This window comes from Microchirus variegatus (genome assembly GCF_963457635.1).
Source record: "Microchirus variegatus genome assembly, chromosome: 16".
NCBI classification, from domain to species: Eukaryota; Metazoa; Chordata; class Actinopteri; order Pleuronectiformes; family Soleidae; genus Microchirus; species Microchirus variegatus.
This window is the reverse complement of record NC_139817.1, coordinates 9945275-10051937: the sequence shown is the minus strand read 5'-3', so window position 1 is coordinate 10051937 and position 106663 is coordinate 9945275. Positions and strand designations below refer to the sequence as shown.

Genomic DNA, 106663 nt, shown 5'->3' with positions numbered 1-106663 from the left:
GACCAAGAGGATGCCTGCTGGTTTAGGTTTGATATCTGCTAACTCTGATGATGAATAAGTGATGATGATGATGCTGATGTAATGTTTTATATTTGTCCTCTGCTCTGAATGCTGTACAGTAAAGCTCTGACTGTACGTGGAGTCTCCTGCTCCGCGGGAAAAAACAGGATTCTACGAGATGAACTTGAAAGATTTAGGACTGATCTCATGTTTCTTTCTTTTTTTTACGTACTGTACATAGCTATTCACTTTCTTTTTTTTCTTCTTCTTCTTCTTTTTTTAAAAATAAAATGGTTGCTTGTCTCAACAAGTTGACTCCCGAGTTTCAAATTGGATTATGTAAACTTTATCAGACTGAACATTTTTTTTAGATATGCATGAGATGCTGCCAAACATACCATTTAATGAAGTTCGTTTGCATTTAAGCACATGATGATTACAGATTACAGAGAGGAGGGTGAGTAGCAGCTGTTAAGACATATAAAGATGATTGCTTTTAATGAGTTGCAGCCTTGTGAGTTGTGACATAATCTCACAGCCACTAGGGGGAAGCATTTCACTGTAATGCCAAAGCCAACTGGCTTATATTTCACAGTCCCTTATGAAGTCAACTGCATTTATGAAAATTTTTGGTTCCTGGTGGATTTCAGGTGATTTTATTTCCGTCTTTTCCAAGCTGTCGTAACAAACCCCATGATATTCCACATGTCTCTAATCACAAAGGCTCCCAAACACTCAACTTACTCTATTAATGCTTTTTAAATATTTGTTTGATAGAAAATGCACACAGAGCTTGCAAGGATTCTCACTTTTGTTCTGTACATGGGCCCACAGTGACTGCAGAGGGAGAGCGACAAAGACAGATGGACTCTGTGTGTGTGTGTCTGTGTGTGATTTTTGTGTGTGCAATAATACAGCAGTTGCAGGAATACTGCTGCTCTTTCTGCTTATACCCTGTTACAGAGGGGGGGGCAGTAGCGAGGCCTGGCAGCTGTTCAGGAGAAGGTGTATTGCTGTCAGGAGAACAGAAAGAGGAGGATGTATTTGTGACAAAGTAAAAAAAAAAAATAATAATCATGTGCAACAGAAAATAGCTAACGCTAAAACAAAAATACAACAGAATCAAACGGCGAGGAGAACAGAATAGGAATCCCCTACAATAATCTACAATAGAGAATCATCATTCACTGTGCTCTTTGTCTCCCTTTCCCATACAGTTCCATAGGCGTAACATGTTATGGATGTAATCTCTAAGAGGATTCTCTCTGCTTGGTATCATGGTACATGTTAATTTCAGCGCTTTATGTTCCTTATTGAAATGGAGCCGAGATCTCCCAGGCCTGTCTGGCTGCCTGTCAGCCAACCGTCATCAATTCACCCCTAATCTCTCCCCCCAGCCCTTTTATAGCAAATCCATTGTGTTGGTCATTGTCATCTGATCATGTGTGACCCAGGCTGCTCTATAGCTGGTGCTCGGCAGCGTAGCGTTGACTTTTGACATCCATCTACGGGCAGATATTGGCGATGGTGTGAAAACTTGAGTCGTGGATAAAAGAATTGTGTACTTGATTCACTGATTTCAAGAGATGTCTGTTTAAACAGCTTGTTATTGTAGTTGGCACTGATCTAACTGTTCTCACGAAAAAAACCCACAATATTTGTCACATCAGAGGTTACTAATGATTCATTGAGTAAAATAATAATATAATAGAAGTCCAAACAAGAAATGCAGATGGTGTGTGAATATTAAATAATCATTTATATGTGGCATTTAACATTGGAGTGTGTATTCACACAAACTAGACAATTTAAAGCCACTGTTGTGTGTTACCCTGTAGCCAATTTAACCCTTATAAAAATCATATTGCCAATATTTTTGTATAGCTATCAAATGCAGGTTAAAGATAAATTTGTTTATGGCATAAACAAAGCACAATCACAGTACAATTGAGGCATGGCGTACCCTCCAGATCAGTAGTATTTTATCCTCAAGGCAGCTTAGCAAATGAGAGGTGACACCCAGTGCTGTTGTGATCACTCCTGGGTAATTTGCTCTATAACCATGAAACTTACAGCCATGAAAAAACCCAACCTTCTGCCTCCCCTCTGCGTTCACCCCATGACTGTGTTTTTCCCTTGTTCAGGGTGCACCTCACCCCAGTTGGGATGGAAGACAACGACCAGCTACCGTACTCGTCACGTCTTCATTATCTTGCAGCACTTCCGCAGCGAACTTCTCCATCACTCTCGCTTTCCCGCCTGCTTCCTCACCCCTGCCAGGCCCCTGGTCGATCTGTCTATCTGCCCCTGCACTGACTCCTCATTAACACATGAATGAAGACAGGGAAGGGCCTGTAAGGCTTGGACGCCAACAGAAGGCGACAGATTTGCAATTCAAACCTCTGACTGACCTCCTCCCACCCCCACCTCGCCCTCCCGTCCCTGTATAGCAGGACTGGAACTGTCACTCGTATGATGGAGGACGTATGTACGGAGGGAGAGAGAGAAAGAGGGAGAGACAGATGTGCATTCACACACATGTCATGCCTCTGCACACTTTCATATTGACAGACAATGCAAATACATGCATATGCGCGTGAGGGGAGTATGCGTAAAAAGGGAGGACGGCATTTGTGCTGATGGTTTCCCAATATAATGATTTATCAAAAGAAAGTCAAGTTCAAGGGGATATCAGCTCATAAATGGCACCACCACGTGCTGTAGTGATTGCTGTGATGTGGAGGTAGAAACAAGTGCATCAGTTAATCTAATCCTGGCCGAAGAAATCATAGAAAAAAATCACTAATTTACAATTCAAACATCATTAATAACTAATTTGCTATTAATACCTCTGACTCCTCCTTACTAAAATATCTATCTATCTATCTATCTATCTATCTATCTATCTATCTATCTATCTATCTATCTATCTATCTATCTATCTATCTATCTATCTATCTATCTATCTATCTATATTTTTATATATATATATTATATATTTTTCAGAAGATAAGGTATAACCTTTATCATTAAAAATGATGTTGAGTTGGTTTTCTGTTGTTATCAAGTCTCTGGTAAACGGAAACTCTCAGTGACGTCACTTCCTCCTTCCCGCGACACTACTTCCTGCATGTGCCGACAATATGGCAGCGCCTATAGCGATTCACTTGGAGTTTGGGTAAGTGAATATTAAACGTCTTTTACCGCTTATTCACTCACCTTTAAGCATGTTTTCAGCAGCCGAACTGAGTCAAAACAATACCCGGCTCATTTGATAGTTATTTGTGTATGGTCTGTTTGAAAAAGACCCGAAATACGTGTAGTTATCAGCCAGTGTGCGGTTTGTTTACGTAGCATCAGTCAAAGACTGTCGCCCCTTCTTCTTCTCCTCTCTGTGCTGAAGATGGTGGACAGAGTCTGTGTGTCTGTCTTCACTTGTTTACTTCACAGAACTTACCTCACTTCTCTGTTCACATATATACGTTTATCAGGGCAGTCTGTGAAACGTCTATAAAACTTTAATTGTTTTGCAGCAGTGGTCAAAACACACGAGGCGGAACACAACATATTGCAAGCAACCTTTTTTGTTTTTTTAAAAAAGGTTCATCGTAATATCCGCAGCTCTAAATAAATAAACAAATAAGCAAGGTAATACAGTTGCTGCTTAAAGTGTCACAGAGGATTTGGCTGATTGATTTATTGCAAAATCATCATATCTGATTTAAATGAATACATGTAAATCCATGTTTGAAATTTGATGTAAACTTAACTGCTGTGAGAGGTTATTTGAGACTTATCTGCCTTGAGACTTGGTAGATTGTGAAACTTTTGAGTTCACCTTTGATTTACAGAAACCCTGACAAATAAAAACACAACCAGGACCTACAGACATCCTTTCAATAATGTGTTCATCATCTTTAATGTTATATGTATTTGTAATTTACATCACTTGTTTTATATTCAGTATCATGTGATGGTTACAGTGTATGTCTGGGTTACTATATGTTGATTTCTCTGTGGTTTTATGTGTTTTTTTCTGAATGTCATGTCATGTTTTGTTTTGTTTTTTTATTTGAAACTATTCCTTTTGTAACCTGGAGAGTCTAAACCGTTATATTAACCTTTAAAACTGGTTAATATTACAGCTGAACATTTTGACAAATATTTCAGCTTTCTTCAGAAATGATACACTTATAATATGAAAACAATTGAATTATTTGAATATATTCAATTGAGAAACATTGAGTGGATAAGTCTTAGTAAAATGTTGAAATCTTGAATTGAATACTTATAATGTGTGTAGCTAAAGATATTTGATAGTACATAGATGTTATACTATTTATGTCTCATATTGTCCCCAACTTAGCTACACATTCTGAAGACATGCATGCTTACTAGGCTTAAATACAGTCTTAAAAACAATCTGGACTTGTGATTTCTCTGGTTTTTTTTGTCATGATGTTATGGTCCAAGTCTGAATTTGGCATGAAGTATTATTAATAGTAAGAAAGTAATCTTTAATAAGTATAAAACTAGAACCTGTTTATACAGCATATTGTTATGTGGTGTTTAAGAGCTTCATCTGTAAGGGTGTTTTTATCTCAGGTAAGGATTTAAAGTATATTCAGACTCTGCTCAACCAGATTTGAACCACAACATGCCACATTTATGGTCAGTTTGTTGACTATTACACCAGCCAGTGATGATCATTACCTTAACCTTAACCAGCATCCAAAAGCCACTGAAACGCACCCTGTTATATTTATCTATCTGACTCTTTCTTTGTCTAGAGGAGGAGCTGAGCTGCTTTTTGACGGCCTGAAGAAACATCAGGTGACTCTCCCAACCCAAACGGAACCTTGTGAGTATCACCTGTGCCAACTGTCTGTCAATTCATAATCGTTACAAGGCCTTGTTTTAATATTAAATGCTGCAAACATTAAAACGTTAAGCTACATCACAGCAGGACAGGATAGTATTTCTAAAGCTAAATTGACTCATTTACTGCAAAGCACAGACACAACGGTCATGCTGGGGCTCTGCAACATTCAATACATCATTTTTACAGCAAACATGTTTTGTTCTTGTTCACAAAGTCCATGTTCACATATCATAGTTTGAAGTTTTAATGTTCTGATACTTGTTCACAGGACACATGACAAAATTGACAATGTACTGAAAAGACCAGTGGATTGCTGGCAGGCTGAATTGTTGTTTTTAAAACTTGAAAATAGTTTTTGGAGGAAATTGTCGATCACCCGTGTTCCTTTCATTGACAACGGTCTTTAAACTTTCATCAGGCTTACTGCTGAGTGCACAACAGTGATGTGACGTGACACTGCGCGTCTATTTATTTTGCTTCTGTGAGTACTTCGGGGGGGAGGTGGGGAGGGGCACAGAGCTGAGGTCATATTTTTTTGTCAGAGATCATTTAGACTAGCTGAGCAGGCGTGCGCTCATTTCTCATTTCATAAAGAAGTTTCTCACTCCACTAACCTACATGATGAGGTTTGGTTTTGCCGAGGGACTCGGGGTTTCCCCTCCAGCACTGGCCACTAACTCAGCAGTGAGGAGGAAAAACCTGTCTGTAAACTGGACTTCATAGCTTAATCTCAGAGATTAAAATGTCATTCAAATGTGTACATGCACACACACACATATGCTGTATACGTGTCTCTGCGAATGCTTATGTTATGGAGAGGGAGAGCAAAGGAAAGGAAGACTATGATGTGTGTCTGGTATTTGACTTAACAAAGGGTGTTCGTCCACGGGGCTGAGGTTACCACGACGACAAAAAGACAAAAGTTGACCAGAACAGGGAATGCTAGCCTTATGACCTTGCGGCAGTGCCCGACCAGTGTGTGTGTGTGTGTAGTTCTTGATGCTAATGTCATAGAAGCATGGACGTTTTGATGAAGCATTTCCTGTTTACATTTACTAATTGTGATCATAATTCTGGTCTGGTTGTGTATTACTGAAAATATTGCTTCCAATATCTGTGTGTGTGTGTGTGTGTGTGTGTGTGTGTGCGTACACAGAGGGGGTGCACTGAAGGCAGATATAATTGGTTCTGAATCCTTCGTATTTCTCTTTGACCCCGGCCGGTGATTGATGACCCTCGACTGAAAGACCCCACCCCCACTCTTTCTCTCTCTCCTCTTCTTCTTTATCTCACTCTCTCGCTCACACATTCAACAAAAACCCCCGCGGTTTAAGGATCACACAGTTTTCTTTTTTTACCTCTTGTATCAGCGCAGAGAGAGAGATGGATCGCTCGCCCCCGCGCATGACACTCATAATTGCATGAAGACCGAAAATGAAAATGGGAGGGGAAAAAAAAACTGCGAACACAAAAGAGAAAGCGGCCGCGGTTTTGAATCTCCGTCAAAATGGCGCCATTTCTCTGCCCTCCTTCCATGTTTTCTTTTTCCCACCCATGCAACGCAGCTATCCCAAGATGCATCAGGAGGCTGTGACGCAAACCGCCTCCCCGCCGCCTCGCCTGTTTGTTCTCTCATCCTCTTGTCCCTACTTTACCTGGAATGCAATGCGCCATCGAATCCTTCACCTCTCGGTCGCTCCACTGTTCCCCTTCGTTTCTACACGTCCACTTTTGGGCTTCATTTACGCACCTGCATACAACTGCATTACACCCACTAACCTGTTTTGATTTTAGCTTTTGCAAGGCCTGCCTGAAATGATGAAAGTTTGAATTACTGCCAACCTGTTTTCTATGTGCAACTTTTATACATGTTGGTGTCTTTATATATGTGTGTGTGTTGAGAGAAGGGAACATAAAAGGCAGAAGATGGAAAGAGCTGAAGGAGAGAAAGAGGGGAGGAGAGCTGGGGTTTTTTTTACGAGAGAATGTGGGAGAGTGTGTGTGTGTGTGTGTGTGTGTGTGTGTGTGTGTGTGTGTGTGTGTGTGTGTGTGTGTGTGTGTGTGTGTGTGTGTGTGTGAGCAAATTTTAAAAGGAAACGGACGAGAGGATGGAGGAGAGAATAAGGGGTAATGGTGGAGAAAAATACCAATAGTCAAAGGCAGAGAGTGCAAAGAAAGGAGTCACCACAAAGAAGGAGTTATGACCGCTGTCGTGATTAGTTCTGTTTTTAGCCCCGCAGAGGTGCAGGTCAATATTCACTGCCTAGTAGTGTGTGTGTGTGAGTGTGTTGCAAGGGGAGGTATTTGTCTTTTTTTATGTGGGGGCCTGGAACCATAGAAAACTAGCACTATCATTATACTACTGAGCTGGCTGACTTCACTGCAATTAACCTGAACACTGTACACACACACACACACACCTTGTACATCACACACCATCCACACCGTCTGTTGTCCTCAAAACCACACCGCGCAGGTGCATCTTGAAGTCTTTGTTTTATAAAAAGAAAAAAAGGTTTAGAAATAATGCATTTGAACTGAAATCACACCATCAGGACCAGTAGTCCTTGTGAAGACCAAAGTATTGCTTGATAAGAAAAGCTTGTTCTGTCCCAGTCTATGATCAAACATCATAAGCTCTCTGTGTTTCATTCACACACTAAAATGTCTCAGGCATTTTACATTTCAGACAAAATGTAAACCTGTGTTCTCTCTTCTATTTATAGAACAATAAAGTACATTAAAAACCCCACATTTGGCTCTGCTGAACAAGCTTTTTCCTTCACATATATGAGGTCAGAGCTGCTGCTGATGGTGGTTTAGCGGGTATATTAGCTCTGCCTTTGAACCGGCTGATCTGATGCATCTGCGAGTGATTCGACGCCTACCTGCTGCAGCTTCCGCCGTTCGCTCTCCTTGCACCGTACTCGGCACGATGACTCACTGTCTTCTTCCTCTCACGTCTGCTGCTCATTGTCCCTGTTTATTTATCCTTAGGTTACACATTCCTGCTCTCCTCTGGTTTTCAGTGTAATGTTAACTACTGTACGGAAGGAGGCGAATACTATGTGTGTGTTGTATTTATTCCCTTTTTAAGGTATTTTCTGGCGTAAATGCTGATCTTGTCAGGAACAGTAGTCCTCGTGGAGAGCAAACCTTGGTCCTAATGAGGCAGAAGCTCATTTCTGAGGATGTTGCTCAGAAATGTATGCTCAGTTTAGGGGTAAAAATTTGAATTGTGGGTAGAGTTAGGCGGTAGAGTTAGGTGTGTGTGTGTGTCTCTTTGTGTGTGTGTGTGTGTTATCGCATGTCATCGTTCTCATACAGTCACTGCACAGCTCACCTGAACCAGGGGCATCAAGGAAAACTGATTCATGTGTGTGTTGTATTTAGTCGTCTGTGTGTGTGTGTGTGTGTGTGTGTGTGTGTGTCCACATCATAACTTCAATATTACGAGGACTCTCACACACACACACACACACACACCCTCCCACCAACTCTCCGAGGCTTTCAAATAGCTCGTATCCTTTAACGTTTAATGCTATCACCCTAATGTATTCATTGTTGGATGTTTAGCAGGGATTTAGCCTAAAACCTCTCATTGTTGTTCTTGCGTTCGTCGGGTCGGGCCCTGACTGAGGCTCGGCCTATTGTTGAAGGCCAGGTCAATCTGATTGTTTAAGAGGTCAAACTCAAAATTCTAAGCATCGCTATATTATTCACGGTCGTGAGTGAATTGAATGATTCTAGCAAATACATGTTCATTGTAAATGTTTATTTAATGTGTCCTGCTGTGAAAATCACTCCAATTAAGAGTCTAGAAAGGTCTAAAGGTGTACGCTCGATTTATTTCCTTACTTTAAACGTTTTTACAACACATCCTGCTGTAGAAAATTATATAATTCCTACATTTTAATTCTTCATAACCAAGGTGAACAATGTCGGTCTTGGCCATTGATACCAATCAACCCTCCCCCCCATTTCCAGTGACCACCCCTCCTCCTCCAAAACATTCACATACACTCATAAATATACATGCACACACACACACACACGTATACGCAGCCGTGTCCCGCCTGGTGCTTCTGTCGCGTCACATCGACCAGGGGGCTGGGACCGTGCACCTTGACCTCTAACCCCTAACCTGTGACCTCTGTTGTCTGCCTCTGTATGGTCTTTGTGTCTGTCTGTCTGTGTGTGTCTGTATGTGTGTGTGTGTGTGTGTGTGTGTACATGTTTTCCAGGGGATGTGAAGCAGCTGCTGGTCTGGATCCAACGGAACCTGCTGAAGGAGCGGCCTGAACTCTTTGTTCAAGGAGACTCTGTGTGAGTGTGTGTGTCGGTGTGTCTGTGTGTGTGTCTGTGTGTGTATGCACTTGACACACACTTGATCTCTTGCACAACAGCAACAACCTTGAGGAGGAATATACAGTATGTGACACCGAGATACGACTGTGACCCTGCTCTCTTAAGAGGAGCTTTTTGAAAAATGAAACGGAACCAGAATGTGATGCTTTACCCTCTGCGGTTTAAAAACTGCTGAGAGAGAGAGAGAGAGAGAGAGAGAGAGAGAGAGAGAGAGAGAGAGGGGGGGGGGGGGGCGGGAACAAAATCCAGCCTTCAATTTAAAGGTTTCGTTGAGGTGATTACCTGGACACGTATGTATATGTGTGTTTTTAGTGCACACGTGTGTAGTATGTGTGTTTGGGTCCTGCAGTCTTATAGGACTGCCTGACTTTTACAGCTGCCTTTGTGCTGGACTATTTATAGCAGCACCGAAACAATGAATAGTGGAGGGGGGGGGGGGCAGGGCTACCTATAACCCTTATAGATGAGATGAGTGTGGACTCCAGCACACACTTTTTCATCATGTTTTATCAAAAAAAAAAAAAAAAAAAGATGTCATGGTGCTGTGTTAGTTCACCATGTTTCTTTTTTTTTCTTCTGTTTCAGTCCACTGTGCTTGTGCGTTTGTTCTCACAGGTTCCCCTCTCTGTCTCTGTCTCTGTCTTTCTCCCTCTCTCTTGTTGCCCTTTCTCATTGACGTCACAGAACGCGGTACAAGGTGGAGAGAGGCTTGTTTGAGCTAAACGCCGAGGCACCCCGTGTATCTTGTTTTAGCATCATCTCACTCTCCACACTAACTAAACAAAAGGCAGAGGAAGAGGAGGAGGAGGAGGGAAATAAAGAAAGATAAACACACATTGTTAAGGAGACTGCACCCAAAGGTGTCTGTTGTTACCCTCCACCATTATCCCCCATTACACTCTTTTGAAGGATGGTGATTTTCTTCTTCAGCTACGTGTGTGTGTGTTAATTTTAGTCTCCCATTAATTCCCAGTGACAGTTATTTCTTCCAAATTTCTTTTCCTTAAAACAAAACCATCATTGTGGTCATTCCTGGTTAGGAATAACACAATGAGGGAAATAGTAACTGGTAATACAACATTTATGTATATTTGGTGGAATAAACACATTTTATTAGATGTATTTGCTTACTTTTTTCTCTTTTATTTTACATATATTAGCATCAAACATTCCATTTCATTGTATTGCATTTATTTATTTGTTCCAACCAAGACAATACATACATCATGTCACACTTATTGGCATATTTTGATTTCCTTTATTTTATGGAGACGTTTAAAAGAAAATGAAGGGTTTATTTTTGTAAAAATGTAAAAATGATCCTCAACAAAAAAAAAAATGCTGCAGAATAAATTGTAATTAGTAAGAATGAGCAGGAATGTACTATGATTTTATTATAGTGATTTCATTGTGTGAATTTTTTCCCCCCTATTTCCCTTTGTTTTACTCTTTTTAAACAAAATATTCTGTCATTTCAGTTTTTTTAAAATTAATATGAGGGTTCTTTTTGTCTATAATTGTTATATTTGTGTATACAAAACACCGTGTGTGTGTGTGTGTGTGTGTGGGTCTTTTCCCACTGGGAAAAGCATCTGACTCATAATGGTGTTTTTTTTCCCACAGGAGACCTGGGATTCTGGTGCTTATCAATGATGCAGACTGGGAGTTAATGGTGAGCACTGTGAGCCATGTTCACTATCAGACTCTGTGTGTGTGTGTGTGTGTGGGAGGCCAACATCATATTTCCATGTTGAGTTTTAAACTCCAGTCTTCTCTCTAGTTTTCAGGGCGCACTATTACAGTGTTTATGTCTCGCTCTCTCCCGCGTGCATAGATCACCATAACTATATAAAATGCTCGTGCGAATCATTTAAATCAGGAGGAGGAAGAAGAGCGTTTATGTGTGGTGAAGGTTAGCCTCTATGTGCTCGCCAGGGTGGTGCCCGAGATATAGTTCATCCTCTCCGAGTCATTTAATGTTTTATATAATGCAGAAGCAGCTGCAGGAGCCGCGTCTTTGTCCTTGGGGCCTCATATCTGAACATATATTTGCATGCACGGACAGTCTGAATGCTTCAATTTGAATCCATTGATTCAATTACAGGAGTCGACACAGGATGTAAATGAAATGAAAAGTTTGTTATCGATCGGCCCCCAAAGGGGAGCGTAGGAGTAATGCTCATATTTGTATGGGTAAACACACGTAACTCTTTTTTGACTTGTGCAGATGTTTGGATATTGAAGATTCTGTGTGTCTTTCTCGTCCTCAGGGGGAGCTGGATTACCAACTGCAAGACCAAGACAACATTGTGTTTATTTCCACTCTACATGGAGGATAGTAAACGCATGTGTCGTTGACATTTCTCTAACTACCTTTCCTCCACATCCTCCCTGCCCACCCCACACACACACACACAAAACACATAACCCAGTGGGAATCTGTGAACCTGCACTGTGACGACAGAGGTGATGGATGTCCGTTTCTAGGAATTCTAGGAAGGATGCAGAGAAAATATGAAAGTGCATGGTGAGACAGGAATAGAGGATCTGTTTTTGTTTATTTGTTTGTTTGTTTTTTTGTTATATTTGACAGGCTGAAGGAGCAGCCATTTAAAAGCTCCGGTCAGCTGACGGTCAGCTCACAGATTGAGCGCAGCCTTTATTTTTTGATACCCCTCAAATTTTCCACAATGAATACGAAGGTAAAACGGCTTCATCCTAATGCTTTTTCAGTCAAAATGAATGTTAAAGATGACGTCACTTCGACGTAATTCACATTTGAAATATTAATAACACACAATAATGTAGTGCTATGATATTTATATGAAATATGAATCATGTTTTTGTCATTTTATTGTTGCTAAATGTATGTTAGCAGATACAGATACCACGTATGGATGATTCACAGGTGACATTACATTAATCACATTAATAATAAACACCTTAACACGTCATTATTTTTAGTACAATTATTTACTTCTATCTACGTTATTATTAAATATTGTATTGAGTCTATAAATTAATATGTTAAAATTACATTTTTATTTTAATGTTTTTCACTTTTTGATTTACATTTGTCTTGGATGTTAAAACAGAAGATTAAAAGTTGTTGTTATTTTTAAAGTAACTGTCCCTTCATCTTTTTTTAATACTGTAACTTACTGAAATACAAAATTTGAATTTTGAATAATTTCTGGTATTTTGATAAATCAAATGAGCTTCTTTTAAAACATTTAAAATATTTAGTTTTTAAGTTAAATTAAAATTATATCTATATGTGTATATATATATACATATATATGTATGTGTATATATATATATATATACATGTGTGTGTGTGTATATATATACATGTGTATATATGTATATATATATGTATATACATATACATATATATAAAATGTTATATAATATGTTTAATATTTTGTATATATATATACATGTATATCAAATATTATATAATATTTATAATATTTTTATATAATATATATTATATAAGCAATACATTGGGGGAAATTACATTAATATTTTAATTTCTAACAATGTTTGTATGTAATTTCTACTGCTGCTGTGTTAAATATTAATATTACGAATTTTTGGAACCTCATGATGTGTGTGTCTTTACGAACAGTAAAGTGTGTCATATACACACACACACACACACACACACACAAACTGAGGCCTCTACAAACCAAGCCCTCTCCTCAATCACGACTCTACATCATCTCTGTGATCTCACTGCAGTTTCAGGCTAATTAGTTGAGACTTTGGGCAGATTTTTTTTAGTTTAATTTTTTTTTACCTCACAGTTCCTCTCAGATGGAATATTCATATGACTAAAGAGGAGGAGGAGGGAGGGGGGAGAAGAAGAGGAGGAGGGGGGGGGGGGGGGGTATAGTACAGAAGGACCACTGCGGGAGGTCGAGGTCTAGCCTCCGGGCTGTCCTACCCTGAACGCCCGGGGCAACCTTAAACCTTTTCTCGGCTGTGGAGTCCGATTTGCAACGGGAAACCGAGCGATAATGGCCGGTAGAAAGGAAATGCAAATGAGGGTTGCGAGGGGGTTAGTGTGTGTGTGTGTGTGTGGGGTGTGTACCTTAGGCTATATGAGTGTGTCTATACAATGTGTGTGTAGGTTATATGAGTGTATAAGATTGGCCATTTAAATATGTATCTTTGTGTCCTAATTATTTGTCTTAAATATTTTAGAAATTTTTTTTTTTTTTTTGCTCCTGACTGCTTTTAAAGTTTACATTATTTTTTTTTATTTTTTTTATATATACAGTGCTGTGTTCCATATAGGTCCTGCTGGGTGTGGATTATGACCCGTTTCTGGATTATCATCTGGGCCTGGACTGTATCACCCCCATGGTTCAGTCGACTGCTCAGCATGGACACTGGTGGTAGTGACACACACACACACACACGCACGCACGCACACACACGTATAACGACCCTGAACTGTGGGAATAAAACGCGCCTGTGATCTCCTCTCTGAGGTAAACAGCCATAAAGTAAACACCAGCCAATAAAAATAAAGCACTAGACTATGATTATACATAATAGCATTGATTTAGTGCATCAGGCTGACAGCATGTATAATATATAAGATTATTTAATCTTATCATTTAAAAAAAATGCTGTTTTCGTTACATTGGCCTAATTCCATATTTGTTTTTCGTGTGCGTGATCTCCTCCTAAACTGAGATTATTAACTTAAAATGTGTGTGGTTTTTTTTATTGTTTGTAATGTTTAACGCTTTAAAAACCAACACTGTGTTTTTCCAGTGTGTTGATGTTGCACTCGTGATCTCCCATAATTCCCTGCAGCGAACCTGCATGTTAGAATGTGTGAGGGGGAAAATACAGTTAAGAATAAAACATGTTTTTTTCCCTCTCTATTTTGGAGGTGTTTTGCATCCATAATCATTATTGAAACCAGACTCTTATTATAATGCTATTTTAATTTGTATTGTTCTTTTGTGTGTATATTTACATACATGTATGGTTGCGATTTAGGGGATAATTATATTCTAATACGTAAAACGATTATAATCGACAAAGACGAGTCCATTGGACACAAATACTTGCACACAAGAGCAGACATGATGCACTAATCCCACGGAATTAAGGAAGGTTAACCTTTCATGTTGATCACAACACACACACACACACACACACACACACACACACACGCTGCATGTGTGTGTGCAGTTTCAAATCAGTGTGTCTTAAAATATTATTTATTATTAATGTTTTTTGAAATAAATGCATTTTTTTTAAACATAAAATGCGTTATAGATGTGAGGTGTTTGTATTTTTAAAAAACGACTTTAACCATAAAAAACCTGCTTTGTTTTAATACTATTCGATTAACACCAGTGTCAGTTGTGTCATCAAGTGAACAATAATTATTTAAAGGTAGCAGAAATGTATTTAAATAAATTAATACACCCTTTTTTTAAGTCAAAAAGGCATGATTGATGGATTCGTTGAGGGCCTACGTGGATGTGGTGACGCACGCACGTTCAAAATATGGGGAGAAATGATTAGAAAGACTCGATTTTTTGGTGAGCAGGTTCAACTTTTAACGAAAAGCACATATGGTTGAATCTGCCTCGTTTATCCTGCGTTTATCTGATGACATACGTGTGTGTGTGTGTGCGTGCGTGTGTGTGTGTGTGTGTGTCCTGTTTGCCAAACACAGCAGTCGATAACATCAATGCATGCAGTCGATACTTGCCATTTAAAACAAACAGTCTTCATTAGATTCTTCGACAAAGTGTAAATACCAATCGGGTCATCCACGACGCACACACACACACACAGCCACGCACGCACGCACGAGAAACACATCACATGAGGCAGAGTGAGGTTTCCTCCACTTTATTGCTCCAGACCCCGAATCTCCTTTCTTTTCTTTACATTCCCTTTACTATAACATGCAGATAATAAGAATAATAATAAGAAGAATGGTGATGGTGATGGTGGTTGTGTGCATCTTACCTGAAATGAGACAGATACAACAACACAACGAGGACCTTAAAGGCCCTGATAACGGTCGTCTTTGTGGTTTTGGCGTGGATCGAGGCCCCCATGCACAGCACATCCTTCTTTATCTCTCTCTCTCTCCCTCCCTCTCTTTATCTCCCCCTCTCTCTCTCTCTCTCTCTTTATGTGGCGTTTGGCCAAACACAGCAGTGATGAATGTGAGTCTGCAGCAACAGATGTCCATACACAATTCTTGGGGTTAAATTTGAGTTGACGCAAGAATTGCGTTTGGACAATCAGCCGCTAGAGACTCTTTATATAGATCTGCCAGGATAAAAAACAACAACAACATTAGATTATTATTATTATCATAATAGATAATGCATGCATAGGCCCATGTGTGCACCTGCTTTCTTCTTCTTCTTCTCCTCTAAGATGTGGAGTTGCAACACTGTGCGTTATTTTTGACATCCTCACTGCCTCAGCGTTGCCTCTTGGATTCCAAAAAAAGAAGAAGAAGGGGAAAAAAAACAGCTTTCTCTCACTCAAAACTGAGCTCTTGCGTTAATTCTTGTTCCAGAGGATAAATAATAATAAAAAAAAAATAGCCTGTAGTGCAACTTTCCTGCACAACACACAAGTTTGACTGATTCTCCTCTTTCCTAATCGTGCCACATACGCATTTTTTGCTGCCCTTACTATTGCTCTTTAAAAAAAAAAAGAAGTATAAGAAGAAGTAAACATATACTCCACTTTCTCTTCCATGTCTTTACACATGGTTGCCATAAAGTTACCCCAGGTCTGCACTCATCATCCCTGAGGCCTTAAGATGGCTGAATGGCCCAGTGCATCTTTAGTAATAAATAAATAAATAAATAAATAAATAAATGTCATCTCTCACTTCACACAGCCCCCCCCCCCCTCTCTCACTCTCTCTTTCGCGTTCAAATGTAGAAAATAAAAGCATCTCAACTGGACTTTTCATTCATTCATTGAGAAATAGAGAGAAAAAACCCCGTCATTTCTGCACCTGCATGTGTTCATGTCATCGATCTGTGGAGGAAAACACTATTCACTTGTGGTGCCACAGATGCACACTTGCCTTTTCCACGGATGTTAAATATAAACACACACACACACACACACATAGAGAGAGAGTGAGATCCCTTCCTATTTGAAGATTTTAAAAAAAGAAAACGAGAAAAACTCTTCTTCTTCTTCTCTTCCGTTGCAGGTGAAAGCGAGGAAAAATACAGGGGGGGAAAAAAGGGGGGAAAAAGGAAACCCCTTTATTTCCCGTTGGTGCGTCCTTGGTTCATTTCCCACGACAAGCGGTTTTTTTTTTTTTTCTCCTCTGCGTCCAAATGCCCCCCCGACAGTGAGCAGCGTCAGGAGGATGGTGATGGTGATGGTGATGGTGGTGGTGGTGGTGGCCCCCAAAAAAAGGAAGAAGGAAAAAAAAAAAGAAAAAAGAAGAAGAGGAGGCTGAAGGAGCAGGAGACGCTCCTGACACACGGTCCTGCCTTCTCTCCCTCCCCTGCATCCTTCCTTCCTTCACGAGTCTCTCGGACTGACTGACTGACCGTGTGGATGCATGCATCCTCTGTGCACCTCCTGCCTTTTTTCCCCCCTTTTTACGCTGCTCCAACAATAAACGACGCGTCCGCGACGCAAGGCGGAGTGAGCAGTGGAGAGGCTCCTCGCTTGGTACTGAATTTGAATAACACCACGGGGTGATAAATGTCCATTGTACTGCTTAAGTAATGAATCTCCGCTGTCCTCTGTGTTACACACACACACACACACACACACGCACGCACACACACGCCAGCAGCTGCGATGAGGGACCAGCAGCTCCTCTTAAAGACACAACAGCCCCATTTTCTACCCCAAAAAGAGATTACAATCCCGACACTGTTTACTCTCTGACCGCACTGCATGACGTTTAGTGTTTCTCCTGTGCCTCCCTCTCCCTCTCTCTCTTGTGTGAGCAAACTATAGTGCAACGCTGTAACCAGGCACTTGGGGCATAAAGCGGTGCCTCACAGCGCCATGTGCAGCCATTCTGCCGCAGAAAAATGGGCAGCAGCAGCAGCAGCAGCATTAGCAGCCTATACTTACTGTATAGGCCTCTGTGCCAAGTGAGAGTTGCGCGAGGCTGATGATGATGATGATGATGGGCATGTGACAGTGTGGTGGTCGATGCAGTGACACTAAAGTGTTGTCTCATGACAAGTCCTCATTCACTCCACGCACAAAAAGATGCAGAAGAAGAAAAGAGTGCAAAAAAAAAAAACCAAAACCCCACTGCACTGATTCGTTTACGCACGGGCTAATGTCTTTACTGTGCGTCGTTTTTTGGACAATGAATTCAAATTACGTTGCACGTTGTTTCTTTATTCGTTCGAAAATGTCAAGGTTAAGTCTCAGCCCTGAGGCGCATCTACTTAAATTATAGATACAGTGATTTATGGGCCTGAGATGGAGCGTTTGTGCAAGCATTAAAAAAACACAAGTGTATATATAGTGAGGATGTGTGTGTGTGTTAGAATGATTCTGTGCACAATTGTTTAGCAGAAATGACACACACACACACACACACACACACACACACACACACACACACACACACACACACACACACACACACACAAGAAAAAGAAGATTCTGTTCTCTCAGATTGGAAATCTAGACCAAACCCGTCCTCCATGTCTTGCACATCAGCACTTGTGAATGCTGCGTTTGCGCTGCAGCTTTTTGATGCTTACAAACGTCACCCTCTCCTCTCTCTCCCTCTCTCTCTCTCTCTCTCTCTCTCTCTCTCTCTCTCTCTCTCTCTCCTTCTCCCTCTCCCTCACTAATAAATCATCCTGACTGATCCCGCCCCAGGCGCAGGGGGGTCCTCCTCCTCTTTAAAGCTCAATCCGTTTTTCCCTTTTCATCCCTGTGAAGAAGCCGAGTTAACCTCTCCTGATCCACAGGGCCAGAGCCTCTCTCAGCCTCATCCTGCCTCTCATTCACTCAACCAGTCACTCATTCATTGCTCTTTTTTTTTTTTTGAGTGGTGAAAAACAAACCCCTCCGTCTTCACTCCTCTCTCTCTCTTTGCCTCTTTATGCCCTGACTCTCCCAAAGGCGGGAAAACCAGCTGGTTAGAAGTCAAGAGGCTCCACTCTCACTCTCACCTTGACAGACCTCACTTAGACACTTGTGGACAAGTGCCACTGTGCAAAAGTATTTTTTTAATGACCTTATGACCTCACAACACATATATTGTTGATCTACAACAGTCACCTATGTATATCTGAGGTTAGTTTGAGCATAAGAAACATGTGGAAATCTAGAAAATGTTGTTTCCAGACCAGAGATTCTTGCAATATTAATACATCGATTCACCTTTTAACCCTTTGGCACATAAGCCTCAAGTGCTTATTTACTTATTTTAACCATAAAAGGGCCAGAAAATGTCCTGTAACTAAGCTTTTGCCCTGTTTCCCAGAATAACTTAGTTATTTCTAATTCACTGCATGTTAAAACACTGTGTTAACTATTCAAAATGTAGAAAAAAAAAGTTTTAGTTAAAAAAAAATAAAAGACAAACACTGTAGTTGTGTTATTATAATCATATTTAAACTAAACTATTTTAACTATTTATGGAAACTTATGTACAGGCGTTTTTCCCCCTCTCTGGTGATAAAGACGCTGTTTCGCCGGCTTCCTGAAACGGTGTGAGTGAAATTACCGTAATAACCACACGTTGGCTTTGACGTGCAACTTCTCAGCTTTCAGAAACAGTTGGATTGTTTCCAATAGCAATAACCGTGCAATTACGGTAAACGCAAAAACGCACTCGTGCAATCGTCTCGGTGTTGAAGGGTTTTTAAAGCTTAAGGGCATAACTTTAAAATATAAACTCATGTCTTTTACATGCTAACCATGATCAAATGAGTTCACACAGCTCCACATCACTCTCGTTTTAGATCTCGTGTTCACCGGCAACATTCCTGTGCTGCACACAGGAAGTGAGCGATATGTTTTGGAGGCAACAACGCGTCAAACAGTTTGAATAACTTAAAATAGGCTTGTTGCCTCCACCTGCCCCTGCACTGCCAGTGCATACGCACAAACTCTCCCTCGGTCGGGTCTGATAGTTTTGCTTGACAGAGCCCATTTTCTGATGAAGGTATAAATATATATATGTATATATAAATTATGGTACGTCGTTTCTGCCCATGAAGGCCAAACGGAGGCAGAGTAATAACAACAGCATCAACAAGAACTTACACACTGCAGCTTTAACGTATCCCAGACGACACGTTTGCACGTTTCCTGTTTTTGCACATTGAGACAAATACTATATACTAACAAATATTATTTTAAATATGTTTTACACTGTTCAAAATCTGGTGTTCAGGTACAACTGCAGTGTTTTTTTCCCTCAATAAAGCATCTTCATTTTAATTTGTTAATGCACTATTTTAACATGCGGTAAATTGTAAATAACTGCCAGATGTTGAAAGTTATTCTAGAAAAATAGGCAAAAGCACTTAGTTACAGGACATTTTGTGGCTCTTTTATGGTTAAACTAAGGAAACATTTGGACATTTTGAGGCTTAGGTGTTAAAGGTGGATTTTAGCAGACAGCTCTGAAACTAAAAGTTGGCTACTATTTATGAGTTCTAAAACATAAAAAAATGAGTTTGTCCCTTCAGAAATTGTTGTACTGGATGCAACAGAGATGTGATTGAAGTGCTGAATGTGCTCATTGTCTGTGGCTGAAGAAAAAAAAAAAAAAAAAAAGGAACACAAACAAAATGTGAACCCAGCGTCCTCTCTCCATTTGCTCCATTTAAGGCCCTTTAGCTGCGTAGCTTTCATGTTGGCTGTTAGTCTTGGTGGCGCATAGTCGCGGCTATGTGTGTGTACACACAAAAACAGTAGGGATCCGCTGCACTCGACGCGGGGGCCACTGTGCTTCCCCCCCCATTCACAAATCAATGTTTAACCCGGTGGCTAAAAGGCCTGGCAGGGGGAGAGGGAGGCCCATTGGGCAGGGTGGGCTATGAAACCGTGATGCTGAGAGACGGAGAGAGTGGAGAGAGGACAAAGGGAACAGGGGAATCCTTAAAATAAACCTCCTCTGGTGAAGGCATCTCCTCCCCGCTGCTAGGGGCACAGCTACCGATGAAGGAGAGCCGAGTTGCAGAGGTTAGCGAGGGGAGCAAAAAGCCGTGGCGGGGGGAATGTCACTGAAATTTATAGTGGGGAGGGCGTTTAGGCAAAGGCAGGGCGTGTGGAGTCAAACGGACAAAGGAGTAAATTGGGAGGAGAGTTGAGCACAACAGGCTCAGTGGAGTCATAACACTTCCTCTCTCCATGTATTTACCTGCTCATGCACTACTACTACTACAACTATTTCCTTAAAAAATAGCACATATGGGTTTCTCTTGCAGTATTTATTATTGGAGATAATGACTCAGAACAAGGAGCAGAAGTGAGATATAAGTCTTAAGGCAGTGAATGTCCTTTTTTTTGCATCTGTGTCTATGCCGTCGCTTACAGGTGAGGTTATTTTAATTTACATTAGAAAACGTTCTGGGAGTTGATCATGCGATTGAAACAAACTGAAACCAAACGGGCAAACATTACAGTTTTAAAATGAGGAAAAGTTGACTCAGTATAATCAGAGATTACAGGTGTAAACTGATGAAGGGCCTGGATTGGGAGAAAAAAAAAGAAAGAAAAAAAAAAGGAGAATCACCATCTGGCATAATGGGCGAGATTAAAAGATTAAAGGAATGTGTGAGTGTGTCCAGCTACTCTCTCAGACCAATGCTCACACACACATACACACACACACACACACACAGATTCACACTCCTTCCCCCCAAGCACGCTGCTGCCTAAACATCCCCCAGAATTCTTTGACAATAGCCGCGCTGTTGCCTGGCAACGAGGCGACGGACAGCGCCATCCAGGGAGTAAGAGGAGGAGACGAGAAGCACAGAGGAGTGTGTGCACTCGTCTCACCGTTACTTTGTAGAGAACACACACACACACACACACACACACAAAAAAAAGAGCGAGAGTGTAAATTGTCACTGTTTATTTACAGTGTTTGAAAAGGACGAAAAGGAAAAATCTGGCCGAGGATTGAAATCTCCTTAAAGTCTGGACTGGGCTTGAGAAAAGCAAGAGCTGAGTGTAAACTAAAGCAGAGTCAAGTTAAAAAGAGAGCATCTCAAAATTTCATATATAGTAAATATGCACTTAAAATAGTGTGTTTTTAGCAAATTCAAGTTTAATATAAATATCTTACACCTTTGATGAGGATGATGTAAACTTATCCCTCACACCTGTATAACTGACCTCATAATATATCATTATTTCCAGTATTATAATATCAATATCATCATATATATGTATATATATATATGTATGTATATATGTATATATATGTATGTATATATACATACATATATATAAAGACCAACGACATCTATACTGACCTTTATTAATTCATCCATGAGGCAGTGCAACATTTCCTTTATCACTGCAGACAGGAAAACAATCACGGTCCCTCGACGTCTACGATTTGATTTGCAAATAAGAAAATAATGAATCTTTTTTTGGATTATCATATTGTGACTAAATCTAAACCCTTAAAACTGCAGAGGAGGAAAAAAGGCCCCAAAAAAGTATTGTATTTCTCTAATTAAAGTGAATAAACTTGAGTTTTTAAAGGCGTTTAATCAGCGCAGGTGAGAGGGTAAGTAAGTCAAACTTTATTTGTATGCAGTAGCACCTTTTGAGCACATAAAATACAAATACAAGACTCACAGATTAAGAATATACACAGAAGTAAAATTAAAATCCATGCAAATTATTCCAGAGTTGTTGAAAAGTGGGCGTAGTAATCTTTAAAGAAGAAGAAGGGAGGGATAAGAAGTGGCAAAAACAAGGCAGTCGTGCAAAATTGTGTATAGAATAAAAGATCAGCCACTGTTTTTAACTGTTGAAAGGGATCTGTTGCTTTTCTTTGAACATTATATCTGTGTGGGGGAAAAAAAAAAACAAAGCAATATAAAACTAATTTGTTCCAGCACCCATGTATTTATTATTTATTTGTTTGTTTTTGCTGTTTTTAATTTACCCACATTATTGCATTTATTCTAATTCTGCTCAAGTGGTTCTGTCATGTATTCATTAATCTGGATCCTTGGATCACTTTTATCTGTTATCTTTCTCTGTTTATCCAGTTTTATGCTTTTATTTCATGCATTATTCCGTCCGTCGTGTCATGTGCTGATGTTTTATCAAAGGATGCCACTGTAAAAACAAATCTACATGTACATCAGTGTGTTTTGACTATTTAGATTTATAATAGAAACACACAAAAAAGTGTTAAATAAATAAAAAACATGACTCCTTTAATACAGGGACAGCATTCCACATTAGAGGATGACAGTGGTGGGGTGTAGTCGACACAGAGTGAAGCTGCTTCTGCTGCTTGTGCTGCTGCTGTAGCTGTGCTGAGTAAGAGGGTATGTGCCACGGCTCAGACCCTGAGTGACAGGTATTGACCCTCCCCAGCCAAAAGACGTCTCTGTGGGAACGCTATTGATTATTGCCACGGCAATAAAGGTCCCGGAAGCTTGTGAGAATGTCATGGACTCTGTGCTGCCCCCACCAGCCTCGGACCCAACACACACAAACACAAAGACAGGAACACTTTCACTGTGACACATTAATGCATCCGAACCTACAGCCTCTCTCTCTCTCTCTCTCTCTCTCTGTCTCTCTGTCTCTCTCTCTCTCTCTCATGCCAACTTAAGCTTTGGGGACCGGACAAAGAAAAGATGAAAGTGAGATTGGCGGCATGCATAGCGACTGCCTTACGAGGCCGAGGAAGAGCGTTTGTGTGTGTTTGACTGTGTGTGAACATGAATGAGTAGTGGGCCCCCCTAATAACATCCCCCCCCCCCCAACAACTGAAGTAGAGGGTCAGTTCACCCACATTCCTTCCAGAAAACATATTGACGTGCTGTTTCCCCATCCTTTCTTACATGATAGTAGATTTGCTTTTATTTGATGGAATTCTGAGACACAGATGATTTCAGAGGCCTTTTTTTACGTCACAATATGGCAGTAGTGTGGCATCATTCAAATAAGCAGGTAGTATTATAATAATAATACCAACTTATTTCTTACTAGTGTGGCATTAAGGACATGTTATTATAGTAATATCATGTTCTAATATCCAGGTAAGAGCTTGAAAAAGAGACCTTTTATAGTCTACAATCAGTGTAAATTCATATTTACCATATAATTAAGTTAAAATTTGTCCTCCCGCACCTTTTTCCATTGTTATTTACAGGCTATTGCTACTACCAGGTGTTTACTACTTAAATTAGTATAACTATATCAAATTAAAAAGCATCAGCTTAAGTCGCTCTGTTGGAATTAAGGCTTTAAAACCTTATTTAAAACTGTTTTTGTTCCTGCTCTGTGCAGTAGTATGCATTTGATTTGAATTAGCAGGTAGTGTTATGATAATACACCTTATTTCTTAATAGTGTTGTATTAGGGACACGTTATTATAGTAATATCATGTTATAATATCCAGGTAAGAGCTTGATAATGAGACTTTCTCTAGTCTACAATCAGTGTAAATTCATATTTACCTTATAATTATGTCCTCCCTTATGTCACGCACATCTTTTTCCATTCTTATTCCCAGGCTATAACTACTACCAGGTGTTTACTACTGGAATAAGTGGACTGTGTTACTTATTATATCAAATTAAAAAGCATCATCAAAAGTAGCTCTGTTGGAATTAAGGCTTTTAAACCTAATTTTAAACTGTTTTTGTTCCTGCTGTACGCACCCTGGTAGTAGTGTGGTATCATTTGAATAGGCAGGTAGTAATATTGATAGTGTGGTATTAAGGAAATGTTATTATAGTAATATCATCATGTTAAAATATCCCAGTATAAGTGCTTGATAATGAGACTTTCTATACTCTACAATCAGTGTAAATTCATAATTACCATATCACTAAGTTCAAATTTGTCCTCCCACACCTTTTTCCATTGTTATTTCCAGGCTATTACTACTACCAGGTGTTTACTCCTGCAATAAGTGGACTACACTCTAAATGAAAGTATTGTCGTTCCTATTCACCCTGTTCTTCAAGAGCATCTATGTATACAACATGAGCCTTCATTAATAAGGTTTTTCCTCCCACAAATCAGCAAAAACATTCTGTCAACGGCTTAAAAAGTGGCCATTTTATCGCAGGAAACAAATCATAGCTGAGGGTCTGTGGGTGTTATCGAGCATAAAGCGTACAATTCTTTACATTTTCTTCTTCTTCTTCACTTTTCTGCGACGTAACGACAGTAATTTGCCTCATGGAGGCTGAAATGTCTGTTTTTTTAATGTCTCAAAATGATCTGCATGACGTGATTTTAGTAGATCATAGGAGAGTTGTTGTTTTTTCAATACGGGTGAAGTGACTGATTTAACTGAGTCAAGTGAAGCCGTGTTAAACACACACCGTGGTCGTTTGACTGCAGTCCATCCACTCGTTAAATCTGTCCTTTGCAATCTGTTTGAAACAATGCAGATTTTCTTTTTGTCTTTTTGTCTTTCTCCCCCCCCCCCTCCACACACACACACCCTCACCATCCTTTCTCTCTCCTTCCTTCGATCTCCCTCTGCCTCTTCTCATTCACACACCCCCCCACGCACAAACGCCACCTCCACCCTTGACCTCACTGTGAAAAGTTAGTGCGCCCGAGGTTGAACTCTCCCAGATCTGCTGCGGCCACAAGCGCTGGGAAAGTGCCCCTGTCGCACATACACACACATATGTGTGTGTGTGTGTGTCCGACACTTGGGGTGTCATGAATAGGAGAGAGTTGACCCTCAACTGCCTGACCTGGCCACACAAATAAGGTTTTTAACCCAAGGCCGCTATTGTCAAGCAACCAGGGCCTAAGTTTATTCCCAGAGCAGCCAAAAAAATCATTATATAGCACTTTGTTTTTTGATTTTTCCCACACACATTAAGTCTGATCTTGAAGTTCTGAGCAGATTTAGATGATCTTTTTTTTCTCAAGCTGTAATCTGTGGACGTGTAATATGAGGGTAAACTGCTGGAACACGATGGATTTGACATAATTACTATAACACAGATTGACAGTTTAATGACCTTGTGGCTAAGCTAACTGATTAGGGATTATGTTATAAAAACCAGTATCTGACCACGTTCTCTACAGACTGGTCACAGCTTATTTAAGCTGGCCGTCCTGCTTGAAGATTGGGATTGAGATGTTGCGTCTCCTCATTTCTTCTGGAAACAAATCTGACAACAGCTGTTTAAGGAGATCCTCAAAACCAGGCCCTGAGGATCCCCCAGGGATGATGGAGGAGGTTCAAGGTGGTGGTCGCCTGCCTGCAGCAAACTCTCAAGTGAACACTTGTTCTTGTTCACATTGTTGGGAGGAAACACAATGGAACAGAGGAAATAGGAAAAGCCTCATGATGGGAGACAAATAAGACACATTTGTTGATTCTAACCGATAACTGCTTATCCAGGTCAAGTCAAGTCCATTTTTATTTATATAGACACAATTTGCCTTGAAGGACTTTAGGAAAAAGAGCCACAGAGGAAACAAGGTCAGCAGATTACGCACAAAACATCCACATTTACAAATACAGATATGTAAAATGTAGAAAATAGCGATGGCATTACAAAAACTGTAAAACATCAACACTAATGACGATAGTATGAACACGCGGACAGAAAAACAGTCACAATTTAATAATATATATACATTTTTTCCTCATATTTGAACCTTTTTTCATATTTAGGAGTCAATCTATATTTTCCTTGGCTCATTACAGAATATTAGGCAGCACCAAAAACACGATAACTCATCGTCTCGATATAGGCCAATGAAGGCTGTGAGGCTTTAAATTCATAACACCAGAGAGCGTGTGCTGGAAAATTACAGGACTACATGTTGTGTTTAATTATTTGTGATCAGCTCATAATTAGCAGGAACTGTGGCGTGCTGTTAATAAGGCTCCACCGACTCCAGTGATCAATCCTCCACTCTTTGGTCCATGCATGGTTTGAGTTTGCTCTCATATAAATGTGAAGAATTAAAATAATAATTAAAGAAAAACACATAATGTCGTGAACATCGTTTTCACTGATCCTCGTGGAAAAAAGGTTTGTCTCGATGATCAAAGCGGCACATTATCACCTCAGCATCACTTTATATTAATACATCTTTATATCATCATCACAGCGTGAGTAACGTGCCAAAAAAGCCACCAAAAAAACCCCAGTAAATTATAAATTAGTTAATTAAATTGCATTAAGGTTTCTTTCAGTGAATGTGTAAAAATGCAATAAGAAAAATGTACTTTTATTCCTGCACCGTAAATAATCTATAACGTCTTATTAAATGGATCAATAATTGTGAAGACAAACATATAAGTGCATATACATGTATATATGTGTGCGTGTGTGTGTGCGTGTGTGTGTGTGTGTGTCCTTGACCATAATGGTTTTTGTAGTGATCACAATTACAGTATATGTGTTCTCTCTCTCACACACACACACACACACACACACACACACACACACACACACACACACACACACACACACACACACACACACACACACACACACACACACACACACACACACACACACACATTCTCATATAGCATTCTTGACAGGACACTCGTACATAGACATTATACATTCTCAAGTCCCTTAACCTTAACCGTCACAATTAGATGTACCTAATTTTATGCACCTAATGTACTTAATAACAATAACCCAGAGCACGAGGAGAAGCCAAATTGTCCTCACTTTCATAAAAATGTCCTCACTTCTTGTGGATGATAGGATATTGGTCCTCACAAAGACTGTATGTATACAGACAGACACACACACACGCACACTAACGTGGGCCTTCTCTTGGATCAAACCCTCCCCCTGCTGGTCAACCTCTGAAACTGATGCCAGAACACAAACCAGAGATTACACTCATCAACAACAACAACAACACAGACTCCACATTTACCCAACATGCAACATAAATCATCATCATCCTGATCATCCATTGCTTAATGTGCGAAACTAGAGACGCTTTCACTGTAGTTAATGTCTATAATGTATATGTTCACTGAAACCATGCACACAATCTGTTGTGTTGTTATACAAGTAAATCATTAATTAATTAATTAATATATTGTTTTTTGTAAAGACAAAGTGTGTACAAAATGTGTTGATATTATTATTGTTGTTGTTGTTATTATTATTATTGTTATAATAATATAAATAAAGAATGAAACATAACAAATTCCCCCATTTTCTCTGCAGTATTAATTCCTAAGATCATGACCATGATATGTGAGCATATGATTTATGATTTAATTTGTTTTAAATTAAAGGGAAATGGATTTTGGTGATTTGATGACCATCATAAACAACATTCTAACTCTTTTTTCTTCAGGAAGTGTCACTATTGTTTCAACTCGTGATTTTTTTTTTTTTAGTACATTTATCATGTCGAGTTTGATTTGATGACCTCTATTATTTATTGTTTATTTTATTTTACTTATTTAAACTTTTTAAGACGCTCTTACGTCACTGTCCTCTTCAGGAAGCGTCTCTCGTGTCTCTGATGCTTATGAAGAACTACAGTTTGGCCAAATCACGCCTTCATCTCTGGATCCAGAGGTTTTTTCCTTTTCCTTTTTTTTTTTTTTTCTTTTTTCCTCGAGTCATACGCTGAAAGCGGAAGTCGGAACTGAATCCTCAGTGTTTGGGGGTTGAAACTTTTAGGAAAGCCCTTTTCTTGGACTGCTGACGCGTACACAGCTGCTGCTGCTGCTGCTGCTGAGCGGTTACACTGTTACACTGTGACTCTGTCACCATGTTTCTCCACTCTCTGCTCTTTGCGGCCTTTCTCTTCCAGGTGGGCTGTTACTTTTCGGAGGAAAAGTATCCAGAGGAGTCGAAAGTGCAGCCTCCCACCGTGGTTATCGCCATCATAGCCCGGAACACCGCGCACTCCCTGCCCTACTACCTCGGCGCGCTGGAGGAGCTCAACTACCCCAGAGACCGCATCTCAGTGTGGTGGGTTTCCTCCTCCTGCTCCTCCTGCTCCTCCTGCATGCACACTCTCAACAGCCGGGGCTCTCTCCCTCTTTTTTATCCCACTGTTGCAGCCGTTCAAAAGGTCAATTGCATTTAAATGAGTGTGTGAAAAGCAACAGCTCTCTGCCTCCTTCTTCCTCCTCCTGTGTCCCCCCTCCTCCTCCTCTTTCTCTCTTCTCTCTGGGAGTCCACAGGCAGTCTTTCAGTCCACACACACGCTCGTTTCCCCTCTTGTGGATCGCATGAATTAATGTTGTGACTGATCTCAGCTTTTCCTAACAGTGGCCAAAAACTGAAGAGAAAGAGAGAAAACCGGTGTGCTTTCAGCGGCGAAAGCCTCTGAAAGAGTCATGTGTCTGTGCTTATACGTCTGATCCAAAGATATTAGGTCTATTTGTAGGGTAGATGAACCACTGCATGTGACATTGCTCAGAGGTGAATGATAATGTGGTAAAGTGTAGTATTTAAGGGTGATGATCAGTGGCGTTCATAGATATTTGAGAGAGCAGGGGGCGCTTTAAAATTAAAAGGGCACCGACTGTGCCACTAGTACACAGGGTGTCCATGAAAAGTCTTAATCCAATAATTTGAATTGTAGGCCTTAAGATGTCTAAAATTCTCCTAAAATCTTACAAAAGGTCTTCAATACAATTTTATTTAAAACATGCATAAACTTCAGTCTGACATAGCAGCGGAGAAAACTTCACGAAAGCCCACAGCTAAGCCGAATTGCTTGCATAAGATGGGTAAGTGCAAGTTTGTCTTTTGGACTTTTTTGTCAGTATGGATGTGAAATGGGTCTTAAACTGTATTCATTATGGTCTTAAAAAAGTCTTAAAAAGTCTTACATATGACTTATTGAAACCTGCAGAGACCCTGGTACACTTAAGTATGCTTTGGTCCGCTTTAAACGGAACCAGAGTTTTGTTTCCTCTGATAGTCGGCTTCGTTTTAGGCAGGTGTGAACACTCATCCGAACCCTGGTATAGTTTGTTTACAGTGAGAAATAGAAACAGATGATCCAGTGAACCACAGAGAATAAGTGAGTACAGCTCATACTGGGCATCTTTTGAACACCACCAAGTAAAAAACAAACAGGAACCCCAAGACTGCATCAATTTGGTGTTGCCATTTGGTGTTTGTTAATTTTTTTGTGGTGAATGGATTGGTTTGCGTGGTCCCGGCTAATGGATGAGCCTGGTTTTCTTCTTCCTCGTGCATTGTCTTCTTCCTGTCTTGCCGCTTACAAAAGTGCAGCGTGAAAGTGGACCAAACCAAACTGAACCAAATGAAGGTTTAACGTTTTTTTCTGCGTTCCCCCGCCCAATTGAACCAAGACCCCCTGAAGATCCTGGGCCCGAATGCAGCCCGACCCTAAGGACTGAATATCACGTTGGACCATCCATATGGACCTCCACACTTTACTCTTTAATTAATGTCTATCACATAGAGGGGTGTTTTCTACACAGCACTGAATATCATCTCCTCAATGACATGATGCAGGGACAGCAGGGAACTGACTGGAAGGACACCCTGAGGATAAATAAAGTTGCAAGGACATCTTATAGAGCACTACATCACTCTTCATCTCCACTGGAAAAGGCACTCCTTTAGAAACAAACACTCTTTTAATTTATACTTTACTGCGTTAGAGGCCACAAATGAATGGCAGCCAGTAGAGCACTTCCTCATGTGTTTACCACTCTCGAGGGTTAGTTTGTCGTGTGTCCTGCGACGTAAGAGGACACTTTAGCGCGCATTTAAACAGATACTGGATACTTTACTGTTTTTATAATCCTTATATGAGTCATGCAAATATATCATACGATCTAAAATCTTGGGCTTTACCACAGTGAAGCTCCAATAATTGACATACAGTTATGTTTTAGTCCCGATACAGTTTAGAGAGAGTCGCATAGCCACATTTTACCCGTGTGTTACAGTCGTCCGTATCATCTTGTCTTCATCTTGCCTCCGTCAGAGCTTCGGCAGTTTGACTTTCATGGCTTTTGAAGGCGTGTGTATTTATTTATTTTTTTTAAACCATCTGCTTTCGATCTCTTCAGGGCTGCCACGGATCACAACGCAGACAACAGCACAGCCATGCTCAAAGAGTGGCTCACCGTCATGCAGAAGTACTACCATTATGTGGAGTGGAGGCCAATGGACCTGCCCATGTAAATCAACTTTTAATACCATTTGTTTTTTTTGTGTTGGTTCAGTGAATGAATTAATTGCTGTTTTTATAATTTGTGGGATTGTGGGAAAATTAAGATCATATTATATCATAATTTTGAGGTCATTTTCTGGCCTTTTATGGCCAAAACACATAATCAAAAGTGGTAAGAAAGGAAACCCCTGCTAATCCTTGAAGCAATGATGTTCCTCCGTTCCGTCTTGGTGTTTTACATATGCACAGTGAAAACTGAATGATGTCAACACACCTCTGTAGCTCTGTAGTCCTTCTGTCAGCCATGGTGGAATCCCTGCATTTTAGTCTTTTGCATAATGAGGTAACGATGTGGCACGTTGCTGCGTGTTCGTACACATTTCTCTATTTCTGTATGTGGACAATTCACTCTCTCTCTCTCTCTACATACAGTTTTTACGGCAACACGCGTATATACGATTGAGGACGAAATGATTAGCCCTTTTATTTTTAGCTTTTGTTATAAATTACTAGTGCAGTGCCTGTGGGAAGTATGTATTCGTATAGTACACTCTTAGAAATAAAAGTAAATGTTTTCCTAATCTGGCTATTCAGGGTGATATAGGTCGGATTCCTGGTCAATCAGACATACGTTTGAAATAAGTAGATGTGGAATATGTTTTTTTTTTTGTGTAAATTTTTCCATTCTTTTTGGCCTAAAGAGGTTGGAGCCATTCGTCACGTGTTTATATGCAGTACGTTTATCTCAATAAGTTGTCATACAGCGTGAAAGCAATTAGAAGTATCAATTTGAGGAAAAATTGCACACAAAAAGCCCAATTATTATATATTATATTAATATATACAATATTATATTATAATATTTTTATAATAATAATAATATACTTTCAAACAAGGATTGCAGCTCAAAGTGCTTCACAATAAAAGCATCGTTAAATTTAAAAACAAAAGATGCAAATAAAACATAGAATAAAATAGGAAAAGAGGTTAAAAACCTGTTTTAACTTAACATGGGAGCAATAAACTAAACATGGGAGCAATAAAAAGGAGCTAGTTGAAGTTGAAGTTGAAGCTAGTTTAAGTCTTTTAAAAATATCTAGTGAGCTGGCTTCCTTGATATTTAAGGGTAGTGTTCTCTGCAGTCAAGGGAGTTAGCAATGTAACTGCATATATATATATACTGTATTGTTTCTGTCTGTCTAAAGATCCTATGCAGGAGAGCTTGGTCCTAAGCACTGGACCAACACCAGATACGAGCGCGTGATGAAGCTGAAGCAGGCGGCGCTGGACTTTGCCAGGAAACGCTGGGCTGACTACATCCTGGTAGAGAACTCTTTTTTTGTTTCAGCGGTATATGCTTCACATTTTTTTTTTTACTTTACTTCATTCCTTTTTGTCATTCCCTTGTTTCCTTGCCGTCTTATCGTCCTCGTGTCTCCGCTCCAGTACGTGGACACTGACAACATCCTCACCAACCCAGAAACACTCAACCTGATGATAGCGGAGAACAAGTCTGTCATCGCGCCCATGTTAGACTCTCAGGGAGCGTACTCCAACTACTGGTGTGGAATCACTCCGCAGGTAAATGGCTTAACTTTTTTAATAGAAACAAAGGTCTGTTACATTCAAACCACCATCAAATGGCTTCATACAATTCTACACTCTTAGAAATAAGGCTTCTAAAGGGTCTTTCTACAAGGGCTGAGGTTCTAACAGGAACTATTTGCTTCTGAAACCTTTTCAAGGGTTCTTGATAACACTGATGGTTCTAGTAAGAACCATTTTTGATCCAGAGAATCCTTTAAAACCCCTTTCCTGATTAAAGGGTTTTAAAAGGGTTCTTGGTGGAACCCTCCAAAAGGGTTCTCCTATGAGGACAAGCCGAAGAACCTTATATGGTTCTACTTCACACTTTTATTTCTAAGAGTGTACAACTGACTGTGTGTTTCTCACTAGTGTTGGACTGAAAACACAACATAAAAATGTTTCTCTTTATTAGAGCTGAAACGATCAATCGATTATTAATCGATTACTGAATTAATCGTCACCTATTTTGATAATCGATGAATCTGTTTGAAGCCTTTTTCTATGATTAAAACAAGATTTCAGATTATTTTAGCGTCTTAAATGTGAATATTTTCTTCATTTCTTTGCTCCACTTAACAAATAAATCATTAAAAAATTGAATCATTTTGGTTTGTGGACAAAACAAGACATTCGAGAACATCGTCATTTCATCAACGTTTTTTAACGTTTTATAATCGACCGATTAATCGGTTGCGAAAATAGTCGTTAGTTGCAGCTCTGCTCTTCATTAAACCCAAGTTTTGATCTGCATTGTCTTTCATATTTCTGCATCTGTGTAGGGATATTACCGTCGAACGGCAGAGTATTTCCCCACCCGTCAGCGTCACCGACTGGGCTGCTTCCCGGTGCCGATGGTTCACTCCACCATGCTGCTTGATTTAAGGAAGGAGGGCATGAAGAACCTGGCCTTCTTCCCCCCTCATGAAGAATATTCCTGGCCTTACGACGACATCATCGTGTTCGCCTTCTCCTGTCGAGTCGCAGGTTCGCCTTTGTTTGTAATCGCGTGCACTTTCCTGCACAGAGAGGATAGTTAATTAATTTGCCTTATTTCCTACTCAGAGGTACAGATGTACTTGTGCAACAAGGAGCGCTATGGATACCTGAACGTCCCCGCCAAACCTCACCAGACCTTGGACGACGACCGCCTCAACTTTGTTCACGTCCACCTGGATTCCATGAGTAAGAAGAGCCCGTGTTTGAGTGTTTTTGTTCAGGTTAACTGACATAGAGGGAAGTAAATGTGTTCATTTGTGTCAGTTAAAGGTGCATTATGTAATAAATCTAAATCAACTGGCCATAAAATCCTCCCAATATGTCACAGAGACTCAGGAATAATGTTCATATAACAAACTGAACTCACCAATAACAACGGCGCAGCCAAAATATTCGCATTAAAAAATATATTTTGCAGACTGCAAATCATGTTTATGTTTTTGAAATCATGTTTTGCCATGTGGCGCCACCTACCGCCGTCTACCAATCACTGCAGTCAGTAGAGTCTCAGCTGCTGAACAACCACGGGTTGCCAGTTACGTCAGAAAACGAAACCTCAAAGACCTCGGTGTTTCGAATTTGAGTGTAGTAACCGTTTTTGGCCACATTCTTACATATGGCACCTTTAAGCACTATATGTCTCCTCTTTATCCCACAGTCGATGGTCCTCCCATGCATCCGTCTCGTTTTGTCCACATGATCCCCAAACAGAGAGACCTCATGGGCTTTGATGAGGTAATTTTTATGACTAGAATCAGTAAAAACTACATATATTTTGTTTCTAAATGTCCCCATTGTTATCAAAATGCCCTCATGATGCCTTCTGACATCCTTTTTAATTCACTTTTGTTGTATTGTTGCAGTAGACCGAGCTCAATTGTCCATTTGTCCTCCTCTTCTCAGATCTTTCTGATAAATCTGCGGCGCCGCACTGACCGGCGAGACCGGATGCTGTTTTCCCTGAACGAGCTGGAGGTTGACGTCAAGGTGGTGGATGCTATCGATGGAAAGTAAGTGCAGTGGTAGGAACTTGGAACTTTGGGAAGAGTTTATTAAATTACCACAGAAATCCAATTACTAAGCGAGAGTTAAGTTTTGTCTGGTGTCACTGCACCAAACCTCATTGAGAAAATCATCAATTTTAGCTCACGGGGGGACCCAGGAGCTGCTGGTCTTCCTCGCCTCGTGTGGTCAGTTTGTGTCACTTAGTTAAATGTGAATGAAGGATTTCAAAAGCAGAAGTCACCAAAAATCATTTGAACTCACTGACAGAAGCAACAGTGGATCAACGACTCCTGTGAGCTGTGGTGTAAAAATCGCACATTTTCTCAATGGGGTTTGGTGCAGGGAGAGAGAGCGTTTTTTTTCCTGCTGAAAAAAGCTGTAATATCTCATACTGCCACCTTGTAAAAGACAATTAACTCTTCCTTGTAAGCACTGATGCTATGTTTTGTCATTTAATGGCTTTTACAGTGTGATTAGTTGCTCCTAGGATCCCTGGACAGACATTCAATACAGGAATATACTGGTATTTGTTCATTCATTGTGTCAAATATAATACCTGTACGTTTGTATATGCAGCGCACTCAACAGCAGTGAGATTAAGATCCTGGGCGTTGACCTACTACCAGGCTACTACGACCCGTTCTCAGGACGCACCCTGACCAAAGGAGAGGTGGGCTGCTTCCTCAGCCACTACTTCATCTGGAAGGAGGTGAGAAGACACCCAAGTTTTTGTAACCTCTGGTATCAGAAGAGCCACATTTGACTGCTCTACACCCAAATATAAATAATCTGGAGCCGCAAAATGTCTTTGAACCCATAATATGTAGATAACAGAGGTCGCAGACAACCGCTATAGGACAATAGAAAATGTAATTCTATGATTACTAGTTAGTAGGATTATTTTTGCCAGGAACCACGTGTAAAACCTATTAATCAGTAATATGAGTAAAGCAAGTCTTAGTTAGTGTGAAAATACAAGCAGGACAGACACTTTAAAACCATTAAAAATGCAGTAAAGAAAAAAAAATCACTGGTTCATGGCATCATTTCATACCTTAAATGCAATCAAAATGTTTTTTGATCTAAAAAGAATGAACATTCAAATGTGTACAGATTTGCAGAGAGGAATCAAAACCAAACATGACCATTAAGGTGTTTATGTTTAAGGATTCTATAGGATGAGCTTTCAAACGGCTCTGCAAAACATTTCATGGATCATGCTAAATGCCTTATGAATTCTATTTAGTTATTTTTCTATTGTATTTCACGTCGTTATGGGCCATTTTTAATACCTTTTAATGGTTCAATGGGTGATTTAAAACAGATTTTAAAGGAGTGGAATTCACAGAACCGAATTCAGATTCTATTGTATTTAGTTTTTTACGAGCCTGGTAAGGGGTCAGACAACTGTTAAACACAATGTGAATGTTGTTGTTTTTGTTTTTGTTTTCCTCTGCTCTCCTCAGATGGTGGACACGCAGATGGACAAAGCGCTCGTCTTTGAGGACGACGTCCGTTTCCAGGCCAACTTCAAACGACGAGTCCTCAGGCTGATGGAGGAGGTGGAGCAGGTGGAGCTTGACTGGGACATCATGTAAGACGTGCATGTTTTTAAACCACGGTTCATGTAACAGCACAAGGGTTTAGACAAAGGTGAGGATTAGGAAGTCAGAAAAAAAGGTGGAGCAGAAGCAGCTGTAACATATTTAGTTTTTATTGTTTATCCAGCCACACTTTTAACAATTAACTTTGTAAATCCTGGTCATATTTAAGTCTTTATTTAAGCTTAATCAAGAAAAAACCTATGTGGATATTTCACCTCCATGTAAAAACCTCCAGAATTGTCCATATACTTGTTCAAATGTGTGTTTTTCTATTTTTGTCTCTCAAATTCAGTTTCAAAAGAGCAAGGACACACATTTCAGTCACGCTATCAAGGTGTTTTGTCAGGTTTTCTATCATCAAACGGCTCAGAAGTTGCGTTTTGTCTGTAGCTCTCGTTCCGAACACGGCGTAACATGTGCAGAACAAATGCTACATAAACATCCTTTCCCACACATTTGGTAGCAATTACAAATCTGGCGAACCTGGTTGTTACTGACTGACAGTGCTCCTTATTTCTTCTTCTTCTTCTCCTGTTTTTGTCTCGTCGTGGTTTTTGTGGCGCTGCAGATACTTTGGCAGGAAGCAGGTGAATCCTGGAAAGGAGAAGGACGTGGAGCACGTTTATAATTTGGTGCACGCCGACTACTCCTACTGGACTCTGTCGTATGCCATCTCCCTACAAGGAGCCCAGAAACTGCTGAACGCTGAACCGCTCTCCAAGATGCTGCCCGTCGATGAATTTCTCCCCATCATGTATGACAAACATCCCAAGTATGTATGACCTTTCTTTAAATCTTTGGTTTGGTGCATAGTTTGTAAAATTATAAGGTTATTAATCATATTTATATTCAGTGAAGTTAAAACCTTGTCCTTTAGCATTTTTATGCTCCCAGATATATAAGAAAAGTTCTCAGAATGGCTGCTAACATTCCATATAGCTGCCTTTATATTTATATTTAACTAGGTTTTTTATGGAGGAACCGATTTAGGAGCTATAATGAAGTTTGTGGTTTGACTTCTTTTTGAATGAGGTCATTTTTGGCTATAAACTCTATTCTCATTGGTCAAGTGTTGGTTTGCTCCACAAGATAAATGAGGAAACAGCATTTTCAAAGAAATTCTTTCAGAACATTTATTTTATTGTTTTTCACATTCACGTTCGTTGGCTGCATCGCTCTCTGTGGGGGTGATTGTGTTTGTTTGCCAGATAAAGCCATATGGGCTTCAGATGTTCTTTCTTTACGTTTGATTTGGCGCCATCTTCAGGCCAAAAAAAAAAATAATAATTTGTGTATTACGCTGGTTCATGACCAAATACCTGCAGAGCAGACCCAACATTCCACTCAACCACAGCTGCCCTGTGATGTTAGAGGTAAAAGAGTAAACGCAAGTTTCAAGAGATAAATCAAGAAACAACAATTTAAAAGAGATTTTAATTCTTTCAGGACTTTTTTTTTATATTCAGGTTTGTTGTTTGTTTGCCAATGAAAGCCATACGTCTGCCTTCCTACCTACCTACATACATAGATGCCTGCCTACCTACATACATGTCTACTTACCTACCTACTTGCCTACAAACATAGAGGCCTGCCTACTTACATACATGCCTACTTACCTACCTACTTGCCTACATAGATGCCTACCTTCCTTCATATATAGATGCCTGCCAACCTACCTACTTGCCTACCTACATAGATGCCTGCTTACTCCCTACCTGCCTACCTACATAGAAGCCTACCTACCTATCTACATACATATACCTGCCTACTTACCCACCTACATGCCTACCTACCAAGCTACTTACCTACCTACATACCTACCTACATAGATGCCTGCCTACTTACCTACCTATTTGCCTTCATACACAATTGCCTGCCTCTTTAGCTACCTACATACCTTCCTACCTAGATACCTGCCTACTTGCCTACCTACATACTTGCCAACCTACCTACCTATCTACATACATGCCTGCCTATTTACCTACTTACCTACCTACCTACCTACCTACATACCCTACTTACTTTCATAGATACCTACATGTCTACTTTCATAGATGCCTGCCTATGTACCTACCTACCTACATACATACCTACCTACCTACCTACCAACAAAGACACCTACCTACATGCATACGCACATACATTCTTTTGATTTGGCGCCATATTCATGTCATAAATGATCTGTGTTTATGACTCTGGATCATGACCAAATACCTGCAGAGCCAACATTCTCTTCAGCCCCAGCTGCACTGTGGTGTTAGCGGTAAAAGAGAAGTTTAAATGCATGCAAACATGGAAAACTGATACAACAACAACACTATATATAACGCCGAGGTGCTTATGAAGACAACACTAATATGCTAATGCATAGCAGCCTGCCACTATGTACTAACTTATGACCACCTGGACCCAGATGGCTGCGGGTGCAATCTGTGTTTATTGTTTGTTTGTTGTTTATTAGAACGACATTGGGGCGCGCATTCGGTTTGACACTTTCAAAAAAAAAAAAAATTCTCCTCCTTGTTTTTTTTTTTTTTCTCAATCGGATGCATGTTAATGCATTGCTGTCCCCATTTGTAACCCTAATATCCCCCCGACATTAGCACTAATCAGACTCTCAGTCTTTTCTCATCATCCCCTTTAGTGATGATGGAGCAGAGTAAATGAGACGCATATGAGGTGCTGACTGTAGGAGATGAAATAGGCCTTATTGCTGAAGGGCCTGCACACCAGAAGGCTCGGCAGCGTCTGCACGCTTCATCGTGTGTGGAAAAGTGGCTTGAAGCCAACCCACTATCTCTATTCTCTCTCTCTCTCTCTCTCTCTCCCTCACCTCTGTGGTTCTAATTTGTTATGCTTGACTGGTTTGCTAAGAATGCACAAGAACCACACCACACATGGCTCCTGCTGTCGCCTCTCATGCTAACTGGAACTCCACTTCTGTTAAATGCATGGATTTTTAAATTAGCATCGAATAAAACGGATATTATTTAAGAAAAAAAAGATATGATATGATGTAAAAAAAACAGCAAAAAATGCCTTTAAAGCTTTAGTGTGTAACTTTTATTTGTGATGCTAATATTCTCTGTTAACTCTTTGTGAACAGAAACTATGGAACATTATTTGTATTTTATGTCCTGAAGGCAGATCGTAGTTGCCTTCGTTCGTGCTCTGTCAAGAAATACTATAGCCGTGTTTCCATCGTAGTACAGTTCAGTTTGGTACAGAGCTTTGACTGCAGGCGTTGAAGAAAAAGGAAGTGACGTTTTTCTGACACTTGATCGGCTGACTCTCATGAGTCTAGCTCCGCCCATACCGTAGCGTACCATTACTCTGGTACCTCGAGGGAAGGGGGCCCAGAAATGGGGGGGGTGGTTAAGGCCGATTATTTTGGTACTATTCCTAAGTACGGTTCCAACCGTTCCACTCGGCACAGGCCAATGCAGAAGAAATAATATGTTGAATAATAACCACCAGGGGGCGACAGGTTGCAGTTACAGAAGTCTGTGGGAAAAGTAGCTTACTAATCACTTGATTTATAACGTCGTTAAGCAATTTCCTGAGGAGATAGAGGCGTCAATCTTTAGTTTTGGGTCTTCTTCAAGACTCTGCCTCCTCAATGATTCCCCTACACTCTTAGAAATAAGGGTTCTAAAAGGGTCCTTCTTCACAAAAGGGTTCTTGGTAACACTAATGGTTCCAGTAAGAACCATTTTGATCCAGAGAACCCTTTAAAACCCCTTTCCCGAATAAAGGGTTTAAAACGGGTTCTTGGTAAAACCCTCCTCCTTCCACAGGCCGAAGAACCTTATATGGTTCTACTTAGCACTTTTATTTCTAAGAGTGTAATGACCTGCTCACAGCTTGTCTGTGAAATGACGAAAGAAGTCTTCAAAAAGCACATGATGTCATTTTCATAAACCATGCTACCTTTTTAGAGGAAAGTAGATGATAAAGCAGAGCTCATATCTACCTCAGTCATCTCACTTTACTCGCTCAATGTTCCTGTTGCTTCTTTTATCGTGACATTAAATTCACACATGATTGTCTCTTCTCCTGCTTCTCTCTCTCTCTGCAGTGAGGACTACAAGTCCCACTTCCCCAACAGAAACCTGCAGGCCTTCAGCACGCGCCCCCTCCTGGTCCAGCCCTGTCACTACGCCGGCGATGCCCAGTGGGTGAGCGACACCGAGACGTCCACTCTGTGGGACGACGACAACGTGCGCACCGACTGGAGAGGTTCCCACAAGACCTTGAAAGGCTCGGCGCCGGCGCCGGAGATGCTGTCGGCGGCCTACAGGGACGAGCTTTAGTGTGGAGCTGTGAAAAAGCTGCGGAGAACCTGAGGGTTCGAAACGCTCACGAGGTTGAGGTCTGAGAGACAGATGCCGAGGAGAGAAACTGCACTGAGATTTTGTACTGAGAGTCTCCTCCATGCCACCCAGTGCCTTTTTACATGGACTGTTTTTTGTTTTTTTTTCAAAGCATGTTGGCAAACAAGATGATTTTGAACACGTGTGCTGTGACACAAACTTGACATTTGCACAGCAGGTTTACCTTGAACAATCGAGATATTCTGAAATATATATTCTTAAAGAGTTTACACTTTTTTTTTCTTCTTCTTTTTTTACAGTTTTTATTATAGGACTGATGTCAAGAGCATTTTTGAATGTATGCCTGTGTGGGTGTGTGTTCCTCTGATAATTACATGTTTATGATGTTAATTACACAGCTTTCCCTTTTTTTATATATATAGTGAACCAAAGAGAGACGGAGTTTTCTGTTCGTCACAGACTGATTTAGGATCCAGTAGCTGCACTGATGACAACTCCTGGACAAAAGTCTCATACTATTATAGCCTTAATTTGTTGTTGTTGTTGTTGTTGTTGATGATGATGATGATGATGATGATGATGATGATGAATCAGTCTGTTACCCATTTCTGTTTAATACTAAGCTAAATTTGAGCCTTTATTATATTAACCTTGGCTTCAGGTTGACATGCTTACAGGTATAATACAAGACTATATGCAAGAAGTTTGATATATATATATATACATATGTGTATATATATATATATATATATATATATGTGTGTGTATATATATGTATATATGTATATATATATATGTGTGTGTGTGTGTGTGTGTGTATATATATATATGTGTGTATATATATATGTGTGTATGTGTATATATATATATGTATATACATATATGTATATATATAAATATATATACAGTGTGTTTATATACAGTATATGTATATATATATATATAAATATACACATACACACACATATATGTGTGTGTGAAGCTATCAAACTGAATGTTATATTTGTAGAATGCCAAGCTATTATTACTAGATCTGAAACATTATATTATACATATTATTTCACATTTTGTCACACACATGACAATTGATCAGAGCTCCATGTAGTTTGAAAATTGGTGTTGTAAAATCATCACGTATTAAGGGATACATGAAAACAAAATACAAACTACACACACATTAACAAAATGTGGTTTCAGGTTTGTCTGGAACTGTACATATTGCCCCGAAAAATGAGAAGTAACATATTTAGGTCTTAGCGCACGATTATTTCTCATAAAATAACAGATTCTACTCGATTAAATGATGTGAATTTAAATTAAAAGTGTTTTTATGATATATCAGTCTAGTCTAGACTTGTAGCACATGCGTTGTAGCCAAAGTCTTAATAATCCTTGTTAAAACAGCCTGTGATACCGGCTTAGTAATTACTGGGATTCTTATGGACCTTTCTGTCATTGTGTCTTCATGACATCACACATCTTAATTTATTTGTCTCCTGGTGTTGGCTCGACAGACCATAAAGAGTAATACACGATGTGCAACATCAATTCAATAAAAGTGAAATGGCTTTCTGACCAAAAGGTTCTATATTATAAAACAGGATGTTTGTTTTATACTTTCTCCATGTTGTTGTATGGACCAAAGTTGGCCACAAGAGGGTGGAATATCATTTTTCATGGAAGAACCAGGGCAATATGGAGAGATTATGTTTGACCAATTTTGCACGACATACTATACTATGACATTTTTGACCATTTTTGGACACCATACTATATTTTCAAAAAATTGTCACATTTTGGATGACATATTTTTTATTTTTGTGTATTTATGTATTAATCGCTTGAATTATATTTTATTTGATTCTTCTTCACAAGGTCTGCAGACATAGATGCACTCACTAATATCTATCTTATTTCACTCAGTGTTGTAAGATTTAAAAGAGCACATTCTCACACACATATGTAGCCAGGTTTACAGCCCATGGTGCACTTAGGAAGCTGTTCAGTAATGAATGATAGTGCAAAGGCAGGCCGTAAACTTCAAAGGTTACTGTAGATTCAGCTCCTGTCCTGTTTCAGGCTGTTTGAAGCAACTGGACAGAACCTGTCACAGGAGGGGACCTGAACTCAGCGCCTCATTGGCTGCCCGCGAAGAGGTGGAGTTTCATGTGGTCAAACTTGGCAAGACTGAGAAACTGCATACAGCTCGTAGCATATAAGGTTTCCCAAGTCTGTGGTCGGGTTTTTCTTCTCACCATTCAGTCCTCCTGCAAAATCAACATATATATATATATACACACACACACACACCCCCACACACACACACACGCATTCCCTAACCCCTTACCTTAACTATCACAACTAAATGCTTAACCCTAAAACTAGGTCTTAATGCTCACAAAGCCCAATAAAGGTGTGTGGACCAGGCAAAAATGTCCTCATAAATATAGGTTTCTTTGACAACTGGTCCACTCAGCCTAATTAAAACATGTACACACACACACACACACACACACACACACACACACACACACACACACACACACACACACACACACACACACACTTTTAATCTTGTTCTACTTTTGCATGGTTTGCTCTCTGGCCCTTGAGGACTTCAGTGGCTCCAGCAGCTGTTACCCCAACATCCCCCAAGACACACACACACACACACACACACACACACACACACACACACACACACACACACACTATATGTAATATAGTGAAATATAATAATACACAACATTCCAAGATGTTTTCCCATAACTCGATATTATTTCATATTAGGAATTAAGATTTTTTTGTTGCTATTGAGAATCAATCTTAAATAATTTGTCCAATATTTCTTCCATATTTTCATACAAAGACACACACACATATCTATACAGTGTGTGTGTATGTATATATATATATATAAATACAGTGCTTAGCAAATGTGTTTAGACCACCACCATGTTAATGGTTAGTACACCAGTATGTAGAAGTGCTTCAACAGAAATTATATTCTTAATGCAATTAAAACATTTAATTACAATTATTATTGTTATTAATTGTAAAAAAAAAAAAAAAGGATATGTGGATATCATCAATATCCACTATTTGTCAAAGAAATAACAAACTGATTATATTTTTGACACAGCATCTGTTTGACATCACAGAAAATAATAATAATAAAAAAAGATTTTTATTCCCCTCCAATTACAATGTTTTATTTGTTTGTATTTATTTTTATTTTTATTTTTTTTTACCAAACTAGTTCATTAGATGTCATCAATATCCACAATTGACACACACTGCTAAAGACCAATAAGACCTTCACAGTGTCAGCTGCGTTCTATGGATTTGACGATCTGCGCTGTTTACGCACAGTTTTCTTGACATTTTGACCTTATTGATAGATGAATAAATAAATAAATAAAACAAACCTCTCTGAGAATCTCTTGACTGTCTGCTGCACGGATAATAAAATACACGCGTGTCTGTGGACTGACAGTGACACTGCGTGGTGAGGAGGAGGAGGAGGAGGAGAAGAAGGAGGAGGAGGGGTGAAAACAGGAACTACAACTACAGTTCGCCTTTAAACCTCACTTTCTCCCTCTGGCGTGGTTTGTCAAACCATTCAGCCATTTTTTCTTCCTCTGACCACACACTTCAGATTCATTCTCTCTCTCTCTGCGCGTGTGTGTGTGTTTGCGTGTGTGCGTGTGTGTGTGTGTGCGCAAACTGCTCCAAGGATCTCGTGTGGAGTATAAACCGAACACTGTAACAAGAGTAAACGCAACGTAAGTGAAAGGTAAAGCCGCTGCTGTGCTGTGAGTCTGTCTGTGTGTCTGTCATGGTGCACACTTCACTGAATGCTGAGCCACGTCTTTGCACAGGACTGTCGTTGTGTTGACTCGCGCTAAATGTAGTGCACATGCATGTTTTGAATGTTGTTGTTTTTTTGTCTTCTAATTCATAAGTTAATGTTCTGCTCCAGTGGCGCATGCAGACATTTCAGGGGCAGGGAACTTGTTGTTTATTTGAAATAACAAACATAGAGAAATACTTCCACACACCACATTTCAGATGCTTTGGTGTACGGGTGAGAATTGGATACAACACAGACAAAATAGAAAAGAAAATGTAGATAAAAATCAGAAAAAAGAAAAACATTTTACCTGAGTCATGTTTGGGCTGGATTTCTTTTTTTGTGGCAGGAACAATATTTGTGACACAGTTGGAGAGACATCATAGTTCATGTATTGAGCTAAAAAAAAGACTTTGTACTCTTTATTTTTTGTAAATGTGTATTGAATGTGTTGGGTAACATCTACTGCACGTCTGTCCGTCCAGGGAGTGGATCCCTCACCTGTGGTTCTCCCTGAGGTTTCTACCTATTTTTCCCTGTTGTAGGGTTTTTCTTTTCCTTACACTGGTCGAGGGTCTAAGGAGAGAGGATGTTACCAACCCTGTCAAGTCCTGTGAGACAAACTGTGTTTTGTAAACTGTGGGCTATAGGAATAAAATGTGATTGATTGATTGATATATTGGACTGATATAGGACTGATATCGGTCATTTGCGGTTGGTTTAGTTATTTAGTTTGTGGTATTGTCCCATCCCAACTTGACTTTGTGACTTTGTTTGTGTCCTCCGTTGTCACACCGCGAAAAACAACACAACACATTGTTGTTGTTGTCTTCTTCTGCCCTCACAGCGCCCTCTGCGAGGACAACTTGGTTGTCACTGCAAAGTGTCTGCTCCGCTTCTAAGCTGTACTTTTGAAACTTTCCAACTTTGAATGATCCCCTGCAGCTACAGTTGTACAGTTGTACAGTGTGCAGCGTCAGTTCTGTGAGAGTCTTTTTCGTCAAACAGGAAAAGTTGGCAGGGAAAGTGAAATGTCTATAGGTCATGCAGATTATTGTTAAATCCAAATTTTGAACATTTTTACATACTTTTTATTTGAGAAAGAGGAAGACGTTTGAAAAATAATGCAAATGTCTTTCAAACAGGATTTTTTTACATGATCAGAGGCTGCTTTGAGCACCACCTGGGTTCTGTCTTTGCAGGTCCATGTGCTGTGAAAGAGTGCAGGACATCATCTTAAGTTACTTGATGATGAGTCACTGTGTCAAACTAGTGAAACACTTGTTTTCCTCTTTTGTAGAACTAATGCATTTATATAAGATTTCTTTCTTCGCTCTGATTCTATACCCAGCAGCAGTGATGTGGTTGAGAAAGTGGAGAATGTGCATGAAGTCGGGATTGTTTTTGCCTTCAGGATCCAAAGTCTAATACAGTGGCCTTGTCAAAGTCGCAGCCTAACTAAGCTCTTTCGCTCTGTGAACCTTGAACTCGAGCACCTCCCCGTCTGGTCAGATTACAGATTGAGCAGCGGGCTCGAAAACCCGGTTGTAGTAATCCAGGACTGTAATCAGTGCAGGTGTTTGCTGGCTGGAACTGGAGCTTGATGGTGTTTTATCTGAAACCCCCTGTTTTAAACGTGTGGCTAAACAATTTGGGGGGATTTTTAATTCACTGTGTAATATTATGTCACTGTACCATGTGAGATACCATTGGAAATGAACTACTTTTGTATTATAATGCAATAATTATACCCCAGAGCATGGGGTGTCAAACTCATTTTCACTGAGGGCCACATCAGCATAATGGTTACCCTCAAAGGGCCAGATGTAACTGTCATACAGAATAAATGTAACTAAATGTAACCAAATATAATGTTGAATAAAGGTAACTGCTCTGTAACATATTGATAAATATCATTATGTATTTATTACTTATTCAATTTCACTCATTGCATGATGCATATACAATGATACACTGCGATCTAGTGGCAGGATGTCGTTACTTTGCCGGTAACACAATCGCCATGCATTGTGGGAAACGCATGCCTTAAAGCAGCAAAGACTTATTTTAACACAGATTTTTAAGACCAATTAATCACTCGCGGACCACATATTATGACGTGGCGGGCCACATCTGGCCCCCGGGCCTTGAGTTTGACACATGTGACAGAAGACCATATGGCTGTAGGGTAAACAATGTCTATGTAAGTTTACTTGGCTCTATTTGTAGAAAAGTGTGAACTTTGCTATTTGCGTTGCTTGAAATATTTCAATGTGTATTTTTGTTCAAATTTGTCAACAAACATCACTTCACGTGTCAAAAAAAAGACACAGTTCTACCCGTTTTAAGTGTTAGCCAAATTTTGATTAACTCTATCTTATTTAACCAGCACAAGCACATTATGCCATAAACACATTGTGTCATGTGATCATTTTCTTCCATAGATTGATGCCTTTAACTGTGACACAGCGTTCCGGAAGTTTGGCTCAAAATTTTGTTGTATTTTTTAAAAATCTGTTCCTTTTAAGTGACTTTCTCTGTATGGTTTTGTAAGTAGTGTTTGTAAATGTCCTCATATTCTGAGACTCTCTCTCTCTCTCTCTCTCTCTGTGTCCACAGCAGACCGACCATGGCCTTCCTGGGGGCCGCTGTTCGGCGGATGGTGTTGACCGTGCGTCCCCCTCCGTCTCCTCTGTGCCGGACAAGTGCTCGCTCCTACAGCTCCACGCCCACCCAGGAAAAAGGTGTTCCCTACGAGAAAACGCTCAAACAGGAAGACGCCGTTTCCTCTGGACCCACGAAACCTTTGCCCAGGTGAGTGGACGGACGGCAGGAGTGGACATTTATGTCACTGACTTGTTTGTCCGTAGAATCATGGTGTCAGCGTCCGTGATAAAGTACACATCTTTTTACTCTAGCCTTTAACTAGCTCCTTTTTTATTCCACCCTGTGTTGTGTTTTATTGACCTCCGCCAGGAAGTATCCTGTATGTTTTCGGCGGAGTTTGTTTGTTTGTCTGTCTGTTAGTGACCAACATCACTTGAAAAGTTACAGATGGATTTCGATTAAATTTTCAGGAAATATTCTGCAATGGGACCAGGAACAACTGATTCAATTTGGGGCGTGATCCGTACATGCTGCGCGCCAGCAGGGTGTATTTTGTAGGCACTGAGCTGCCTTGGCGGAGGTCTGCACTCTCCGAGTGCTTTTCCAGTTTGCGTTTTTAGTTTTTTTAAACAGGGTTTTTAACCTCTTGACCCGAGCCTTTTCCTGTTTTATTGCACCCCTTGTTGTATTTTATTGTTTTATTTGGATCTTTTGTTTCCTTTCAAAGTTAAAACAAGGTATTTACTTTTTGACTTTTCCTTTTCATTCCACCCTGTGTTGTGTTTTATATTATTAAAGGTGCCATATGTAAGAATGTGGCCAAAAACGGTTACTACATTCAAATTTAAAATACCAAGGTCTTTTAGGTTTCGTTTTCTGACGTAACTGGCAACCAGTGGTTTCTCGGCAGCTGAGACTCTACTAACTGCAGTGCAGTACACGGCGGTAGGTGGCGCCACATGCCAAAACCTGATTTGCAGTCTGCAAAAAAAAATGTTTGTTTTGTTGGTGAGTTCAGTTTGTTATATGAACATTATTCCTGAGTCTCTGTGACATATTAGGAGGATTTTACGGCCAGTTGCTTTAGATTTTATTACATAATGCACCTTTAAATTTTATTTTCCTTTTATTGTGAAGCTGCAATCCTTGTATGAAAGGTGCTATACAAATACAGTTTATTATTATTACAATATGAAAGGCTGATTCTCAAGCAAAAACCAAAGGTTTTTTTTTGTTTTGAACTTGAAGCAATTATACATTACAATACAATACATATTTATACAACAAACACATTAACTGTGGTATAATCAGTAGTTTTACATTTAAATGTTCCTTTAATCAGTTAGTTTGATTCAGTGAATTGTGTCCCTGACGTGATCTTTGTCTTCATCCACATTCAAAGTCGTTGTTCTCAGCTCACCTGCAGTTGTCTGCCACCTGCCTCAGGTCAGCAGACGCGGTGGTGATCGGAGGAGGAAGTCTTGGCTGTCAGACCGTCTATCACCTGGCTAAAATGGGTATGACCAATGTGGTTCTGCTGGAGAGAGACCGACTGACCGCTGGCACCACCTGGCACACTGCAGGTAACGAACTGTGAGAGCACGGGCCCATGAAACCATGGTGTGTGTTTACCTGCAATAGTGCATGGTGAAATATGTTGCATCCAAATATTAAAATAGTTTTTAATGATTGCTCTCAGGCTGCAATGAACCGTACACCGCATCTCTTAATCTTTACTCATCATAAAACATTGTATTATATAATCTGATAACACATGAAAGTATTAAAAGCCTGCAAATAAAGTCTTAAAATTAAAGTGTGTAAGAAATAGTGACATCTTAATGGTGAGAACACACATTATCACTCCTCCCCTTCCCACGCATGTCGGGGAACTGCGGGGACCTCGGGAGCGCAGTGGTAGAACAGGTTGTGGGTTCCATTTCTGGTTCCAAAAGTGTGAATATTAAAGCAGCTTTGAGCGCTCATCAAGACTAAAAAAAGTGCTACGTAAATACAAACCATTTGCCATTTTTCCCATTACATATATAAGTATAATATAAAACAGTGTTAAAAAATAGAATATATCGCTAAATACAGCAGCAGAATATGATAAAGTGCACCAATAAAGTGACCTGTGGTGTTTCCAGTCGTGCAAAAAACTTTGTTTCCATATGATTAAGAAGTTAAAAAGTATGAAAGAGTGCAGAAAAGACTTGGTATACAGTATTAAAGGCGCCATATATATGAATGTTACTACACTCAAATTCAAAATACCAAGGTCTTTTAGGTTTCGTTTTCTCCGCCATTGTAGCTTAGACGTAACTGGCAACTCGTGACAAATCTACTGACTGCAATGATTGGTAGACGGCGGTAGGTGGCGCCACATGCCAAAACATGATTTCAAATCATAAACATGATTTTTTTTAATGCAAATATTTTGGCTTTACTGTTGTTGGTGAGTTCAGTTTGTTATATGTACGTTATTCATGAGTCTCTGTGACATATTAGGAGGATTTTATGGCCAGCTTTAGATTTATTCCATAATACACCTTTAACATGATGGTGCATGGTGGGAAAAAGCTGTTGGTCCTGCATCAGATGCTTCAGAACCTCTTTCCTTGTCCACTGTCAATTCCTGACAATAAATCCTACTAAACACTGCATTTAAAAAAAAAAAACTATTCACACCAGATTTGATCTTTGCAGACAAAAACATTGCATTTGTGTGCATTTGTGTGCATGTGTATATACTAGACATGCAGTCTTCTTCTTTTGTATCCATGATCAGGTTTGCTGTGGCAGCTCCGTCCCAGTGATGTCGAGGTGGAGCTCTTGGCCCACACCAGGAACGTGGTCAGCAAAGACTTGGAGCAGGAGACCGGTCTCCACACGGGCTGGATAGAGAACGGAGGACTCTTCATTGCCTCCAACAAACAGAGGCTGGATGAGTACAAGCGCCTCATGTCGGTAAGAAGAGGAAAGGATTAGCTGCTTGTTGTTGTGGCAAAGACCTGAAGGGTACCTGCTGGGGTGGATTAAAAAATGTTTGATCAAACGATTGAAGTGTATTTACTGTTACCTCTTCAAAATGTTGAAGCTTAAATTTGTGTTTTTACTTGCTCAACGTGAAACATGAAGAGATAAGACTTCGTTTGCCTTTGATGCCTCGTTTGACGCTTTTCAACAAGCACATTGTTATTTCTTGGTTAAAGTGTCAAATTATAATTATTTACTTTCATTCAGTCACTGAAAAATGACATTTAGTGGTTGAATGTTATGATTGACTGATTTCTGACACTGAGCCGGCTCAAATTTGGGTATAAAAAGGTGAAATAAATACGTTTAAGAAACATTTTAAGTTTAAAGTTTTTATCTAATACATTTGTTAAGCACTGTGTATCGGAAGCACTGATTTTAATGTTTACAGTGTTCAAATTTAAATTGATAGAATGAGACTTAAGTGTAAAATGCGACAGGTTACTTATCATAATCCATTCCTCAGCTGTGACGTATCCCCTCTCATTTCCAGCTGGGTAAAGTCTACGGCATCGAGTCCCACGTGCTGTCACCCGCCGAGACAAAGGACCTGTATCCTCTGATGAACGTCGACGATCTGTACGGAACGCTGTACGTGCCAACAGACGGCACCATGGACCCGGCCGGCACCTGCACCACCCTGAGCAGAGCTGCGTCTGCCAGGGGAGCCACGGTAAAATATCAGTTCATAAATGATCATATTATATATATTTGGATCAAATTTTTATTTTGAGAGCAGGAGAAGTCGGCAAGTTTGGTTAGATTTGTGTGTGTGTGTGACATAACATTGTGTAAAAATTGCTCCCTTATGCAAACAAGAGACTTGAGTCCTGATGGCCATTTCATGACCTTTTGCACAGCAGAACATTATCCGCTGTTTGAAATGGAGGAGGAAAAAAGCCAGAATGGCAGACCCATTTTTTTTTTAACACAATTGTTATGCGTCTCGTGTTTTGCTTGAAAATTGCAAAACAACAAAAGGGACCCTAAGCTTTACCCTTGAATGTTGAGTGATTGTTGTTTCCTCATATACAGAAGGTGTTTACTTTTAGGGAAAAGATGGTTTTTTCAGCGACTATAAACCAGACTGTGGAATCCGAAACACTATTTATCAGTTATGTCACACTTCCTAAAGTGGGCAAGTCATTTCTCTTTATCTCCCATCACTACCACCACCACCACGCCACTTGGGCTTCCGTAGTTCATACTGGTGCAGCACTGCAGTCCAACCCCCGACAGCATTTCTTCGGATTAACTTCAGATCTGTTATATGAGAAATGCAGCCAAACCCTAACCCACAATGACAATAAAGCCTCTTAATCTTAATCTTAAGATCAAGCAGTGAATAATTGGTCAAGTAACATGGAACCGGTTCCAAAGTAAATGCAAACTTGTTTTGAATCTTTTATCTTTTTGTCATTTTGTATAATGTGTTTTTTCAAAGGAGGAAAACAACTATCAATGTTGTAAATCGAGTTTATTGTAAAAAAAATTTTTTTTCTATTTCTCTGTTTACACCTAAAAAAAACAGAGAAATAGGACAGCAAAACTTAAATTAAATAAATTAAACACTTGTATTCTGAACTTTAGTTGTGTGCTCATATGTATAACACTACAATACAAATCTTTCTTTTAATAATTTATGAGGCATAAATGGGAATGTGACATTTTGTAAAATTTGTCCCAAAAACAGGATTCATACCAAACAATCCAAAGCTTCACTTGTAAATAGAGAGTGTTGTGCTCTGATATACAGTAAAGGAACAGTCCAAATGCTGCACCTTCACGTAACGCACGCTTTCCTCCACTTTTACACCAGGTGATCGAGAACTGCCCTGTGACTGGTATTAACGTGAGCACGGACGACCTCGGCGTGAAGAGGGTGAAGGCAGTGGAGACTCCGCACGGGACGATCGAAACGGCGTGCGTGGTGAACTGTGCAGGTGACATTCAGACGAGAGCGACCGAATCACAAAGGACAAGGACTTTGTTTTTTGTAGTTTTTAGTTTGATGTGAACTCTTTTTTTTTTTTTTTTTTTTTCTTACAGGTGTGTGGGCCACCAAGCTGGGGGAGATGGCTGGTGTGAAAGTGCCTCTCATAGCAATGCATCACGCCTATGTAGTGACGGAGAGGATCGACGGCATTCAGGTAGGACTGCTTCCTCTTAAATATTTATGTATATATATGTACACTACCGTTCAAAAGTTTGGGGTCACTTGAATGTGACATTAAATGAATCAGAAATACACTCTGTACATTGTTAATGTGGTAAATGACTATTCTAGCTGCAAACGTCTGGTTTTTAATGGAATATGTACATAGGTCTATAGAGGCCCATTTCCAGTGTTCTAATGGTACATTGTGTTTGCTAATCGTGTTAGAAGGCAATTGGATGATTAGAAAACCCTTGAAAACCCTTGTGCAATTATGTTAGCACAGCTGAAAACAGTTTTGCTGGTTCTTTGACGAAAGCAAAGTTTATTATTTTGAATAAAAATAATTATTTCTAATCTTGTCAATGTCTTGACTGTATTTTCTATTCATGTTGCAACTCTTTTAATGAATAAAAGTGTGACTTTTAATGGAAAACACAAGAAAATTGTATATGTGACCCCAAACTTTTGAACGGTAGTGTGTAAATGCATATCCTACTAAATTTGATTTAAAGCAGATCGTTCATAAATCCTGACAGAAGTCTGCTGTGCTTCCAAATCTACAAAATTATTGGATTACTTTCTATATAAAGCACCTTTTATGTCTGTTTCATGGTTCACTTTCACAAATTCACAAACCATTTTACTCTTTGGTGGATAATTATTTTCTATTCTATTGTTTGACGTATTTTTTTGCCCAATTTCTGGTGCATTTTTCAGTCACTCACTCACACTGTAGTTTTATGATTCATGTTTTATTAGCTCGGCTAATCTGGTGCTTTTATAAGTCCCTAAGACCAAGTCTTTAAAAATATACTATTGCTCCATTGCATTTATCACAGGTGGAATTGAACTCTCATTGTTTTTGTTTGTTTGTTTTGCTTCTCACGTGTTTTAACTATGCTCTGGATCACTTTTAAATGTTTTATGTTTTCATGCTTACTATTTTTACTCATTTTATTTTGTCACCTCACTTGTGTGTGTTTGATTATCCTCAAATTGAATTCCTCTTTCCTGTGTGCTGTATTAATTCCATTTAACCAACAGGGGGCAGTATGACCTCACGTTCAGCCTTTAATAATAATAGCCAAGGTGTGTCTGAATGGTGTGTGTGTTATAATAACTGGAGTTTGTTTCGATTGTAGACATAAATGTCAGTGTATACATTGTGAGTCACTGTGACTCTGACGTTGTGAGTCTGTGTATGTGTGTGTGTGTGTGTGTGTTTATCTCGTGTACACATCCTGCAGAGGCTGCTGTGTGTGTGTTTTTTCGACAGATTGTCACAGCCTCTTCTCCTCTGTTACGTGGTTTAAGAGCAGCTTAAGCAGAATTACTGTACATTGACGTCCTGAGCTCAGACGCCACCAGGAAGTAATGTTTCCCACTCTGCTGGGTGAGGAACTTGGATGCATGTGTGAAAAGGTGTAATGAGTTTCAACAATATAAAACAAGTAAACCTGCTGACGTGATGTTGTCTATGAGGTTGTGAAGGACAGCTTGTGCTGCAGTGCTCAGTAATGATCGCTCACCTCACTGGAGAGGAGCTTTTTTTTTTGGCTTTCATTAAAAAACATCTTGAAACATCTCTAAATCAGCCTTTTCTTGTACCCTGTTGACTTTGGAATGAAAAGCACTCGTGACAGAATGAATACGACACACAACATTCTTGGACATGACTGTTATTTCTCTCTGTGGTGTTTTGATTTGATGGTTTGTCAGTCGCTGTGATGCGGTAAAATAAAGAAACGCTCAGGCTTGTTAAGGTGCTGGTGCTATAGATTTATATGGTTGATTTATATGCTCTTATTGGGCACATTTTAAATGCTCCTCTTTGCGTTTCCACTCTTCTTCGCAGAACATGCCTAACGTCAGGGACCATGATGCATCAGTGTACCTGCGGCTCCAAGGTGACGCCCTGTCTGTCGGTGGCTATGAACAAAACCCCATCTTCTGGGACGAGGTGAGACCGAGAGAGAGAGCGTTCACGACAGATTGATGATCTCAATTCGAGTCAAACGTAAAACACGACCGCAACCAAAAGTTGTTTTTATGAGACGTGTGTCTGATGATCTGGCTGACTTTGACTTTAATCTCAGAATACTGACTTTTACTTTAATCTCAGAAGTCGGGCTTAAGTTTCAGAATTCTGAATAACTTTAATCTCAGAATTCAGAATTTTTTATCAGAATTATCAGATTAAAGTCAGAATTCTGATATTTTTTTCCCTCTTTACTTTAATCCCAGAATTCATGCTGTTTTATTTATATTTTATTTATTTCAATTTGTCTACACCCAAGGACACCCCATAATTCTGATTTAATCTCAGAATTCATGCTGTTTTATATGTTTTTTTTAATTTATTTCATGTTTTTAACACCCAAGGACACCTTACAGAAAATATAAAAACAAAACAATAAAACCTCAATATAACAGCAGGTAGAGTGCAGTAATACTTAAATATCGATCCTGTGCTGCACTGGCATTCAGTCAAGTGCTTTGAGCACTGGTTTGATGAATTCTCTTCAGTCTCAGTCAGAACTACGACTGCAGCATGTTGAATTAGTTCAAGTCTACTCATAGAAAAAAGTGCATTACAGTCATACTGTAACATTGAAACCAAATCATGAAAAGTTTTTCCATGTCTTATATAAGGATGCATCTAAACCCTGGCAGAAAATATTGTTTTTTAAAAAAAATCCTATAAATACTTAATAAGTGATCAAAATGAGAGACATCTGTCTTACTACATCCACTCACTAATTCACTTCTAATAGGCAGACCGATGAGCATAATGTATGCCCTAAAGGAGAATGTATTATCACTCGCCCACAGACCTTATTTTTAACTTCTCCTCCGATGAAGTCACTTTTCTTTGGAACATTAAACCAAAGCGTGTCCACAAAAAAGACTGGAATAACAAATGAGTGCGAAAAAGAAACGAGTCAAACTCTTCCTTTTCACAACACTACAGTACACGCAACAGAGAGAGAGACTGGGAGATTGATCTGTTTAAAAGCCGATGAGTCAGTAGGTGGTCCTTGTCCTCATGGATGTGTTTTGTCTTTGATGGCAAAGCTGGTAAATGTGGTAGCAGGCCTTTCTGTCTCTTTCTCCTCATGGTTATCTCTCCAGTTTCCCCTCAGTATTTCCAGATTCAAAGCGAATGTAATATTAAAACCCAAAAATATAGAAAACCATCTGTTGAAGCTCTTCTCATGTATAAGGATGAGCTCTGTAGGACACCGACGGTGCCGTTTTGCCTCTCGAAGTGACTTTTCTGTCTTTTCCATTTGGCCGCCTCCTCGTCGACATTTTAGAGGATTTCTTTGTGCCGAAGCAGCTCCTTTTGTTCTCAATCTACAGTCGAGTGTTGCTTTGATGTCTCGGGAGAAAAGAGGGAGATGCAGAGAGAGGGGAATTAGACGGGAGACGGGAGAGGATGGAATGGAGGATGTCTACTGAGTGAAGATGAGCAGGATCGATGACTTGGGAAGGATTCAGACACATGTAGCGTCTGGGACCCAGAGCACTGCTCCCCTCATATTCTCCAGATACTCACTAATGCACACTTCTTAAGTTCCCATGAAAGAACTAACTGTCAGCTTGCACCTTCATGTAACGTTACAGTGATAATCATTACTGAAAGTAACAGCCACGGGAACTCCGTTATCTCTTCTAACTTTAAACTTCTGGAGTCACGTTTGTTGTCTTTGAACAGGGTATCCGCGGGGTCTTAAAAAAGTCTTAAATCCAATAATATTAATATAAGGCCTTAGAATGTCTTCAATTATCCTAAAATCTCATAAAAAGTCTTAAATACAATTTTGAAAGGTCTTAAAAATCTATTAATGTTACTTTTATTTAAAACATGCATAAACTTCAGTCTCGCTTTGAAATGTTTAGATTTTTGAGCATAACTTCAACACGGAACTAAAGTAGGCCACTTGTGCTGCCCGGTGAGAATTAATCGAGCACCACTAGCTAGTGTGGTGTGCGCGCGCCAAGTTGTGTTACAGTTTAGCATAGCAGCTTAATGAAAATTAATTAGCCCACAGCTAAGCCGAATTGCTTCCATAAGATGGGTAAGTGCAAGTTCAACAATTTGTAGCTCCTATTTTCCTTCATGTCTTTTGTACTTTTTTGCCACTATGGATTTGAAATGGGTCTTAAATTGTATTCATTATGGTCTTAAAAAAGTCTTAAAAAGTCTTAAATTTGACTTGTTGAAACCTGCAGAGACCCTGTTGAATGTGTCCTAGGATTTCCTTTTGTGGGAATTAAACAGTAGTTGCTATATTCACAAGCATGAGTGACACATAACATTGCAAAGAGCATAAGATGAATGCACTCTGCATGACTTATAGGAGCTGTTTTTTTGGCTCAAATGAGCTGACAGGGACGGAGTGGCAGAGGTCCAAATGGGAGCAAATTAAAGCTTGGACAAAGTACTGAGAGGGAAGGGTTTGATTTGTCGACGTCCTGCTGAGAGAGACTTGATTCGACAGCAATGAGCGGTTTTACAGTGATTTGACTCACAAGATGTGTTGCAGCTGCAGTGGGGCACTTCGTTTACACAGCGTCATATTCTTAACGTGGTCTGAATTTACTGTGACAATGAGCGATGTTCACAAAGAGAAATATGCTTGTGCAGGAGAATATATATAGACGTATAAAATGGCTGTGAAAATGTATATTTCTGTGTAAAAAAAAGTAATGTAAAATCTGGTGTAAATCAAATTATCTTCCATTTAAATAAGTGCTTACCATAATAACACTCAGACACATCATTGTGTGCGAGTAGCACATCCCCAAGAGGCAAAGATTTGGGCTTGTAACATCGCTTGTTCAATCCAAGGGCTTGTACAGTAATAAGGATGGGTTGGATGCAGAGATCAAATTCACTTTATGCAAAAATGACTTATTCTAATTTAAAAAATAAAAATACTCATGAAACCCAAGATAGATAGATAGAAATGTCTTCTCTTAGCTAGCAATGTCTTCTTTTAGCCAACTTTAAGCTAACAGATGGATAGATAGAAATGTCTTCTCTTAGCTAGCAATGTCTACATTTGGCTAACTTTTAGACCGATATATATATATATAGATAGATAGATAGATAGATAGATAGATAGATAGATAGATAGATAGATAGATAGATAGATAGATAGATAGCAATGTATTCTTTTAGCCAACTTTAAGCTAACATGGATAGATAGAAATGTATTCTCTTAGCTAGCAATTTCTACTTTTAGCTAACTTTAAGCAAACAGATGGATGGATAGCAATGTCTTCTCTTAGCTAGCAATGTCAACTTTTAGCTAACTTTAAGATGGCTAGATAGATAGAAATGTCTTCTCTTAGCTAGCAGTCTACTATTAGCTAACTTTAAGCAAACAGATGGATAGATAGCAATCTCTACTTTTAGCTAACTTTTAGATAGATAGATAAAAGAAGAAAAAAGAAGCAGAATTATCCACCCATCCTAATTATAATTGTGTAAAGTATCCCCAATGTAAGATAGGCTAAATTGTAAATTAAGGGACAAATAATATTTAATATATATGAATTCTATTAAAAGCCAGAAAATGAGGATTTCACCTGTTGGCCTTTATTGTTTTCTAATTTCCTAGGTGTCTGATAATTTTGCCTTCAGCTTGTTTGAACTGGACTGGGACGTATACACGCAACATATTGAAGGAGCAATCAACAGAGTGCCCAAACTGGAGCAGACTGGCATCAAGTCCACAGTCTGTGGGCCAGGTACACACACACTCCCACACACACACATACACACTCATTGACAATCCTGTGCACAACCACATTTCACAACATTATACTTTGCGACAGGGAGCAAGCAACGATCATGACACTTTTTAAATTGGACAACTCTGTGAAATATCGCTCTCAAACTGCTCCAGCTCATGAATACCTGAGCTCGTGGGCTCACTGTGTGTCATGTTTGAGGATAAGATGATGTGATTAGTTTGAGTCTGAGTCCTTGTCCAGGTAATATCACACCGTTAGGTTGAGTGAGCCCCATCTGTGGCTGTGCAGGCTGAAGAGGTTTATTGTGATGTTGTTGGGTAAAAACAAGACAAACGCACATTTGTCCAAATACATGCACACAGAGTATATGGACAGATGGAAAACAGAAAACTGGCATAGGAGAAAGAAAATCTGAGAGTGACTGAAAGAACAGTAAAAAAAAAAAAAAAAAAGAACCTTGAGAACTGAAGATATTAATACAAAAATAAGGAATGTAGAGCTCTAAAATTTGGATGGAAGAAAAAAGGATAAAGGTCTGAAATAAACTCAGAAACTGAGCGTGAACAAGTTTTTTTTTTTCATCTGTCACTCAGTTTATGGCTTTTATTTCATTTCAAGTGTTTTATTTATATAAGTGCTTTCACCGCACGATAAATATTCATGTGAGCTCACCGAGTCCTCGACTGTTTGTTTGGGAAGAAAGCAAGCTGAATGGAGAACTCTTAACCATGATCTAGGTATTACGAACATAACGAGTGTCTTCTCTCTGTGTGTGTGTTCTCGGGAGGATAGGAAAATTAGCTACATGCCACATAGACAGATTTTCTGTAATTAACTTCTCTGAAAAGTTGGATTCTGATTAAGGGTATTTATTTTTCATTTACTCATCATTCTCCTCTCTCTTCACTTGTGCTTAATTGCTCTGACGATGCATTTCCACTAATCAGTGCAGTGCAGTGCAGCTCCCCGCGGTACAGTTTGGAATTAAAAACACCCTGATCTGGCTCGTGTTTCCACCGCTCTTTGTCTAGGCTCGATGGCAATAACTGAGTAAACCACATAAGTAGCGTGACGTCGTACCAGCGCGGCACAGTGTAACCTGCCAATAACAGTAAACACAAAAGCACATTATATATAAAAATGACATGTTTTGTGTTTTTCATTGCCAATGTTACCCAAAAGTGATGGTTCTCTGTTGACTACTCGATGATTGCTGTGTTGTCTCTAGCTCCACTCTTTACTTGCTCAGTTATTGTGTTTGGCATCCCAACAGAAGTGGGACAAGCAACACTTGGTGGTTACTGCGTTTTGGAGCATACACATTCATTCTTTTCAAGAAAGCCTGAGACTTGGGCCTCCTTAAAGGCCCAGCTCAGACCTGGTTTTGACATCTGTCCTCAGTGATCTGATCGCATGCATTCACACCTGAATGGTAAAGCTCTCGGCCAGGCATGTTCGACGGGGTAGGTGGGGTGTGCGCTGTGCCCGATGGCCGTGTCAGCAAGATACATAATGTGATGTTGTACTGGTGCGTCGACAACGAACGAAGAGTTTTAAATGCGACACAACAACATAACAGACGACAAAGGAGGCCATCCAGCAGCTCAGGTTTTTCTTTCCTGCTCAATTTGTGGCGGTTTGTCTCAACAAGAAGTAAAGCCTTGTATGAGAATAGACTGCGTGCGTTGAAGAAACACCTGTGGCAAGGGAGTGACGTACCTTACAATCGCTCTTGTACCCCAAGGGAAGAGTAGTTTCACTCGTTAGAAACGGGCCATGATTGCGTTTGTATGTATGTATGTCCATTTGTGTGATCAACACACTGATTAGTGTACAAATATTGTGGAACTGCAGGTTGTCAGAGGAGGCCGTCTCTAATGCGTCCCCGAGGACAGAATACATTTATGCAGCTCAGGAATTTGGTCACATGCATCCTAAAAAAAAACCTGCTCTCAATGTGGTTTCTGTGATCGGATCTGAGGACGCATTCTGTGCTTAGCTTGTGATTGTATCACTCAGGATGGATGTTAATAGCAGCTCTGAGCAGCGTCACAGTGACTGGGCCACCTTCCAGACTCTTTCTGCTACATTAGAATTCAGCAGCTCACTTTTTTCATTTGCAATCTTTCCTTTAGTACTTCCAACATGTGACTGTAGATCGTCTTGGATGAAAATCTCTTTAGAGTAGAAGCAGAAGTACCACAAAAGTTATTAACCTTCCGCTGTCACTCATAAAGCACCTCTCTGTCTGTTCTCAGAATCATTCACAGCAGACCATAAGCCGCTGATGGGAGAAGCACCAGAGGTCCGAGGTTTCTTCCTGGGATGTGGCTTCAACAGTGCCGGTAAGAGCAGAAAGACTGAAATAGGAATGGAGCTGTAAAGACATCTTTAAAACCCATCACAGTGTAAACCTTTCACTTAAGGGTAAAGCTATGAAGTAATAGAACTGGAAAGGTCAGAACAATCTTCATAGAAGGGCAAAAAAAAAAAGCCTATATAAATTAGAATAAAACAACCACGTAGAAATAGTGCACGAGTGTTTTCTTGCAGACTTTGACCTAATCTTTTCTAATCTCTGTGGACACTCTCAACCTACAAAATGAATTATGGAGGGCTTTTAGAGGAGAAACCTCAACACGTGCACACGCAAACATCGAGCCACACTCAGCTGAGCGTTTCTAAATGTAGTCAGAGGAGTGTGAACGGTAAAGTAATCACTAAATCACAAAAGAAAATATCAATTTTTACGAAGAAAACTGGTGAAAACAACACTCTATGCAAATAATGTTCTCGCGTGTGTTGAGAATGGTTTGATATTGTGTTCATCTAAGGTGTCATATTGGGACTGGTGTCAGTGATAACACACCTGGCTGCTTACAGTGACTTGATAATAAAGGATTTTTGACCAGCCATGCACATACAGAATGACCCAAATGCCCTCTACAGGTCCCATGTACACACTTGCCGACACACATTATCACATAGATCCACACTCGGTTGAATTGTTTTTTATGGAAGAAGGCGCTTGAAATGTGTCCACTTTTGTTTTGTCACTTGTCGCCATCTTCTCTGTCTCTCACTGGCACAGGAAAGGGGGTCAGTTTTGGTCTCCAGTCAGCCGCTGATGTTCTTACTTGTTTTACTTGTTACCTGGCAACCTTTTCGGTCAAAAATCGGCAACTATTGTGCATTTATTCACTGTGATCATGGTTGTTTAATTGCTTGTAACTGCTGCACCCCTTACCCAGCTGAATCACTCTATCACGCTCAGTAATACTGATCACCTTCCTGGGTTTTATGACCTGCTAAGCCTTTTAGTCACATAATAAAGCACAGAAAATGGCACAAATAATAGTCTATGCAGGCTCAGACAACCACTGGGTTCAGTGGGGTAGTGCTAGTCGCTGATGTAAATGGCAGAATATCTTTGTTGGAGCGGCAATTTGGTGGATGAAAGGAAGGTGTAATGGTAGCCCTGAAAAAACGAGAGTTAAGGGACTAAAAGGCAGCTGCACTTTTGATCATTTGCAGGTGAAGAGACTTGGAGAACTTGGCTTTACTGCCAGGGTTGTTGCTGCAGAATTTCCATGACAAAACATTCAAACAATGGTTAACTAAGTACAAAGGATTTGCTTTCAATTATGGCAAATATGAAGCTGCAGCCTGACTCAGTTTAGAGACTGTAAAAATAGCCATTTGAAACCCAATTTAACTGTAAATTGCTAATTGATTTTGCGATTCCATAGGCTTCAACACACATTTAATGATAACTAAGGAAGTAACTAAGTAACTATAAGTAACTCATAATTAATGATTTTGAAAAATACAACAAAAGTGATTTGTTGATAGTTTAATGTATAATTAAATGATGTTTTTTGTTAATTATAGAGATTCACAAAAGCATTCCATAGTTAAAAAGCTTTTTTGTATACATTTGACAAAGCTGTGTATAAACAAAACTTTAATTTGCTCATTTTGGTCAGGTATTTAAACGGGCAATCTCCTTTTACATTTGCATTTCCATTTACCTCCTGCTTCCTTCATTAGTCGTTCACTTCTCTCGGTCATTAAGCGTTAAGCCTCTTCATTTAGACGGTTTGGGAGACCCCCCAGCAAAAGACCCTTTGCTGGACAAACAAGGTAACACGATGAAAATTAGCTGTGAGGTGTTGGTCGGGGACTCTGTTTTCCTTTAAATGTAACTAGGACTTTCTGTATGTTTTCTCTCCCATCTTTAAAAGCATCTGAAATACCAGCAACGTCAGAGTAGATATCTGAAGGCGACATGAGAGCAGTACAGGAAAGAGCAGCTGGAAATGGAGGATAATGACATTGAAAGGAACAAAGTGTAAACAAACAATAATAGACGGAGGCAGTGATATTATCGACAAAATTGGTACAAAGTACAAAGGCGTGGTGTGGAGGGATAACGATGAGTGGAGGCACCAGGGTTCACATGCAGATACATGCTCTCTCATGAGCGTGGTTATCTTTGTTGACATTTATTGCTGCCTTGCTGGATGTCTTCATCCATGCATCTGTCCACCCATCCGTCCAAATGTCCACCCAGGCATGACCAGCAGTGACAGTGCCTGCAAATCAGGGAAGTGTAGAGGAAACACAAGAGGAAGGAAAGAAGGAAGGAAGGAAGGACATGCTGCTGCATGTTGACGTGCATGCAACTCATGGAATATGTACATGTGCAAACTGTACACAACACGTGCTATAAAAAAAAATAATCTGGTGCAGCCATTAAGTCAAAATATGTACATGTTTGTTTTTGAGTTGACTGCTGTTGCCTTCAGGTGCAGCTGATGAGGTCACATTGCTCAGAGGCTGCACGCAAAGGTCAAGTGATGGCTGGCGCTAAGTCCACAACAGTCACGCGTGGAGTCGCATGACACACACACAGATGCTTGCGATGTTGTGTAGAAGTCGCCCCATAATAATAAAAATCAGAAACCTGCCCATGCCAATTGATCAATCCAAAATGATGTTGGATGTTCAAATAAGCAAATGAAATGACATATTTGCACATGAGTATTGTCATTAATTGCAATACTAGAGGCCAGGACAATACTGTGCTTTTGAAGCCTATTACTTGTATGCTTGACGCACCAAGGCCATGTTAGCAAGTGTGCTAACAGGTAGGAGTGTAGTTAGTACTCTTGTGTATGCAGCAAGAAGACCCGGGTTCATGACTCGGAACAAGGGCCTTTCTGCATGGAGTTTGCATGCACACCGGGTTCTCCGGTTTCCTCCCACAATCCAAAAACATGCAGATTTGTGTATTAGGCATAATTGGACACTCTAAATTAACCGTGCTAGTGGACAGTTGTTTGTCTCTATGTGGCCCTGTGATGGACTGGACCTGTCCAGGGTGTAGCTACTGTCCTCACGTGGATGATTGAAGCAGTAGAAGATGAGCGAGTGAGTAATGGCTGAATTAATGTCCCTGCTCTTTCTGTGTCAGGTATGATGCTTGGAGGAGGCTGTGGTAAAGAGCTGGCTCACTGGGTCATACACGGCCGCCCTGAGAAGGACATGTATGGATATGACATCAGGTACATCAGTGCATCCAAAAATTAAAGTGAATTTCTGTATGATTGTCACCTTTTGATGAGCACTAATCCTCAGAATTCCTCGGTCTCAGGCGTTTCCATAACTCGCTGACGGACAACAATCGCTGGATCAGAGAGAGGAGCCACGAGTCGTATGCAAAGAACTACTCTATGGTTTTCCCCTTTGATGAGCCGCTGGCCAGTCGGAACATGAGGAAGGACCCTTTCCATCAGGTGAGCGGTTTGATCTCCAGTGCTGATAGTTAAATGGAATTTTTCTCGATGATGGAAATTGTGTTCATGCGTCATCATCTCTCTGCTTGTTAGTGAGGTAGTCTGGCTCTCTTTCTGCTGAGGTTAGATGACTCATTTAAGTCGGAGCAGTGGAGCTTTAATTGGAAAAAAAAAAAAAAGAATGAAACGAGCCTTGGATTAGTTATATATCGTTTGACGCATGCTTTATATTTCCGGAAAAAGCAAGATGGATATGATTTTTAAAAGAAGAACCTTGACAGGAGTCACTGTGTTAAGTTTTTGAAGTATAATTATTCAAGTGAAAACAGAAATCTCCTTTTTCACAGGATCTCCTTGAAAGCTTTATGATGAAAACGTAATGATGTACATGTTTTTTCTAACCTTGGCTTTACTTTCAGTCAGGTAAACCGGGGATTTCACTCTCTGTAAAAAGTAAAGTGTGGACAGTGTCTGCCAGGATATAGACAGACACCTTTTGAATTTCTTATTATATAGCTGATGTGAAAAATTTCCGGACCTGTATTGATTCTTCAAATGCAGCAGAGTTCAGATTTTTGCTAAATATAGATACAGAAAGTTAACTTTTTTTTTTAACCCAAAGGAGCATCTGTATGTCTATATAACCTCCTCACTCCTTCAACTTCTACTTGTTTCCTCATTTTCACATCAGGCCCAACTCAACAATAGTCTTTTGTTCATCCTGTGTGTCTCTTTCCCTCTTTGTTCTTGTCACCGTTTGTGCTTTGTGTTAGAGAAAAAAAGATTCTTTCCTCCCATTAGCCTCTTTAACCTCAGTGTCTCATTGGCAAATTGAAACGCTTAACGTGTTGAACTGATAAACATCTGTGCACATAAATGTACAGAGAAGACTCTGGAGGATAGCAACCTGCCATTTCTTTTCTCTTCGTCTTTTCTTCGTCTGGTCAAGCTCATAGCTTATTCATGCAGAAGGCAGTTATCAGTGTAACATATCCCCAGCAGCCGCTGCATTTATTAATGTGATCCCCTGCCAACATGACTACAGATGATAATCTTGGCTCTGGATGTCTTCCTCCATCTCTTTTAGCCCAGCGCAAACTTTTAATGGTACTGGCCCGTCATGTTTTATGCATTAATGACACACTTAGCCGTGAGTTCCCGTCCCAGACTTCATTTAACTTTAAATGTTGCGATTTCTACGCCTGCACACGCCGGGCGTTCTTTCACGCTTTACACAGATTGCATTAGCGGTGTTGTCATTATCTTCTCTAACTCACGCCGACTGCTTCTTTAGAGCGTGTTTTATTTAGCATCCCTGGCACCTTTCATGCATAATTAACCTTCATTCCCAAATAGCTTTTTAATAACAGATTTGGTTCTGAGCTTGGATAGAAAATGCAGCTTCTTTGAATGTGTTTTTTTTTTCTGACCTTGATGATAAAAAAAACTGCCTTATATAACACTTCAAATCTAAGAGCGGACTTGTAGTGACGCTGTCCAGCTTCAACTTGTGACTCACTGGTTTCATAAAGAGAGCTTCACCTGTGGTGAAATTCCAGTGATGTACACTGAGTGAGTCAATAAAGCAGCCCCCCCCCCTCTTTTAACCGATTTAGTAGCATCTCTTTCAGCTCTGTCGGCTGTGAAAAGCATCTGTTTTTATCACATTCACCCTCCCACACCTCAGTACGTTACATATACCGTTTCTGTTTTGCCGTGCGCCTCCTGTTCCTGCGCGATATTCAAAGACAAATCACTAAATCGATACAGACGAGCTCTATCGCTCTGCATAGTATTGACCAAGATGTTTGACGTACCTTACGCTTTAGTGTCTTTGGTGCTTTCAAATCTGTCCACTTGTGATAGCAACAAATGATAATGGCAGGTATGAATAGGACTGATGAGTCACCATCATATGTCCAACATATAAGATGTTAGACGGTCAAGATTAATAAGGCAGAATGTAGTGGTGCTGAACAATTCATCCTTTTCTTATCAAAATCGATATTAAATATTAAGTTTTTGAGTATTTTATTTATTGTTTATTTTGTGTGTAATACATGCATGTTAGAACGTTTCATATCTTTATATTCTCATCCATCCTAAAAATTGTCAAATGTTCCATCATGATAAAAAAAAAAAACGATCACGATACTCATGACATTTCACAGAATTTCAAAGTAAAAGTGTTGTTGTTGTTATGGTATGGAACGATACATATTTAACATTATAAAAAAAACCAACAACAACATCATCAATATGTTTGATGCAAATGAAATGGAATAAAAAAATCAAGTCATAAAAACGCTTAACAACCTCATGATATTTTATGCGAAATGTAATACATTTAAAAGTGGGATACATTATGAACTATTATGATTATTGTTATTATTATTATTATAAACATATTGCTCACAGTTTCTTACCACAGCTAACAATCATATTTAGTATTCTGGCTCTAATCTACCCACAGGTAGAGGCGGTCATGGCCCAGTTCCCTTTATAACATGATAGAAAGTGGCGGGCCGCATTCAAATCAGGTGGTGGACCGCATGTGGCCAGTGTGCCGCGAGTTTAAAATTTCAAATTAAAACTTGTATCAAATCTAATTTTCAATACATTTTAATAAATATCACAAATAGATAATTTTACCCAAATCATCACATGCATATATTTGAATCCAAGCTCTAAATCCCTGCTTTCATCACAGCTGTCTCCTTCCTGCTTGGCTCATCTTCATTTGCATAATAACAAATGCAAGGTCATCTGTTGCCTTGTTTTATTTTTATGGTGATTATATATAATTACGGCATCAGATTTCTATGTGTAATTGAAACGACAACACAGAGCTGCGCGTAGACGCCGCTTCTCAGGTTAGCAAGACTGAATTCTTGATGGAGAGCACAGATCCTGTGAGGCTGGGTTTGTCCAACCCTCAGCTGCAATCCCATTAGTCCCTGCTAATCACTCACTGAGGGCCATCACCTAGCAACTAGCCTTACTGCTGTTGGAGCGCCTCAGATAAATGTAGGTGGTGGCAAAGCAGAGGAGGGAGAAACAATAGCCTAATTATTATTTTTTAAATGAGCTTTTGGAAATTGTGCCGGCTCTCACTTGCAATCATGACTGCACATATTATGGCTGAGAGTTATTTTAGGGGGGGGGGGTTGATTGGCAGAGGAAGCCGTCCCCGTGCATCATCTTTCCTCTAGGAGGCAATTCAAGCCTATTTCGGCACTCGAACGCGCCATCGCTGACACGGCCGCTCACATGTTTTCTCCGCCTCGGTTGCATGGATGGTAAATATAGCTCAGTGTGGGAAGTTTGGCAAGAGACAGCTAGCTGCCTGCTAGGAGGGAGAGCATCGCAGAACATACCAACTGTGGGCGACTGTCAGTTTTAACAAGGAGGATGGTGAGCGGCGGGCTAAAATAATCTTTCATTTCAGCACAGTTTAAAGAAAAGAGTAAGACATCAAGCAGAGTTTTATAATCACATCCCCGTCAATTCTCTTCATATAAAGCTGGGGACACTTTACTGATTCTGAAAAGACTTTAAGTGGACACTGACAGAGTGGTTTCAGCAGATTAAAAAGACTGGGGATCACAGATTGATCACAGACGACAGGATTTGTCAAACCAACTGAACGCATCAAACTTTTGTGAGATGTCAGCGACAGTTTAAAGGGTAAACAAACGTTGCCATCACTGTTTTGATATTCCCGCTACTTCCTGTCGTCTTCGTCTACTGACACTGTCATACGAACATGATTTCTGTGCCAACTAGTCATGCCGACTGTCCCCAACTAGTGCCAACTGTTGCAAATTCTGTCCAACTGTAAATCGTGGGTACAATGAAGCAAGAAAATCAGTGTGTCCCCAGTTTAAGATAAAGTTGGCTTTCGACCCAGTACGAGTCGTTGGTTTTATCTTTTTTATTGTTTTTATTCTATGACTTGTTTTTTTGTGTTTAAATTATTGTATGTTTTATTCTTGTGTTTTTTAGGTCTGTTAGGTTTTGTGTTTCTATATTTTATTTGTTTTATTTATCTCTGGAACATTTAAGCGTCTTTCAGCTCGTTGTGTTGTGTTAACAATAAGTTAATCGTGGTGAATTTCACTTATTGTGACTGAAAAATCCCGTTCGGCTCACCAACATACAGTCCTTGTGATTTATTTTTTATCTGCCACAATGGGCAGCTGCATTATTTCCCCACGACCTAGTATAAGGATCGTATTCAATTATTAATTTCTCACAAAAAATATGTCACTGTTTGATCCGTCAGTTAATGTTTTCTCTTCAGTGTGTGAATGAATTTACACTAATGTGAAATTAAACGTATGCTTTTACGTGAAAAAAACATCTGTTTCTTTAATTTACTGTGTGTGTGTTTGTGTGTTTGTTTTAGGTGCTGACAGAGCAGGGCTGTGTGTTCCAGGAGAGACATGGCTGGGAGAGACCAGGCTGGTTCAACAAAGAAGGGCCTGCTCCTGTGAGACACACACACAGACACACACACATGCACTCTTGCACCACACACATTTTCCTCTACACATCCAGATGCATGCCCCCTTCATTTCCACATATTGACTAAAGGAAACACATGCTAGGTCTTTGGATAAGACCTGTTGGAACAAGCTGACTGCCAGTTATTAACACTGACCCAGTGCAGTGTCCTCCTCTGCACCAGAGAAATGATAATGATTCATTAGACTCTAACTCTGTTGTTTGCCTTCTCTATCACAAAGGTTAAAGGCTATGATTACTACGGTGCTTATGACAATGAGAGGAATGTGAACTACAAATACAACGAGTTGCTCGGCAAAGAGTACACCTTTGACTTCCCCCCGCATCATGACGTGGTAAGCAAATATGAAGTGTGTGTGCGTGTGCACGTGCGTGTGCATGTGCGTATTGGATTAGGGCTGAACAATTAATCAAACTTTTATCGAAATCTCAACACGGCCTACTACGATCTTCAAATTGCGGGAGGCGTGATATTTGTTAAAGGGGACATATTATGCAAAATCAACTTTTTAATCACTTATAGTCCTTATATTTAGGACTCTGGAGGTCCAATTAGTCGGCAAAGTGTGAAAAAAGATGACTCACTCATGTTTTTGTGATCCTCCTCAGTCTAAGTACAGGAGATAAAACATGCGATGTTGACTTCCGCGCTCATTGGGACGTCACAATGGGCTAAATTCCTGGAATTGTTGTCTCGCGGAGCTCCCGTTTGTCCATAAAACACAGGAGAGTGCTGGCGAGGGCAACAGTATCCGAAAACCGGAAGTCTGCGAAAAGTTCTATTCTTGGCTCCACAGTGCAGCACAGAGTTCTACACAAACTTCCAGCCTCGGAGGATTTATCTGTCCAGTGGATACATGTTATATATGACAGTAATGTGCCTGCTAGAGCCTGCAAATGATCACTTTTCCAAATGCTAACTGCTGTTAGCTTCCAGTAGCCTCTGTGGCTGATGTCATTTCCTGTCCCTTAAGTTTCGTTTTACTTTTTTTTTTTAAGGTGGACCTAACGAGATACTACTAAACAGAGTGTTCTGAACAGGGCTGTTTTGGCAGGGTGATTGAACTGCTGTGATGCTTCATCCTTATGGTATTTTGACCAAAGCATGACACAGACATGTGTCAAAATATAATTTTAATTTAATTATTGTCTTGATCTTTATCTTGGTCCATCTGGAACTTATAATTGTATGCGTCTAACTAGTGTTTGTCGGATTATAAAAGGTTAGATAATTACCGTCACTCGCTGTGGCCCTAAAAAGTGTTGTTTGCCTCTTAAAAAGTGTTGTTTGCTTCTTAAAAAGTGTTGTTTGCATCTTGAAAATCTAATTCCATACGGACCTTGCAAATACATATGGACATCGTGCGAATAATTATGTGTTTAATTATTATTTTACACATTTGTCTCCTCTCCAAGTGTCTGTGTGTTGCACATAAACCAACATAAGGATGCTGAGAAGTGTAAAAGTACTGTAAAACCACAGTGTGTTTTCAGAAGTCGGCTAATGAGATGGTCTCTAATCCATCTTGAGGACAGACATCATTTATGAATCAGTTATGTGGACACATGCGTCTTCAAACCGCCTCCCAGTGTCTGTGTTTTTGATTAAATCCGAGTACGAGAACACGTGATACTGAGCAGAACAGTGTTCTCTGTAATTGATGCAGCTCCTTCATTTGTCAGACATAAATTTGACTAAAAGTTTTTAGGGTGCTTAGACGAGTGAGTCTGAACATTCTCTGAAAGCTTCTGGAAAGAAAAAAAAAAAGGACATGTCCTCTCCTCTCGGGGGTGAAATAATGGCCGTGGAGAACAGACAGGGTGCAGAATACAGTCAGCGAGTTTTATGGTGCATGAAGGAGTTTGAGGGGAAGCACCAGGCTCACTCAGCAGCCTGCAGGACAGATAAGAACAGAATCTTGATGTTGAAAGTAAACTTCAAGCTCCAAGTTTTTCCTTTTAATTGCAGTGATGTCATCGAGGATCCACAAGTCATAGGAACAATCTTTATGCAATCTTAATTGGACATGATGTTGTGATTTATTTATATATTTTTTTTTCAATTGCAGATTAAGAGTGAGTGCCTCTCATGTAGACACGGTGTGGCTGTGTTTGACATGTCCTACTTTGGGAAGTTTTATCTCACCGGACCAGATGCCAAGAAGGCGGCCGATTGGCTGTTCACTGCTGATGTCAACAAGAAACCAGGTCAGTCTGGCTGCTGCTGCTAGAGCACACACACACACACACACACACACACACACACACACACACACACACACACACACACACACACACACACACACACACACACACACACACACACACACACACACACACACACACACACACACACACAGTCAGACAGATGGGTGAAAAGGTCGACAGAATGAAGAAGTCCAACACGCAGACGGAGGATCTAAACAAAATGCCAACACTCCACAGTTCCAGAAAAATCATAAAATACTTCCCCTGCACTTCTTGCAGTGGCACTGATGGTAAATGTGTGTTGACAGGGAAGTCTTTCATTGCCCAATTTATTTATGACAAACTGTGTGCAATTTGTCAGCACAACTGTCTGTTTCCTGCACTGACGAGATGTGTGGATGCTCGTGGGTCTGTCCCAAAGAACCGTCCCTGATAAAAATGACTTTCATGGCACAAGACGGCAACAAAATGCCGAATGATCTCAGAAGAAATGAGCAGCGCAAGTCCTCAGAACCAACTCTGGCTGATTTAAGAGACATCACTTGAGGCTACGTTAACAGACGTCATGCTGCTTCATCCGGCGCAGGAAAAGTCTTTTAACTTCCCCTTTAAAGGTCCAGTGTGTATCATTAAGCAGGGTTTACTTATGGGCAGAAAGTGATGCCCAAAAGTAGTGTGTGAAAGCGGACCACACTGGAGTCATATGTTACATAATAACAATTGTATTGCCTGGTGCGGATCAAATAATCGAACTAGTGGTGTGAAAGCGCCCTTAGATGGATGTCGTTGGAGAAATATTGATAACGTTTGCCCCCCGGGTTCCTTCTTATTGATCCATGTAGTGCAGGAAAAGGATGCATTCAAAAGCGTAGAAACCAGATTCTTACAAGCAAAAGAATGAGTTACCTAACTCTTTGTGTGTTCTAGGCTCTACTGTCTACACCTGCATGCTGAATAAGAGAGGAGGAGCAGAAGCTGACCTGACGGTGAGCAGACTCGAGCCTGGTGCTGCCAACCTGCCCTTAGCACCAGAATCCAACGGTGAGTAATTGTGTGCATGTGTTGCCTGCTATATTGTTATAGCTGTTGTTTTGCAATTGTATCAATTTTCTGTGCTTGTTTTGTCACTTTTTAACAATAATATTCTCTATCTTATTACTCGGTATACAGTATATTACAGTGTTGTACTTCTCATATTCCTTTTTACTAAACCGACACAAATCATTTCTATATCATCTATTCGAAACGTATTTAACTCCCAACTTCCAATGTTTTTTTTTGCTAATCCAATCCAACTTCCAAATTTATAAAGCACTTTAAAAACAACAGCTGAAACAGAGTGCTGTACATCACAGATACATATAGACCTAAGAACAAACAATAGAATGCAGCACAAGACATTGACAACCAAATAGCTGAAATGTAAAAAGAAACAGAAGTTATGTTGTGATGTGGTGGGAAATCAGTCACATTAAAAAGAGATAAAAGACACAAGCGCTTAACTTTGCTTCTCCTGCAGAAAGTAGTCACTGTTTAATGTACCTATCACCGTACACAGCAGTTAAATGAAATGTTCTAATTAATTTACCGGTTTTAGCACATCCCTCATGAACATATTCACAAGCCTTCAAGCTTGTATTTTTCCATATAACCTCTGATATTCTGTCATTTTTTAAATTTTTTTTCCACTTCCTTTTTCCCCTCTTCCACCTTCACTGTAGGCGATGCGTACTACCTGGCCATTGGAGGCGGCGTAGCAGAGCACAACTGGAACCACATTAGAACAGTTCTTCAGGACCAAGGATTCAAGTGTCAGCTGGTCGACCATTCTGAGGACATGGGGATGATCAGCATCCAGGGACCAAAGAGGTGAGGGTGAGAAGGAGGCTATGATTGACGTGAAACAATGGTGTGAGGACAAAATAGCAGGGGAGAAGAGAGGGAAGAAGCTTGGTTTAAACTAAAAGACAAGCTGTTGGGGTCCATGTGAGCAGGTTAAGTGGCCGAGACTTTGCCGCAGGCGTAAGAAAGAGGTGAGCGCAAGGACAGGTGGAGTGAAACCAGCAGCAGGGAGGTTCAGGATTAATGCTGCACTCACTTGAATACTAGCCCACAGCTCTGTCTCCGCGCTGTGGTTTGAATTAAGAGTAAAAGTGAGTGATGATGATGAAGATTTATTGGGGCAGTATATTCGATTACGATGTCAACAACAGTTTACGCCCCTTTTTACTGGAGGTTGGTGCATTAAAACAGTCCAAGCAAGTCCTGACTCTGTCATATACATAATGTAGGTTAGGTATATTAATGTTTTATTTTCGTTTAACCTTGAGGTTTAAAAGGACCAGAAATAAAGATATAAATATCTCTGGGATGATATATATCTCATCTATCTATAAAGCAAGTTGTGTCTGTGACGGGCATATCTCGCTGACCGTTAGTCAGATCGCCCTAAGACTTTGGATATGGGTTGAGCATGGCCCGATGGTGTGCATCCTTGATTTTCAAGTTTTTTGGAGGAATTTTAATTTTCACTGATTTATCATGCTGCACTTATGCTGATTTATCAGGCAACACCAGGCAGGCAGCGGCTCATCAGCAGCTGCTGCGCTGTCTGGAGCGGTTGTCTCACACGGTTCACCGCAGAACATGGTGTTATACTGAAACGCGAGCACATATTTATTTAGCATTAGCATGCTACTACTTTGCGGCTAACTTGGCAAACCTGTTTCCAAAGGTGAGCTAGCGAGGCTACGATTAGCATTAGCGTAGGGCTAACATAATAGCAAACACTGTGCAACCTCATTAGGCACAACCATGGATGTATTATAGTGCATCCATATATCCATGGCACAAAACATCCATCCATCCATCCATCCATTATCTACCGCTTTTTCCTCCACCAGAGGGTCACGGGGGGTGCTGTGCCTATCTCAGCAGACATTGGGCGATAGGCGGGGTACACCCTGGACAGTTCGCCAGTCCATCACAGGGCCACATAGAGACAAACAAACATTCACTCACACACTCACACCTACGGTTAATTCAGAGTGACCAATTCACCTAATCCCCATATCGCATGTTTTTGGACTGTGGGAGGAAGCCGGAGAACCCGGAGAAAACCCACGCACACACGGGGAGAACATGCAAACTCCTTGCAGAAAGGCCCTTGTTCCGAAGTTGTTCCAAACGGGGCTCGAACCCAGGAACCCGGGTCTTCTTGCTGCAAAGGCAAGAGTGCTAACCACTACACCAACCGTGGGCCCTGGCACAAAACAAATGTTTTAATTTTTTGATTAGCATTAGCGTAGCTAGCTGTTTTGTGACTGTCAGTACTATAGGAATACATACTTCCTACGGGCACTGCACTAGTTGAGACAAAAACTCAAACATATATACTGTTCAAATTTCAAAAAATCCAGGTGGACATTTTGAGGTTAATTTTATAGAACTGTGTAATATCACTGTGTATTCACGGTCTTTCATTATTTCCCCAGTGTAATTACTGCAGCAATGACATTAAAATCAAATTCTAGGCTTAGTTTGGTCGGAGCTGGGTTGGGTCCATTTTGATCCATTTTAGTTCGGTGGCTATTTTAAGGCTGTCTCACAGCTTGCCCTTAAGAATAAATAAATAAATAAATATAGAATGTAATCACCATTTGCATCATCACCTTAATTTTTCTACATACTTGAGACACTTCAAAACACTTCTGTATCTCTCTAATCAAATTACCAAACCTGAAAATGTCACCGTATTCCTTTTTTTCTTCCCCCACCATGCATTGATTTCCCTGACTAATGATTACAAATCATGTTCTACTTTCACCGTTTTTAGAGTCACTTCAAGTCCTTTTCACTTTCTTCTTGCTCAAAAGAGAGCGAGCTGGGCCCCACTTTTACCTCTTCCCAATGTTCATCCTCGCTCTGAACTACTCGTCGTCTTGTCTTTGTTCTTCCCTCTTCACCAGCAGCAGCAGCAGGGTTTGGTCACTGTGTGTTCCATGTGTGGGTTGTGTCGATTTTCTTCTATTCAAGGCTTTTTTTCTTATCTTCTGTCCTCTTTTTTTTTTTTTATATCCAGCTCTATCTCAGTCTCCTCTCCATTTTCTCACCCAGTTGACTTTTTGCTGTGTCCTCTTCCCTCTTTTTACATTTTATTAAACAGAAAATCAGTGAATCTCCAGCAGCTTTAGCTGTCTGTCTATGTGTGTGTGTTATTTACCCATAAATAATGATAAAAATTGTGATATAATGGCCTTATGGTGAAATTATGTGATGCTAAAACTGTCAAATTACTGTGATATGTTTATAATTTTTGGGGGTGAAAAGAATCAGTTTTACCCTATTTGAATACGGGATAGGACGATGGTATGGTCCAATACCGATATTCATTCCCTGCAGTAATTTTAGACCATTTATGAACATATGAAGCTGTTAACAACATTTTTGCAGAGTCATGTCAAAGACACCAGTCTCTAACTGTCAAACAAATATTGTTCTCCCAAAAAAGAAGAAATAATCTGCTCAGAACATGACTCAGCTAAAATGCTTTTGTTGTTTTTATTTACATTTTTTACACTCTATACATAGTGAAGCATGCGACGTATAGGATTTTTGGATCGTATCAGATTTAAGTTTTTTATCTGTCCAATATCCGATCCAGTGATTTTGAATATCGGACCAATACTGACCCATACCGATTCCCGTCCCTAATTTGAATCGTATGACAACCAATGTATCTGTCCAAAATAAAACACAATATGATTCTTTTGACCATGTGAGACCATGTCTCAACCATGAATTACACCCAATACATTACAGAAACTCACAATATGATGTTAATTATGCAGCTCTTTGTGTTTTCTTGATCATCATCAAGTGTCTGCATAATAATAATGTGTGTGTGTGTGTATGTGTGAATAATATTCACAGGATCAGTGTCTCACTCGTGTAACCACTTCTTCACTCCTTCTTATTGTCGCTGCCGCATGTGAGAAGCTGCCAAACAAAATCAACTCCTCCAGTGTTTTGGGTTTTAATGAAGCAAATTCATCTCTTTAAAGCTGGAGGAGAGAGAGAGAGAGAGGAAATTACACGTTTTTTATGGAAATGCGATTGTCTGTGTAGTCTTCTCAGAAATATTCTCTAGAGTGGGGGTAGTCACTGTAAACTCGCTGGCTTTCTCTCTCGCTCACACACACACACAGATTGGCAGAACTCTCCACAGGGTGAAAACTGGTGCTTGCTCAGTTTTCGTTGCATCGTACACCAGGATTTATAACATGAGCAGTTATGTGATATCCTGAAAGAGAGGCGGCCCCGTGTGTTTGCTTTGCATCCGTCCTCTGATCCGCAGCTGAGAACACATTTAATTAGCAAGTCAGTGAAACAAACTGGTGGTTGCAAGAGCCTTTCACCACACACACAATCACAGCTATTTACTGATTATATTTATATATATATATATATATATATATATATATATATATATATATATATATATATAGCTAATTGGCCTCGCTATCAGACTTTTGAATTGGGAGAATGCACTGAAGGAAAAGGTCAGAGTGTGCGTCATCCCCCCATATGCATATACATGTGTGTATATATCTGTGTATATAATGTGTGTGTGTGTATATATATATATATATATATATATATATGTGTATATATATATATGTCTGTATATGTGTGTATATGTGTGTGTATATATATATGTATATATAAATATGTGTGTGTGTGTATATATATATATATGTGTGTGTATATGTATATATGTACATATATGTATATATATATATGTATATATGTGTGTGTGCATATATATGTGTGTGTGTGTGTGTGTGTGTGTATATGTATATATATGTACATGTATGTTTATATGTGTATATATGTGTATAAATATATATATACACACATATACATATACCTATATATACATATACACATATACAGATATATAAAAAATAGTAATGTTGTCCCGTATTAGATTAGATTAGATATTTCTTTGTAGAAAAAAACCAGAACACCCACGCAGATGTACACGTCATCCTTGGCTCTCTCTGTATTAACCTGCTCACCCACAGACACATATACAAGTCTGTAAGAAGCAAAGTGAACTTCTCTTGAACCTTTTATTAACTTTTATGTAATACTGATTTTAGAGTGTGTGTGTGTGTGTTTATAGGATAAGGGGACTATTATTTGTATTCACACACTGTGGTTGACTTTCTAAAAGTTTCCATTGTTGCTTCTGATAAGAACAAAGGCCTCGACCTACGTTGAATAAGCGGCTAATTCTCTGTGTTTTTCCCTCTTTATCCGCAGTCGAGAGGTTCTTCAGGAAGTGCTGGACACTGACCTGAGCAACGAAAACTTTCCTTTCTCGACACACAAAGTCGTCAATGCGGCGGGAGGACATCAGGTGAGGACACTAACACTTGTTTGCTCTGTGGCTTAACTGTCTTCTACTGTATGTCAAATGGATTTTTTGAGCTCTTTGTCAGTGCTTGTTGAATTAAAAAAAGTTCACATATAGAGTTTAGATGTAACCAAGGGTGTAGGTGTGCGTATGGTGTTTGGAGGAAAGCCTGATTGTCCCCGACCAACGAGTGAGTGAGTGAGCAGATTTTTACGAGCGTCACTGAATGCATCACAGCCGAGCAGAAAAGTCATTGCGAGTTACAGAAGAGACATAATCCCGAAACAAACAACAAAAACTTGACCAAACATGACCTTGAACGTTAAATAACTGTATAAATCCGTAAAGCCAATTAAAGAATACTTCTTTAGTTATCAACAAAGTAATATAGATAATTGGTTTTGTGTAGAAGAATTCAACAAGGCCGTCCAGGAGCATTTGTTCCTCTTCTTTATTCCCTCTGTCTCTTTTCAGTTGATGTTTGGTTGATTTCAAACATTGGGGAATTCACATATTTATACTTTACAGCATGGGTCTCAAACTTGAATGACTTTGGGGCCACTGATCTGTCACATCTAGTCTGGCCAGTAGGGGGCCAGTCAAGTGGAAAAAAAGAGTCCAACATTTTGGGAATTTATTCAGTAGGGGGTGGGCAAATGTAGCTTCTAATTATAATCACGATATTCCATCACAATATGGTCACAAAAATACAAGTGATTTGACACAGATATTTCACATAATTTCAAAATAAAAGTGCACATGATACAAAATTCTTGGGGTGTGCCAAAAAATGGATTCACATAAGAATTGCTCATTTACTACGATTCAGAATTGATATAAAATGTCCCAGAATTTATTTATTTTTAATAAAGAGGTACTTTTATTTTTTTAACGTTTGTAATATGTGATATTGCTTTTATGCAACAGTTACAAAAATTCCATTTAAGCATGCATACATGTTTAAAACTTGATAATTCTGAAAAAGACACTTTAATGTCTCCACTTGTCTTGCAAAACAGACTGGAGTAGGTCCTTTGAACACCAGAAATCATTATGAATCAAATCATTTTGAATCGAATCATAGCCCCAAAAATCTGAATCGAATCGTGAGATAGTAAAAGATTTCCACCCCTACAACATTCTATTACTCTATTACTCCAATAAAAACATACATTATAACTTAACATTAAGAGACGGGCTGCATGAACTTGATTGGAGGGACGCATGTGGCCCGCGGACCGCGGGTTTGAGACCTCTGCTTTACAATAAGAGTAACAGAAATGCTGTAAGGTTTTGAAGCCTCAGGTTCTGTCGTTGACCTCTACAGTGTTTCAGTCCTGGCCACAACAATCACCACCTACTGTTCATCCACACACACTCGCTGTGTCTTAGGGTTTTCTTCTTTTTTTTTTGCATGAATTATGCTGCACTACTCACAGCTCTGCAGGAGTCTGTGTGTGTGTGTGTCTCTCTGTGTGTGTCTGTGTGTGTGTGTGCCTGCTCGAGTTGTTTGTGTTCTGTTCCGTCCCAGCTGGTTGCCGGCCGCGTCTGGGTGACATTTTAATGGCTGCACTGCTGCGAGAACAGAGCTCGCTCTCTTGCCCTCTGCTCCACTCATAGCTCATTAGACTCTCTCTGTGCTGGTACGCGTGTTAGATCACACGCTCTTGGTGTTTATGTGCGGTTTGCGTTTCTCGTTTCTAAGCAGTGTGTGTGTGTGTGTGTGTGTTTGACATTCTCCTGGTGACAGTGTGCAGGAGGCATCCTGAAGTCACTGTGTGTTCAAAGTGCGTGTGCACAGGCCTTCATGTACTGTTCTCCGTTTCATGGTGTACATATGGGGCTCAGGGTGAATCCCTGGCAGCACAGATGGCCTGGCTGTCACAGCACCCACTGAGGGAACTGTTGGAGACATTTTTTTTTCCCTCATCCTCTCCTCCTTTCACAAATTCTCACTTGCTTACTTTCCCTTTTTCTTCCTCTCAATAGCTTTCTCGTGTTCTTGTACGTTTTTTCTTTTTCCTGGTATCCACGAGGCCAGGATGTTCCATCTTTTGGTTTTTTTTCTGTTGACAACCACAAGCGAATAATACATTAAAGTATATTCTCTTGCTGGCTGACTTATTTTCGGATGAAAAGATGAGTTTTTGTGATTATATCACATTTAATTAAGATAAAACTGTGGGAGTCTTGAGCTCCTGACCTCATTCGACCTTATTTTATTGTTGTTTTCCCCGTATAGATGTTTAAAGATAATGACTAATGTTCATGTAGGACAATGGTATGTATGTAATGTTTGTATTAGAGCTGAAACAATTATTCGATTATTAATCGATTGCTAAATTAATCGTCAACTATTTTGCTGATTTCTTGCTGATTTCACTTCTTAAATGTGAATATTTTCTTCGGTTCTTTGCTCCACATAACAAAGAAATCATTAAAACTGAATAATTTTGGTTTGTGGACAAAACTAGACATTTGAGAACATCGAACACACGATCAACATTTTTTTACATTTTCCGACAATTTATGGACCCAACAATTAATCGATTCATCTATTATGAAAATACTCATGAGTTGCAGCTCTAAAACTTCAATTTTGAAGTATCCGGTTTGTCTCAGTCCGCCTCTCCTTCACCTCTATATTCCTTCTCTTAACTCCCTCCATCATACTCATCTCTCCGCCCGAGATGCATTAATCTCTTTCCAGACAAACAGAATTTTGGATACGAGGCTCATTTCTCAGGATGAAGATTCCCTCGTTTGTGCACCTTATCTCGTAAAAGCATATTTTCTATCCCCCACCTCTTTTTTTTAATGCTGCTTCTGCTGTTTGTTTCTGTCTCTTCAGCAACAGAACATGGAAAGTGCTCTTTATAAAGTGTTTTTTTTTTTTTGTTGTTGTTTGTTTTTTGCGAGAGCACAAGCAGAGTCACAGGCAGCTTGGTCCTCTGCGTGCTCTTCCTCAGCTCTCTCTCTAATTTTACCGCTCCCTCCGTCCAGGTGCGAGCGATGCGTCTGTCGTTTGTCGGAGAGCTCGGCTGGGAGCTGCACATTCCCAAAGACTCTTGCCTCCCGGTCTACCATGCTGTAATGGCTGCTGGCGCCAAGCACGGCATCATCAACTCAGGCTACAGGGCCATCGACTCACTCAGCATAGAGAAAGGTAACTTTTAAATAAAGTTCATAAATATACGAAGCAATAGAACCTGATAAAGTGATATCATCCTGACATGCACTGACGTGTACTTTCCTATACACATATTTATGTTTTATTTGTTCTATCCTGTGTTTGTCAGGGTACAGACACTGGCACGCCGACCTTCGCCTCGACGACACGCCCTTGGAGGCAGGGCTCGCCTTCACCTGCAAAATGAAGAGTTCCATCCCGTTCCAGGGACGTGAAAGGCTGGAGAAGCAGAAGGAGGAGGGCCTGAGGAGACGCATCGTCTGCTTCACCATCGACGAGTCAGTGTAACATACACCACCGTTCAAAAGTTTGGGCTCACCTATACAATTTTTTTGGTGTTTTTCCATTAAAAGTCACACTTTTATTCATCCAAAGAGTTTCAAAATGAATAGAAAATATAGTCAAGACATTGACAAGATTAGAAATAATGAATTTTATTCAAAATAATAAATGTACCCTTTCGTCAAAGAACCAGCAAAACTGCTAACTTAATTGCACAAGGGTTTTCTAATCATTTCTAATCATCCAATAGTCTTCTAACACGATTAGCAAACACAATGTACCATTAGAACACTGGAGAGATGGTTGCTGGAAATGGGCCTCTATACACCTATGTACATATTCCATTAAATACCAGCTGTTTGCAGCTAGAATAGTCGTTTACCACATTAACAATAGAGCTTAGATCGGGCCCAAAAAAATCAAGCCCGGCCCGACAATTTTTTTAATACGTGAGCCGTAAATGTACACGTACGTCCATGGCGGGAGTTTATTGTACCTGCTGCCACAGTCTAATTTACAACAATAACAGAGCCGCTGAGATAAACGCATATGTTGCTAATGACGATACGCTTCCTGGTTTTTAAATGATGCGTTCACGGCCACAGGTTTTTACACCTTCACACAATACGACGTGCTATAACATACCACGCGAACACGACGTGGGAGAAAAAAATGCTCAATGCACAAATGCTTGATCAAGGGCCTGACCCGGCCAGGCCCGAGGATGGTGGCGGGTGTGGCCCGGGTCAGACTCGGGCTCGGGGAGAGAATCTAAACTCTTAATATTAACAATGATTCATTTAATGTTATATTCATTGATAAAAAGTGCTTTTCCTTCAAAAAATAAGGACATTTCTAAGTGACGCCAAACTTTTGTACGGTATTATTGTCTTCCCTTTCCCTCAGTGTGTCCTGGAACTACAGTGACCAGGAAAAAAAAGGCATATTTTCTTTGTGTGCATTGAAAGCATCTGCTTAAAAATGCAAAATGTGGCTGATTTTTTTCCATTTGAGCTGCTGTAGAAACAAAATGGCATCTCAAAAGTACCCAAAATACATATAAAAAGATTTTTTCTAAGGTTTAACATTATATTATACACTTAAACACTACTTTTAGGTAGTATATTCAATCTCTGCCTACATATTACATACTTGGTGTGTTTGCCTGACAGAAACAGGGCACATGTCCTGTGTTTTTTTTAGAGTGTCATTTTAAATCTCTCCCCTTTTCTTTCTCACAGGAAAGTGCCAATGTTCGGACTGGAGGCCATTTTCCGGAACGGAGTTCCCGTCGGTCATCTGCGTCGCTCTGACTACGGCTTCTTTATCGACAAAACGATCGGTTATGGATACATCCGTCACCCTGAAGGAGGAGTGGTAATGTTCACTTTTGTGTTTTTACTGTTCAGATACATACCAACGTGCTGTCACAGTGACAGTTTAGTTGACATTGAGTCATGAGTTAAATGATTGCTTTTTCTGTTTTATTGAAATAGTGTGATGACATAGTGTGGATCATCTCCCCACAAATTCATATTCCTCTCCCTTCTCCTTCCCCTGCTTATCTTCCTCTTTCTCTCTCTTCCTTTTTCCATATATCAGGTGAGTCCCGATTTCATTAAGAGCGGCGAGTTCACCCTGGAGAGGATGGGTGTGACGTACAAGGCCAAGGCCCACCTCAAAACTCCATTCGACCCCGAGAACAAGCGAGTGAAGGGCATCTACACTTGAGGACGACGACATTTAAAAAACTGAAGCAAGCGAAACACGGCTGAGAGAGTAACAACCATTTTTTTGTTGTTTCCTTTTAACTTCGGCCGTTTACAGACACAAAATCTTTTCAGGAATCTTTGTCACATTTTTGGAGCGACATTTGTGGATTCTCACATAAAGCCTTTCTGTGCGTGTGTGGAAACAGCTTTACTCTATCATATATATGTATATATACACATATATGTGTGTATTTAATAATTAAATAAGGAATAATGGTGTCCCATCTTAAATGAATGACAAAATGGTGACAAACTGTGTCAAAATAGCGACTCACTTGTCTGAATAAACAACTTGGGCTTCTCTTGGTAAGATTTTCCAGCTCTATGGTAACAGATATGAATAATTTTACTTAACATACGATAGAGAAAACTCAGGATTTACTAAGAAAACATTTTTAATTAGAAACAGATTGTTATTGCAGTCACACCAATCCGTTCTAATTTTGTCCTTAAAACACACTGTGGTACGTCTTAATTTGACGTAGCACTGTACTTATTTACATAAATTATATTACACTACTACAAAAAAATGTCTTCCTAAATTACTGAAGATGATAAAAGTGAACATGTTTTTTTTGTTTTTTTTAACCTGTATCTGATCAGAGTGTTCACCAGAGCTGGAAGTAGAAGGAGAAATAAACATACTGTGGTTCAGTGAACCAAGCAAGGAAAACACACTGTGTTTGTGATGAAGAAAACATCAGATCATGGGTACAGCGCTGGTCTGTTTTCTTACTCGTCCCCATGTCGCTGTGTGCGCCGCAGAGTTAATCTGCTGCTTTTCGACTCCTCAATTAGACAATCTGTGGACAATTCATATTCTTAAGAGCCCCCATTTGTCTTGTTTTTTTAGCTTTTCAATCAAACTCAAGTGCAGCAGTTTAATCGAAGCTCCTTCTTTTTTTTTCCTTTTTACTCCAGACTGTGATAGATCTGCAGGACTGAGCTTGACTAATGGACACTTTCAATTGAAACTATGCGTCTGTGTCACAGTGGGATACAGTGTAGTTTGGACTGAAGCTGTGTAAAAGTCTGTGAAATCACAAAGGGCTAATTGTGCTGTGTCCAATTCCCTGAGGTTGTTTAGCTAAATGAAAATGTACATTTCTTTAAGTCTTAAGGAGATTGTCTTAAATGCTGGTGCTAACGTGTACATTAATTCAACATGTTTAGGTATTTTAAGTTCACTTACAAAAAAAGGTAAGAATTGAAGAACTCAAAATGAAATCATTCATTTCCGTGCAGCTTTGAAATATATTCTTAGTAGAATAACTATCACTTCTCTTTCAGATGTTGTGTTGCTGCCAGTTTTTTAACTAGAATGTTTACAAAATGTGGTCAATGATTCATTGATTCTGTGCAGAAATGTTTCTCAAGAGTAGCTCAGGTTCATAACATGATTTATAAGGGAAATGTGAAACACACTGATAAACACTAACTTGTCCTCCACCAGTTCATCCAGAGTTTTTGTTCTTTTGTTTGTTTGTTTGTTTGTGTTGGTGACAAACTTTCATGGTGATAATAAAAGCAGGTGAAGAAGAAAAGAAAAATATGATTTCCTCTCCGCTTTAAAAGATTACGACCTTTTTTCTCTAGGGACACATAAAAATAAATAAATAAATAAAACAGAATGAATTCTGAGATTAAAGTCAGAGTCAGAATTCTGTGAAATTGTCTGAATTCGAGATTAAAGAAAAAGAGAATTCTGAGATAAAAGTCTGAATTTTGAGAAAAATGTCAGAATTTTTAAATTAATGAAAAAGTTCTGGGGGGGGTGAATTCTGAGGAAAAAGGTCAGAATTCTGACAAAAAAAAATCTGGTTCTGTCAGATCTTGACTTTAATTTGATAATTTTAACTGTAATCTCAGAATTCATGTTTTTTTTTAAATTATTTTATTTTTACATGTGACCCTAATACTCTTAATTTGTTAATTTAAAAAAACAACAACTAAAAAGATCAGTGAAAAGTTGTGACGACATTCTAATCTTAATTTGGAGTCATTAAATCTGTCCAAAGCCATTCGTGTATTAATAAATGTTTTTCAACGACGAGCATTTTTGTGACATTAAACATTTAACAGACAAAATGAAAGTATACAAGAACAAGAACACACAGCAGTATATAAGCAAAGGACTGAAAATACAGGTTACAAATACAGAAGTAATTCCACAGTAATGAATCAACATTAGCACTTTGCTGCAGTTACACTTTTTTAGTTTGGCACATGTCAGAAATGATGTGTATTCGTGTGTCTCTGCTAATAACAACTGACAAACTAAACATGAGGTTTCCGTTTGCTTCTAGAAACCGAAATGAAACTCGACTTCATTCTGCCTTAAAGCGGCTGCAGCCCCCTTTTCAACTTGCCCCAGGTCACGTGACCTCTCCCCTGACAGCCGCGGTTGTGCCAGAGACTGAGCTCACACTGGGGGTTTGCTGCTGGGCAGCGCTCGACCCTCGCATGGGTAGTGAGGTTTTTCAAGGACGGCGGTCACCGCTGGTAAAGGCTGCTTGTCCCACTCTCCCTGGAGAGAAATGGAAACAGTAAAAAAAAAAAAATGATAGCATTATCATTTGACGTGTTGTTTGGCCCTAGAAATGTTCCAAATAATCACAAAAACAGGCACCGTCCTTGGTGCAGCAGGACAGTGAAGTATGGAACATGGATTTAAGATTAAAGAAAGGCTGCTTCCGTCCCCCTTCACTAATTTCCCCTCTCTCTCTTGTTCCTCCTCATCATCTGTGTGACCTAGAATTCCAGCACGATAGTTTTAATGCACCATTTCAGTGTTTTTTTTCCCATTGGGACACAGAATACAGCCTTGGCTAAATGTGTTTATGTTGCACAAATAACGAACGGTAGCTATTGATTCTTTCCGCTCATTCAGTCGTCCTGGAGTAATTGGGAAATGATGGAAAAGAAGCTGTTAAAGCTGTTCTGCGTAGCAGCAGATAACTGATATTGAGTTGAGCAATTAAAGTGCATTTAATAGTTAAGAAATCTCGTCTTTTTTGTCTTTTTTTTTTTTTTTTGGCGATGCCACTCGAGCTCACCCTCCACTCGTCTGAGCAGATGGTGAGCTCCAGTTAGATGAGGCCTGCGCAGCTTAAGTGCCATCACTTCTCCGTCGCTGCAGAGTAGGTGGCTGTCTGCTGCTGTGAGGCTGTGACTTGCAGCTTTTGTCCAACTTCACCACTTCCTTAGAAAACCTTTAACAACAAGCTCCTGTCTGCACTTCCCACAGCAACCAACAGTTAGTGTTGCTGTTGTTTGGAGTATTGGGACAACAATGCTCTATAAGATGCTGTATTCGATTTATAGGCCACTTTTTTAGGATTCTTAAAGACATATTGTTTTGCGTTTGTTTCACTTTATTTAAAACCGAGCCCCATGTTCGAGCTTAAAACCGTTTTACTGAACCTAAAAACTCATATTGAACACAATGTCCTTGTCCAAAATGAGAGCAGATTACACTCTTAGAAATAAAAGTTGAACCATATAAGGATCTTCGGCTTCTCCTCATAGGATATACCTTTTTGGCTTTTTTTAATAAAGGTTCCACCAAAAACCCTTTATTCAGGAAAGGTGTTTTAAAGGGTTCTCTGGGTCAAAATGGTTCTTACTAGAGCCATTAATGTTACCAAGAACCCTTTTGGAACCCTTATTTCTAAGAGTGTACATTCATCTCATGACTGACCCTCTCCATCTCTTTCATCTTCGTCTGTGTTGTTTGGAAGAAGCCACTCCTCTCATCAGTCGATGCACCCCTTCGGGCTTTAGCAACACTGATCAAACCGTGGGGAGGATGTTTTACTGGGATGTTTGCTCATGTTTCCAGGCCCCTGTCATTTTTCAACGATGGGTTTCTGTGTGTTTAACGTCAGTCCAGGACACGTTTGAGCAGACCCTCGTGTTGCCAAATCTTTTAAACCATTGGTTCTCAAAGTGCGGCCCGCAGGCCAATGGCGGCCCACAGAAACATTCCTGGTGGCCCGCAATGAATTACAGTTGATGGTTTTAATCCAGGAGCTTCTAAGCTTGTTAAATGTTTATTGGACATTACTGGATACAGACCAATAAGTGTAAACTGTAGAACCGCAATCTGGTCATTACAATTATTACAAATGGGATTTCTTTCTGGGTTTTTTTTTTTTTCTTTTTCTTTGGCGGCCCTCAGTCCAATGTTGGGTTCCTAAATTGGCCCTCAGGTATCAAAACTTAAAGAACCCCTGTTTTAGACTAATCAAAATCAGGTCATGTGACATTGTGTTATCACTAACAAACACACGACAAATTATAACACTTAGATCAGTGATCAAAAGTCTCTATTTTGGTAGAAAGAAGGAAAGAGCTCCCATTCAAAGGATCTGTATTGGTAGTCGTGACATTTGGACAGATAAACACAGAGAGAGTAACCATCTCAAATACTTGCAGTACTTGCTGATCAACTCGCATGCAAATCACAGCAGGAACAAGAATTGTGCATCTAAGTGCATATTAGTTCATTTAAACCGAGATTAAAAGTCTCTTGATGCAAATACATGCACCAAGTGAAGGAGTTGTCCGTAATGGTTCAACTATTACAGGCACCTGCAGTATACTGAATTAATGGATAGTCTAAATAACATTATATACCATTACATATATAAATATATGTATATATGTGTATATATATATATATATATATATATATATATATATATATATATATATATATATATATATATATATATATATATGTATACATATGTGTGTGTATATATGTGTATATATATGTATATATATATAATGTTGTAATGGTATTATGTTATTTAGACTATCCATTAATGTATATATATGTATATGTATATGTATGTATGTATGTATATATGTTTATGTATGTATGTATATATACACATTCTGTCAAAGTACCTGAGATAATAGCTATAGGTACAGTGTTGTATATTAAATGAAATCATCTACTGTAGTCTAGTCTGTATAAACCCTTTGGAGGAAGAGTTTTCCTGCTGCAAATGTTTAAAAAACTAAAACCCATCATGCTGCATTTATCAATGGTGTGAGGAAGAGCCTGATCACAAACTGTGTGCAGATGCTTCTTCTCACACTTGTCCAACTGCTGTCTGGTTTGGAACTCGGGTCTAATTGCTGCCATTGCCGGTTTCTTGTGCGTCTCTGTGTGTATTTGTTACCAATTCAGGGCAGATATCCTGGGCGTGAGCACTGACCTTGTCAGAGGCAGTCGAGTCCTTGCGGAGAAGCTAAAAAATCCACGTCCTAATGAGGCAGGACCTCATTTTTCTGTAGGAGCTGGTTAAGTTTGACAGCTCAGGTTTTAATTGTGGTTGTGGTTAAGGGCTGGGGGTTAAGCATTTTAATGGTTAAGGCTAGAGATAACGTTCTGTTTAGGCTGTTCAAATAAGTGGAAGCTTTGGATTAGATTAGATTAACTGTGCCAACCTCTGTGTATCTTGTATTCCTTATGTCGTGGGGACCTAAAACACATGACTTGTCTCCTTCCTTCCTTATTTAAATGACTACATTTTAAGGTGAAAAATAATGAATTTGTCAATGTAATGTCCTCTGAAGTCTGTGTGTGTGTGTGTGTGTGTTGGAGGGAAACTCACAGGAAAGAGGCGTGCGGTCGACTGGTTGCAGTGCATCGAGATGGGCGCTGTGTTGTAAAGGGAGTCCAGCACTTCTGCCGTGAAAGCGTCCCACTGAAGCTGTGAGTATTGCTCTGTCGCGCCGACGTCGCCGCACACACACTGATAATTCCCCTGGAACCTGGAAGGGGAGGACGGAATGGCGTGAGGGCAGGGAGAGGGAGTTTGAAAGGAAAAGTCAATAAAAAAAAGGAGGCAGAAGGTTGAGAATGGAGAGAGGAATTCAAAGTGGACACACACACACACACACACACAAAAAAGACAAAGCAGATGGTTGTGGAGATTAAAAGAAGTAATCACAACTTCTGTCGCTGGAAGGGAAGGAGGAAAACAAAAATGCTTAGGAACAAGACAGATGGGGAATGTTGTTGTACCTGTTCATGAAATCAAAGTATTTCTGCAGGTAGCCTGGATCAACGTGGGTTTTACAGAGCTCCAGCTGAGTCCGAGGGTAGTAGTGGATGTAGTTGACGCACATTTCGTCCATGATGCCGAAGCCTCCCTGAGGGGACGAGAGAGATTTTAGTGTTAGGAGAAAGATGCGGTGCAAAGATCAGCTGCAAGTTGAGTTTGAAGAGAGAGAAACGGGGACAAAGAGAACGACGCTCAAGGTCATTCTGCGTGCGGCGCTCAAAATAAAAATAGTGTTGTTGTTGTCGTCGTCGTCTGTCGCTGCTCACCACCGTGGGCTTGCTCCTGTCTTCTGTGTTGAACGTGCACTTGGTTATGAGGACGTCGCCCTGCAGGATCAGACAGAAGCCGGAGATGATTAAAGATCACAGACGAGAAAAGAATTTAAGAGGCCGTTTCAGCGTTATTACTCACGGGTAAAACGTTCACCATCTTTCTGAGCACTCGGATTGTCTGCAGGAGAGAAAAACGCATTGCACAAGATGAACGCCCAATGTCACAGTATTTATTTCAGAGATGTGTTTAAGGTCGATGGAGGGTAAGGTCTGGACTCTGAGGTGTGCGCTGAATGTGTGAAAACGACGTCTCATGCTCCCTGAACCGCTCTTTCACACGATTTGAGCCTGATGAATCCTGGCATTGTCATCTTGGAATTGTTTAAACGATGACCTCATCAGGACCAGTCGTAAAAACCTGGTCCTGATGAGGCAGGACCTCATTTTTGAGGATCTTTTTGAAGTTTTGAGGGTAAATCATGAATTAGTTGTAGTTAAGGTTTGGAGGAAATGAAGGGAAAGTCAGTGCAATGTCCTCAGAAGAATATCTGCACAAACTGGGTGTGTGTGTGTGAGTCTTCATGCGCTAATGATACCTCACAGGTACTCTCAGATTAGTCTGACATCGACAGCTGGAGATCTTATCAGACAGTCTGGCAGATGTCCTCTCTCTCTCTCTGTCTCTGTCTGTCTGTCTCTCTTTCTGCCTCAGGATAAATAAAAACCCCACAGATGTCACCTGCTGTCTCCCCCCAACAACGTTAATGTTGTTGTTTGTCAGTGATGTCGTGATGTGGAGGCGACGGAGTGTGTGTGTGTGTGTGTGTGTCAGCCTCACAGCATAGAAGATGTAATAACTTTATCTAGAATACAGACAGATTAAGGTTAACTCAAATAATCCATGACAGTCCACATACTGTATGTACACTACCTTTCAAAAGTTTGGGGTCACATAGAAATGTCCTTAGGAAAAGCACTTTTTTCAATGAATATAACATTAAATGTGGTAAACGACTATTCTAGCTGCAAACGTCTGGTTTTTAATGGAATATGTACATGGGTGTATAGAGGCCCATTTCCAGCAACCATCTCTCCAGTGTTCTAATGGTACATTGTGTGTGTTTGCTAATCATGTTAGAAGACTATTGGATGATTAGAAAATCCTTGAAAACCCTTGTGCAATTATGTTAGCACAGCTGAAAACAGTTTATTTGAAGGGCAAAAATAATTATTTTGAATAAAAATCCCTATTTCTAATCTTGTAAATGCCTTGACTATATTGAAAAAATATTTGAACGGTAGTGTTTATAAAACACGAGACTCAAAATGATAGAAAGCAACTATGGCTTTTTCTTTTCACCCACCTCTCCTTCACTAAAGTACCTTGAGATAATGAATGGGCAACTGTACACATTCAGTTGAATTGGGATTTTTTATCTTTGTATTTTTATTCGTTGGACCAAAAAAAAGATCTTCCTCATTCGTATAATATACACTTTGCAGTATCTATTCCCGCAGTGAAATCACTTCAGTGGAGCCCTAACTGTCGCCATGACTGACACCATCGTTGATTACAGTGTTGTCGGTGCGACTGCGTCACTTTAACATAAACGCGCGTGCATCGCTCTGCTGCTAAGTGACTATTCCCCACACTGTTTACCCGCCGTGTCTGACTGCCCTGCTGTGTTTTATTTCCAAAGACTGACTACTGTTATATATTGTGTTTAAAAATGTTTCTGACAGGAACCGCGTTCTTTTTTTTCTCTCTCCTTATATTCAGTGTTGAAGTAGAAAGGAAGTTATTTTTCCTCCCCAATATAAGACATAAATCACTCACCTGGTAGTGTGTACTGAAGTGTTTGTCCTCCTGCACCACCTCCAGCTCTTTGCCTCCCCTCACCAACACCGTCCTTACCCCACGTCCTGCTAGATGCGTGTGCAGCTGGGATGCAAATACATAGATTCCTCCTGGAGGCAAAGCCTAGATGTGAAAACAGATGTTGTTGGGTTTTGTTTTTTTTTTTAGGTCAGGCTCCTTAAATATTCAATATATTAACATTTAAATGGTGGATAGGTTGTGCATATACATACAGTCTGGGTGCACTTAGAGGTGCAGTAACCGCTGAGGTAGAAGTTCTGCTGTTTGGGTGGAACAGCCATGAGAGGAGTGTAAACCAGGCCCAGCTCCATGATCCCGGCATCGTAGCGCCTCAGGCTCGGGGTGAAATGCAGCCGTATCCCCGAAGAGTCATGGCGGCCTGTGTTCACAACATTTTTCGACAAGAAGATCATGAAATATATATGTATATATATATATATATATATTTATTTATTTGACCCTTTGCAAGTGTTGATTCTATAAAGGAGAAACAAATCATTCAGATGAGTTTGCATTTTTAACTACGGAAGAGTATTAGGGCCACATGTAAAAAAAAAAGAAAGAAAACAAATTGCATAATTCTGACTTTAATCTCAGAATTCTTCAGTTATGTTTTCATTTAAAGTCTGACTTTGGCTTTAATCTCATAATTCTGACTTTAATTTCAGAATTCTGCCCGTTTCAGATTCCGACTTTAATCTAGAAGAATACTGCAATCTCAGAAGAATTCTGACTTAATCTCAGAAGAATTCTGACCTTCAATCTCAGAATTCTGATTTTACTCCCAAAAGAATTCTGACTTAATCTCAGAATTCTGAGCTTTAATCTCAGAAGAATTCTGAGCTTTAATCTCAGAAGAATTCTGAGCTTTAATCTCAGAAGAACTCTGATTTAATCTCAGAATTCTGACCTTTGAGAAAAATTCAGACTTTATTCTCAAAAGAACTCTGACCTTTTATCACAGAATTCTGACCTTTAATCTCAGAATTAAAAAGTCTGACTGCTCTTTAATCTCATAATTCTGACTTTAATTTCAGAATTCTGCCCGTTTCAGATTCAGACTTTAATCTCGAAGAATACTGCAATCTCAGAAGAATTCCCATCTGAAATCTCAGAAGAATTCTGACTTAATCTCAGAAGAATTCTGACCTTCAATCTCAGAATTCTGAGCTTTAATCTCAGAAGAATTCTGAGCTTTAATCTCAGAAGAACTCTGATTTAATCTCAGAATTCTGACCTTTGAGAAAAATTCAGACTTTATTCTCAAAAGAACTCTGACCTTTTATCACAGAATTCTGACCTTTAATCTCAGAATTAAAAAGTCTGACTGCTCTTTAATCTCATAATTCTGACTTTAATTTCAGAATTCTGCCCGTTTCAGATTCAGACTTTAATCTCGAAGAATACTGCAATCTCAGAAGAATTCCCATCTGAAATCTCAGAAGAATTCTGACTTAATCTCAGAAGAATTCTCTCAGAAGAATTCTGACCTTCAATCTCAGAATTCTAACCTTTAATCTCAGAAGAATTCTGTCCTTTAATCTCAGAATAATTCTGATTTAATCTCAGAATTCTGACCTTTAATCTCAGAATAAAAAAGCCTGACTTTTGCTTTAATCTAATAATTCTGACTTTAATATGACCATGTTACAGAATTCCGACTTCAATCTCAGAAGAAGTCTGACTTAATATCAGAATTCTGACCTTTAATCTCTTTTTTTCCCTTATACATGTGTCCCAAATACTCCTCCGTATTTAACAGGTGTTGCATTTCAGAATAATCTCTCTCCACACGTCTTGATGAGGTTTTTGTGAGAGTAGTAAAAGCAGTTGAATATTACAATGAACAGAGAGTAAGTCTGACGGATGTGCAGAGAATTACAAAAGAGCTAAAAATGTGCACACGTATGAGTTCACAGCAGGACACAAAAGAGACGGCAAATTTTTTTACGGCCCGAGATGAAAAAGTACATTTCAGTTTAAAAGAAAAACCCTGCAGCGTCCAGGACCAGATTCAGAAAAAACCCTGCTGTTTCTGTGTGTTCAGAGTGATGTGTGTGCGTGTGTGTGTGTGTATTTCTTTGTGTTCTTGTGTACTTAAAATACCAGATATAAGGAGAGGATTGTGGTAATGGACCTCCAGACGAAGGAACCTTGAAGAGCCAGGTCCACCCAGTGGCATCCCTGCATCAGACGGGTAGTAAAAAGCCTGCAAACACACACACACACACACACATTCTTGTACTTGCTGCATACTGAGGACCAGCATTTCCGCTTTATAAATCAACACAATTACAAATATCTACTTCATGAATGCCATCTAGAAAGAACTACTGGGTGCAGTACCATAAAATGTCTGCAGGTGGAACCGGGTTTTGTACTAAATTGAGGACCTCTGTTAAAAAACAGACTATAGCTATAGTTTACGACCTAAGGAATTGATTTCAATGAAAACAAAGTGAGGACCGGCCAAAATGTCCTCGCTTCGTAAAAATTACCTCACTTTGTTGGTTAAAAACCCTCACTGGTCCTCAGTATGCCATAAGTACAAGAACACACACACACACACACACATTTTAATACAGATGTGTAAATGGTAAACTTAGGCATGATATTGTGTGGAAATGCGCTTATTTTCCTCAAGAACTTTCAGGTTCATAATGAGTTTCTGTAAAAAAGATTCCTCATTAAATGTAAAACAAAGAGAAACATTTAGTGTTGTTGTTATTTATTTATTTAGTTCTCATGCTGTTATTGTACTGGTCCCCTGAACTAAAATGAGTTTGATTAACATTAAGCCATAGGAAATGTTGGTCATGTCAACAACTGAATAACTGACTGTGTTTTCTGTATATTATCCTTTCTTTTTCAAAATCCTTCCAATTAGACTTGTAACTAAAGATTATTTCCAAACATCATTTCTTTGTTATATGGAGCAAAGGACACGGTTTTTTTTTTGCATCCTTGCACATTCTGTTTCCATCAACGCAAAAAGGAAATTCACCTTGTTGTTGTTGAGACGTACAGGTACAGCATATTATTTGGCGTACAGGTGTTTTCTCACACTACACACTGAGAAAGCCTCATTTCACTCACAGCTGGATGTCTTAAAATTCATTTGCAGGCTCCTGCGTCCGTGTGTGTGTGTGTGTGTGTGTGTGCGCTCCCCTGTGTGAGAATCCTCCTGTTTAATTCCCCCCCTCGTCTCCACGGGGGCAGACACCAGGTGGTGATTGAGTCTACTTTTAGAAGTCTCTCTCTTACTGTAAATAGAGTTCCAGATAAGAATCTTCCTCCCTTGATTGAATGTTTATGGCTGTTAACCATGTGTGTCTTTTGAAGACAGAAACATAGCAGCCTTTTCTTTTCTTTTTTTCCCCCCTTTCTATTGTGTGTGCTTTCAGAGTTCATTCTCAGGCTAAATAAACGGGGGGAAATTGATTGTACCCGTGTCTCCTTGTTGCATGTGGTTCCACTGGGAACCTTAAACCCGTCACACTCTGTTAAAGTGGTTCAGTATCTGAGGGGAGAACAAAACTGCAGAGATAATAACAGCCTATTTTTCTTAAAGAAATAATAGGATTGCTACTCATAAACTCTAACCACCTACAGCATTTAAAGCAGCACATTATAAGAAAGTTTTATCAAACAATCTCCTTGTTGTGATTAATTAAAAGCCTTTAGGGAATCTATGAGCCTGCATGAAATAATACTTAAAAATTGTTTCTATACTGATAAAGGTAGTTTTCCTTTATATGAATCAATCATGTTGGATGACAGTCAAATATGTGAGGGTTTCAATCCTTGGAGATTGAAAATAATTTTTGACATTACTGTGTCCCCTCTCATTGCGTCAAACCCCTTCAAAGTGAAAGAAAAGAAACCGCATGAATTCTGAGATTAAAGTCAGACTTCTAAATTAAGTAAAAATGTTGAGATTAAAGTCAGAATTCGCTTTTTATTCTCCAGAATTCTGACTTAAATCTCACAAGAATTCTGACTTAATCTCAGAATTCTGACCTTTAAATCTCAGAATTATGACTTAATCTCAGAATTATGACTTAATCTCAGAATTATGACCTTTAATCTCAGTCAAATATGTGTAGCTTTTTACTTTTTGAAAATGTTCTGCTCATCATGGAGAGAAAATATTTTTTTACATTACTGTCTGTGTCCTCTCATGGACGTCAAACCCCTTCAAAGTGAAAGAAAATAGCACGATTTCTGAGATTAAAGTCAGAATTCTTAAAAAATCTCAGAATGTTGCCTTTTTTCCAGAATTCAGGCTTAAATTTCAGAAGAATTCTGACTTTAATTTCAGAAGAATTCTGACTTTAATTTCAGAATTCTGACTTTACTTTCATAATTCTGACTTTACTTTCATAATTCTGACTTTAATTTCACAATTCTGACCTTTAAATCTCACAATTCTGACTTTAACCTCAGTCACATATGTGGCTTTTACTCCTTGGATTTTGAAAATATTCTGCTCATCATGGAGAAAAATTTTTTTTTGACTTTACTGTCTGTGCCCTCTCATGGACGTCAAACCCCTTCAAAGTGAAAGAAAAGAAAACAGCATGAATTCTGAGTCTGACTTCTAAGTAAAAAGTCAACATTCTGAGATTAAAGTCAGAATTCTAAGAAAAAAGTCAGAATTCTAAGATTAATCTCAGTCAAACCCCTTCAGTGAAAGAATGTTCCGTTTAATCCTGATTCTTCTACCGTGTCTTCACCCGTTTCTGAGAAAGGCTGGTGGAGTGTGACGGGAGAAAGAATTGTTTTATTAAATCTTGCTTTTATATGTAATGGTACAATCCTTGGGGACTGGCTGTGTCCTCACACTCTCTCTGCACATTAGTGTCTCTCTTCTTCAAACTTCCTTAACTCGGATTGTTTTTTGTGTTGTTTTTTTTCAAGGCAACATTTTCCTGCTGATTCTATGCTGAGGGGGAGTTTGAAACAACACTATTAACAGGTGATGAAAGGCACTTGAATGTTTCCTCCTAATCCTGTGTTACCACCTCACAAGAAAGCTTCTTTTTTTTTTAGTCTTTCCTCTCCTTCTTTTTTGGCAGATAATCCGGCGGTGACAGTGGAGGAGCAGAGCAGAGAAATATGGTGACAGGCTCACGGTCCCTTGTCTTCTTTTGCTTTATGTTGCTTCTCTGTCTGTCTGGTCAGTCGGCCGCTGGGTCACCATGTGCAAATGATTGAATGCCTTTTTAAGTGAATGAATGTTAGCTGACTTTTTTTACATAAAGGGGAAACACGTGCACTTCTCCTGCACTCGCAGAAGCTCGTGACTGCAATTGCAATGTATTATAAGCTGTAGTTAAAGGTGCATTATGTAATAAATCTAAAGCAACTGGTCATAAAATCCTCCTAATATGTCACAGAGAATCAGGAATAATGTTCATATAACAAACTGAACTCACCAACAACAACAGTACAGCCAAAATATTTGCATTAAAAAAATATTTTGCGGACTGCAAAATATGCTTATGTTTTGAAATCATGTTTCGGCATGTGGCGCCACCTACCGCCGTCTACCAATCATTGCAGTCAGTAGAGTCTCAGCTGCCGAGCAACCACGGGTTGCCACTAGTTACGTCTGAGCTACAATGACGGAGAAAAGGAAACCTAAACGACCTCTGTATTTTGAGTGTAGTAACCGTTTTTGGCCACATTCTTACATATGGCGCCTTTAAATTTTAATGTTATAGGCAGCCGTAGATTATGAAAGATGCAAAGGAGGAAGTCGGATGACGTTGTTGTGTATTGTGACACTGAAAAAAGTTTGGTAAAAAGTTATGTTACGGTGTTTTTGGTATCATTTCCAAATTAGCTTATGTATAAATGATGCGGCATTAGTTCCTGCTATATATAACATACTGGTAAGACTTTACATTAAGGAACACATATTCACCATTAACTAGGTGCTTACTAATTTGCATATAAGTAGCATACTAGCCCTTTATTAGTAAATATTAAACACCTTATTCTACCTCTATTATGACAGGAACAAAATTCTATCCATAAAGGTGTTAATATGTGCTTAATATTTACTAATAAAGGGCAAGTTAGTAATCACCGAGTTAATGGTGAATATGTGTTCCTTAATATAAAGTCTTATCAAAATATTTTATTTAAATTGTGTTTGATTCTATGCCATTATTCAATTCAATTCAATTTTATTTGTATAGCGCCAAAATCACAACTTACATCATAGTCTCCGAGCTCCTAATAGACTTCTGCTACGTGTGGGATCAAGGCTGGAATATTACTCCTGTAGGAGTTTCTGTTTATCTCCTATAATAGATTCGAGGACTGCACTAAACTGAACCGAGTCTTAATCCAAGTCTCGTTCTCTCTGTAGAGAAACTTGAATATATGAAGATGTTGGCGTTTGTGTATGTGTGTGTGGGTTGCTCGTCTATTTTAGGTGATTTGAGGAGTTGTTTTTTTTTAATGTGTGTGTGTGCTTCCGTTTTCCCCCGTCATACCTCAGCACCCATAGCCCATGCGGCCAGTACGTGGCGGCAGAAGTCGAGCTTGCCCGGCTTCATCTTGTCGTCACAGGAGCCGCTGTACTGTGGCACGTCGCGGATTTCCGGCGAACATTCAAACACCTCGATGTGATGCACAATGGCCTCGTTACCTGGAGTGATCTGTGACTCGTACTGACAGAGAGAGAGAGAGAGGGAGGTAGAGAGGAAAAAGAGAACGTAATATTGTTGTTTTTTACTGCTTTAACCATTAGAAGACAGAGCATTTTGGCTGCTTTTTTTCCATTACTATGTTTAAACATACAGAGAATATAAGAATAGTGCAATATAGAGTGTCTTAAATCCTTTGGTTCAGGCCAAAAATTCATTTTCACCAACTATATAAACACAACTGAGCAAAAATTACTCAAAATGTTTAAAATCGGATTGAATTAGTGAAATTTGGAAATGCACCACAGTTCAAAGTTTGTTTGGCTCGTTTTTATGAACAAAAGAAAAGGAAAAATCGGTCTATTTTGTGAATTCTGCACAATTATTGCGACTAAAAATGCAACATCAAATGAATCGTAACTTTGACTCGACATCACATAAGAAACACATTTTTTAAAGCTTGAATATGTGACCTATTAACACACACCCTCAGGATGTCCATATAAGGAGTTGTGTGTTTTTCCCACCGCAATTTACCATGAGTGCACCTGCGTGTGCACCAAGGGTTAAAAAAGCTATTGATGACAGTAAATCTACAAGCTCTGTTTCAAATATAGGAAATAGGAATGTAAGGTGACAAATTTGTATGTGTTTTATTTCCGATTTTCTCGACGCTCATGTTTTTGTTTGGCCCAGCTGGCAAACAATGAGCGTTTAGAGCCGCTTGTGCACAGCCTCTATTTAAAAAACACCCACTCCGCTTCAGTGTAAATATACTCCCGTGTCAACTAATGCCATTTTTAGCGCGGCATTCGTACCATAACAATGTGGCTCTTGGGCATGTTTACGGGCAGCTGCTGGATGAAGCACCAGTAGGTGGTCTCTTGGTTCGGTATGATGACATTCGGTGCGACCACGTCCAGCGTCTGCACATCTGGAGGCAGAGTGGGAGAGGGCGAGTCGGGGCGCAGCATCAGTATTCTCTGTAACCCCGTGTGGATCCGGGACAGGTTCAGCTGCTCCAGCGAGGCCAGTGGTTTGTCCAGGAAGCCGTAGATGACGTGCACGGTCCCCTCCTGAGCAATCAAAACAACAGTGTATACAGTAGTGAGTGAGGGTGAGGAGTATTTCAGGTTTCTCTCTGATTATTATTTGACTGGAAGGCAAAAAAAAAGTGATGTCATAGTGATGTGCATTGGTTTTTGTGTCAGGAACTCCGTCTAATGTGGTGCCATGGAAACTATAATTGTGGCAATGCTTCAAGAAATTGTGCTGATTGTTCCGGTTCTCTGAGTGTTTTATGTCCACACCTGAAATCACAAGGTCTTCGGGATCGAAAATCATCAGTTTGACACATATAGAGCCTTAATACACATCACACATGCTACACACACAGCGAAAACACCATCTCCACCCTCCTCTCAAGTCGCCAAATGAAGGCTGTCAAGTGCAGTCACTTCAGGGGAGACAGTCATTTGTTTACTCAGCGTGAGACAGCATCTGCCATGTCATGTTTTCTTTTTTTTACTTTATTTCATTTGAGTCATCTGCTGAGTCGTACGGCAAGTCATTACAGTATATGCAACCTTAAGTCTGTATATGCACTGACGTAGAATACAAGCAGTTGAATGTAGAAATCTGTCAACATGAAGTACACCTTGAAAGTGCTTCACATGGCAAATTAAGTAAAAGTTCAATTAAATTAAGTTATTAGCAGAATATTAAACGCAAAGAGTTTAATCTACTGATTGCAGTAGCAGAATAATAAGGAGCACCAGACACGACATGGGAAAAAAATAATTGGATTTGTGCCCACGAAACATTCATTTGTGGCCATGAAATACTAATTTGTTCCCACAAAAGTTCGCACAAATATCTCTGTCCAACCTGAAACTTCAGCCCTCTTCACTGGCTTTGTACAGGAAACAAATAAATATTTTGTGGGAACTAATTAGTATTTTGTGTTCACGTTTTACTTTTTTTCGTGGGAACTAATTAGTATTTCGTGTTCACGTTTTACCCATTTCTTGGGAACAAATTAGTATTTCGTTGGAACAAATTAGTATTTTGAGTGCACGTTTTACTTTTTTCGTGGGAACAAATGTATTTTGTGTGCATGTTTTACCTATTTCTTGGAAACATAATTAGTATTTTGTGCGCACGTTTAACCTATTTTGTGGGAACTAAGTATTTTGTGTGCATGTTTTACCTATTTCTTGGGAACATAATTAGTATTTTGTGCGCACGTTTAACCTATTTTGTGGGAACTAAGTATTTTGTGTGCAAGTTTTATCTGTTTTGTGGGAACAAATTGGTATTTCATGTGCACGTTTTACCCATTTCTTGGGAACAAATTAGTATTTCGTGTGCACATTTTACTTATTTCGTGGGAACAAATTAGTATTTCGTGTTCATGTTTTACCTATTTCATGGGAACGAATTAGTATTTCGTGTGCACGTTTTACCCATTTCGTGGGAACAAATTAGTATTTCGTGGGAACAAATAAGTATTTTGTGTGCATGTTTTACCTATTTCTTGGGAACATAATTAGTATTCTGTGCGCACGTTTAACCTATTTTGTGGGAACAAAGTATTTTGTGTGCAAGTTTTATCTGTTTTGTGGGAACAAATTAGTATTTCATAAGCACGTTTTACGTTTTATATGATAATATGCTATGACAGATTATGCAGCTCATACCAAATCACAGTTATGTTTAGGAAGCACGTATTGTCATCATTTGCAAAATTAATATATTTCATAAAGAAAGATAGAGACCAGACACACACACACAAACCTCAATGAGGTAGTCTCTGGGATCACAGGTACTGAAAGGTCTTTTGAAGAGCAGGTAGAATCCATCCGGTTTCTGTTTGGCTTCAATCAGCTCGTAATCTTGCTGGCTGTCCAACGAAACGTGACCCTCGCTGTCACTCCATGCATCCTTATGATGAAACACACAATATAACGGTACATTTACAAGCATATTTTTATTATGGATAAGGTCACAATAACGTCAAATTATGAATTGAATTTTGGAGCTTTTTACTAAAATGCCACCAAAAATATACTCAATTTTTTGTGCAATGTACATAACATTTGTGTTGAATTCAGACTACAGACAGACATTCATGTGTGAAACCTTCCCAACCTTCTACGTCTCTCCCAGGAAGCTTTGCAACAGTGCAGTTTTATCTGCATCTGTTGTGTTTCTCACATTCATGTGTCCAGAATAGCACCTTAGATGTCTGCCTTTATTTAGTCCCATCTCTGTCCCTCTTATATAACCGCTCGACACCTTTGAAGCCAAACCATTTTTGAAAAATACATCCACTATGTAAGAATAAATGTGAAAATGTGGGCAGTATAGACTCAGTATTATGTGTGTTAGGGTTTAGCAGATGATAACTAAATACAGTGCATAAGACTATAACCATATACATGACAGCCTACAATGAAAAAGAATTGACGCTGCTTAAATTTTAATCACACTGAATTAGTAGTCATCTAAAAATTGTTTCAAAAAAAGAGAATGTGAAATGAAAAAAGACCGTAAATTAGATTTTTTTTTTTAGTCAGATAAAAAAAAAATCTTATTAGCACTCCTCGGTAAAAGAACTCTGTGTTTGATTTATGAAAAAGATTTGTGATCTGAAAAAACGCGGGGCACTTTGCACGTCTTAATCAGGGCAGGATTCAATTTTGATATGCTAATATCTGCTAATGATTCCCAGATGAACTGCTGGCTATTTGTGCAGTTTGAGTGATTTTCAATTAGCACAGGCTCAATAACATCCTTTGTGACTATGTGATCGGGAAGCACGTCGTCCGCTATAGGCTCCTCGTGCAAAAAAACCCCACCAATCTCACGCCTCGGGGGGCCACAGACTGATGAGGAAATGCATTTATTTGAAAAGTGAACAAAGATTTTATTAAGCCGGGAAACCTGCTGCACATACAGACAGAGCCTCGCTTACCCCGAAGAAGCTCTTGGTCCCTGTGTCCCACAGCACGACGAGGTCGGCGTCGGTCAGCTCGCCGTGGTCGGACATCCCCAGCACCACGCCGTATCTGAGCTCTGCCACCCTCAGCTCCATGTAGACCTCCTGGTTGTCGTAGCTGATGTTCCAGGCCAGCTGGAGCTCCCCGCGCGGGTCAAGGGGCACGTGGAAGGGCATGGGGAGAGGCGGGAGAGGGACGGCGGTTCTTGGCGTCAGGTCGGACGTGTCGACGGCGTTGCTCGGCACCTGGTACGACGCGACCAAGATGATCATGAGAGTCGCCAGGGCGGTGAAGTACATGATGGTGATGTCCTGGAGGCGAAGGTTCCTGTTGAAAATCCTCATAACCGTCGACCGTCAGCTTCTTTTGACTCTGCAGCAAGTGGAAGGTTTTTCTCACCGGTCTTGTTACCTTGTAAGTTTTGTTACGCAGTGATCTACAGTTTGTTTTATTCTCCTCTTCCCATGTTCTTCTATCCTCTCAGGGCCTCGTGCCCTGAAAAGTTTGCCTTTCTTTTGAGTATCTGTAACTTTTTTTCCTTTTTTTAAGGTTTTCTCGGTTTCCAAACCCACGGTTGGTGATGGGTAATTCCTCTGAGCTGCTGCTTTGTCTCTCTCTGTCTTATCCTGCTTTTTTTTTAAGAGACTCCTCCCTTCTCCAGTTGTCTGTTTTTATGCCGCCTAATGGTATTATACGTTTGTTGAGGAAAATTGGATTTCATTCTTGAAGCCCCCGGGTGGTCAACCGCCATTCTGAGCATCTGCCAGCCCCTAATTGATCCAAATGCAACCATGGACATTATCACAATCACTTTCAACTAACTTTATTGTTCGCTCCGTCTCTGTCGTTTACGCTTTAGTGAACGTATTTGTTCCTGAACGTAACTATACTTCGCACACAGGTGTGGTTCACTTTTAAAGTGGATTTGGGTGGGAGCAGCACGTACACATGGGGGGGTGTAAACAAGGCGCTAATGCATTAGGATCTTTCCTTAAGCCACCGCTCGAGGCTGCAGAAGACCTAATCAAACTGTCAATTATATGGGTTTCAAAAGCAAGAGGGACACATTCACGCTGGTTAAAAAGGTTAACTACAGCCCCCTTTGGAAAAAAAAGTGTCTGTGTTTGTGTCTGCGGTGGAAAACAAAAGCCTTACAATGGACAAATACTGTAGATGTGGACAGAGTTTTTTGTGAGTGAGGACGAGCCTGGACCATGGCAGTCCAAAAGGAGCCGTTTTGCCACAAACACACAAAAAGGCATTTTCTCATTCACATTTTGTGTATGCAGTGATGCATTTCTTTCCGTGCAGTTTATCCGATCAAAAACGAGGCAAAATTTGTTTTCTACAGACTTGTCTAGAGCGTTTTACAGAATGCGATTTGTTTTGGTTTATTGCCAACGAAGGTTGTCACAAAAGCAAAGTGGTGTTTTGGACCAACTGTGTATAGGTTTAATTTCAGCTGATCGTAATCGCGCAGGTTGATTTTCATCGGTGAGTTCTCCCCTCTCCCCTCCCCTTCCTCACTCTAACTGAAAGGGGAGCTAATCGTTCGTTCGGAACGAGAATGGTTCGGCCTGATGGCCGTGCCATTTGAGAAGATAATTAAAACGAGATAGGATCATCGGAAAACACGGAACGAAGACTGGAACACTCCTGGAAATGAACTGCGATGCAGTCCAGGGAAGTGTTTGAGTGTGTGGTCGCAGGTGCGTCCTGGTGTGTGTGTGTGTGTGTGTGTGTGTGTGTCTTTTCTATGGGGATGAGTTTCAGGTTTTGTTAAACGGTGCACCGTGTGATGAATGCAAATTGTGTGTGTGTGTGTGTGTTAAATTCCATTTTTGCACATGACGTCAAAGGCCTGAATCATTTTTTTCTTTCCATAGGAAGACGACAGAGACAGAGAGAGGTTTGGATTTGGAGCAGAAAAGAAAGGCACAGCCTAACGTAATAGAGACCCTGAGTTCCTGTCCCTGAGGCAAACAGATCTGTGTCTTAATGTGTAATCTGGCCTTCATGTGAATCACAATGATGTCTCTCGCTCTCTCATTTTTTTTTTTTTACCTCTTTACAAGTTTTCCTCCCCTCTTACTGCCTTTTGCGCTCTATTACTTCTGATCATTCGCTCTCTCGCTGTCGCCCTGCGTTCTCGTTTGTCTTTGTGCTGCTGCTGCTGCTGCTGATGTGTCAGCAAACGCACATGAGACGAAACGCCATAAAGTCGGCGATGAGGCGGAGGAGAGAGAGAGAGAGAAAGAGAGGAGGAGGAGGAGGAGGGGAAAGTGGGAGACACGGAGAGAGATGATGGGCATGTGTGTAATCATGTTTGTTTGTGTGTTTATGCAAAAAGCCCCGGGGATATTTGCGACATTATCCTATTAGGAACGAACCAGATATTGCCCCCCCCCCCCCCCCCCGAAACATTCCCAGCATGCATTGCTTTCGCACAAAGCACAGAAACGGCACACTTAGATGACTCATTTAGTTTAAATTTGCACTGCAGTTCCTATAGTCGCGCTTGTGCCAAACCAAGTAAAGCTTCTACTTCTGCAAAAATCACTAATTTTTTATTGTAGTTCGACATTCTCCCCCAAAAATCATTTGCACTTTAAATTTGCAGATATTCAGACCAACTAAATCAAATGTATTGTAGTGAATTTGTTATATTTAAGGCCCCAGGGCATCTGGAGCCCTAAGGCAGCATCTGCTTTACTTTGTAATTCAGCTCAGTGTAACCCTAACCCATTTGCAACAGGTGTTTATATGTGTTTCTGTTCACTGATTCACTCTGAATATTACAGTGAGGTTTATTGGGGACTTTAATCCTTAGTGCACACGTGGCGCGGATCTGTGCCGCAGGTGCAACTCCTTATATGGACATCCTGGGCTTGTGTATGTTTATAAGTCACATACTCAGGCTTTAAAAAATGTGTTTTATTCATCTTATCATGTGTTGTGGAGTCAAAGTTATGATTAATTTTATATCGCACTGTTAGTAGTGATATAACGGAGTGATAATTGTGCAGAAGTCACAAAATAGACCAAATTCAATCGGATTTTAAACATTATGAGTACTTTTTGCTCAGGTGTGTTTATATAGTTGGTGAAAATTATTATTTTCTTCATCAGATTGCCTATATATTGTACTGAAAAAATGGATATAAGACACTCTATATTGCACATTCTTGTAGCCTCTGTATATACAGTACTGTATGTTTAAACATAAAAGCAGCTGAAATGCTCTGTTTTCTAGGGATTAATTACCTGTACGTCGTTATTTGTGTCTCTGAATGTCGGCCATGTTACAGGCTGGGACTGACTCCAGCTTCTCCCTCTTCACAACCCTCGGGATACGTGGTATAGATAATGTATGGAGAGATTTTCTTATAAGCAAAGGAAGAAAGAAAAGAAAAAGCTTTGACTATAAGGTGAACCACTCTGGCATATCTCACCTTACTTGTACATGCGGCTGGGTGATGGTGATGGTGACCAATCCGACCGGCTCGCTCTCTCCGAATTATAAATATTTGAACTCCACGGACTCTCGACGTGCAACCGATCTTAGCTTCTATGAAGAGTTTGAATAATGAATGCAGTAAAAACTCACATTTCTCCCTGATCTGAATGAGAGAGGAGAGCGGTTGTGGAGGGGGATGCACTGAGTGTTTAGAGGGGAGGGTTTTGTCAGAGGCCGACATGAGGAGAATGATGCCACTAGATCACATCAAAGAGGGTAAATGTTATGGTTCCCTAATGCATCTGTGTTTTTTGTGGAAAAACACAGATGCATTATATTTTTACATTTACCATTAGGCCATGGAATTGTTGATTGTATAGCCAGACTGGGGGTTTGGTGGTGTTTAGAAAAAAAAAAAAGTTTAAAGGGACACTATGTAGTATTTATGGGTTTATATACCCCAAAAATCCACTTTTTTTATACATATTATGTGCTCCTGCATTGTCTAGTCGATTCGAACCATTCAACTTGGTACGTGAGATACTTTCTCCAGTGAGAAAGGGTGATCGTTTTACTTTAGTGGTTTATGTCTGGTTGTTCTTTAAGTCAACAGCATCTTTTTCTCTGTCTTGTATAGGCCCCACAGCTATTTTTGGAGCAGCTCGATCTAAGTTTATATTATGTTTGTTTATTGTAAATAAATTGTTTATATGCGATTACGTTTTCGTTTCGTCTCAGCTTGTCTCCTTTTAAAATATCCCGATATCTTATTTTGTACCTTGTTACCCCTTCCCCGTGTCCCCTAGACTTAACGGGGGACGTAACAATCTGTCTGTGTTGAGTAGAAAGGACAGGAGACGAGGACAGAGAGAGGGGACGAATGGTCCTTCCAGAGACAGCTGCATGTGTGCGCTCTCCTGATGGAACTTAATAAAGGTTTTGTTCCAGATGGAGAGGCCCAGTTTGTTCCTTCCACCTTGGCTGACAAGTGTAATTTTTTAATTATCTTTATAGAGAGTTGGCTGTCGCACACACACTCTTGTGTAGCCTGAGCGATGAACTGTTCTGTGTCTGCGAGTTTGAAAGAATCTGCTCGGAATTCAGGACAGAGTGAAAGTTAAGGCCACATGTGGTGGTGGTCGCTGAATTTTAAAGGTCCAGTGCGTAACGTTAAGCAGAGTTTGAATATACTCTCCATAAGTATGTTTGCACAGGTTTATACATGCTTTGAAATATCGTAATGGTTGGGTTTTGGTGGCCTTAGAATCAGTGTCTTTAATGTTTAAGGATAAGGGCCTTGCTATACGGAGGCTGTAGTCGTAGTGTAAAGAGGAAGCTTATATCACAAACGAAGAGTAATGAAGTCCTTTTCTGGTGTGCGAAGGTCACTGTTGTTCTCAGATGAGTTTGGGGTAAGGGAGGGGGGGAGCGGAGGAATCATTTTGTTTGCTAAAATCTGCAGTCTCACCGTGAGACGTCGCTTAGAAATGCAGATGCAGACGTTGGACCCAGAGCCTCAGAAATTAGGTTCTTCTAATTCAGCACCATACTTTTTTCCTTTGGTCCACGTGAGCATAACTGGTCCTAAAATCCCAGATTAATGAACAGTCTTCAGACAGTTTTTGAAGCCTTGAGATTTGTGTCGATACCATCCGTCAGTGACACTCATGTGTGCCATATACTTAACATCTATTTTCCTCTAAATTGGAACATCATTCTCATCATTTTCCGTCAAAGATTAAACCTGAAACTAGCGAAAATGTCATAAATCAAGCGAGAAGTAGACTCATTTTCCCATAGACTTCCAAATTAAAGGTGCCAGTTACTACACTCAAATTCAAAATACAGAGGTTTTTTAGGTTTAGTTTTATGACTTAACTGGCAACCCGCGGTTGCTCGGCAGCTGAGACTCTACCGACTAAAATGATTGGTAGACGGCGGTAGGTGGCGCCGCATGCCAAAACATGATTTCAAAACATAAACATGATTTGCAGTCTGCAAAATATATATTTTTTTAATGCAAATATTTTGGCTGTACTGTTGTTGTTGGTGAGTTCAGTTTGTTATATGAACATTATTCCTGAGTCTCTGTGACATATTAGGAGGATTTTATGGCCAGTTGCTTTAGATTTATTACATAATTCAACTTTAAGTTACTTTTGCAATCAGGGAAGTCGCCCTCTGGTGGCTATTCAATATATTCTTCATTTCTGGTCAGCTTCAACCAGCAAACCAATAGCCTGTGCATGTTTTAAGTAGAGTTTATGTTTGCCACTGGCTTTACTTTCCAAACCAGAAGACTTTATATATTTTTACACACAGTGACTTCCTCTTTAAGATTTTTTGACATGTGCTTGGATGTGTGTTCTTTGTGTATTTTGCCATGCAGCATCTTGGCTCTTTATTCCCCCTTCTGTCTTGTCTCTCCAGCTCCCATAACCAATCTGTGCGTGTGTCTAAAGCGTCATCTTTCAGGCTGCATTTACTCACTGCATGTGTGTGTGTGTGTGTGTGTGTGTGTGTGTGTGTGTGTGTGTGTGTGTGTGTGTGTGTGTGTGTGTGTGTGTGTG

The 106663-nt window shown here is 39.8% G+C and overlaps 4 protein-coding genes across 4 annotated transcripts; 3 read left to right on the top strand and 1 right to left on the bottom strand.

Moving 5' to 3' along the window:
* The first annotated feature begins 3137 nt into the window (after nucleotides 1-3137).
* urm1 (ubiquitin related modifier 1) lies at nucleotides 3138-11935 on the top strand. Its single transcript, XM_083902431.1, has 5 exons — nucleotides 3138-3178; nucleotides 4791-4861; nucleotides 9127-9208; nucleotides 10874-10922; nucleotides 11521-11935. Exons 1-5 carry the CDS (start codon nucleotides 3144-3146, stop codon nucleotides 11587-11589), a joined length of 306 nt encoding a protein of 101 aa, XP_083758557.1. The 5' UTR covers nucleotides 3138-3143; the 3' UTR covers nucleotides 11590-11935.
* A 16272-nt stretch (nucleotides 11936-28207) lies between these two features.
* Nucleotides 28208-40106, top strand: cercam (cerebral endothelial cell adhesion molecule; the record flags this gene model as incomplete). Its single annotated transcript, XM_083902302.1, has 12 exons — nucleotides 28208-28410; nucleotides 30498-30608; nucleotides 31807-31924; nucleotides 32048-32182; nucleotides 32968-33172; nucleotides 33251-33370; nucleotides 33843-33919; nucleotides 34088-34194; nucleotides 34766-34898; nucleotides 35656-35783; nucleotides 36362-36565; nucleotides 39872-40106. 12 exons carry the CDS (start codon nucleotides 28208-28210, stop codon nucleotides 40104-40106), a joined length of 1776 nt encoding a protein of 591 aa, XP_083758428.1.
* Nucleotides 40107-43821: 3715 nt separating this feature from the next.
* sardh (sarcosine dehydrogenase) lies at nucleotides 43822-81752 on the top strand. Its single transcript, XM_083903100.1, has 22 exons — nucleotides 43822-43923; nucleotides 46600-46794; nucleotides 48034-48170; nucleotides 49376-49554; nucleotides 50117-50296; nucleotides 51443-51566; nucleotides 51673-51773; nucleotides 53637-53741; nucleotides 57412-57541; nucleotides 59806-59892; nucleotides 63024-63114; nucleotides 63204-63345; nucleotides 67754-67837; nucleotides 68094-68207; nucleotides 69942-70080; nucleotides 71008-71121; nucleotides 71802-71949; nucleotides 76408-76504; nucleotides 79505-79667; nucleotides 79801-79969; nucleotides 81215-81350; nucleotides 81576-81752. The coding sequence occupies exons 2-22, from the start codon at nucleotides 46610-46612 to the stop codon at nucleotides 81702-81704; spliced, it is 2754 nt and encodes a 917-aa protein (XP_083759226.1). The 5' UTR covers nucleotides 43822-43923; nucleotides 46600-46609; the 3' UTR covers nucleotides 81705-81752.
* A 2415-nt stretch (nucleotides 81753-84167) lies between these two features.
* dbh (dopamine beta-hydroxylase (dopamine beta-monooxygenase)) lies at nucleotides 84168-100980 on the bottom strand (the record flags this gene model as incomplete). Its single annotated transcript, XM_083902301.1, has 12 exons — nucleotides 84168-84272; nucleotides 87373-87532; nucleotides 87786-87913; nucleotides 88092-88151; nucleotides 88237-88275; nucleotides 89935-90078; nucleotides 90189-90355; nucleotides 92083-92185; nucleotides 96483-96659; nucleotides 97454-97711; nucleotides 99432-99578; nucleotides 100612-100980. 12 exons carry the CDS (start codon nucleotides 100978-100980, stop codon nucleotides 84168-84170), a joined length of 1857 nt encoding a protein of 618 aa, XP_083758427.1.
* Nucleotides 100981-106663: the final 5683 nt, after the last annotated feature.

Excerpts from the sequence above, each read along its gene's own strand:
- urm1 (XM_083902431.1), top strand. The coding sequence starts at position 3,144 with ATGGCAGCGCCTATAGCGATTCACTTGGAGTTTGG. Across the intron at positions 4,862-9,126 it reads CCCAACCCAAACGGAACCTT|GGGATGTGAAGCAGCTGCTG; the intron begins GTGAGTATCACC and ends CATGTTTTCCAG. Across the intron at positions 10,923-11,520 it reads ATGCAGACTGGGAGTTAATG|GGGGAGCTGGATTACCAACT; the intron begins GTGAGCACTGTG and ends TCTCGTCCTCAG.
- sardh (XM_083903100.1), top strand. The coding sequence starts at position 46,610 with ATGGCCTTCCTGGGGGCCGCTGTTCGGCGGATGGTGTTGACCGTGCGT. Across the intron at positions 53,742-57,411 it reads ACCCCATCTTCTGGGACGAG|GTGTCTGATAATTTTGCCTT; the intron begins GTGAGACCGAGA and ends CTAATTTCCTAG. Across the intron at positions 70,081-71,007 it reads TGATGTCAACAAGAAACCAG|GCTCTACTGTCTACACCTGC; the intron begins GTCAGTCTGGCT and ends TGTGTGTTCTAG.